General features: G+C 42.9%; 1 protein-coding gene and 1 pseudogene across 1 annotated transcript; both read right to left on the bottom strand.

The window, feature by feature from the left end:
* Positions 1–29,260: 29,260 nt before the first annotated feature.
* On the bottom strand, positions 29,261–93,223 carry LOC115105480 (protein phosphatase 1E-like). Its single transcript, XM_029627578.2, has 7 exons — positions 92,962–93,223; positions 40,181–40,302; positions 37,461–37,660; positions 35,046–35,234; positions 34,696–34,839; positions 34,448–34,541; positions 29,261–31,863 (listed from the first exon to the last, which is right to left on the bottom strand). Exons 1-7 carry the CDS (start codon positions 93,141–93,143, stop codon positions 30,938–30,940), a joined length of 1,857 nt encoding a protein of 618 aa, XP_029483438.1. The 5' UTR covers positions 93,144–93,223; the 3' UTR covers positions 29,261–30,937.
* A 7,698-nt stretch (positions 93,224–100,921) lies between these two features.
* On the bottom strand, positions 100,922–106,309 carry LOC115104771 (DNA repair protein RAD51 homolog 3-like; annotated as a pseudogene).
* Positions 106,310–115,820: the final 9,511 nt, after the last annotated feature.

The raw sequence follows: 115,820 nt of genomic DNA, 5'->3' as shown, positions 1-115,820 counted from the left end.
CTGCCGACTAGCGAGGTGACCTTATGGGGGTGGCAACCTTGAGCTACGGATGGTAAGGAGTGGGCATTTTCCTCTGTGCAGGAAAACCTTTCACTGGTAGAGTACATTTTCAGGTGAGTGCATTTTTCCTTATGTTTAGTCCAATGTTGGTTTTGACATACTTTGGAACAGTACAGTGTCTCTACATGATGAACATTGTTTCAGGTTCTCAAATGAATCTTCTCTGGCACAATTTGCACATTTCTGGGACTTTTTGGTAGCTACGGTTAACACTCGTCCCTCAGCGGTAACCCGTTTCCGTTTAAAGGGGCCTCCCTTGATGGTCTGGCTCCCCGGATTTTACATCCAGCTTGAAAATGTTCTCCTCTCCCACATCGGAAGCAGTGTGTGCAGCGTGCATCTGTTCTGGCCTGCTGGCAGACAAAACACCCCCTTGGAGCTTGAGCAGAGCGGTTGGTATACCAGTTAAGTGCATATTGATGCTGCGCAGGGTCAGGTGCTTGGGACCGACTGTAGCTGCTGTAATACTGCTGCTGGGAAACAGGTGGCTGGGGGTCCCTATCTGGCCTCCTAACTGGGGGTGGGGCATAGGCACAAGGCTGTGACTGAAACATAGGCTGCTGTAATGTCTCCTTAATCTGAGCAATCTCTGCACTGAGACCTTTTAGAGAAGCTACACCTGTCTTAAGTTCAGCTAACTCTGTTAACAGTCCTGCGGGTATCTTAGCTTTGGCTTCCTTCACAGGACACTTTGCAGATGGCGTATCTTCTAACTGGACTACACTTACAGTTGTAGCAGGCTGTGGGGCATTAAACCGCTTTTTGTTTCGTCTTTCTATCTCATTAGCACAAGCAATGTTAAGCTTCTCTAGCAAAACCTCATCTGATGTTTCGCTCTCTAGCAGGAGAGGCTGCATGTCTGTCCTGATACTGTCACTCTGGAGACCCGTAAGGACTGTGTGAAAACACATGCTCTGGACTAGAGCAGGGTCATACTTAAGCCCTGATTCTGACTACTGGGATGCAAACAGTACTTTTTGCCTCAAATATAAAACGCGCATCAGGAAGCTTTGAGGGGTCTCCTTGCTATGCTGTGCTTCTGAAGCTAGCTGTTTGTAAAGCTTCCAAGTAGCTGCGTAGCTGTGAGCCTGGAGAAATAGCCCTGACTACTGCGTCTACTATTTCTACCTCAGGATAGCCTCTGTTAAGTCCATTTTCAATCTGATGGGCAAGGCTGGAAAAAATCTGTTTTTCTTTCTGGCCCGGTTCACCTATCTGACCAGAAATGTTAAACTCTTTGCGCCAGTATGAGCTGGGCTGTGCATTGGGTGAGAGCGGCACGCTCCCCTGAAGATTGGCATGGTGTTGGGGCTGACGCAGAGAATCACTGGCTTTGGCTGCAGTAATCTGCTCAGTTCCCACCCCTTGTTGTGGGATTACAGTTCTCAGTTCCTCTATTCTGTGATGTGTTCCGGCTGGTTCAATATCATGGTCAATTTGCCCTGTTTTGTTATCTATGCCACTGATAATCTCTGTCATTTCGTCTCTAAGTAGCAACAATTCCGACATGCCGCCATCTTCTAACTCTGCGACTTCCTCTCTTTCAAGGAACATCATAATGCGAGTCATTAATGATATGCGGGATTTGTCTTTAACATCTCTTCTCTGTTCGCCTGATATTTCAAGGAAATCACATATCTCTAGTAATTTGTCTTGAGTCAGGGTGTGCAATTCTCCTACTACCTCTTCCTGTAGTTCTTCCAAGGCGCTTGTCATGTTGACAGAACAGGAGGAACTTTTACTGTGCAGGAGTTGACTCTGAATTCGATGGTCCTTACTGTCTCTGATGGTCGATCAATGGCCTCAGTTGACACGTACTTAACCACTAACTTCCAACTTCCCTCGAACATCAACACTTTCCTCACTGCAGCCTGCCTGAGTTGTTATGTGGGGATTTAGCTGGCTCGGAATTCAGTGACCAGGGTGTGGAAACTGGACATCTGAGCAGCTATCTCAGCGGAGCCTCCAAAAATGTTACGCCCCTGAAAACAGGGGAGAAATAATCATGAGAGTGATACGGTGTTGTATTCTCAATTCAACTTTTAGTTCAATGAGAAAAGACCGCGATTTTCCCCAGGAATATGGGTGGAGACCAGAGCAATCGATCTCCGGCTCATAGATTAAGAGCATTTCGTAGATCACAGATTAACACTTTTAGGCACCACAAAATAAAGTAATCAATATAACGTTTACACATTACTCTCACAATTCGTACCCTTTGACAGATTTTAACTATAACACAATTATATGAATGTTATCAATCTCTATCAACTAATACTGAATGCATCTTTTTAACCTTAGATGTTTTAAGATCCTCACATACTATGAACTTACTAATACTTTTTAATGTATAACAGGCTATGAATATTTTCTTTAACCTGTCACATATACTAGTCTGTCTGCACATCCTAACCACACTATCTGCGAGCTGTTGTTGGCTTGAGCTCAGTTGCCAAAACCGGAGTAGGCGCATTTGCTGTTTAACAGTGTTACGAATCCCTTTTGGCCCGACAGTCTAGGGGGGATGGTAATGAGACCCGTAACATAACTCATGCAAATTATTATTGTGACAAAGTAAAAGTGTGAACGAAATAACCACGACAACAGAAATCTACCGTCAAACTCCAGGTTTATTTATAAACACACTGTAATGGGGGGAGCAGGAAAAGGGGCTGAGCTGGACCCAAGGAAAGAAACAATAAGTATTCAAAAACACCCCTAAGCTAAACTAGCCTACTTTAACAACAGCTAACTAACTAACCAAAAATACAGTGGGTGGTCCGCCCAGTTCTAACTAGTGTATTTAACAAAGTTCACCTACGGGTAGTGTATGCCCATGGGCGACTTGTCTTGGTTTCCCCCTTTTCCCACCAGCAACAAACAAACACCATAACCAAAAACAATACTCACAGGTGATGACAAAGTGCTATGAGGTGCTTAAACAAAAGAGAGGTTAAGACACAAAGCGAGAGTGAAACACAGAGACCTACAGACATGGCATTTACAGAGAGATTGAGCTAGAGATTGAGCTCTAGAACAAACAAATGAAGGGGTTTTTAAACCATGGGGAAGGAACTGTGATAGGATAGGAAGTAGGAGGAGGTGTGTCTTCTGATTGATGATTGATTGTTGACTGATTGGGGAGTGATGATTTTCACCTGTGAGGGGAGAAGGAGAGAAAAGAAACACACACACACACACAGGATAACTGTATCCGTAACACTCCCACCCTTAAAAGAGCAACCCTAGGGGTTGCGACTACAGTATTTCAATGAATACTCACAACAATGCAAAACATACAGAAATCATTTTCACACACGAGATTGGCGTTGTCTATCAGGAGTTTGAAGCACATAGTCAGTTTCACTTATTTTCTTTTCAATTAAATAAGGACCCGAGAAATGAGCTGACAGTGAAGATCCTGGAACAGGTAATAGCACCAGTACTTGGTCACCTGGCTGTAGTGGACGAGAAACAGCCTCTTTATCATAGTGTCTTTTCATGCTCCTCTGTGAGGAAGACAGAGCTTCCTTTGCGAGAGCACAAGCTTGGTGTAGGCGCTCACGAAAGCGACTAACGTAGTCCAACACATTCTCATCTCTGGTACACAACTCTTGGGACAAGAACGGTTCTTTAAGGACTTTCATTGGTCCTCTCACTGTGTGACCAAACACCAGTTCAGCCGGGCTGAAACCTAGGGACTCCTGCACAGTTTCACGAGCAGCAAACAAAACTAGAGGAACTCCCTCATCCCAATCTTTCTCAGATTCCAAACAATATTTACGTAGCATAGACTTCAGTGTCTGATGCCATCTTTCAAGTGCACCCTGAGACTCTGGGTGATAGGCGCTTGACACACGGTGCGTAATTGACAAGGATTTTAACACCTGCTTGAAGAGCTTGGATAGGAAATTGGTTCCTTGATCGCTTTGTACCACCCTAGGTAACCCGAATGTCGTGAAGAATTTTATTAAGGCTTTACTCACTACCGGGGCTGTAATCCTTCTCAGAGGAATGGCCTCGGTATCTTGTAGCCATACACATTATCGTTAACAAAAACTGGTTACCCGATTTTGTCTTCGGTAACGGTCCGACACAATCAACCACCACATGCTCGAATGGTTCACCTATGACAGGTATGGGACAAAGAGGAGCGGGAGGAATAACCTGATTTGGTTTTCCTGTTATCTGACGTGTGGCATGTCCGACAGAACTGAGCCACATCTTGTTTTAAACCCGGCCAAAAGAAATGTCGAAGGATCCGATCATAAGTTTTTGTGATTCCTAAATGACCAGACCACTGGTGATCATGAGCAAGGGATAACACATTTTGTCGAAAGGCTGTAGGAATCACTATTTGGTAAACAGCATTCCAATCTCCATCCGCGTCAACATGGGATTTCCATTTACGCATGAGGAGATTACCATCAATGAAGTAAGCCACGTTCTTCTTCTTCACATCTTCCAATGAGACAACACTAGAAAAACATTTAGCAAGCTTGTTGTCAACCTTTTGGTTAGCAATCAGCTGCTCACGAGTGACTGGTAACTGTATTGCATCAGCAATAAGTTCAACGTTCTTTGATTCTTTCCTGGGCTGTTTGTCAGAGGTGATCAGCTTCTCAGAGGTAGCACACAATCCATCTTCTTGATCAACCTCTTTGAACAGAACAGTGTTCGACAAATCTATCACGTCACCCTCTTGTCGTGCCTGGGCACGAGTGACAGCACAAGCGGGGAACACATGTGGATAACTCTGTGCCAGCTCATTCGAGAGAGAGTGGTCACTTTTATCCAATACTTCCAATACGGGTACTACCTTTCCTCCGGCAATATCGTTACCCATTATAAAGGTCACACCTTTCACTGGCAACATAGGGCGTACCCCCACTCTGAATATTCCACTGATTAACTCAGTGTACTTTCACAAAGTGCAATGGCACTGGGACAAAACCCATTTCAATACCCTGCACTAACACACTGGAACCACAGTATGTATCGTCAGTTAAGGGCAACACATCAGACAATATAAACGACTGCGCCGCACCAGTATCTCTAAGGATTTTAACCGGTCGTTGAGACGCTTCGTCATTCGTTAGGGACACAAACCCCTCAAATGAATGGTTCATAACTGCGGTTGGGGACTGAGACTTTCAAACTACAGTTACCCTGAGGCACCTGTTTTGTTGCAGACCTCACAACCGTACGAATTAGAGCAACACCTGTTGGTGGCTTGGCACGAAGAGGCATCCCTTGTTTGCGTTTAAGCAGGAAGCAATCATTAATCATATGTCCTACTTTATGACAATAGAAACAGGGACGCTCATTCTTCTGGCGTGCTTGATATACTACTGCTGGCCGACTAGGGCTAAAGGTAGGAAACTCAGTGGCTCTACTCTCAGTTTGAGCCGAAAACACACTCTTGTGCGTCAACACAAACTCGTCTGCCAACACAGACGCTTCTGCCAGGGAGGATACTTTCTGTTCGTTTAGGTAAACTACAATGCGTTCGGGTAAGCAATTTTTAAACTCTTCCAACAAGATTAACTCCCGGAGAGAGTTGAAATCAGTTACCTTACTAGCTGCATGCCATTTATCAAACAGATTTCCCTTGTCTCTAGCAAATTCCACATAAGTCTTACTAGAAGACTTTCTATGAGACCTAAATCTCTGTCGGTATGCCTCAGGCACAAGCTCATAGGCACGAAGAACAGTAGCTTTGACCACTTCGTAATTCAAACTGTCCTCCAGAGGTAGCGCTGACAAAACCTCTTGGGCTTTACCAGTTAATTTACACTGAAGTAATAGGCACCATACCTCTTCAGGCCATTTCAATGCTACGGCTATACGCTCAAATACACAAAAATAGGTGTCAACCTCTGCCTTAGTACCTTTGTTCAGAGAGTCAATCTGCCTACTAATGTCAAATGTGTTTGAGGACACAGCAGGTGAGGACGGCTCACAAACAGGCATAGTAGGACCGGAGGCTAGCCTCGCTGTCTCTGCCTCCAGTTCCATCTGGCGCATTTTGAACTCCAACTGCCTTTGTTCTCTGTCTGCCTCAATTTTACACATCTCCAAATGCCGTTGTTCTCGTTCTTTTTCTGCCTCTATTTTACACATCTCCAACTGGAGAGTCTCTCGCCTAATTTGGGCTCTCTCTTCCACCTCCAGTTGGAACTGTGCTAAACCGACATCCCTCCTGGCATCACCATTTGACAGTGGGGAGAGTGGATCAAAACGGGACAATGTGGCTGGTGTATTAGCCTCTCCCTCATTATCAGACACCAATGGGCTTACAGGAGCAGCAACATCCCCTACAGGGGTAGTAGACTCAGGCAGTGGTAACACAAGCACCTGCTCTTCCAACAATACATTTAATACTAGCCGTTTAACCTCCGCCTTAACTAAACTCTGCGGAATCGATACTGAATAATGGTCAGCCAAGGTCATTAAATCAACTCTACGACATTTGTCAAAAACCTCCCACGAAGGGTTATCCAAAAAGGATTTCAAATCAAAAGTAGTCATTTTACACTACTTCACAAGTGCCAAAGAAAATAGCAAACACTAATGCTACTTCAGCTATGACGCTCAACACTGAACTATACCACAACAATCTACATGAGCGGCATGGGTGTCAGTTATGACATATCCCGGACGAGCCCCCACTTATGTTACAAATCCCTTTTGGCCCGACAGTCTAGGGGGGATGGTAATGAGACCCGTAACATAACTCATGCAAATTATTATTGTGACAAAGTAAAAGTGTGAACGAAATAACCACGACAACAGAAATCTACCGTCAAACTCCAGGTTTATTTATAAACACACGGTAATGGGGGGAGCAGGAAAAGGGGCTGAGCTGGACCCAAGGAAAGAAACAATAAGTATTCAAAAACACCCCTAAGCTAAACTAGCCTACTTTAACAACAGCTAACTAACTAACCAAAAATACAGTGGGTGGTCCGCCCAGTTCTAACTAGTGTATTTAACAAAGTTCACCTACGGGTAGTGTATGCCCATGGGCGACTTGTCTTGGTTTCCCCCTTTTCCCACCAGCAACAAACAAACACCATAACCAAAAACAATACTCACAGGTGATGACAAAGTGCTATGAGGTGCTTAAACAAAAGAGAGGTTAAGACACAAAGCGAGAGTGAACCACAGAGACCTACAGACATGGCATTTACAGAGAGATTGAGCTAGAGATTGAGCTCTAGAACAAACAAATGATGGGGTTTTTAAACCATGGGGAAGGAACTGTGATAGGATAGGAAGTAGGAGGAGGTGTGTCTTCTGATTGATGATTGATTGTTGACTGATTGGGGAGTGATGATTTTCACCTGTGAGGGGAGAAGGAGAGAAAAGAAACACACACACAGGATACACACACACAGGATAACTGTATCCGTAACAAACAGTTTGACGACTATTGGTAGTTGAAAATGTGATGTAAATACGTTTTTAACTTTTACAGTTTTATTCGGTACAATTCAACTTGAGCGAAAAATTAATTTTTGTGTGCACTACCTCATCACGCACTGATTTTTATCTACAAGTCCATTTGGTGAAAACGCCACTGGTGGGAAAATGAACATATTCATATTTTACAATACGCTATTTGCATTTAAATCTGCTGTCAGCAGTTGGATGGAAACCTTGCTAGTAATGACTCTCTGTTGGCTGCCATTGAATGCTCTATCTAGTTCTTTTGGATCTCAATGCTGCATTTGACCCTTGATAAGAATATCCTTGTTGACCATCTGGAAATGTGGGTGGGAATCTGGCTTGGTCCTCAACTAGTTCAGGTCCTATCTTTGTGGCAGATGTTTCTCAGTGAGCATGGGTGGTTCAGTATCATTCCCAGCACAAATAGCACCTACAGTGGACGCATCATAATACGCATAAAACCCGGTAATGGTTCCAATTGTTTTTTTCACCATTCATTTTTGCTTCTGGAATTTTAGAACTACTTCATATACAGTGCATTCGGAAAGTATTCATACCCCTTTTCCCACATTTTGTTACGTTACAGCCTTATTCTAAAATTGATTTAAATAATTATCAATCTACACACAATACTCCATAATGACAAAGCGAAAACAAACAGGTTTTTGAAATTTTAGCAAATTTATTCAAAATGAAAAACATTCCTTCGTTACATAAGCATTCAAACCCTTTGCTATGAGACTCGAAATTGAACTCAGGTGCGTCCTGTTTCCATTAATCATCCGTGAGCTCTTTCTACAATTTGATTTGAGTCCACGTGTGGTAAATTAAATTGATTGGACATCATTTGGAAAGGCAAACCGCTGTCTATATACAAATACCACAGTTGACAGTGCATGTCAGAACAAAATCCAAGCTATGAGGTCAAAGGAAATGTCCGTAGAGCTCCGAGACAAGATTATAGCGAGGCACAGATCTGGGGAAGGTAACCAAAAAATGTCTGCAGCATTGAAGGTCCCCAAGAACACACTGGCCTCCATCATTCTTAAATGGAAGAAGTGTTGAACCACAGAGACTCTTCCTAGAGGTGGCAACCAGTCCAAACTGAGCAATCGGGGGAGAAGGGTCTTGGTCAGGGAGGTGACCAAGAACCCGATGGGCACTCTGACAGAGCTCCAGAGTTCCTCTGAGGAGATGGGAGAATCTTCCAGAAGGACAACCATCTCTGCAGAACTCCACCAATCAGACCTTTATGGTAGTGGCAAGACAGAAGCCGCTCCTCAGTAAAATACACCTAAAGGACTCTCAGACCATGAGAAACAAGATCATCTGGTCTGATGAAACCAAGATCAAACTCACCACCGTGCCAAGAGTCACATCTGAAGGAAACCTTGCACCATCCCTACGGTGAAGTGTGGCAACAGCATCATGCTGTGGGGATGTTTTTCAGCGGCAGGGACTGGGAGGCGAGTCAGGATCGAGGGAAAGATGAAAGGAGCAAAGTACAGAGAAATCCTTGATGAAAACCTGCTCCAGAGAGCACAGGACCTCAGACTGGGGTGAAGGTTCACCTTCCAACAGCCCAATGACCCTAAACACACAGCCAAGACAATGCAGGAGTGGCTTCGGGATAAGACTCTGAAGGTCATTGAGTGGCCCAGCCAGAGCCCAGACACAAACCCGATCAAACATCTCTGGAGCGACCCAAAAATAGCTGTGCAGCACCACTACCCATTCAACCTGGCAGAACTTGAGAGGATCTGCAGAGAATGGGAGAAACTCCCCAAATGCAGGTGTGCCAAGCTTGTAGTGTCATACCCAAGAAGACTCGAGGCTGTAATCACTGCCAAAGGGGCTTCAACAAAGTACTGAGTAGAGGGTCTCAATACTTATGTAAATGTGATATTTCAGGGTTTTTATACATTTGCTCAAATTTGTAAAAACCTGTTTTTGCTTTGTCATTATGGGATATTGTGAGTAGATTGAGGGGAATAAAACAATTTAATCAATTTTAGAATAAGGTTGAAATGTGAACGGGTCTGAATGCACTGTAGGTTAATGAGACAATACAAATGTGATGTGACATAACTTAAAAGGCATTTAGTTGACTAAAATGGCCTACTGTTTTTAGCATTTTGACAATAACTAAACTCAGAAAAAAAAGAAATGTCCCTTTTTCAGGACGCTGTCTTTCAAAGATAATTTGTAAAAATCCAAATAACTTCACAGATCTTCATTGTAAAGTGTTTAAACACTGTTTTCTATGCTTGTTCAATGAACCATAAACAATTAACGTCCGTTCCACAGGTGCATGTTCATTAAGACACTAACAGCTTACAGACCGTAGGCAATTAAGGTCACAGTTATGAAAACTTAGGATGCTATAAAGAGGCCTTTCTACTGACTCTGAAAAACACCAAAAGAAAGATACCCAGGGTCCCTGCTCATCTGCGTGAACGTGCATTAGGCATGCTGCATGAGGACTGCAGCTGTGGCCAGTGCAATATATTGCAATATCTGTACTGTGAGAAGCCTAAGACCGCGCTACAGGGAGACAGGATGGACAGCTGATCGCCCTCGCAGTGGCAGACCACGTAAGTCGCTCTGGATAAGAGCGTCTGCTAAATGACTTAAATGTAAATGTTAAATGTGTAACAACACCTGCACAGGATCGGTACATCCGAACATCACACCTGTGGGACAGGTACAGGATGGCAACAACAACTGCCCGAGTTACACCAGGAACGCACAATCCGTCCATCAGTGCTCAGACTGTTCGCAATAGGCTGAGAGAGGCTGGACTGGGGGCTTGTAGGCCTGTTGTAAAGGCAGGTCCTCACCAGACATTACTGGCAACAACGTCGCCTATGGGCACAAACCCACCGTCGCTGGACCAGACAGGACTGACTAAAAGTGCTCTTCACTGACGAGTCACAGTTTTTCTCAGCAGGGGTGATGGTCGGATTCACATTTATTTTCAAAGGAATGAGCATTACACAGAGGCCTGTACTCTGGAGCGGGATCGATTTGGAGGTGAAGGGTCCGTCATGGTCTGGGGCGTTGTCACAGCATCATCGGACTGAGCTTGTTGTCATTGCAGGCAATCTCAACGCTCCGCATTACAGGGAAGACATCCTCCTCCCTCATGTGGTACCCTTCCTGCAGGCTCATCCTGACATGACCCTCCAGCATGACAATGCCACCAGCCATACTGACAGAAATGTCAGTGTTCTGCCATGGCCAGCGAAGAGCCCGGATCTCAATCCCATTGAGCACGTCTGGGACCTATTGGATTGGAGGGTGAGGGCTAGAGCCATTTCCACCCAGAAATGTCCGGGAACTTGTAGGTGCCTTGATGGAATAGTGGGGTAACATCTCACAGCAAGAACTGGCAAATCTGGTGCAGTCCATGAGAAGGAGATGCACTGCAGTACTTAATGCAGCTGGTGGCCACACCAGATACTGACTGATACTTTTGATTTTGACCCCCCCCCTCCCTTTGTTCAGGGACACATTATTCCATTTCTGTTAGTCACATGTCTGTGGAACTTGTTCAGTTTTTGTCTGTTGAACTTGTTCAGTTTTTGTCTGTTGTTGAATCTTATGTTCCTACAAATATTTACACATGTTAAGTTTGCTGAATATAAACGCAGTTGACAGTGAGAGGACGTTTCTTTTTTTGCTGAGCTTAGACAAAATCATTATTCAACTGACAAAAATGCGACTAAGCCTTAATGATATTTTAGTCAAAACAACTAAGACTAGACAACAACAAAAAATTGGAAGTTCCAAAATTAATACTGCACTATCGACAGCCACTGTCAGTTTTTATACCCACATACGTTTATAACTGTCACTTTAGTGTTAGTTTCCTTACATTATGCATCATTCCATTCCATTGTTAGTTTACCTTTCTTTCCTCTGTCACGTACGTGGTTGTTCCTGAAGATCGCTTGCCGTAGTGGATTATATTAGGCTAATGTATTATATGTTGTGCAATAATATGGAACATGTAACCTATATGAATCATTATGATACGCAGGCCATACATAGCAGGTTAAGTCTGGAGCCTGGTGCACGGTTCACTGATGACTGGACAGTTGTCATCACAGTTCAAATCCAATTTTATTGGCCACATACACATGGTTAGCAGATGTGATTGCATGTGCAGCGAAATGCTTGTGCTTCTAGTTCCGACAGTGCAGCAGTATCTAACATGTAGTCTAACAATTCCACACAACTACCTAATACACAAATCTAAGTAAAGGAATGGAATAAGAATACATATATGGATGAGCAATGACAGAGCGGCATTGGCAAGATGCAATAGATGGTATAAAATACAGTATATACAGTGGGGCAATAAAGTATTTAGTCAGCCACCAATTGTGCAAGTTCTCCCACTTAAAAATATGAGAGGCCTGTAATTTTCATCATAGGTACACTTCAACTATGACAGACAAAATTAGAAAAAAAATCCGGAAAATCACATTTTAGGATTTTTAATGAATTTATTTGCTAATTATGGTGGAAAATAAGTATTTGGTCAATAACAAAAGTTTATCTCAATACTTTGTTATATACCCTTTGTTGGCAATTACAGAGGTCAAACGTTTTCTGTAAGTCTTCACAAGGTTTTCACACACTGTTGCTGGTAATTGGGCCCATTCCTCCATGCAGATCTTCTCTAGAGCAGTGATGTTTTTGGGGCTGTTGCTGGGCAACACTGACTTTCAACTCCCTCCAAAGATTTTCTTTGGGGTTGAGATCTGGAGACTGGCTAGTCCACTCCAGGACCTTGAAATGCTTCTTACGAAGCCACTCCTTTGTTGCCCAGGCGGTGATAGTCGTTTAGTTCAGTTACCTTTGCCTTCTTGGGTACAGGAACAATGGTCACCTTGAAGCATGTGGGGATAGCTGACTTCGTTCGTTATTAGTGTAGGTTCATAGGACTAGTGTTCAACCCATATTGTACGCTTTTCTCACCTTCCAATATTTCATGGATTGAACCAATGGATATAGTAACTTTCTGGATGAATCAAACCACTGTATTTTTGATTCACCGATCTTTATCCAAACCTGTTTTTTAAAATTATTATTCATAAATACTTTCCTAACCCTAAATAAGGTAAAGATCAGAGTACCAGTCAATCTACCAATTGGTGCTGAAAAGGAGACTAATATGGGTGTATTTACAATACATGGCTTTCTTTCATTGACCCCTTATTCTGAACAGTTCTCTCCAAATGTGTCTTGCTGACATCAAATGTTGGATGTTTGACAATTTTCTCTACCTTAATGATAAAAAAATCTGAGGTTGTTGTATTTGACCACCACCTTGAACTCAGATGATAGATAAACTTGGTCATTTGTCCACAAATGTAAAGCCTACAGGCAGAAACCTTGCTGTCGGCTTTACATTTTACATTACATTTAAGTCATTTAGCAGACGCTCTTATCCAGAGCGACTTACAAATTGGTGCGTTCACCTTAAGACATCCAGTGGAACAGCCCCTTTACAATAGTGCATCTAAATCTAGTAAGGGGGGGGGGGGTGAGAAGGATTACTTTATCCTATCCTAGGTATTCCTGAAAGAGGTGGGGTTTCAGGTGTCTCCGGAAGGTGGTGATTGACTCCGCTGTCCTGGCGTCGTGAGGGAGTTTGTTCCACCATTGGGGGGCCAGAGCAGCGAACAGTTTTGACTGGGCTGCGCGGGAACTGTACTTCCTCAGTGGTAGGGAGGCGAGCAGGCCAGAGGTGGATGAACGCAGTGCCCTTGTTTGGGTGTAGGGCCTGATCAGAGCCTGGAGGTACTGAGGTGCCGTTCCCCTCACAGCTCCGTAGGCAAGCACCATGGTCTTGTAGCGGATGCGAGCTTCAACTGGAAGCCAGTGGAGAGAGCGGAGGAGCGGGGTGACGTGAGAGAACTTGGGAAGGTTGAACACCAGACGGGCTGCGGCGTTCTGGATGAGTTGTAGGGGTTTAATGGCACAGGCAGGGAGCCCAGCCAACAGCGAGTTGCAGTAATCCAGACGGGAGATGACAAGTGCCTGGATTAGGACCTGCGCCGCTTCCTGTGTGAGGCAGGGTCGTACTCTGCGGATGTTGTAGAGCATGAACCTACAGGAACGGGCCACCGCCTTGATGTTAGTTGAGAACGACAGGGTGTTGTCCAGGATCACGCCAAGGTTCTTAGCGCTCTGGGAGGAGGACACAATGGAGTTGTCAACCGTGATGGCGAGATCATGGAACGGGCAGTCCTTCCCGGGAGGAAGAGCAGCTCCGTCTTGCCGAGGTTCAGCTTGAGGTGGTGATCCGTCATCCACACTGATATGTCTGCCAGACATGCAGAGATGCGATTCGCCACCTGGTCATCAGAAGGGGGAAAGGAGAAGATTAATTGTGTGTCGTCTGCATAGCAATGATAGGAGAGACCATGTGAGGTTATGACAGAGCCAAGTGACTTTGTGTATAGCGAGAATAGGAGAGGGCCTAGAACAGAGCCCTGGGGGACGCCAGTGGTGAGAGCGCGTGGTGAGGAGACAGATTCTCGCCACGCCACCTGGTAGGAGCGACCTGTCAGGTAGGACGCAATCCAAGCGTGGGCCGCGCCGGAGATGCCCAACTCGGAGAGGGTGGAGAGGAGGATCTGATGGTTCACAGTATCGAAGGCAGCCGATAGGTCTAGAAGGATGAGAGCAGAGGAGAGAGAGTTAGCTTTGGCAGTGCGGAGCGCCTCCGTGATACAGAGAAGAGCAGTCTCAGTTGAATGACTAGTCTTGAAACCTGACTGATTTGGATCAAGAAGGTCATTCTGAGAGAGATAGCGGGAGAGCTTGGCCAAGGACGGCACGTTCAAGAGTTTTGGAGAGAAAAGAGAAGGGATACTGGTCTGTAGTTGACATCGGAGGGATCGAGTGTAGGTTTTTTCAGAAGGGGTGCAACTCTCGCTCTCTTGAAGACGGAAGGGACGTAGCCAGCGGTCAGGGATGAGTTGATGAGCGAGGTGAGGTAAGGGAGAAGGTCTCCGGAGATGGTCTGGAGAAGAGAGGAGGGGATAGGGTCAAGCGGGCAGGTTGTTGGGCGGCCGGCCGTCACAAGACGCGAGATTTCATCTGGAGAGAGAGGGGAGAAAGAGGTCAGAGCACAGGGTAGGGCAGTGTGAGCAGAACCAGCGGTGTCGTTTGACTTAGCAAACGAGGATCGGATGTCGTCGACCTTCTTTTCAAAATGGTTGACGAAGTCATCTGCAGAGAGGGAGGAGGGGGGGGGGGAGGAGGATTCAGGAGGGAGGAGAAGGTGGCAAAGAGCTTCCTAGGGTTAGAGGCAGATGCTTGGAATTTAGAGTGGTAGAAAGTGGCTTTAGCAGCAGAGACAGAAGAGGAAAATGTAGAGAGGAGGGAGTGAAAGGATGCCAGGTCCGCAGGGAGGCGAGTTTTCCTCCATTTCCGCTCGGCTGCCCGGAGCCCTGTTCTGTGAGCTCGCAATGAGTCGTCGAGCCACGGAGCGGGAGGGAGGACCGAGCCGGCCTGGAGGATAGGGGACATAGAGAGTCAAAGGATGCAGAAAGGGAGGAGAGGAGGGTTGAGGAGGCAGAATCAGGAGATAGGTTTGAGCAGAGGGAAGAGATGATAGGATGGAAGAGGAGAGAGTAGCGGGGAGAGAGAGCGAAGGTTGGGACGGCGCGATACCATCCGAGTAGGGGCAGTGTGGGAAGTGTTGGATGAGAGCGAGAGGGAAAAGGATACAAGGTAGTGGTCGGAGACTTGGAGGGAGTTGCAGTGAGGTTAGTGGAAGAACAGCATCTAGTAAAGATGAGGTCGAGCGTATTGCCTGCCTTGTGAGTAGGGGGAAGGTGAGAGGGTGAGGTCAAAAGAGGAGAGGAGTGGAAAGAAGGAGGCAGAGAGGAATGAGTCAAAGGTAGACGTGGGGAGGTTAAAGTCGCCCAGAACTGTGAGAGGTGAGCCGTCCTCAGGAAAGGAGCTTATCAAGGCATCAAGCTCATTGATGAACTCTCCGAGGGAACCTGGAGGGCGATAAATGATAAGGATGTTAAGCTTGAAAGGGCTGGTAACTGTGACAGCATGGAATTCAAAGGAGGCGATAGACAGATGGGTAAGGGGAGAAAGAGAGAATGACCACTTGAGAGAGATGAGGATCCCGGTGCCACCACCCCGCTGACCAGAAGCTCTCTGGGTGTGCGAGAACACGTGGGCGGACGAAGAGAGAGCAGTAGGAGTAGCAGTGTTATCTGTGGTGATCCATGTTTCAGTCAGTGCCAAGAAGTCGAGGGACTGGAGGGAGGCATAGGCTGAGATGAACTCTGCCTTGTTGGCCGCAGATCGGCAGTTCCAGAGGCTACCGGAGACCTGGAACTCCACGTGGGTCGTGCGCGCGCTGGGACCACCAGATTAGGGTGGCCGCGGCCACGCGGTGTGGAGCGTTTGTATGGTTTGTGCTGAGAGGAGAGAACAGGGATAGACAGACACATAGTTGACAGGCTACAGAAGAGGCTACGCTAATGCAAAGGAGATTGGAATGACAAGTGGACTACACGTCTCGAATGTTCAGAAAGTTAAGCTTACGTAGCAAGAATCTTATTGACTAAAATGATTAAAATGATACAGTACTGCTGAAGTAGGCTAGCTGGCAGTGGCTGCGTTGTTGACTTTGTAGGCTAGCTGGCAGTGGCTGCGTTGTTGGCACTACACTAATCAAGTCGTTCCGTTGAGTGTGATAGTTTCTACAGTGGTGCTATTCGGGGGCTAGCTGGCTAGCTAGCAGTGTTGATTACGTTACGTTGCGTTAAAAGAACGACAATAGCTGGCTAGCTAACCTAGAAAATCGCTCTAGACTACACAATAATCTTTGATACAAAGACGGCTATGTAGCTAGCTACGATCAAACAAATCAAACCGTTGTACTGTAATGAAATGAAATGAAATGAAAATGTGATACTACCTGTGGAGCGAATGCGACCGGGTTGTTGAGTGAGGAAGCTTTGACTCTGACCTACATCTTGAGCTGCATGTAAAAAAAAAAAAGGTTGTTCAGCACTGCTTTTATAATCTAAGAAATAATGCTAAAGTCAAGTCTTATCTCAGTCACTGATCTGGAGAAACATATTCATGCTTTTACGTCGTCATGCCTGGATCACTGGAACTCTTTCTATACCTACCTGTCTCAGTCAGAAATCAGTCAATTCACAGTTAGTTCAAAACGCTACAGCTCTTACTAGCTCGCTACCTTTTTGAGTTTGGATCCCGCGTTGCAGTTGGCATCAGTTTCTGAGACCGCTGCTATCGGTCCAGGGATCCTGCTGACCAAGGGGTTTGATGAGCTGCTTGGCCACTGGATGCCACTGTTAGCTGCCTATCAAGCTAGTGGGGTTTCCTTGAGGGCTTGAACGCCGCCCGCGACGGGGTTAGTCATTGTGGCTGGGACAGTGGATTGTCCCGGGCTTGTGACTGCTAGATCTCTGCTGTTTGTTGCTGTTTCCATCTTCCCTGTGACCTGAACTGCCAGGAGTAACAGTGTAACCCACGTTGCTACCATGACAAAGACCAAAGCTGGTGGGAGTACCATTGAGGACAGTGGTGTCTCTCTATCACAGGTGAAGGGTCTTTTAAACTAAAACAAAAATAGTTCAACAAGCAGTTGTTACAACAACATGAAAATAGCTTCAAGTGTTGTGTCCAAATACTTGTGAAGTCAACTAATAAAAGAATGGACGACTTGACCAGAAAGGTCCAGTACCGCACTGACACAAATGACTGATTAGTTGAATGATAATAAGAAGATTGTGGGAGCTGTACTGTTAGATTTCAGTGCAGCCTTTGATATTATTGATATAACCTGAAAAGTGAGGTTTTATTGCTTTTCAACCTCTGCCATATTGTTGATTCTGAGCTATCTATCTAATAGAACTCAGAGTGTTTTCTTTATTGGAAGCCTCTCTGTCAAACATGCAGGGTGTGGTGTACCACAGAGCAGCTTTTTAGGCCCTCTACTCTTTTCTATTATTACCAATGACCTGCCATATACGTGTCAGCAACCTTCACATTTTCAAACAGTACATTTATATTTTCCACCGAGGCTATATATTTGGGTGAGGTTTTTTTTATCACCTGAGTAGCCTCGTTTCACTGCCAAAAATAAAATTAAACCATCTAGTGTTTTAGCGAAATAACAACACAATATCAAATACAGGTAGCCTAGTCAAATAATTAAAATTGAATCACATTAACCGTTACTCTCTCATGGGAAACCTTCAAGCTTGCACAGACATTTAGAAAGTAAACATGACAATTTAAAAAAATAAGCCACAGGAGTTTTTTGAGTGGGAATAAAAACAACTTTCAAGTAGTAAGATGTATAAAATCAACAGATACCATTAATAAGAAGGGGCTAGAGACGTATCATATGGTGAGCTACCGAGTGGCAAGGACAGGCAAGCCCCATACTATTGTGGAGGACTTAATTCTTCCTGCTGCCGTGGATATGGCTGGGACAATGCTCGGGAAAAAGTTTTTAAAAACTATACAGACGAGATGTTTTGAAACAATTAATGCTTTGCATACACGCCAGTGAATTATATGCGTTACAGCTGTGTCATGTCTTTGGCATCATTAAATTGAAGACTGTTATTTTATCAAATCAATTCTCTGTAATTATTATTACATGATTAAACTAATCATGTAAATGTAATTAACTAGGAAGTTGGGGCACCAAGGAAAATCTTCAGATTACAAAGTTATAATTTTCCTAATATAACTCTTCAGATATGTTAATATCTGATCAATTAGTCTTCTAATTAATTCATCTGTACCTCACTTTTTTTTAACCTTTATTTAACTTGGCAAGTCCGTTAAGAACAAATTCTTATTTTCAATGATGGCCTAGGAACAGTGGGTTAACTGCCTTCTTCAGGGGCAGAAAGACAGGTTTGTACCTTGTCAGCTCAGGGATTTGATCTTACAACCTTTCGGTTACTAGTCTAACGCTCTAACCACTAGGCTACGTTGCCACCCCACATTAGTCTCATTCTCAAACAAACAAATAGTAGATATGGTTACAAGGAAATGATAGGGGAGGTTCCCTAGTGGGCTAAACTGATATGGCAGCTTGGTGAACAAAGGGAAGTGGGTGTGGACTGAGAAGGGCGAGAATTACAAGAGTCACTACACAGTTGATAGTTATTAATTAAATGCTAATCCTTTGCACATGAATGCTCACTCATTCGGGAATCATTGCAATCAATATATATTTACGCTCAGTGTGTCGTCAGAGATCTCTGTTGGAATCATCCGTCTTTCTGTTGGAAAGTTCATCCGCTCGTCTCTCCATCTGCTTCCAAAACGTCTTTCGTGGTTAGAATGGTTACTTCAGAGTCCCATTCAGAGATGTTCTTACAGAATAGAATTTTGGCGGTTGTCGGTCCTCACATTCAATGTACATCATTTCTAGCTGCAGACTAGTAATTAGTATCGAAGATTTGCTCTTATTCTGTCGGGATCGATGGTCTCAGAGTTAAACCATTTCCACCAATGTTCCACGTGGTTTGGTTAGGAATTCAACAACCATTACAACCTTTAGCTTATACGGAAGTTTTTGTGGTCTCTACTCAAACCTTTGCCCTCTCGGTGACCGAGGTACGCATGGTCTGAAGTGGGTTTCTTCAGGTGGGGCTTTTATTTGTAACAGTAGAAAAGGGCTGTCCCATGAGCCAGATCATGTCTGTGCTCATGGGGGCGGGCCAATGACTTAGTTAAACTTTGAAGGGAATAAAATTCTCTCACATTAACGGTTCAACATCACCTTACATCATTTCACAAATAGTTTCATCTTTACTCATTCATTTTATACAATAATTAGACGCAAACCTCATAACGGAGGCTCCTGTATAAACAGCGTCATGGTAATGTAGCTGTATTGTCTTTCATGAGGTCACAACATGAAACAAAACGGACCAGGTCATAGCTGGCTACTCCACCGACCGTTTACACATTCTCCAAAACATGGATATTGTTCGGTTCTCAAGTTCTGTGATGTAGAAGAAGTTCCTTTTGTTCTACTATGAATCTCTCTCTCTCTCTCTCTCTCTCTCTCATATTCATATATATATTCATATATATATATATATATATATATATACACTGCATGGCCATGAGGAGAGATGAAGTGGGTGAAGGAGGGAGAGAGAGGTGGTGAGAGAGAGGGTGATGGTACTCGCTATACCCAAAGAGGGCCACGTCATGACAGCTAGATGAGTCAACAGACGTGGCGGGCCTGGCACAGCTCCTGGTATATATCCGTTACGTTTATGGGGGGGAGGTCAATTAATGAAGACATCCTCTTCTGCAAACCACTGGAAACGAGGACAACATTCAAGGATATTTTTAAGGTACTGGACAGCTTTGTGACATCAAATGGTCTTTGGTGGTCAAGATGGTCAGCGTTGCTATCTCTACTGATGGCGCAAAAGTCATGACAAGGAGATATAGTGGAGTGGTAACACGCGTGGAAGCAGTTGCTCCCGACGCCACATGGATACACTGCAGCATCCACCGAGAGGCTCTTGCTGCCAAGAGAATGCCTGACAGCTTCAAAGACATTTTGGACACTATAGTGAATATGGTTCACTTCGTTAAAGCAAGACCCCTGAACTCTAGTGTATTTTCTGCATTATGCAATGATATGGGCAGCGACCATGTAACGCTTTTACAACATACAGAAGTGCACTGGTTATCAAGGGGCAAAGTATTGACGCATGTTTTAATTGAGAAACAGGCTTAAAGTTTTCTTCGCTGACCATAATTTTCACTTGTCTGACCGCTTGCATGATGACGAGTTTCTCACACAACTGGCCTATCTGGGTGATGCTTTTTCTCGCCTGAATGATCTGAATCTAGGATTACAGGGACTCTCCGCAACTATATTCAATGTGCGGGACAAAATTAAGGCTATGATTAAGAATTTGGAGCTCTTTTCTCTTTTCTGTCTGCATTAACAAGGACAACACACAAGTCTTTCCATCATTGTATGATTTTTTGTGTGCAAATTAACTCAAGCTTACGGACAATGTCAAATGTGATATAGCGAAGCACCTGAGTTAGCTGGGTGCGCAATTACGCAGGTACTTTACTGAAACGGACAACACAAACAACTGGATTCGTTATCCCTTTCATGCCCTGCCTCCAGTCCACTTACCGATATCTAAACAAGAGAGCCTCATCGAAATTGCAACAAGCGGTTCTATGAAAATTGAATTTAATCAGAAGCCACTGTCAGATTTCTGGATAGGGCTGCGCTCAGAGTTTCTTGCCTTGGCAAATCGTGCAGTTAGGACACTGATGTCCTTTGCAATCACGTACCTATGTGAGAGTGGATTCCCGGCCCTCACTAACATGAAAACTAAATACAGGCACAGACTGTGTGTGGAAAATTATTTAAGACTGAGACTCTCACAAATACAACCCAACATTGCAGTGTTATTAGTATCCTTTCAAGCACACACTTCTCATTAACCTGTGGTGAGTTATTCACAGTTGTTTATTCACAAATAAGATCGCTAAATAAAGAGAAAAATGATTGATTATATTATTAGTTGTGCCTGGTCCTATGAGAGCTCTTTGTCACTTCCCACGAGCCAGGTTGTGACAAAAACTCACACTCATTCTTATGTTTAATAAATGTATCATATAGTGTTTGTGTGTGTGGCAGGCTTACAAATGAAATTTAAGAGTGCGCTGACCCTGGTGCTAGAGAGTGTACAAGGCTGGAGGTTGAATGTTTGAAAGGGTACGGGACTATAAAACGTTTGGGAACCGCTGCCTTATATGAACTGTAACTCAGTAAAATCTTTGAAATTGAAATTGTTGCATGTTGTGTTTATATTTCTGTTCAGTATAAGAGCATTGTATTCGGTACAAATCATTCCCTTAGCTCTAGACCTCAGCTGAATCTGGTCATGAATGGTATGGCTGTTGAACAAGTTGAGGAGACTAAATACTTGTTACCTTCGATTGTAAACTGCCATGGCCAAAACATATAGATTCAATGGTTGTAAAGATGGGGAGAGGTCTGTCCGTAATAAAGAGATTCTCTGCTTTTTTGACACCACACTACAAAAAGCAAGTCCTGGAGGCTCTAGTTTTCTCATATCCTGATTATTGTCCAGTCGTGGTCAAGTGCTGCAAAGAAAGATCTAGTTAAGCTGCAGCTGTCCCAGAACAGAGCGGCATGTCTTGCTCTTCATTGTAATCAGAGGGCTAATATAAATACCATGCATGTCTTTCACTGCATCACTTCTTCTTTTTATAAGAAACATTGTGTTGAAAATGACATTGTTTGCAGTCATCTTACACACAACTCTGGCACACACACTTACCCAAGCAGACATGCCACCAGGGGTCTTTTCACAGTCTCCAAATCCAGAACAAATTCAAGAAAGCGTACAGTATTACAGTTGAAGTCGGAAGTTTAAATACACCTTAGCCAAATACATTTAAACTCAGTTTTTCACAATTCCTGACATTTAATCCTAGAAACATTCCCTGTCTTAGGTCAGTTAGGATCACCACTTTATTTTAAGAATGTGAAATGTCAGAATAATAGTAGAGAGAATGATTTATTTCAGCTTTTTATTTATTTCATCACATTCCCAGTGGGTTAGAAGTTTACATACCCTCAATTAGTATTTGGTAGCATTGCCTTTAAATTGTTTAACTTGTGTCAAATGTTTTGGGTACCCTTCCACAAGCTTCCCACAATAAGTTGGGTGAATTTTGGCCCATTCCTCCTGACATAACTGGTGTAACTGAGTCAGGTTTGTAGGCCTCCTTGCTCTCGCACGCTTTTTCAGTTCTGCCCACAAATTTTCTATAGGGTTGAGGTCAGGGCTTTGTGATGGCCATTCCAATACCTTGACTTTGTTGTCCTTAAGTCATTTTGCCACAACTTTGGAAGTATGCTTGTCCATTTGGAAGACCCATTTGCGACCAAGCTTTAACTTCCTGACTGATGTCTTGAGATGTTGCTTCAATATATCAAAATAATTTTCCTTCCTCATGATGGCATCTATTTTGCACCAGTCCCTCTTGCAGCAAAGCACCCCCACAACATGATGCTGCCACCCCCGTGCTTCACGGTTGGGATGGTGTTCTTCAGCTTGTAAGCCTCCCCCTTTCTCCTCCAAACATAACGATGGTCATTATGGCCAAACAGTTCTATTTTTGTTTCATCAGACCAGAGAACATTTCTCCGAAAAGTACGATCTTTGTCCCCATGTGCAGTTGCAAACCAGAGTCTGGCTTTTTTATGGAGGTTTTGGAGCAGTGGCTTCTTTCTTGCTCAGCGGCCTTTCACGGTATGTCGATATAGGATTAGTTTTTACTGTGGATATAGATACTTTTGTACCTGTTTCCTCCAGCATCTTCACAAGGTCCTTTGCTGTTGTTCTGGGATTGATTTGCACTTTTTGCACAAGTACATTAATCTCTAGGAGACAGAACGTGTCTCATTCCTGAGCGGTATGACAGATGCGTGGTCCCATGGTGTTTATACTTGCATACTATTGTTTGTACAGATGAACATGGTACCTTCAGGCATTTGAAAATTGCTCCCAAGGATGAACTAGACTTGTGGAGGTCTACAAAAAACAATTGAGGTCTTGGGTGATTTCTTTTGATTTTCCCATGATGTCAAGCAAAGAGGCACTGAGTTTGAAGGTAGTCCTTGAAATACATCCACAGGTACACCTTCAATTGACTCAAATGATGTCAATTAACCAATCAGAAGCTTCTAAAGACATTTATTTTTTATAAGAATTTCCCAAGCTGTTTAAAGGCACAGTCAACTTAGTGTATGTAAACTTCTGACCCACTGGAATTGTGATACAGTGAATTATAAGTGAAATAATCTGTAAACAATTGTTAGAAAAATGCACAAAATAGATTTTATAATAGACTTGCCAAAACGATAGTTTTTTAACAAGAAATTTGTGGAGTAGTTGAAAAATGAGTTGTAATGACTCCAACCTAAGTGTATGTAAACTTCCTACTTCAACTGTATATAGAGCCAGTATTGCATGGCACTCCCTTCCATCTCATATTGCTAAAATGAACAGAAACCCTGGTTTAAAAAAACAGATAAAGCAACACCACATAGTACAATGCCTCTCCCTTATTGACCTATATATGTTGTGTGTATGTATTGATATGTAGGCTATGTGTGCTTATGTAGTTCTGTCCTTGAGCTGTTCTTGTATATTAATGTTCTGTATTATATCATGTTTTGTGTATACCCTAGGAAGAGTAGCTGCTGCTTTTGCAACAGCTAATGGGGATCCTAATAAATTACCAATACTAAATACCATACCTTTTAATGTATATTTCAATGTATGATTTTAAATAACTATCTTGTTTTTGTTTCTTTGTTAATTACTTTTATTTTATTATTCTATGATGTGAAACACTTTGTTACTTGTACTGAAAAGCACTATACAAATAAACGCGTCTGGAGGGCGGTGGGGAGTGGGGGCTCAGTCTGCCAGGTTGGCGCGGGAAGAGCTCAGCAGAGATTACTTGGGTGAGTGAACGTTGGCACTGGCCATGTCCTGCTTGCATCCGGTCCCCACCAACTCTCCCCTCTTTCAGAGGGCCACCATGCCAGGAAGCAGGGCTTCATTTAGGAGGGTTGGAGAGGAGGACATGTTGCACATTAGTCTGCAGCCCAGAAAGCCCCATAGGAATTGGCATGACTCAAGTATATTTATTCACATTACCAACTGAGATGTAACGTGTGAAGACACTACTTTAAGCTTTATGATTAATTTAATATGTCATGGCATTAAGTTCCATCACTAATGCTCCACCTCCACACTTTTTCTTGGTTAAAAGCTCACATTAGTTTTAATTGATTCTCGATTCCTCATGAATAAGTTGTTTCGAACTGCTGATAGATTTTAACAGCTTTCTAGGCCGATTAAACCAGTGTATAGTTTGGTTAGTGTGAAGTCTTTTCTTCAATCTTTGTCACAGTTAAGGCCACATAATGGACCGGTCATATTGTACACTGTGAGGTCTCTTACCATCATGTTATGACAGTTTTAACCTGTAACCTGTTAAGGTTATGTTCAGGAAGCTGCTCCACTCAAAATGTCTTTCTTGTAATCCCCCCCGAATTTCATCACCCATTGCTTTCACCCAACTACAACGACGGATTGAATAAATCCAGATTAAGTGTTGAAGCTGATTATTCTTTTTATAGCGACAGGAGTCTGTTGACGACTGCCAAACCGAGCAGCTCTGACTGTCACGCCAGATTCCATTGAAGTGGTCCCTATTACAGCCTTCGGTTAATGACCCTCTCGCAACACTGTACATCTCCCACCCTTATTCGTAAGCACTCGCCTAAATGAGAAAATGGGGCTATTTGGTCTCTGATGCCCGAAATGTCCTTTAATTGATCACTAATGTGACTCCTCGATTAAAGCCATGGCTTTTCCTGTGGGGTTGCCTCTTGATTACATTTGGAACACACCATTCTCTGTGAACCCTGGTGGATATTAATGCACACTCATCTGTTATGTCAGCTAGTAAACCGCATAGTAATTAAGTAGTGTGTGAGTGTCCTCAAGCTGATGAACAACATTACTCATTACTTGAGTGTGTCTTAAACCTTCACATACATACAAGAACCTGCACATTGGTCTAGATTTGAATCCTTCAGAATCCAGTTTTTGCCTGACATGACGTGGCCTGCAGCAACAACAAAAAGTGCCTTCAGTCAATCATGTACAAAAACTCAACTGTGGTGCTGCTACATGATGTAAAAATATAGACCACAGACGTTGCGTGCGCGAGCATTGCCAAATAAATGTGCACATGTTATTCAATCATTTCATCCAAACTGCTTGCGCGTGTCATCGGTTTTTACATGCATACTAACCCACATGGGTGATTGAAAGATGAAGGAGAGATTATTCAAAGAAAACAAACTGAAAACGAACTAGGTTTCGCCTTTTATCTGGGTATTAATTGTCAGAGTAGAGAACACACGATTTTGTACGACTCAAAATGGGTTAAAATTCTACAAAGATCCAGCAAAAAAAGGACCATATGAATTTCAGGTAAAATAACAACCCCAATGTTCATCCCCTGGACACATGAGCTAGCAACTGCAAGCTAGTTAAATGTCCATGAGTGTTTCATTGTGTTTCGACCTGTCGTCAAATTCATATAGTTGGTTCACAGTTGGTTTTGGTATTTTAACCTGCATGAACGCATCTGGTGGAGACAAAATGAACATGTGCACTCGGAGATACGTGTGGGACCGGTTTGGTCAAGGTATAAGCAGCTTCTGCACATGCTATGTGGAGCACAAACTTTTAACGTATAAAGTCTGAAAAGCTGTTTCCGAAATTCAGGTGGGATTTGTGAAGTGTTCTTGACCTATAATGCTTTTTAAAAAGGTATACATTAATAAGTAATGATGATTCATGTTTTATGATGCCAGAGAACAGATAAATGGACATTGACTGCACACCATTCATTCCACCTGGACGGTGAAATAGAAACATAGTAATGTTTCCGTTTCTCTGCTTGAATGTTAACAAGGGAATGCCCTCTTCCTTTTCTAGTATATTTGATTAAAACACTGTAGCTTGCCATCTGTATTCTCTATCTGAAGAATGCTTGATGCACTTTACAGGGTGTTGGCATTCCTTTAATGGAAAACTACACCCACAAACTATCTTTTAGTATTTGTTGCATGTCAGCAATTGAGAAATGCATTATATGGGCCAAATTTCTCTATTTTGAAAGTTAAATATCTTGAAAACTTGATTACTGACATGCAAAATATTGTGGGAATATATCAATAATGGAGTAATGAAACAAATACCAAAAGATAGATTTTGGGTGGAGTTTTCCCTGTAAATACTGGCCATCATGTACATACATGGGCATATGTGCACACCACCACAGGACAGTTGGAGGGCTTGATTAAAAAGCATCTTGGGTAGTTAATTAAATATGGCTGTTCTATTGCCACAGCTTGACAGGTGGAGGCTGAAGACACTCTAATTAAGTCCCCTGGATCTGTAGGTGGAGCAACTGGAGCCACAGTACACACACCTGAGTGCCTACACACACACACCAATGGTGAGAGTAACACCCCCAAAAATGTTTGGGAAAATTCAGAAGGTCTAATTAAAATCCATCCGGTTGCAGAAGAGGTCAAATAAAACCCTTTAGACAAAAGACTTGGTCTAATCTTTATACATGATAATAGTCACCGTTAAGATACACATTTGTATACTACGAGAACAACACAGAAGATAGAGATACTGAAACCTTTTACTGGTTTACCTAACCTGCAGGTTGGGGAAGAGCTGGTCATGGGTTTGTCTTCAGGGAAGCCTGGCATACAGAGTTTGAACCACCCTGTCACAGGGGGCTGGCCAAGCTTAGAAACTCTTTCTAGTGTTTCTCTTTGAGACTAATTCAATATGGCCGCCAAACGTGGTAGTATTTTATATACACCGACAACTTTCTAAGGGGTACATCATAGGTTGTGTCCCATTCTACCATCGAGCAGAAGTAAAGTGGTGTGTGCCCATCAATGTGAATGTGAGCACTGGTAAGAGTTTAGGAGGGTGTCTGTGGTTAGTTTGATCTGGCTCTAGCTCCCTCCGCCTTGCTCAGTGAAGACAAACCCTCTGAACAAAAGCCTTTCCATGCGCGACTCGTAAAGATTCATTATTGCTTACAGGAACAAAGCATTTTGTGTACATGGACACACAGTGCAGAGTCATGGAGAGCAATGGAGTGGCATAGGAAAAGGAAGGGGAGAGGGGGGAACAGACCTGAACAGCGTGGTCTGTTTCTATCAGCATGGGAAGGGTCATACTGGCATGGGGATTTAAGGGAAGGGTCATACTGGCATGGGGGTAAAAGGGAAGGGTCATACTGGCATGGGGGGTAAAAGGGAAGGGTCATACTGGCATGGGGGGTTAAAAGGGAAGGGTCATACTGGCATGGGGGGGTAAAGGGTAAGGGTCATAGGCATGGTGGGGGGTAAAAGGGAAGGGTCATATAGGCATGGGGGGGGTAGAAGGGAAGGGTCATATAGACATGGGGGGTAAAAGGAAGGGTCATATAGGCATGGGGGTAAAAGGGAAGGGTCATATAGACATGGGGGTAAAAGGGAAGGGTCATATAGGCATGGGGAGTAAAAGGGAAGGGTCATATAGGCCTGGGGGTAGAAGGGAAGGGTCATATAGACATGGGTGGTAAAAGGGAAGGGTCATATAGACATGGGTGGTAAAAGGGAAGGGTCATATAGGCATGGGGGGGTTAAAGGGAAGGGTCATATAGGCATGGGGGGTAAAAGGGAAGGGTCATATAGACATGGGGGGGTAGAAGGGAAGAGTCATACCGCAGAAGTGGATGAGAGAGAGAGGAACTATGGGATATGTGATCAAGCAGGTTTAGCTGGGGAATTATAGCATACACTTTTCTGTTTATGGCTTGAAGATTCAGCGTCTTATGAAAGACTGCAGAGTTAGAGGACTGCGAGGTGGGGGACCATTTTGACATTTCAGTGGAAATGTGGCCCAGCATTTGAATTCCCATGTTCCCTTGTCACTCAAGCACTGCTAAAGTACACAACTCTACTTCCAAAGGTGTTACATGAAAAGTACAGTAGAGTGCTGGGGGCTGTGAAGCTTGATATCAACACAGAATATTGTTCCACCATCCTGCTGACTTTACAGTGTTGATTTTAAATAGTAGACTTATAAGACAGACCACATGAATACCCTCAACACGTATACACACACCCACACGTACGCCTTCACACATTCATACCTACATGTACATAATATGTGAAATTACGATAAATTCCAATAAGCAATTGGTGCCCCGTCCGAGGAACATTTAAAGATGGGAAAGATGTGCGGTTTTTTTGCTCTCAAAAAGAAGCAGAAAGCTTTGAAAAAGCAGTTGATGTGGGTGGTGGTGGGACTGGGGAGGAAGTTGGGGGGACTCGGGGCATTTGATAACTACCCTTATATATTCGACTTTCTGGTTGTCTTTCATAATTGGTCAGAAAATGTCAATTTGTGTGGTCCACTGTTCCAAGAGTCAAAATGCAGGTGTTGCTTACGCAAAGGGAAAGATACAGAAGCATGGGCATCTTTCTGCCTGAGAGTCAGTGTGCTTATCCACATCCTGCTCTCTCAGAGTGGAACACCAGGATAGAATACTCAGATTTGCGAGGATACGGTGGATAGCTGATAAAGTATCTCATGATGAACAAACGCCTCCAGAATAGTGTGTCCTCCAGGTGTACCACATCCAGACACGGTTGTCTTACATCCACAGTCCAAAAACCCCATTACTGTCTCAGTCCTACTGGCCCATCTATGAAGGTCCCGGGAGAGCTCCATGTACATTCGACAACTGGAATACATTCTACTTTCTGGGGATCTTTCACGATGACACTGTCCAAATGGCCTTCTGTAAATGACCACCATGTTCTTCAGTGGGGAGGCCACCAGGCGACCAACGGCTAGGTGTTTCAGGGTAGCAGTAAGCAATGACAGTGACTGGGAACTGACTGACTGGCTGGGGGTATTTCTCTGTGTGACTGTGGGTCAGTGAGGGGATTTGGCCTCTCATACCCTGTGTCCTTGTCTCCTGCTCCTGGGAACTCAGTGGGATTGGGGAGGGAATGTTAGGGGGGGTATGGAAATGGCACAATGTGTTAGTAAGAGTTAAAAATGTCAGGAATGGCACAAACAATTCCTGTTTTCTTAAAGGTGAAACGATTGGGAGTTTTTCCAACAGCAAGACTGAACTGTCTTTGATATATATTAAACAACGGTTGCCTGGGCCAGGAGAATGGAGGCACATTTTACAGAACCTAGTCATTGCTACAGTATATAGCATCTTCTATGGAGTTTCAATATAAAATAAACATTCACATTTGAAAGGATGGTGAGATTAAGATTAATTTACTATATTTGTCAAACCAGAGATGAAGTCTTTGACATTCATCATTCTTATGCTCTAATGTTGTTAGTGAACTTAAAAAGCAGGATAGTTGTTGGTTAAGTAGCCCCTGTAAGCGATATGAAACACATGGGTCCATATTGTAATGAGAAGCTTAGAAAGGGTTTTGTTGACTGAGGCTCAAAATTCCCATAAACTTTTTCTTGTTTAGGGAAGGCACATGTTCTGCTGAGTCGTCTGAACTATCTTGGCCAAGTAAGTCTGGCAACTTATTCACACCCAGTCTGTTGGGAATGATTTCTTGTCAATGAGAACACATCTCGTGTTTAGTTTTATGTAAACGTTACCTCAATTTGACAGGCATGGCAATGACTGACTGTCTGCTCTTGGATGACGTCATCCCCAAAATTATAAATAGAATGTAATTTCTTAATAATATCCCTTCTACATGCCATTATCCTCTATTGTACTCCCATCTGGAATACATATCAGTCTATATATGTTGGATTTATTCAGGTAAGTGACCACTACTTATAATCCTGTATTAAGTACTCCCATCTATGAAGATAGAGTGGGTGGATAATGTGTTTTGACATTATGAATCGGAAAGTACATTACAGTGTGTGTTTGTTTGCAATACGGGCCAGGAGCAGGAATTGTTATTGCCTCCTGAATGGGGCTGTGTGAGTATGGGGAGGGGTAGGTAGATTGTCTCCTGAATGGGGCTGTGTGGGTATGGGGAGGGGTAGGTAGATTGTCTCCTGAATGGGGCTGTGTGGGTATGGGGAGGGATAGGTAGATTGCCTCCTGAATGGGGCTGTGTGGGTATGGGGAGGGGTAGGTAGATTGTCTCCTGAATGGGGCTGTGTGGGTATGGGGAGGGGTAGGTAGATTGTCTCCTGAATGGGGCTGTGTGGGTATGGGGAGCGGTAGGTAGATTGCCTCCTGAATGGGGCTGTGTGGGTATGGGGAGGGGTAGGTAAATTGCCTCCTGAATGGGGCTGTGTGGGTATGGGGAGGGGTAGGTAGATTGCCTCCTGAATGGGGCTGTGTGGGTATGGGGAGGGGTAGGTAGATTGCCTCCTGAATGGGGCTGTGGGTATGGGGAGGGGTAGGTAAATTGCCTCCTGAATGGGGCTGTGTGGGTATGGGGAGGGGTAGGTAGATTGCCTCCTGAATGGGGCTGTGTGGGTATGGGGAGGGGTAGGTAAATTGCCTCCTGAATGGGGCTGTGTGGGTATGGGGAGGGGTAGGTAGATTGCCTCCTGAATGGGGCTGTGAGGGTATGGGTGTGGAGCCAGTGTCCTGGATGGGGAACTCATGATGGATGGATGAATGAAATAATGACTGTAGTCAGATAGAGGAAGGGGCAGGAGATCGAGGAGCTAGTGAAGATTAGGTCACATCATCAGATTCTGCTGCCGTGGGGCAGGTGGGGAAGGGCCACCCCGGGCCTCCTCTCGGGGCAGCGCTGGGGGTAGGGCACACTACAGGTGGAGTGCAGCAGGCCAGGGAGCTCCCTGGGGGCACGGCCCCAACGCCGGGACACCCACCCCCACCTGGGGCTCACGCACTCCATCCTCCGGGTGCGCCTCCCCGCGTGGCCAAACAGGGAGGCCGCCAGGGGCCATTGTCCGTCTGAGCTGGGTTCCTGGCAGGCGGGGACACAGGGTTTAGGCTGGGATTTGTGCCTGGAGCCCTGGAGCCCCTCCTCTAGGCAGGGCAACCAGGCCGCCCCATGGCCCTCGGTAGGCATGAGATTCTGGGTGAGGGCTAAGGAGGGGGTAGGGTGTGAGCAGGCAGGGGGGAGCCTGATTCGACCATCCTCTCCCAGCATGGGCCCCAGCAGGCCTAGGCTGGTTCTGTCTGTCAACGAGTCTGTGCGGTCTTCATAGCCCAGGTCGGCTGGAGCCGAGCACTGCTGCAGGAAACAATGACCCTTCCCCCCAACGTCCGTGGTGCTCCCGTCCTGGCAGCCCATCTCCCCTTGACCTTCTTCCTCCACCTCCGCCACTTCCTCATCCTTTCCCTCCTCCCCCTCTTCGTCCTCCTCTCCCGGCGGGGGCGCGCGGAGGTCTCTGAGGAAGACCACAATGACTGAGATGTTGTCGCTAGAGCCGGCGTCACGGGCCGAGGCCACCAGCTTGTGGGCCACCATGGTGCTGTCGCCGCTGTTCTCCGTCAGGTGGTCGCTGACCACACGCACCGCCTCTTCGGGGCTGACTGTGTCGTAGAAGCCGTCGCAGGCCAGGATCAGGTAGTCCTCCGTGCCATCCAATGGGACGATGTGTTGGTCAGCAACGCCAGAGATGTAGGGCTTGTGCTCATTGTCACCTGTCAATCACCAAGACAAAGAGAGATAAGAAACAAATAAAACAAATCATGTATTCTATATATTGTCAAATGTTTCTCATTGAAGCACTTTTTATAAAAACAGGAACCTGTTAAACCCTCAAAGAGCTGACAACAACTTCATGTGATATTCAGTGCTGCTTTATCTGTCAAATCCACAAGGCTATGCATCTGTTTTGAAATCATGGTTGAGAAAAACAAAGAATAAATGTTCATTTAAAATGTAATAATAAATGATACATCTTCTGCTTGCCACCTTATCACCTAAGTGTTGTTCAGTACTCCAAACCGAGTTAAGAGCGCCTAAACGTGTTGTTCAGTACTCCAAACCAAGTTAAGAGCGCCTAAACTCGTTGTTCAGTACTCCAAACCGAGTTAAGAGCGCCTAAACGCGTTGTTCAGTACTCCAAACCGAGTTAAGAGCGCCTAAACGTGTTGTTCAGTACTCCAAACCGAGTTAAGAGCGCCTAAACGCGTTGTTCAGTACTCCAAACCGAGTTAAGAGCGCCTAAACGCGTTGTTCAGTACTCCAAACCGAGTTAAGAGCGCCTAAACGCGTTGTTCAGTACTCCAAACCGAGTTAAGAGCGCCTAAACCGAATGTTATAACCTTTTATGCACTTTTCTCTCTTTGCGTATTCATGCTATTCACCTGCTATTCGTTCGGGATGGAAATCTACGAAATTAACGTGTGGCAGAGGTGTGTCTACAGATACGCCTTATTCTGACCTTGACTTAAATCCTTCATAATTCCACCACCTTTATGCGAGAGGAAACCATGAATAAAGTTGAGTGAATCTGTAGTTTCCAAGTGGAAAAAGCATCCACTTAATTCTTTATGATAGAAATAACATAATTCTCCATGCACTGTAATTTACAACTTGATACGCGCTATTGATAAGAGCTAGGTAAATGAGTAATCCGTTTGGAGAAGGGAATTGTAAATATAAATTATACTTGTTTTATTTCACCTGGAGACAAATGTGAAACCAGTCATATGGCAGCAAACTGAAGCATATCAACATTCCCACAGTAAAGTTTATGAAATACTGTGCCATTATGTCGAATTTTAATTGTACAGCCTTTTAACTTGCAGGGATAGGAACTCTTGAATGGCTTAATTATAGGCTACCCCGACTTTCTCTGTTTCCTATTTCTATCATGTTAAATATTAGTCACTATCAGTATCTACCGTCAGTAGGTCTAAAAACAACACATTCAACTTGTCATTTACTGTTAGTTCCCTTCAGTTGGTATAGCCTACATTATAATTCCATTTAATTACATTGTTTAATTTACCTTCATTTGCTTCCTTTGTAAACGCCGTCATGGCCATGTGGTTGTTGCTGAGGATAATTAGTAACAGTTGATTGAGTCTTTTTAAACACCAGTTGGTGCTAAAACGGAGACGAATCTGCATATATTTAGATGTATTTATTTTATTTATCCTTACTTCCTTAACCCGTTCTCTTGATGTATTCTAGTCTGTCGACAAAATAAAAGGTACACCGTATTTAAAGGGATGGCTTCAGATAAATGTACCGAAAACCCTATTGAATGAAAACTCCACGAGAAAAGTTCCGCGGTTGAATTACATTTATTCAGCGCGCGCAAGGGAACAACACCTGCAAAGCCCGTTACTCACCTTCATAAAGTACGTTTGAAACTGCTGAGAAGTGCATATGAAAGGCGTCCGTAAGAAAAGCGTAATTTTCGGTCCTTTGTGACTAATGTATTTATATATACGTATGAATATCAGTGTTGCAATATCTATCTTCTCTCCTCTCCTTCATGCAGCAGGTATTAAACAGTTGTTATGTAGCAGCCATTTGCTGTCGAGGAAGCGGTTGTTTTGATATCAGATTAGTGGAGCTTTAGGATTAGGGAACAGCAGGTCACAGTAGGGCTTTCTCACTAGCCACCACTAAAATAACTATCAGGAAATAAGACTAGAAGCTAGCCTCAAATTACCTTGTGCATCAAGGCTGGGGGTCAATTAGAATTGAGGTCAGTTATTTCCATTTTTGGGGGGAAATAAAATCGAATCACTTCCTGAATAGACTTCAATTCAAATTGACCCCAACCCTATTCTGTATGTAAATGAGTACAGTTGGATTCTAGGGAAGTTTTTACAGTGGATTCCAATGTAAAGGCCATTTGTTTTCAAGAGAACAACAGTATTGTTGTGATTGTGATGATGTATTATTGGAGCTGTGAGATTATTCCATCTAATCCCATTAGGATTTTAAATACCTGCTGGGAAATCCGACTGGTCACCTAACCTAAAGTTACATACACTTGTGTATGCATAAAGTTACAGGAAACCCTCAACCCCCACCTCTGGGTTGCTATTTGTCTCCCACTCAGCACAGTGGCAGCTGATCCTTGGCTGTGGCACTCAATCACCAAGATAGTTTAGACTGATTATGGGCCTCCTGCTGAGTGGTGAGTTGCACACACACGCACTCTCTGCACGACACACACACACTCTCTGCTCGACACACTCCGACCTCTTGTACTTCATACGGTAATTGTATAAATACAAGGCATAGAGTGATTGTTTGCACCTATGGCTCTGGATACGGACAGGCTGCCATTAACCCTCCACGTGCCGAACCAGATGACACAGCCTCCCAGAGCCTCAATACGCTGCTTCTCATCCTGCAGAGGGAGAAAGAAAGATAGTATTATGTACAATGATATGTGGTTGTATATGAGACCGACATCTATGCTCAAGTGATGTTAACCACTGTGTGTGTGAAGTGAACAGTGATTAAGTGAGTGTGTTTTGTGTGTGTGTGTGCGTGCATGTGACCTCTCTGTCAGGCTTGTGAGGTTTCATCAGTTCCACGGCCTGGCCTTTCTTGACCAGCATGACCTGAGAGTCCCCTAGCCAGGCCACATACAGGGTCCGTCCCCTTAGAAAGGTCACCACCCCAGTGGTGCCGCAGCGCAGGTTCTGTAACACACAGACACACACAGACAGACACACACACATATACATACATACGGATGGAAGCACACACACACACATTTAGACATAAACATATATGAATGTCCGGTAACGTGTCTACTGGGTCTTTCCATTTGATTTCAATCAGTTTTTGACCACACCCCATTTGATTTGAATGAAAATGTCCATACTATACCAATTTGAGCCCTTACCTCCATCTTAGCTTTACGGATGAAGCGTTCATCGGTGACTCTGAAGGCGCGACACAGGGCCTCCCCCGGATCTTGGCTGAAGCACTCCTGGTGCACCATATTAACGTGAAGGTGGTTGGCGGCGTAGATGGCGGCGTCCACGCCCCCATGGCCATCGAACACGGCGAAGAAGGCCTGCTCCTCCTGGTCCTGAAAACACACACACAGGTCAAAGGTCAAAACAGTATGACAAGAGGATGAGCATGCAATGTCTTAGAGCTTCAATACTTTCAGGAAGCACTCTTATTTCTGCACTTCATTGGAGTCATCACCTGTTCTAACATGATATTAATTCATGTATAGACTCTCATCAAGAGTATGAAGCAATGCAAAGCATTCATCTGTCTCAATCATTTTTACAACAAGCTTCCATAAAGAAATTGAACTCATCATAGTAATGTTTTCTAAATTACAATTGCTTCTACAGCATAGTTCGTTGCGTGTCACTCTCGTGACGCTGTGTGTTTTCCATGAATGGCAAGCACACAACGTCACGAGAGTGACACGCAACGAACTATGCTGTAGAAGCAATTGTAATTTAGAAAACATTACTATGATGAGTTCAATTTCTTTATGGAAGCTTGTTGTAAAAATGATTGAGACAGATGAATGCTTTGCATTGCTTCATACTCTTGATGTGTAGTAGTGCCTCATCACGAATATGCAAATCGAAACATAACCTGCTTGCGTCTCCATCTATTTGTTTTAATTAACTGGGGAGGCTTACCTGCCACTAGCATGCTTAGCTAATAGAATGAGATAAACATTTGATCCAACTGAATAATTATCTCAGGATCCTTGCTGTTGTCCATCTGCATGTCTGTCCCGGGGATGTCTCACTGGCCAGTTGGCTTCAGAGTGGACGTAAGGGGAGGGGCCATAATCGTTGGGGATGACTGGAAAACTAATAAGGATAGGACTTCAATGACTGATTGACTCAGTGTGGCTCAGATAACATGCTATTATCTGGCTGGTGTGTCTCTGTCAAATCAAATCACATTTGATTGGTCGCGTATACATATTTTGCAGTTATCACAGGTGCAGCGAAATGTTTCTAGCTCCAGTTCTATCTGTCTGTTTGCCTCTCTCTCTCTGTGTGTGTTTATGTGTGTGTGTGTGTTTATGTGTGTGTGTGAGGGTGTGTTGTTCAGCTTCATTGAAATCATTTCCTTCATGCCCGAGGGAGCACGTTAGAGTGCTGTAGCCAATAATGCTATTAGAAGCATTTCATTCACCAGCGGCTACCTACTGTGCTATCATTTACTGTTCTTATTGGGGTTGTAATGGGAATAACTCGTATAGGGGAGTTTTATTGATCTCCCCCCATAGTGAAGTGAGTCGATAGCTTCCCAGCTGGGTTAGCCTACTCAGTGGGGGGGTCTCTTCATTAGCTGATATACACAGAATAATAAAATGCTCTTTTTAGCCAGTCGACAGCGATTTTGAAGAGTGCCTCTACAGGGTTGGGGTCAATTCCATTTCAATTCAGGCAATTCAGGATGTAAACTGAAACTCCTCAATTTAGAATTGGAATTTCAGTTTACTTCCTGAATTGATGGTGATACTGTGTTTTACTGTTCTTGCATCAAGTGTTAAGCCAAATGTTGCTAAGAAACATTCAAACAATGACAGACATCCTGGAGTCTTTGATAGGAGGATATATTTTGAGTGTGGCCAAGAACAAGGTATTGATTTTGTGGTCATCAGGATGCCATCCGCCATGTGTCTTGGGGTTTCTAGAGAGCCCTTTTAGAGTAAGCACTTTAAAGGCCACTATAGGGTTGAGCAGTATCCATATTTCATACCGTTTCTGTACCACACTGGGATATATGGTATTACCGAATGTAAAACACCAGGGGGGCGCCGAATGTAAAACACCAGGGGCGCTATTTCTTTAAAAAAGTGAACTTATAAGCAGTGGCGTAGCACGCACCCCCCGCAGCCCACAAGAGACGGGGGGCGCCCAGCCCACAAGAGACGGGGGGCGCCCAGCCCACATTTCTTCTATCTATATATATTTTTTGTAATGATATTGAAAATCATAGCGTCGTAATGTCTAAATACCCCGGTATAAGGTATATCACCCAAGCCTAGCCCACTAGGGAGAATCCATAGGGTAGGGCTACAGTAGTGTTCGAGCCCTCTTTTCCCACCCTTTCCTCTTATGCTTTACCAGAAACGGCAATCAATTGTAATTGAATGTAAAGAGTCCATATCCCTTTAATGGTTACGGTAAGAACTGGAGGGTAATCTGATCCTAGATCTGTGGTTGAAGGCTGCTCTCTTCATCAACCTAGCGACATACTGGAGTCACCCGTACCTGTATGTTGAACTGATCCTAGACCTGTGGTTAAGGATTACTCTGTTCATGCTTACCTGTATGTTGAAGAGGGTGTTGAAGTCGGGAATGACGATGTGTTTGTCCTCCATCTTGCGGCGCATGTTTTTGATGGCGTGGATGGAGGTCTCGTAGTAGGGCTGAGGGCGGCGGCGGTAAGGGAAGTCTTTCAGCCACAGGCAGCATGTTTCACACAACTTATTGAAGATGAGCCGGGCAAAGGCCACCGACTCAATCTCTAAAAGAGAACACACACAAACCGCACATGCACGCACATAAATGGCATGTGATTAGACCTCAGGCTAGCACACATATACATTATACACGCATGTATCCATGCATAAGTGCACATGTGAAAATAATGCACATCATTTACAGCCTCCAGATGTATATTCACGTTTGTTCACATTAAAATACACAGATGTAGACTCACATGAAACCATACACACGTAATCACACATACGCAGGCACACACACACATTCACACATTTGTTTGCAATCAGTCCCAATTAACCTGGTAGTCTGGGACACCTGTATTCCATACTAGAGCTCTGTCACACTTGAACCCAAAGCCACTCAACTCAACAACAGGGTTTATTGGATTACTGTCAACGTTTCTGATGATACATATTTGGTTGCAATAAATATGCTTGCATTGATATTGACATTTTGCATTGATATTGCATTGCATATTGCATATTTATTGACATTGAATTGTTTAAATGCAACTGTATAATCTCTCCTGTCATAAGTGACATAAACATGTTTTGGTTGGTTATCATAGTCTGTGTACCTACAGTACTCCCATTAGAACAGAACGCATCAATCATTTGAGCTTCAATTTGGATGTTTGTTATTTCTGTATGTTTCAAAAATGTGTTCATAGGTGAATAGAAATGGCTTTGGGGTTTTAAACAGCATCGGTGTGAGCTCACTGACGGAATTTTGAGGAAGTTAACTAATTTAGGGCTCGATTCAATCCGTATCGAAATTTAAAGGTCATTTCCAAATGAGCCGACATAGGCAGCGTCTACCGTTAATGTGGGAACATTGCCTTTAAACTTATATCGTGCTGTAGCACAGCTCTTCAGGACTACGGATTGAATCAAGCCCTTAGCCTTTTTCTTCTCTGTCACAGCGGGTCGAGCAACAGAGAGGGACTCAGGAGACAATGTTAAAGTGTTTGTTTTTATTTTGATGAACCTGAAATATAGATAAATCTCTCTAAGTACTCTGTTTCCTAGTTACCTTGGTTGTTGTTAGAGGGGATTAACTGGGTGACTGACATTCGTAAGAAAACTTGTGGGCTTACTGTTTGTTGCAAAGGGCTCACCAATTGTTCATTCGTAATATACAGAATAGTAGCGGTTGTAACTCGTCTTAAGATGCTCTGATGCTTACTATAGAGTCCTATGTTTTACTATAGATACCTATAATCCTATAAATACTGTGAGATTCCAAGAGTTAGGTCGTTTTTCTACTTACCTAGAGAACTCATGGATACCATTTTATGTCTCTGCATTCTCCTCTCAAAAACAGGGAAATAGACCTAACTATTACAAAGCTTGGTGGTTAGCACTTGGTCCTCTATGCATTTTTTACAAGTTCGTTTGAAACGATAACATTTAGATTATAGTTGTTTTAAATGCATTTTTACTTTACTATTTTCTCTGATGTACGCATTTCATTCATCTGCCGTGGGCACACGGATGATAGGCTGCGCGCAACCTCTCAAGTCAACACAGTGGCCAGATGCGACAGCGGGACAGAATGAGGAAGTTGATAGTTTCTATGAGTTCATTTGACTCAGCGCAAGTAGAAAAACAACCAAAATCTCGCAGTATCTTTTAAAGACTCCATAGCTTCTGTAATGAATACCTGGACGAGGTCATTTTGAATGAATTCTCTGCTCCACCTAGTGGAACTAAGGACTTGGTCTTTCCACTCTCCAATCCTCCTCACTCTCCTTTCTTCCCCTTCTCTCTATTCCTCGCCATTCCTCTCCTCCTCCTCCTCTCCCTAACTCCCCAGGCTCTGTAGTTAAATTTAACCTCCCATTCCATCTCAGAGCCCTGTCAGTGAGCAGTGGGAGCTCTGTGTGTGTGGGTGTGTGGGTGTGTTCGTGTGTCTCCTCTGCTCTGGGCCTAGATGGCCAGGCTGTCTGCTATCCTCTGTTCTTACCCACTCTTACCGCCCACCTGACATTCACCAACCCACCCTCCGTCCCAAGACAGCAACCCCGTCACGCAAATCACCAGAGCCAAAATTATCTTTCCCCTGCGTTCTCTTTTTGCCTCACTCTCTCCTCCTCCCTCTCTCTCTCTCTCTGATAAGAACACAGAGATCTTAGAGGACTGTCGCAGGGTTATTCATTGCTGTTCCCTTCTATTCTAAGAGACCTCTGCTCTCGCTCGCTCCACAGAGTGCTTTGTTTTGTAACTAACAAAGTAAAGGGAATTCTAAGTGACAGCGGTTGACATCAAGCTGTGGTATAAAACAAGTGAGCCAGGAAGCGCAACTGTTTTAATGCTAATTATTCGCTAAGAGATTGTAGCAGCTGTGCCACAAATACAATGTGTTTGTGTTAAAGTTGGTGATTTTCTCATTTGTCCACGGTGTTGAATAAAACAACACCTGAAATTATTAAGGCTTTAAGTCAATATATTGAATAAGAAATACCTCTGTCCTTTCAGTAGCCTAGCTAGGTCAGTACATGACCTGATTTTGCATGTCATGCGCAGGCTGACAGGGGACTCACGGGGGAAAGGGTCTACTCCATCCTCAACGGTCTTCTGGATGTGGTAGATGGAGAGGTCACTCTGCAGAACACTGTCTGCCGTAGCCCGCGCCAGGGCAGCCGCCAGGGAGAAGGGGCAGTTACTGTAGTAGAGAGAGAGAAAAAATAAAATGAGAGGGGTTAAAACATCCATTCAACACCAGGGAGGAAGTAAGATAAAAGCCTAGGAGGAATAGATGGAAGGAGGTATATGACGATTATACAGTAGCAACCAGATCTAACAATCATATAGCGTAGAGATTGAGAGAGAATGATGGAGAGAGAGTGTGTGCTAGGTTGTAGCTGTAACATCCCCATCAACCTTAATTGAGTTATCATACTCCAAAGAGACCAGCCTATAGATTTACAGTCCTCAATGACCAGCTCTCACTTCAACCATTAGGCCTACCATCAATTCATTCCACTGAAGTAATTCCCTCAATCGAGCAGCTTTAACCAATCCCAGAGTAGAAGTCTGTCTGTCTGTCCTTTGGCATGAGACAGGCCTGTTAATTTTCTACGTTCCAATCGCTTCTGGGTTGTAATTTTTTACCCCCTGTTTCTCCCCAATTTCGTGATTACGATCTTGTCTCATTGCTGCAACTCCCCAACGGGATGAGTGATACGACCAACCTTTGGGATCCAATGGAGGAGTTTCCTTACACTGGCGGGGGATCCTGAGCATTGTTCTGCCACCACTCTATTTAGGATCTTGTAGTTGCGTATTCACCTATGATGCCCTGCCCACTTGACCTACTTCCTGATCGAACACAGTTGTTTCCCTCCTTACATTTTAGGTTCTCGGCACCGGATAGCTAGCTATCTAGCATCTAGTTAGAGATGGCGCCGCAAGATCAATTGGCATGCAAGTTCTGAGGAACGCTGCCGGAAGTAGGAATACATTCACAGTAAATGGACACGCCCTTGTTCCCTGGCACCGTAATGTGAATAATAATGGCAATAGTATTGGAGTCTTTTTGCAGGCACTAACTCTGCCATGGTACTATGGTGTTGAACGCTGAGCTATAGTCAAAGACCAGCATTCTAACGTAGGTGTTCCTCTTGTCCAGGTGGGAGAGGGCAGTGTGGAGTGCAATAGAGATTGCGTCATCTGTGGATCTGTTGGAGACGGTATGCGAATTAGAGTGGGTCCAGAGTGTGTGGGATGATGGTGTTGATGTGAGCCATGACCAGCCTTTTAAATCATTTCATGGCTACAGATGTGAGTGCTACGAGGCGATAGTCATTTAGACAGGTTACCTTGGCGTTCTTGAGCACACCTGGGCACACGGACTATGGTGGTCTGCTTGAAACATGTAGGTCAGGGAGAAGTTGAAAATGTCAATGAAGACACTTGCCAGCTGGTCAGCACATGCTTTGAGTATGCGTCCTGGTAATTTGTCTCCTTGTGAATGTTAACCTGTTTAAAGGTCTTACTCACATTGGCTACGGAGAGCAAGATCACATAGTCATCCGGAACTCCTGGTGCTCTCATACATGGTTCAGTGTTGCTTGCCTCGAAGCGAGCATATAAGGAATTTAGCCCAACTGGAAATCTCATGTCACTGGGCAGCTCGTGGCTGGGTTTCTCTTAGTTTGCGAGCCCTGCCACATCCGACAAGCTTCAGAGCCGGCGTAGTAGGATTCGATTTTAGTTCTGTATTGATGTTTTGACTGTTTGATGGCTCGTCAGAGGTCGTAGCAGGATTTCTTCTAAGCGTCCGGATTAGTGTCCCGCTCCCACAGCCTCTATCTTTTAGCTCAGTGTGAATTATTTTGCATGTAATCCATCGCTTCTTGTTGGGTTATGTACGTGCCGTCACTGCAGGGACATCGTTGTTGATGCATTTATTAATGAAGTGGTTGACTGATGCGGTAAACTCCTCAATGTTATCGGATTAATACCGGAACATATTCCAGTCTGTGCTAGCGGAACAGTCCAGAACAGTCCGCTGGTACTTCCTGTTTGAGTTTTTGCTTGTAAGTAGGAATCAGGAGAATAGAGTTATGGCCAGATTTGCCAAATGGAGGGCGAGGGAGAGCTTTGAATGCATTTTTGTGTGTGTAAAAGTTCCGCCTCTGTATGTGCATTTTCTTGTTTGCTTATGGCCCTATGCAGCTCGTTGAGTGCGGTTTTAGTGCCAGCATTGGTTTGTAGTGATATATAGCTACGAGAAATATAGATGAAAACTCTCTTGGTAAATAGTATGGTCTGTAGTTTATCATGAGGTATTCTAACTCAGGTGAGCAAAACCTTGAGACTTCCTTAACATTAGAGATGTCATTAACAAAGAGACACACACCTACCCCCTTAACCTTACCCGAGGCTGCTGTTTGGTCCTGACAATGCATAGAAAAACCAGTGATGTATAGTATCCATTTCATTGTTCAACCACGACTCAGAGAAACATAGGATATTACAGTTCTTCAGGTCCTGTTGATAGTCTCAAACAGAGCTCATCCAGTTTGTTCTTGAGTGATTGTACATTCAGGTAACCGGCTTGTTTGTCTCACTTGCACCGTCTTTTCCTCTTTATAGTCCTGGGGATTAGGGCCTGGTTCGAAATGAGCAGTACATCCACAGCTGCTGACTCGTTGATGTAGAAATCTTCATCCAAATCGAGGTTAGTGATCGCTGTTCTGATGTCCAGAGGCTGTTTTCGGTCATAGAAATTGATAGTGAAAATATTATGTACAAAAATGTTAAGATCAGCGTAAAAAAAACACAAAATAGCAGAATTGGTCAAGAGCCCGTAAGACAGCAGCCATCATATTAACTGTCTGACATTATTTTACAGAACAAGATGTATTAGATCTCCTTAGCCTGTGTTAACCTCAGAATGTATTTTCGGCATTTACCCCAAAACCTTATTCTTTCCCAATAGGAATGGCTGAACAAACTAGAGGTAACTCATTTCCATTTTTTAGGATTACAAGCTGGCGAGCTCTACAGGCACTCTACCGAGCGCTGGGCGCTGTCATATTACGAAATCTAGTGCTCGCACATGAGCCTGGCCGAGCTTTTGTGTTGTTGTTCAAATTCTATCAACTGTAGCTGCCATGGGAGATACAGATCCGTACCCTTTCTTGGCGGCTAACAAGGGTGAAGCACCTGGGTTGATTCAAAGGCAATGCCAAACTACTTCAGTGAAATCTTGTATTGCAATCAAAATATTAATGAGGCCCTTGAACTAGCCCCATTGTGATTTCTATACTGCAGAAGTCACATTGGGGCTAGTCCCCAGAGCAACTTGGCTCAGAGACCCAGTGGAAAAATCCTGTTTTTAAGTGTCGTTATACTATCACTGCTAAAAGTACAATGACTTTTAAGGACAGTATATAACCATGCAATCATGAAATCCTTACTGGACTGATGAGAAAACAGCAAAAGACAAAGAACACATCCATTTAGAAGCTCCTTAAGCAAACTAGACTGAGAAATATGTCCTCTTTATGTTGTTCCAATAGAAAAGAAAAACGACAAGTCAGATGAGAAGAGACAAATACTCTCCCTCTCCAGAGATGTGCCAGTATAGATCTGTTTGTCTAAACTCAATCCATGTCCCTGTTGGAGGGGAAATTCATTGAGTGATTCTGCATCTGTCAGTAGCTACTATTGAGCTATCAGACCTCCCCGCGGAACTGTGGTTATGGTGACCAGTTCATTTTTAAATTGTCCTTCAAAACCATGCAAAACCATGCAATTAGAGGAAAGTCATGAGTGAACCATTCAAATGTCTACATCTGGGTACTCTCTAGGTTATGTACTGTACATCAATGTGCTCCCTTCAAATAGGCCTAGGCCTAGATTCAGTATTTAGCAAGATTTACGTTTAAAGGTCATTTTCAGATTGTGACAACATATGCATCATTTACCGTGAATGTGGCCTCCGCAAACATTGCCTTTAAAACGTGCATAGCATTTAACATTGCCTTTAAAACGCGATAGGAATGAATTTGGCCCCTAGCCCTGATTCCTACTTACCCTAAGCTGAAACATTCCAGTGCACTGATGCCAATACATTGCCTTTAAAACGTGCATAGAGGTTAACATTTCCTTTAAAACGGGATCGGATTGAATCTGACCCCTAGCCCTGATTCCTACTCATCCTAAGCTTAAACATTCCAGTGCACTGATGCCAATACTTGCCCCGCCTGCAAATAGAACTACTCAGCGCTGACGAGGTGTAGCGGAACTATGTGTTCAGGTGCACCCTGGGAGCCTCAGGCAGCTTGGAGGGGGAAGAGAGGGTTTGGGTCACATGATCTTGGTCCAGGTGCTGCCTTCATCTGGGCAGGTTATACGCCATTGTGGCACTGAGCTCCTGTACCCATGGTAACCTGAGACACCCAGTGTGTTGACAGCTGATGATGGGGTCCCCATTACATCTGCACTGCCTGGCAGTGACAGCAGGTGCAGGGGTTCATTGGGCAGGCGGCATGCCCACAGTCTACCTCAGAAGCCTACAGGTATTGTGTGTGTGTGTGTGTTTGTGCGTGTGTGCGTATGCAGCAGGGGGTGACCTTACACAGCCACTATAGCCCCAGAGACAACACAGGGGGTGAGGATGAAGGGATAGAGGAGGAGAGAAAGGAGGGAGGGATAAGCCCTTCCCTTGTCTAAGGAAGTGGAGAAGCAAGCAGCTCAACAGGCAGCGAGCGAGGGGAAAGTGGAACATTCTCAAACAAGGACAGTCCACAATGACAGGCTGCTGCTCTACATTAAGATAATCCGGGTCACCTCTATAGTGGGTATCATAAGTATTCACCCCTCTTGGATTTTTCACATTTTGTTGTGTTGCAAAGTGGGATGGAAATTTATTTAATTGTGAATTTTTTCTGTCACTGATCTACAAAAAATACTCCATAATGTCAAAGTGAATGTACGAATTAATAAAAGATAAATAACTAAAATGTCTTGGTTATTAAAGTATTCACCTCCTTTGTTATGGCAACCTCAATAAGTTAAGGTGTAAAAATGTGCTTAACAAATCACATAATAAGTTGCATGAACTTATTACTCTGTGTGCAATGATAGCGGTAAACATGATTTTTGAATGACTACCCCATCTCTGCACACCATACAGTATATACAGTTACCTGTAAGATCCCTCAGTCGAGTAGTGAATTTCAAGCACAGATTTTACAACAAAGAGCAGGGAGCTTTACAACGCCTTGCAAAGAAGGGCACCGATTGGTGCTTAATTTCAATTGTTCCATTTTTTAAAGCAGACACTGAATATACCTTTAAGCACGGTGACACTATTAATTAAGCTTTGGATGGTGAGTCACTACAGAGATACAGGCATCCTTCCTAACTGAGTTGCCCGAGAAGAAGGAAACCGCTCAAGGGTTTCACCATGAGGCCAATGGTGATTTTAAAACAGTTAATGAGTTTAATGGCTGTGATAGGAGAAAACTGAGGTTGGCTCAACAACATTGTAGTTACTACACAAAACTATCCTAAATGATAGCGTGAAAAGAAGGAAGCCTGTACAGAATAAACATATTCCAAAATATCCACCCTGCACCTACAAGTAATACTGAAAATTCCTGAATACAAAGCATTATGTTTGGGGCAAATCCAATCAACACGTCCCCAAGTACCACTTTCCATATTTTCAAGCATGGTGATGGCTGCCTCATGTTATAGGTATGCTTGCCATCAGCAAGGAGTCGGACTGCAGAGTTTTTTGGGATAAAAATAAACAGAATAAAGTTAAACACATGCAAATAGTGGAAACCCTGATTTAGTCTGCTTTCCACCAGACACTGAGAGACAAATTCACCTTTCAACAGGACAATAACCTAAAAACCCAAGGGCAAATCTACACTGCTTTACCAAGAAAACAGTGAATGTTCTTGACTGGCCTAGTTACAGTTTTGATTAAATCCACTTGAAAATTTATGGCAAGACTTGAAAATGGCTGTCTAGCAATGATCAACAACCAACTTGATAGCGTTTGAACATTTTTGAAAGAATAATGGGTAAATATTGCACAATCCAGGTGTGCAAATCTCTTAGAGAGACTTACCCAAAAAGATTCACAGCTCCAATCGCTGCCAAAGGTGTTTATAACATGTATTGACTCAGGGGAGTGAATTCTTATTTAATTAAGGTATATTAGTGTTTTTCATAAATTTTTCATTAATTAAAATAAAATGCTAGAATTGTTCATACACTTTGAAATTACAGTGTATTTTGTGTAGATTGTTGACGAAAGAAAATTAAATACAATTCAATCCATTTTAATCCCACTTTGTAACACAATACAATTTGAAGATATCTACGTGGGTGAATACTCATGATAGGCACCTAGGTATATTGAGGTAACCAAGGTAACACGGCCTAGTTACTCTATAAGAAGAACACTCAAATTAACATGAGAAGATCTCAGATAACAGGCTAAATTGCCAACCACGGTCACCATTCCATCTTATTGCGGGTAACCAGCGATAACCAGTCTAGTTACAATACCTGTTTAATGTATTTGGTAAATTGTAACAATCATCATCAGGGAAGTTGATGATACAAGTAATCTTATCTTTCAGCAGAGAATAGAAAGTTAAACATTTTGCAGCATTCTTCTGAAATGTAGGTCATTTTGAAAGTGCAGCTACATTAAATACATTTGATAGCAAGGTCACAGGTTATTTTGAAAGTGCAGCTACAGTAAATACATTTGATAGCAAGGTCACAGGTTATTTTGAAAGTGCAGCTACAGTAAATACATTTGATAGCAAGGTCACAGGTTATTTTGAACTGCATACGAATCTAAGTTAGATAGAGACGTTCAAAATGAGTTAAAGTTGATCTCAAGCCTAAAATGTGATTATTTGGACTCCAGATACTACAGCCAATTAAATTAACTCAGGCACAGATTGTTTGACTGAATCCTGGTTGTATTGTAAATAAAGATTTGTCCTCGTTGCAGATGTCTTGTGTAATAGGCTCTCATGGTCTGAGCGAAGTAGCCTAGTTTGGTGGAAAGCAGATGGCACAGCCTATTAAGAAGAGTTTACTCAGTACAACGGTACTATCAGTGCTTACGTAACTCCTGTGTTACTAGAGAGCAGTAAGCAGGATATTCTCTGGGGTTTAAAGTTGGTGGTGTGTACGTGTAGAGAGCTGGACAAGAGAACTTCTCTGACAGACACACGCGCACTGCAATATACTCCTGTAAGTCGCTCTGGATAAAAGCATCTGCTAGATGACTCAAATGTAAATGTAGCATTTTATTCAGCAACTATCTAACTCCTAAACTACCCACTTTCCAGTTGGACCCACTTGCTTATAAAAAATACTATTCTATTTTAATGTTATGCCCCTATTAACCGACTCCATTTCAACAGTTCATAGGTTGTTAATGAGGGTATACTATACACAATAAGTAACAGTGCCCACTGCAGTTCTCTTCATGCTCAATTTCTAATCTAACTAAAATGCAATGTACCTGGACCATTGGGTCTCTACTAATTGATAACTTCTTTATTGAATCAGTAGAGAGGAGGGGATGTGGAGAGGACAGGGAGTGAGTGTGTAAATGCCCTGAGGGTGTGTGCGTGGGTGGGTATGAGGGTATTGTATGTGCATGTGTGTGTAGGAAGATAATATGGGCTTGGGGGTGGGTCTGTGGTTAGTGGTGTGCGTGGGCATGCATGTGTGTGTTTTTTTTTATTCATGTGAAAAAAATATGTGACAAAGGTAAGGCATGGTCTCCTTATATGGGATTGAGAGAGAGAGTGAGAGGGAGGGAGAGAGAGAGAGAGAGAGAGAGAGAGATGCTAACAGTCTCATCGGTCTCCAGCTGCCATGCCAATGGCTGGGCTGCACTCTGCGCTGTTCCTCCTCCACATTTCCATTCATAGAAATTCTCTCTCTTCCGCTCTTTTTCTCTCTGTCCTCTTTTCACGCTCACTAGCTCACATACTCCGTCACTGCTTGCCCAAGATGGGTGGGTGCCGAGGTGTGGGGCCCTCATTGGCTGAGGGACTCCAGCACATCCGTCGGTAGCCAATAAGGTCCCTCATCTACTTGTGCGACACAGTGAAGTCAGATCAGTGTGAGGAATTGGGATTAGGAGGAGAGAAAAGCTTTTTTCACACAGCTATCTTTGTGAATTCTATTTCACAAACCTAACAACGCACATTGCTTTTATAGTGACAACAACAGATACAACGCGTTCGAGCTTCACAGCTTGCAGTATTTTTCATCTATTGGCTGACTCCTTTACTGGGTTATTTCTATATATACAGTATATTCCATATACATTGAGTGTACAAAACATTTCCATTAAATAGACTGACAAGGTGAAAGCTATGATCCATTATTGATGTCACTTGTTAAATCTACTTCAATCAGTGTAGATGAAGGGGATGAGACAGGTTTTTTTTAAATTATTTTTAAGCCTTGAGACAATTTAACCTTTAGTTTATCAGGGAGTCAAACTTAGACCAAGGTCTCTTTTACAGATGAGCCCCAGATTACAGACATTACAGAAAATACACACACACATGTATTGTGTATTTTTTCTTCCCCTCCCCCTGCCAGTTAGCCTATAGCGAGCAGTTTTTCACCCTTTCGTTATCATCATGGGTGATGTTAGCGTTTGTATGGTGTATGCCTATATTGACATGCATAGTGTAGCAGTGAGGCTGGGAGAGACAGAGCATAGCGCTGAGGGCTTTACTGCAGCTTACTGCAGCTGCTGTCTGTGGAAGTGAGAGATCTGGGTCAGGAAGCCTCGCTTTGACGTCACACTGAGAGAGAGGAGGCTAAGCCCGGTTTCACTACTGCATAGAGGGAGGAAGAGACAGAACAAGAGAGACAGGAAGCGGGAGAGACAGTGGGAGAGAGATAAAGAGAGAGAGCATACCCTCGGATTGATAAACGAGTAGTTCTCTCTGCAGCGTATTTCTCAAACTAATGGAGAAGACTGCTGGCAGCTCCATTGTTTAAGGTTTTAGCCTCCCAGAGACATCTCTCATTGGAAAATGAACATCACATAACTAGGATCCCAGTGAACCCTGTAGCAGGTTACGTTGTCAAGGTTAATGCTATGAGGATCTCTTGAAGTCATAGGCATAGCTGCATGTCAGAGAGTTGAGTGTGTATTGAAGAGAGGGCAGCTGTGCGATTGGGTATGTGTCAGTTGCATTGGTGCTGATTTTGAGGCATCGTGTATCAGTGCAGAGTGATCCCAACAACAGCGTCACAGGCAACTGTGTGTGAGAAGGCAGTGCCTGAGCTCAGACCCATCCCTGCAACAGTGTGTGAGAAGGCAGTGCCTGAGCTCAGACCCATCCCTGCAACAGTGTGTGAGAAGGCAGTGCCTGAGCTCAGACCCATCCCTGCAACAGTGTGTGAGAAGGCAGTGCCTGAGCTCAGACCCATCCCTGCAACAGTGTGTGAGAAGGCAGTGCCTGAGCTCAGACCCATCCCTGCAACAGTGCGTGAGAAGGCAGTGCCTGAGCTGAGACCCATCCCTGCAACAGTGCGTCACAACCGTCTCTCAGGGGGCTCCTGTTCCTATATTAACTTTCAACTGTCCTTGACAGAGACTTGGCAAGATCTCTACACACCCACACACTGCAGCCTGAAAGTTTGTCCTTACATAGAGTGTTCCTTCTATGACATACCTGTATAGAGAGCTTCATCCAAACCTTGACTCATCTTATGACAATACAAATTCCCATACATACAGAACTTGTAGGGATAAATGTACTGGGCTGTCTTGACTTAGGGCTGTCCTCCTCCCCTCTTGCTTGCCAGAACTGTGAATGACACAGTCGTGTCCACTGGACGTCACTGGTGCGTGGCTGTGATGCTGTTCACAGTGCAGACCACAGCTAACGTCACAACGCCCACCTCTCCTTCACATACACACTCTCTCCATCACTCACTCTCTCTTTATCCCTCTCTGGCGTCAGTGCGTTCTCTCTCTCTTTATCCCTCTCTGGCGTCAGCGCGTTCTCTCTCCTTATCCCTCTCTTGCGTCAGTGCGTTCTCTCCCTTTATTCCTCTCTCGCATCAGTGCGTTCTCTCTCTCTTTCTTGCTAACCTGAGTTTTTCTCTTTGCTCTCTTTTATATATGAATTCACCTCCCGAGTCACAGGGGGTTTGGGGGGCTCTGTGTTCCCTTAGCTGAGCAGGTTAATCTACAGCAGGGTGTGTGTGTGTGTGTGTGTGTGTGTGTGTGTGTGTGTGTGTGTGTGTGCGTGATTTTCTTTGAGAAACAGCTATGACTCGGCTGGGGACAAGGTGGGTGGGAGTAGATCGATCAGACTTCTTGTATTTCTTGACGTATTGTATTGGGACAACATAGGAGAAGTGGACAACAAGTAGTCAACTTTGGGCCGTAACATTTTCTGTCAACATCACGGGGAACCACTAAATGTAGACATGGTTAGATTTGGTTCGTTTTATGGACTGTATGTGTGTTGTGGTTTTATCAGACTAAAAATGCCATTGAGCTCTGAGCTCAGTGCCAAGTAATTAAGTAAGTCATGAATCCATCCATGTGGAAGGAGCTGGCAAGCACATTGAGTAGACATTGTTATGGATGCCTCGTATCAAGGAGGAGCCCCTAGGGTTTTTTGTTAAAGTTGGCGGAACGAAAGCACCTCCATCGTCGCATGACTGTGGCCTCAGCCTCAAAGAGGACATTCCTGTGGAGAATCAAACTGCTATGATCCACATTAACCGGACTGTGCTACAATTCCTCCTGGGCACTATTGGTATTCGATATCTATAGCTACGCAGTACGTCAGACTATTAATCAGTGACAGTAGCTTTGTTTGAACAGATCCGGTTGTGAAGTGAGCTTCTTATTGGCTACTTTACAGTGTAGCACCAACCTGTGACATGGCTGGGGGACTCTAGCAAGGCTCTGGCAACTGACTATGTGTTGAAAGTAAATGAAAACTAGACTGAGCTGTGCTTTGACTCAGGCACAACCGAAATGGAAGTCATTGTGTTCCCGGCACTTGGAATAGACAGCTCTAATAGTCTGGCTGAGGATGGACTCAGTCAGTGATGTTGGTCCTCTAAAACATTTGGGGTGAATGATTTCAGCATCACTCCCTGCCACTCCCTAAATGTCTTTACTGTTGATGGTTTCATAGATTTACGTGAGCTCTTATTCAAAGCGATAGACATTGTAATAATTCACTGAATGTAAGGATTTCATTCCCATTAGTGGAGAATATTTCAAATGTAGCATTCATCAATAGGGGAGAGTGGAGCAAGTTGTTTCTAGGAAACCAGACACAAAATGTATAATTTGACCAAATATTTAGGAATATGTCATAATGTTATGGAGTCTGTGAAGGAAGAAACCACATGGAAAACGTAGTTAGCAAGTTCGGTCCAAAAAACGGATTTTCATCATTGAAAGGAATGTATTGTGTTTCGTGATGTATCTAAACCAAATTATATAATTTTAAGATTGTATCAGTTGTATCAGTTCATGACAAGTTGAGCAAATTGAAGTGTTTTCTTCCCAGGTGTAATGCAAGGCAACAACAGGGCCTGGCCTATATGAAAATTGTAAACAAGGTACAAAGTGTTTGTTAGGTGTTAAGCTTGTGTTAAAATATGCTTAAAATGTGATTATGTTGAATTGTGTTTGGGAAATAAAGATAGACATTGTTTTTAAAGGAAGTGGTAATATTTCATTCAGAACAGAAATGTGTAGGCAGCTTAATTTACCCTGTCCTGCAGCCCATAAGCTATGTTGTCAAATGATTAGATGAATTCTGATTATTTCCATGGATACACAACATCCTGAAACATATGTAGATATCTTTGTTAGAAAGAATACTCCTCTTTTCTTGACGGAGTGATGGAGAATGTAAAACATGGCTCAACTGAACCCACTCTCCCCTACAACATAGTCAAACCAAAGCCAGACCAAAGAGAAAGTGCTGATCACTTTGCAGGGGTTTGTTTGTGCATCTTGTCTAACACAGTCTTTGGTAATAAAACAAGGACAAGTAAGCTCATTGCCTGGCATTGTGGCTTGGGAAAGAAATGTGAGCTGAATGTTGGTGATATGGGCTGGCTTAACTCAATTTGTTATCTTATATACCGTATTTGGTCCTGTGACCACCCATGTGGATACACATATTAAGGGGTTTCAGCTGTGGCGGTAGTGACGGCATTATCTGCAAACGCTTCCGAATACAGGAGGTTCACTCTTATATCATATAGAAATGTACAGATGCCACAACTAGCAACTCTTGAGGGCAAATGGCTATTTTTACTCGTAATGGGAAGCCATTCTCTCGTTCTCTACAGCTGTCCTTTTATTCCCTTCTTTCTTTCTTATCAAAAGGTCAGAACACTGGAAACACGCCACTAGCCATAAGATCAGCATTGATATTCTAATCTAGGGAGTTGATGTTTGTTCCTGGAATGCAGGGAAACAGCATACAGTGTGAATTAGATTGATCGTGGAAAAGGAAATTGTCTCTGAGATAAAAAAATATATATACAGTGCCTTGCGAAAGTATTCTGCCCCCTTGAACTTTGCGACCTTTTGCCACATTTCAGGCTTCAAATATAAAGATATAAAACTGTATTTTTTTGTGAAGAATCAACAACAAGTGGGACACAATCATGAAGTGGAACGACATTTATTGGATATTTCAAACTTTTTTAACAAATCAAAAACTGAAAAATTGGGCGTGCAAAATTATTCAGCCCCCTTAAGTTAATACTTTGTAGCGCCACCTTTTGCTGCGATTACAGCTGTAAGTCGCTTGGGGTATGTCTCTATCAGTTTTGCACATCGAGAGACTGACATTTTTTCCCATTCCTCCTTGCAAAACAGCTCGAGCTCAGTGAGGTTGGATGGAGAGCATTTGTGAACAGCAGTTTTCAGTTCTTTCCACAGATTCTCGATTGGATTCAGGTCTGGACTTTGACTTGGCCATTCTAACACCTGGATATGTTTATTTTTGAACCATTCCATTGTAGATTTTGCTTTATGTTTTGGATCATTGTCTTGTTGGAAGACAAATCTCAGGTCTTTTGCAGACTCCATCAGGTTTTCTTCCAGAATGGTCCTGTATTTGGCTCCATCCATCTTCCCATCAATTTTAACCATCTTCCCTGTCCCTGCTGAAGAAAAGCAGGCCCAAACCATGATGCTGCCACCACCATGTTTGACAGTGGGGATGGTGTGTTCAGGGTGATGAGCTGTGTTGCTTTTACGCCAAACATAACGTTTTGCATTGTTGCCAAAAAGTTCAATTTTGGTTTCATCTGACCAGAGCACCTTCTTCCACATGTTTGGTGTGTCTCCCAGGTGGCTTGTGGCAAACTTTAAATTACACTTTTTATGGATATCTTTAAGAAATGGCTTTCTTCTTGCCACTCTTCCATAAAGGCCAGATTTGTGCAATATACGACTGATTGTTGTCCTATGGACAGAGTCTCCCACCTCAGCTGTAGATCTCTGCAGTTCATCCAGAGTGATCATGGGCCTCTTGGCTGCATCTCTGATCAGTCTTCTCCTTGTATGAGCTGAAAGTTTAGAGGGACGGCCAGGTCTTGGTAGATTTGCAGTGGTCTGATACTCCTTCCATTTCAATATTATCGCTTGCACAGTGCTCCTTGGGATGTTTAAAGCTTGGGAAATCTTTTTGTATCCAAATCCGGCTTTAAACTTCTTCACAACAGTATCTTGGACCTGCCTGGTGTGTTCCTTGTTCTTCATGATGCTCTTTGCGCTTTTAACGGACCTCTGAGACTATCACAGTGCAGGTGCATTTATACGGAGACTTGATTACACACAGGTGGATTGTATTTATCATCATTGGTCATTTAGGTCAACATTGGATCATTCAGAGATCCTCACTGAACCTCTGGAGAGAGTTTGCTGCACTGAAAGTAAAGGGGCTGAATAATTTTGCACGCCCAATTTTTCAGTTTTTGATTTGTTAAAAAAGTTTGAAATATCCAATAAATGTCGTTCCACTTCATGATTGTGTCCCACTTGTTGTTGATTCTTCACAAAAAAATACAGTTTTATATCTTTATGTTTGAAGCCTGAAATGTGGCAAAAGGTCGCAAAGTTCAAGGGGGCCGAATACTTTCGCAAGGCACTGTATATATATATTTTTAGGCCTATTTAATCCCCGTCTTCAACATCTTTATGAACATCTTGTCAATATATGACCTGGAAATTTCATCATTTTTAAGGGCCACTTGAATAGTAGCAAGCTTAAAGCCAAGGTCGTCTTGTTCATTAAGCAGTAGATTGTATGATAGAGCCATCACAGGCCCAGAGCTAGCTTTGCCGAAAGCTTGGGAGCAGATCACGAGGGGCCGTAATACTGAATGTAATACTCTGTGCAGATACCAGAGCAATTATCTTTGCTCAAGATACTCATGGATTAGAAATGGAAATGTTCCTTCATCAAGGGTTACAGATGTAGGATCTTAATTTGATCACCCTCTCAATTCAGGCGGAAATGTAAAACTTGTAGTGTATTTGAGATTTAAAAAGCCTTCTGAAGTTTGTAATTTCCACTTTGAAATGTCAGACTTTATTTTCCCTTATGAAAAATGTCCATTAATTATAATCCACATAATAATTCACATTTCCTGTTGCTGCAGGATTATTTTCCTGCTGTGGCAAACCGGCTCAAATTAAGATCCTACAACTATACAGGTCACATTGCTATTATCTTTGGAACAATACATTGATACCCTGTGGCAGTAAGACAATCAAGGGTAAACGTTGCCTACTACGGGTGAAAGGTTGAGTTGAGTATTAGCCAAGGTTATGGGTGCAAACCAGGACAGGGTGCTTATTTCTACACTGCACTTCAGAAGATCAGCCAACAAAGAACCATCAAATCAAATCAAATTTATTTATATAGCCCTTCGTACATCAGCTGATATCTCAAAGTGCTGTACAGAAACCCAGCCTAAAACCCCAAACAGCAAACAATGCAGGTGTAAAAGCACGGTGGCTAGGAAAAACTCCCTAGAAAGGCCAAAACCTAGGAAGAAACCTAGAGAGGAACCAGGCTATGTGGGGTGGCCAGTCCTCTTCTGGCTGTGCCGGGTAGAGATTATAACAGAACATGACCAAGATGTTCAAATGTTCATAAATGACCAGCATGAGCCGTACAAGAACACACCGATTTTGCATTGGTGTTCTGGTGGGGATGCATGTCTGGTTCAAGTGTGACAAAAACAATGGTAACTAATGGGACAAATCTCACTCGCTTCGAAAGTATTTGCTTGAGCCCAGAGCAAATTTGTTACCAAACTCTGGTTCCAATTAGTAAAAGGAGCATTTAGGCTGAAATTAAAGCGAGGAAGAGGACACACCGACATGTAATTATGGGCAAACAAAGATGTAAGGTTAGCTTTGGAGCCAAGTGTGAATACTGTAAAACTTCAATTAAATGCAGAGTCTCAAATAGCCGCCTGTACCTTTTAATAGCCGGGCAACGACACACATTTCAGCAAATAAACGTTTATTTCAAATAAGCTGTGGGTCTAAATGAATTGTTTATGAGGTTACCATGAATAGTGTTTAATGTTTGATTTGTTACATAAAAAAATTATGGCAATCATCCGTTTTTATTGGCAGTAAGAAACTGCTTGCCATTGGCTGCTAAGAGCTGAGAATGGCTAACTAAAGCAGTCAACAACTTCGGGAGTACAGACCCCTAGAAATTGTCTGATCGCCCTCTAGTGGCGAAAGTAGGAACTCCCAAAAATGCAGTCAACGAGGAGAATAATTATTCTGTCAAGGAATGGTTTTTGGAATTTCTTTATACAGGCACACTGTGAGAAAAGAAACGTGACACAGTGTGTAAACGATAACACATTAGTGAAGGAAATTAAGAAATTGATTAAAATGCTGGAAATGAATGCTGGAATGAAACAATTAACTATGAAAATGAGCAAAAGCTGTGTGCATTAAGGAAATAGATAACCATGAGATTCTCATCACAAAATTGTCCAAGTTCAACTTTTCCCCTGATGCCTTGAGATGGATGAAATCATACCTTGAAGGCAGAACTCAGTGTGTCAGAGTGAGCAATGAGCTGTCGCCCACTCGTAGCTATGATGTGGGCGTGCCCCAAGGGTCAATACTGGGGCCCCTCCTGTTCAGCCTGTACATTAATGATCTGCCTTCTGTCTGTACTGGGTCTGAAGTTCAAATGTATGCAGATGATACAGTGATATATGTGCATGCAAAGAGCAAACAACAAGCTGCACAAGAACTCACTACTGTAATGGTCCAGATTACAAAGTGGCTCAGTGACTCGTGTTTGCATCTCAATGTGAAAAAAACTGTTTGCATGTTCTTCACAAAGAGGGCAACAGATGCTACTGAGCCAGATGTCTATGTGTCAGGGGAGAAGCTCCAGGTGGTATCCGATTTTAAGTACCTTGGCATCATACTTGATTCCAACCTCTCTTTTAAAAAGCATGTGAAAAAGGTAATTCAAATAACTAAATTCAATCTAGCTAATTTCCGATTTATACGAAATTGTTTGACTACAGAGGTAGCAAAACTGTACTTCAAATCTATGATACTCCCCCACTTAACATACTGCTTGACTAGTTGGGCCCAAGCTTGCTGTACAACATTAAAACCTATTCAGTCTGTCTACAAACAGGCTCTCAAAGTGCTTGATAGGAAGCCCAATAGCCATCATCATTGTCACATCCTTAGAAAGCATGAGCTCTTGAGTTGGGAAAATCTTGTGCAATACACCGACGCATGTCTTGTATTCAAGATCCTTAACCAGTTGCTCCTACCCTCTACTTTTTTGAACATTTTGTTAAAAATCGCGCAACATTTCAGCGCCCTGCTACTCATGCCAGGAATATAGTACGTTCATATGGTTAGAATGTGTGGATAGGAAACCCTCGGACGTTTTTAAAACTGGTTAAATCACGACTGTGGCTATAACATAACGTGCGTTACATCGGAAAGCGCAGGAAAACCTGATCACAGAAAATGGAAATAAATATCCTTGCGCCACTTCCAGCAATTGTTCACAGTGAGCCAAATTAGATAAGACCGAGCATTCAACTCCCACAGCATCCCCATGTTGTCTAGAGTCTTGTGAATTGAATCATCTTTGATTCTTGGTTGAACCGAAACAGGGGCACCACTTACCTCCAGTCTCCGCCCAGATCATTCTGGAAGAGCTCTCGTGAAATTTTTTCCAAGACGACAGCTAATGATTTTTACATCGCCTACGGATGATTTTTATCGCTTATTAACGTTTACTAATACCTAAAGTAGCATTACAAACGTATTTCGAAGTGTTTTGTGAAAGTTTATCGTCTACTTTTTGAATTTAAAAAATGACGTTACGTTGTGAAATCGCTGTTTTTTTCGTTTATCACACAGTCTACATATAACGATATCTTGGCTTTATATGGCCCGATTTAATCGAAATAAAGACCTAATAGTGTTTATGGGACATCTAGGAGTGCCAACAAAGAAGATGGTGAAAGGTAATGACTGTTTTCTATTTTATTGTGCGGTTTGTGTAACGCCGAAATGCTAATTATTTTGTTTACGTCCCCTGCTGTGCTTTTGTGTTGTAGTGTATTGGTGCATGCTATCAGATAATAGCTTCTCATGCTGTCGCCGAAAAGCATTTTAAAAATCTGACTTGTTGCCTGGATTCACAACGAGTGTAGCTTTAATTCGATACCCTGCATGTGTATTTTAATGAACTTTTGAGTTTTAACTAATACTATTAGCATTTAGCGTAGCACATTTGCATTTCCAGAGCTCTAGTTGGGACGCAAGCGTCCCAAGTAGAAGCAAGAGGTTTGGCCTGGCTCCCCCTCCACTCAATATTTTTGTTAAACAGAAAACCCAGACATATGGCAGCAGATCCACAAGGTCTGCCATGAGAGGTGACTGTATAGTTCCCCTAAGGAAAAGCACCTTTAGTAAATCTGCATTCTCTGTGAGAGCTTCCCATGTCTGGAATACACTGCCATCAGACACACATAACTGCACCACATATCACACTTTCACAAAATGCTTGAAGACCTGGCTGAAGGTCAATCAGATTTGTGAACATGGTCCCTAGCTGTGTGTTGCCGCTTTCCATGTTGTCTGTTGTCTGTAGCTTGTGAGGTGTGGAAACACTTTGTTGCTTTTATGAATTTTGTCTTGCTGCTTTTTGTTCTATGTTGCTCTGTCTGTATGCTATGTCTTGCTTGTCCTATGTTGCTATGTCTTGCTTGTTCTATGGTGCTATTGTCTATATTGTAATTGTTTTTAATAACCTGCCCAGGGACTGCGGTTGAAAATTAGCCGGCTGGCTAAAACCGGCACTTTTACTGAAACGTTGATTAATGTGCACTGTCCCTGTAAAAATAAAATGAACTAAACTAAAACTAAAAGATATCTGGCTCAAATAGAAGCCTGCCTCTAATAAGCGCCTGTTGTGTTCAGTGATTAAAGCAAATAAACACCCCGATTAATTAAATACTTCACATTATATGTGTTGAGTAGTTTTTCTAGTGTAGTGAAGGTGTAAACAAGGTGAGACGTGTCAGATCTGAGATTAACCGAGCAGTGAGACTGGCTCTATTTACGAGAGGGTGACTTAGCTGGGCCAAAGAGGACAGTTATTTGGGCTGTTGTGACATTGAAGGATGAGGAGCTCTACATCCCGGTATTTCGGCACTTAATGAAAGAGGCTGGTCGAAAATCCCCATGCATCACAATCAGAACTGCATTTTATACAGCAGTGACATACCATATAGAGTGGGCCTGATTTTGACATACTCTGAACAGAGATTATAGTATGGATTGATTCTGTATTGACTACACCTCAAAGCAAGTTTACTCAACTTTACTTGTTCATCATGTCAGTCATGATTCATGAATGAACATGATATGAATCTAAATCATATTATTTATACACAATCATGTTGACACATGAAGAAAATCAGCCGTCCTAAAACCATTCCAGTACCATGTAGCCTGTTCTCGTTTATTCATCTCAAATCTCTCTTCACACACAGTTGGTCTAAGATAGTGCCCTAATTGGATATTTGCGTCTTCGTTCAAGTAGAATCTGCAATCAACTTTGGTTTGGGAGAAGCAGTTACATAATCTTGAGATCTTGAGAGACATTCCAAGCTCGCTAACTTTTTTTTGTTGATATTTCTCCTGCAGCTATAAAAGCCTAAAATACAGTAGCTGTCTCTATCAATTTCCTGTCAAACTCACACAAAGACTAAAACAAATGTTTACATACTGTCATATGAAAGAGAGAAAGCAATATTTGTAAGGTCACAAAAACTCTGGGCTAGTACTAGTGACGCTGGAACACAAGCATTTCGGTACACCTGCAATAGCATCTGCCAGATATGTGTATGTGACCAATAACATTTTAAGAATTTGATTTAATTTAGTGACGCTGTATGCCAGGGTCGGGGAAGCTGATAGTTTCAGTCCACCTTTCATTCTATAGTCAAATAGGATGCCTGACTTTCTAGAAGAAAAACTGCACTGGGAAGAAATGCCCTAATTATTTTGTTTAAAAATGCATAGTGACAGGGTCAGAGTTAATGTAATTGTTTTACAACTGCACCCACTGTTAATTGTTTCAGTCCTTCATCAATTACTTTCATTGACTGCTATATTTGGGCACAATATTGCAGGGAGCGTTGACAGGCTGTACTGATAAAATGGAGAAAAATTGCTTGAATGCTATGAGGTGTTTTGGAGAGGAATACATTTACCAAGTACTCTTGTGCAGTACTTGGTACGTGAGTCATGCATTGATCCAGGGTTTGCTTTATTGTTATGCCAAAGCACTTGTTCTTTCTGAAGAACTAGCCATCACAGGTCAAATATAAGGTTGTCATGGTAACTCAGATTTGTCATTTTGAACTGAAATTGACAAGAATTGACGCTCGGGGACCAAATTATTCTTTAATTTTAGGATATTTTCAGCGTAAACAAACCATTTCAACAGATCACATTAATTCAATCAGTCGATCTGCTCTTTTGTATGAAGTACACATTGGAAAACTCCATCACTGCTGATCTGACACACACAATTCCCCATTTCACCTGGATGGGCAGATAATCTTGTCAGTCGATGGCGTGCAGTGATGAAGAATGGAGGTTGATGATGAAAGACAGCTAGGGAATGTTCTCAGAATGAAAATGAGGATCCTTGAGGCCTTTGGCAAGATTGATGTTCTTTATCTTTGACTCCAGGCATGACATTTTACCTTCATATATAATAACAATGTATGAAGATCTGCAGGGTTATAAGCCTGATAAGAGTGTGCCCTGTGCTGTCGGATGTTAACAGGGGCTTGAATCGGAGAAACCAGCTGGAACCGCACAACACAAACACTCAACAATCAAATCTATTCAGAGCCATTTTGGGTCATTTTGATCCCTAATGGACATTGCCCAGCAACAACAGCATGTGAAAGCAGGGAGGTTTTTCCTCTCACCTGCATAAGCCATTGTTCAGTGGCTCTTCATGGGGTTGTTTGTGTTGTTAGTGTGGGTTAGACTCATTTCCCTCTGCTCTATTCGCCACTAAAAGCCTCTCCAGAGTGTGTTTGCACAGCGGGGAACACTGAGCCAAGTGGCTCTGGAAAATCCCATGTGAAGCAGCTCTGAGCATTGAGAGCAATGCCATAGATGGAGGACTATTACAATAGAATGGAATGATACCAAACTATCAGTCCATTTCTATCATTTTATTCTGTCTATCAAAGAACTCTCTGGAGAGGCAATATCTACACATAGTTAAGGAGTGAATCATATTTCTAGTGCTACAGATAATCCCATGCAAAGAATGATCCATTAACATTAATGGACAATTGACATGGTAGTCGTGTGCATGTGGAAATGTATTGGAAAATGTGATTATGGGACACTAAAACATAATGACAGAGGTGACTCTTTAGACAGTGCTCAGGTGCTGAGTAGCCTGCCGGGTTTCAGGGAAACAAATCAGCCACACAATGGGGCAATATCTTCCTCTGTGTCGCAGCCTGGGATTAAATGTTAAATCTCTGGGATTATGGTGCGCACTGTTTTCCACCACTGTATCGCCAATGAGAGCCCGCTTTCCAAACCGCTTTACATTCCAATGGCAAATTTGGACTTTTGCTGTCCTGGGAAGTAATCCATTTCTGAAACAGTGACATGGAGATTATGCCCCTGCCTGCCTCCTCAGAGACAGAAGTTACGTAACGGAAGTGCGCTGGGAAGTGAACATGATAGAGACACAGAGTCAATGTAGGTTGTATCTTGGTTGTAGATCTGGTATGCATTTATTTTTGTACTTCTGTGTAATCCAGAATTCTCTTTAGCACTCCCACTAGCACAACCCTAGACATTCACCTAATAAATTGACGTCCATTTCATTTTTTCAACAAAACATCCCTAAAAAATATAGGAATAATTCCTGCGTTATTATCGTATACCTGCCCAACCCTAGTATGTGTGCATTGAGTCATTTTGAGAAAAGGCATTTTGAAGGTTGACTCCGATAGCCTTTGTTTCATAATGACACAGATGACACATTTGTTGGATGAAAAGAGTAATAAATATACTTTTCATGAGCTATGTCACATTGATGTATATTGTAGAGCATAATAGTGTGTACTTTTCTCCCACTGACAGTCTGCCTTATCAGACGTTAGGCATTGTGGAATTTCTCAAAGGGTTAAATTGTCAACCAGCTGTCACGGGCCACAGGCATGATGCACACTCATAAACACTCCACCACACAAACAGGCACAAACAACTAGGGCTGGGAATTGCCACAGACCTCACAATATGATATTTTCACTATACTTAGGCGGCAATACGATATGTATTGCGATTCTCACAGTGATTTTAGTTTTTTTGTAAGACTGTATTTTATCTTTTATAAACAATACAAAACATACACATACAATCGACAACATCATACAAACATAAACTACATCACACCTGCCCAGACTCACTAGCACACACCCCCATCTCCAAAACCCGCATCACTCTCCACCACATGGCCTGGAACATCACAATCACAGTTTCTCTCCGTAGGCGACGCCCTGTCAATATTTCACTAATAAATCTTTGGATTTTTCCATTGTGTTAATGATGGCGAAGTGATTGATTTTCACGTTTTTGGTCTACATTTTTTCAAGATGAGTGATGAGTACCCATCAGATATCTCACTACACCCCCATATACCATGTCTTGAAATATGCAGACTGACTGATTAAAAGTATGTTTACATTGTAATACTTCTGTCAGCTTGGCCCACAACTTTTGGACTTTATAACATTCCCAGAAAGCATGGAATATTGAGTCATTGTTAGTTTTACACTTAAGACATGACTGCCGTTGTACTCTAGAATTTGTGAATTCTGTCTCTTGTATAATAAATAATTTACATGATCTTATAATGGATTAAGCATATATTTTCGTGAACTGTAATTTTGTTAGTTATACTTTCCCTCCATCTTGTGCCAACATCAGTTATTTTTAAGCCTTGGTTCCAATAGCTAATTGTCAGTTGGATATGCTCTCCTCAAGGTGTTTTCATGCAGTATCTTCCTTATCATATGAACATCCTTTCTGACTCAAATAATATTCCCTCAAGGTTGCTCTGATGTCCAAAAGATTTCAAATAGACATTTTGTGATATGTAACTTTGAAGTTGCATGTTTTTGAAACTATCTACATTGGTCAGTCCAAAATTACTTTTTAATTCTGTCATGGAAATAAATGTATTTCTTGTTACAAAGTTTCTATGGCTTCAGTTTTTCATTGTGGACCAATTTATCTGTGAATTTGGAAAAGCTATCCAATGATTGTTCCATAAGGTTGTGTTTTTAGGACGTGATATTGGTTCTTGTAGAATACGTTTAATTTTCTTCCGAATTGTTATAGTGTTCTTAACTATGAAGTTGTTAATGTAACAACAGACACGTAAAAAATATTCTGGGGATGCGCATAAACATCTTCAATATGTACCCATGGTTCTTCTTTAGTGCATTTAACTATATGTCGCAAGTAAAAGCCTTGGGTAGCGAGTTGATACAATTCCAAGTCTGGAAGGTTAAAACCACCCTCGGACTAAAGATGTGAAATGTTCCTTTTTATTCTATGAATTGTATTTGTCTGTTATAACCGAGTATACTTTTTTAAAGAACGTCTTCAGTGTGGTAATTGGTATTACCGAAAATAAATACAAAAACTTTGGTAGCCAAGCCATTCTAAAGAGGTTTATTCTACAGTACCTGTAAAATGTGTAGAAAGATTATTCCATTTAATTAGATCTGCTTTCATATTGTTGAGTAATGGAATAAAGTTAACTTTATATATTTGTTGCTTGTTGTCACGTATCAAGCATCCTAAGTTTTTAAAACATGTTGTGGTCCACTTAAAGGATTGCTGTAGATCGTGAGTTATTTTTTTATTTTTCCTATTGCCATTTTTTTTCTCACAGAAATGTTATATCCTGACATTTTTTTTGTATTCTGAAAATAGTTTTAGCAAAGGGATCATTGAGTTTTCAATATTCCTGTCATGTTGGTCATATGAAGGAGACCAAGGTGCAGCGTGGTATCCGTACATTCTCTATTTATTAAATGAACGCCGAACAAAAACAATAAAGAACAAGCGAAACGTGACGCTACTGGAGTGCACAAAGACAACTTACTGTAGACAAGATCCCACAAACACAAAAAGGAAATGGCTACCTAAATGTGATCCCCAATCAGAGACAACGATAAAAAGCTGCCTCTGATTGGGAACCATATCAGGCCACCATAGACATACAAATTCACCTAGACTTACAAAAACTCTAGAAAAACAAAAACCTTGACAATACAAAAACTAGCATACTACCCACCCTAGTCACACCCTGACCTAACCAAAATATAAAGAACACAGAGATATCTCAGGCCAGGGCGTGACAATTCCAAATTGAATCAAAATGTGTTTATCACATGCACCGAATACAATACAACAACCTTACCGTGAAATGCTTACTTACAAGCCCTTAACCAACAATGCAGTTCAAGAAATAGTTACGAAAATATTTACTAAATAAACTAAAGTAAAAAAATGTATAAGGTCAGTCGAGGTAATTTGTACATGTAGGTAGGGGTAAAGTGACTATGCATAGATAATAAATAGCGAGTAGCAGCAGTGTAAAAACAAAGGGGGGGTTCAATTTCATGGGGGTAGAAGCTGTTAAGGAGCCTTTTGGACCTAGACTTGGTGCTCCGGTACCGCTTGCCGCGCGGTAGCAGAGAGAACAGTCTATGACTTGGGTGACTGGAATCTTTGAAAAGTTTTTGGGCCTTCCTCTGACACCGCCCAGTATATAGGTCCTGGACAGCAGGAAGCTTGGCCCCAGTGATGTACTGGGCCGTACGCACTACTCTCTGTAGCCTTATGGTCAGATGCAGAGCAGTTGCCATACCAAGCTCTCAATGGTGCAGCTGTAGAACTTTATGAGGATCTGGGGACCCATGCCAAATCTTTTCAGTCTCCTGAGGGGGAAAATGTGTTGTCGTGCCCTCTTCACGACTGACTTGGTGTGTTAGGACCGTGATAGTTTGATGGTGATGTGAACACCAAGGAACTTGAAACTCTTGACTCGCTCCACTACAGCCCCGTCGATGTTAATGGGGGCCTGTTTGAACCTCCTTTTCCTGTAGTCCACGATCAGCTCCTTTGTCTCGCTCACATTGAGGGAGAGGTTGTTGTCCTGGCACCACACTGCAAGTCTCTGACCTCCTCCCTATAGGCTGTCTCATTGTTATCAGTGATCAGGCCTACCACTGTTGTGTCGTCAGCAAACTTAATGATGGTGTTGGAGTTGTACTTTGCCACTCAGTCGTGGGTGAACAGGGAGTACAGGAGGTGACTAAGCATGCACCCCTGAGGGGCCCCAGAGTTGAGGATCAGCATGGCAGATGTGTTGTTGCCTATCCTTACCACCTGGGTGCGGGCCATCAGGAAGTCCAGGATCCAGTTGCAGAAGGAGGTGTTTAGTCCCAGGGTCCTTAGCTTAGTGATGAGCTTTGTGGGCACCATGGTGCTGAATGCTGAGCTATAGTCAATGAACAGCATTCTCACAAAGGTGTTACCTTTTCTCGAGGTGGGAAAGGGCAGTGTGGAGTGCGACTGAGATTGCGTCATCTGTGGATCTGTTGGGGCGGTATGCGAATTGGAGTAGGTTTAGGATTTCCGGGATGATGGTGTTGATGTGAGTCATGACCAGCCTTTCAAAGCACTTCATGGCTACCGACGTGAGTGCTACGGGGCGGTAGTCATTTAGGCAGGTTACCTTTGCTTTCTTGGGCACAGGCACTATGGTGGTCTGCTTGAAACATGTACAGTGCCTTGCGAAAGTATTCGGCCCCCTTGAACTTTGCGACCTTTTGCCACATTTCAGGCTTCAAACATAAAGATATAAAACTGTATTTTTTTGTGAAGAATCAACAACAAGTGGGACACAATCATGAAGTGGAACGACATTTATTGGATATTTCAAACTTTTTTAACAAATCAAAAACTGAAAAATTGGGCGTGCAAAATTATTCAGCCCCTTTACTTTCAGTGCAGCAAACTCTCTCCAGAGGTTCAGTGAGGATCTCTGAATGATCCAATGTTGACCTAAATGACTAATGATGATAAATACAATCCACCTGTGTGTAATCAAGTCTCCGTATAAATGCACCTGTACTGTGATAGTCTCAGAGGTCCGTTAAATCGCAGAGAGCATCATGAAGAACAAGGAACACACCAGGCAGGTCCGAGATACTGTTGTGAAGAAGTTTAAAGCCGGATTTGGATACAAAAAGATTTCCCAAGCTTTAAACATCCCAAGGAGCACTGTGCAAGCGATAATATTGAAATGGAAGGAGTATCAGACCACTGCAAATCTACAAAGACCTGGCCGTCCTTCTAAACTTTCAGCTCATACAAGGAGAAGACTGATCAGAGATGCAGCCAAGAGGCCCATGATCACTCTGGATGAACTGCAGAGATCTACAGCTGAGGTGGGAGACTCTGTCCATAGGACAACAATCAGTCGTATATTGCACAAATCTGGCCTTTATGGAAGAGTGGCAAGAAGAAAGCCATTTCTTAAAGATATCCATAAAAAGTGTTGTTTAAAGTTTGCCACAAGCCACCAGGGAGACACACCAAACATGTGGAAGAAGGTGCTCTGGTCAGATGAAACCAAAATTGAACTTTTTGGCAACAATGCAAAACGTTATGTTTGGCGTAAAAGCAACACAGCTCATCACCCTGAACACACCATCCCCACTGTCAAACATGGTGGTGGCAGCATCATGGTTTGGGCCTGCTTTTCTTCAGCAGGGACAGGGAAGATGGTTAAAATTGATGGGAAGATGGATGGAGCCAAATACAGGAACATTCTGGAAGAAAACCTGATGGCGTCTGCAAAAGACCTGAGACTGGGACGGAGATTTGTCTTGCAACAAGACAATGATCCAAAACATAAAGCAAAATCTACAATGGAATGGTTCAAAAATAAACATATCCATGTGTTAGAATGGCCAAGTCAAAGTCCAGACCTGAATCCAATCGAGAATCTGTGGAAAGAACTGAAAACTGCTGTTCACAAATGCTCTCCATCCAACCTCACTGAGCTCGAGCTGTTTTGCAAGGAGGAATGGGAAAAAATGTCAGTCTCTCGATGTGCAAAACTGATAGAGACATACCCCAAGCGACTTACAGCTGTAATCGCAGCAAAAGGTGGCGCTACAAAGTATTAACTTAAGGGGGCTGAATAATTTTGCACGCCCAATTTTTCAGTTTTTGATTTGTTAAAAAAGTTTGAAATATCCAATAAATGTCGTTCCACTTCATGATTGTGTCCCACTTGTTGTTGATTCTTCACAAAAAAATACAGTTTTATATCTTTATGTTTGAAGCCTGAAATGTGGCAAAAGGTCGCAAAGTTCAAGGGGGCCGAATACTTTCGCAAGGCACTGTATGTATTACAGACTCGGTCAGGGAGAGGTTTAAAATGTCAGCGAAGACACTTGCCAGCTGGTCCGTGTACGGTCTGAGTACACGTCCTGGTAATCCGTCTGGCCACGCGGCTTTGTGAATGTTGACCTGTTGAAAGGTCTTGCTCACATCGGCTACAGAGACTATGATCACACAGTCGTCCGTAACAGCTGGTGCTCTCATGCATGCTTCAGTGTTTCTTGCCTCGAAGCGAGCATAAAAGGCATTTAGCTTGTCTAGTAGGCTCGCGTCGCTGGGCAGCTTGCGGCTGGATTTCCCTTTGTAGTCCATAATAGTTTGCAAGCCCTGCCACATCCGACAAGTGTCAGAGCCGATGTAGTAGGATTCAATCTTAGTCCTGTATTGACACTTTTCCTGTATGATGGTTCGTCTGAGGGCATAGCGGGATTTCTTATAAACGCCCGGATTAGAGCCCCACTCTTTGAAAGCGTCAAAATTCTCATAATTCTATATGTATTGCAATTCAATACTGTGATTTTATTGCGATTTGATGTTCCAAACATATTGCTCCTCATAAGTCTTCTGCAGGGGGACAAGAGAGAGAGCCATGAGATAAGAAGTTTTGAACAGACATGAAAATGAAGGAAAAATACTGGAGTTTCGGTGCAGTTAACCAACTAGAGCCAAAATAACATTGTGATATTGTCAAAACTATATCATATATCGTCAAAAATAATACTCGTGGCATAGATTCTACAAGGTGTCGAAAGTTGGCTGGATGTACTTTGGAAGGTGGACCCTTCTTGATACACACGGGAAACTGTTAAGCGTGAAAAACCCAGCAGTGTTGCAGTTCTTGACACAAACCAGTGCACCTGGCACCTACTACCTACCATACTCTGTTCAAAGGCACTTTAATCTTTGTCTTATCCATTCACCCTCTGAATGGCACACACACAATCTATGTCTCAATTGTCTCAAGGCTTAAAAATAATTATTTAACCTGTCTCCTCCCCTTCACCTACACTGATTGAAGTGGATTCAATAAGTGACATCAATAAGGGATCTTAGCTTTCACCTGGACAGTCTATGTCACGGAAAGAGCAGGTGTTCATAATGTTTTGTACACTCAGTGTATAGTAACTAAGGCTGAAATACAAATGAACCATCACCCGCCACGCAGACACACAAAAACACACCCATGGCTGTCCCTTTAACTGTCAGGGAGGACGTGCACGGACATGATTTCATTCCACTAGCTTCAGTCCCCTGACTGGTTCGGGTGCCTCTAATTCCTTCCTTCACCAGTTATTGTTTCCTCTGGAGCACCCACTTGTGTTTTCTTAATTACACTACAGAGACTGTCATTAGGCAGCAGGCTAGTTTAATTGTTGTTCACTGGAACATCGTCAGGAGGACCATTGACTCAGAGCTAGGAAGTCACTTGTCCTCCCAAGACCCTGCTGCTGGTTCACCTCTTTCCCTTCTGACCACTTCGTAATCAGCTGTATCAAAGATTGTCTATTATATTGACAAGATATTCAAGGGACTACTCTAACAATGAAAATACATGTCCTCAAAGATGGAAGGCAAGTGGAAGGAGGCGAGATCAGGTGGGACCATTCTAGCAAATGAGAGGGTAGATATACGCTCCTACCAGGTGACGTGGAGATGATCTGTGTCTGCACCACGCGCTCTCACTACTGGTGTCTCCTAGGGCTCAGTTATAGGCCCTCTCCTCTTCTCTCTATACACCAAGTCACTCGGCTCCGTCATATCGCCTATCATTGCTATAATTTTCAGCTTCCCCATTCTGACACCCAGGTGGCGACACGCATCTCTGCGTGTCTGGCAGATATCTCAGCTTGGATGTCGGCCCACCACCTCAAGTTCAACCTCGACAAGACAGAGCTGCTCTTCCTGCCGGGGAAGGCCTGCCCACTCCAAGACCTTTTCAACTCCACGGTGTCCCCATCCCAGAGTGCAAAGAACCTTGGCCTGACCCTGGACAACACCCTGTCATTCTCTGCAAACATCAAAGCAGTAACTCACTCCTGCAGGTTCATGCTCTACAACAGTGGTCACCAACCGGTCGATCGCAATTGACTTGTCGATAATCAAGGCATTCCTAGTCGAACACTCAAAGCATTCCTAGTCGATCGCCAAACATTTCTGTAGAACAGCCAATGATAAAGGCTTGTGCTCCTTTTCTTTTTTTCTTGTTGTGCTGTTGGCTGTAGCTGTTCGTGATTCATAAGCCCTGTGTACCGGATAGGCAAAATATTCCCATTTTGAATCATTTCCTTTGTCTGAAAATACAAACCCCGCCTACCCGGTGGACCAGGAGTTCTGTGGCTAAATTGAGTTGCGCTGGCCAATCGGTTAGCTCAAATCACCGTGCCTACAGCTTCCATGACCCGGCCACAGCAACGTTTGATAGTCTACGTGAGATTTCATAACTTTTAAACCATGACCAGCGAGAGAATGTCAAAGAATATAGCAAACAGCTGCTGTTTTTATGAGTGAGTTCATGTTTAAGTATTGAAGCACTGTCAACATTGTTTTTATTCAATACTATTACAAAACATTAAACATGCTTTTTCCTACATACACTTGCGCTGCAGCTGCAATGATATCTAGAAATATTTCACTTTCTCTGCTCACAGGAACAACATGAATTTGTGCATGATGCAGATGCGATGCGACTCCAGTTTCGTAATCAGTTGAAAAACAGTGCCCCCACTCTCTGGTCAGTCTCACCGAAGGAAAGGAAGGAAAGAGCAGCAACCATGAGAGATGGATCCTCTGCTGCTCTCTTCCTCCCTCCGCTGAGACTAATGACTTGTTCAAAACAACTGGGAACTCGGAAATCTCAGACTTCCGACTGAAAAAAAAAGATATCCAACTATTTTTGAACAGTCACCCAACTCGTAATTCCAAGACGGAAACTCTGCCATCTTTCTAGAGCTTCGACTTTCCGACCTGAAGATCACTGATGTCATGATTTGACATAGTTCTCAGTTGAATTGAAAGCATCATGACAGATGCAGGTACCAGTCTAGTAAAATAAAAAGCAAATTATTTAAATTTATGCTCAACTGTGCCTCGCAAGTGCTACACCAAATGATCTATTTTGTTTTCAAAGCTTTGAAATATAAAATGGTCTGAGAAGAACAATATTGTCAGGCCAAGCATGAATGCCAATATGCTGTGATAATGTTTTAGACCTACTGCACAAACTTAATTTATACAAAATTACTTATATTAGCTCAATGTTACATTTAGGTAATGTTTTAAAAAATCTGAGCGGTAGATCTCGGCTTGCTTTTTCACTGCAAAAGTAATCTTAACTCAGAAAAGGCTGCTGACCACAGCTCTGCAAATCCGTAGAGTATGACCCTACCTCACACAGGAAGCGGTGCAGGCACTAGTCCTCTCCTGTCTGGACTACTGCAACTTGCTGTTGGCTGGGCTCCCCGCTTGTGCCCCCACTAAACTTTTGTTAGTGACCAAATACTTATTTTCCACCATAATTTGCAAATAAATAAAAATCCTACAATGTGATTTTCTGGATTTTTCTTCTCATTTTGTCTGTCATAGTTGAAGTGTACCTATGATGAAAATTACAGGCCTCTCTCATCTTTTTAAGTAGGAGAACATGCACAATTGGTGGCTGACTAAATACGTTTTTGCCCCACTGTATATGCTTTCTTGAGCAGGGGAACCTTGCGGTCTCTGCAGGATTTCAGTCCTTCACGGGGTAGTGTGTTACCAATTGTTTTCTTGGTGACTATGGTCCCAGCTGCCTTGAGATCATTGACAAGATCCTCCCGTGTAGTTCTGGGCTGATTCCTCACTGTTCTCATGATCATTGCAACTCCACGAGGTGAGATCTTGCCTGGAGCCCCAGGCCGAGTGAGATTGACAGTTCTTTTGTGTTTCTTCCACTTGCGAATAATCACACCAACTGTTGTCACCTTCTCACCAAGCTGCTTGGCGATGGTCTTGTAGCCCATTCCAGCCTTGTGTAGGTCTACAATCTTGTCCCTGACATCCTCGGAGAGCTCTTTGGTTATGGCCATGGTGGAGAGTTTGGAATCTGATTGATTGATTGCTTCTGTGGACAGGTGTCTTTTATACAGGTAACAAACTGAGATTAGGAGCACTCCCTTTAAGAGTGTACTCCTAATCTCAGCTCGTTACCTGTATAAAAGACACCTGGGAGCCAGAAATCTTTCTGATTGAGAGGGGGTCAAATACTTATTTCACTCATTAAAATGCAAATCAATTTATAACGTTTTTGACATGTGTTTTTCTGGATTTTGTTGTTGTTATTCTGTCTCTCACTGTTCAAATAAACCTACCATTAAAATTATAGACTGATCATTTCTTTGTCAGTGGGCAAAAGTACAAAATCAGCAGGGGATCAAATACTTTTTTCCCTCACTGTATGTCTAAACAAAATACTCTACTATGCAAGTAACCATTTCACTACACCTTCTGTATCCTGTCATGTGACAAATCAACATTGATTTTATTTGATATATTATGTGTTTTACCAGAGACGGTAATGTGAAGAACATGACCTGCACCAAAGTCAAATTAGGATGAAACGTTTGGTCAACGAGACAGTGTCCAAGTTCTAAAATCCTTCAGTAGAATGCCCTGATTTTATTTTGTCACTCTCACAACCTATTTTCTGTCATTTGTTCGCCATTAACTTGTAAATAATGATCTTGTTGTGAGTTTATTTTCCTGTAACAATGAACCTGGTTGGTTAGCTAAAATGAAGACGTTGTCAGCTATATAATATGGTCACTATTTGAACTGGCTAGCCAGCTAATTTAACATTAGCTAGCGAGCTAACAAGCTAAAAACTAACCAAAACATTGTTTATAAAGTTGCATTTAGTTGCCTGGTTTGCTAGATTGACATATACTAAATTCATTTTTAAAATGGGTGGATTTATTGGTGTTAAAATACACTAGTTATGATATGTTGGACCACCGGGCTGCTGATGTCATGCAGCCTGTAGTTTTTGTGTTTATACTTTTCATAACGACAACGACAAGTTTGATGTCAGATGACAATAGATTGTTCATGATGTCATTGCGACAACTGTCGATAGACAGTATAAACCAGCCTTGTTTTGTACACGGCCTCACATGTGAATCCTTAAAGAGATGAGTGGGGCTAAGGCTTAAGAGGGTGGGAACGATGCTGAATGGGTGTAGACAAAGAAGAGCTCTCCAGTAGGTTTACCAAAACATTCAAGGGCCATTTCCTCAAAAATGAGGTTGCAAGTTTATCAACTTTCAAAGCAGAATTACTTTCCCATTGTTCCTCAACTGTAGCGTATAATATACAATTTTCTAGCTCTGAGTCTCTACTTTTATCCAAAGTAAAAAACACCATTTCAAATTTTGCTACATAGGACCGAATTGAGCCGGTCGGTCACACATACAACATTCCTGAATTGGATCCTTTGTTCGTACCCCCCAGGGCAACTGAACTTATTCCAGAGGCTTCTCCAAGACGCCCTCGATGGAGAAGTGTTATTCAGAGTGGAATTGTAGTCCAAGTCGGGAGGCATGCACACCATCCACAGCTTCCGAGAATATTACTCGCTAATGTTCAATCCTTGAACAATAAAGTAGACAAGCTCAGCGTGAGGATCTCCTTCCAGAGAGACATCAAGGACTGTAAAATACTCTTGTTTCACGGAATCATGGCTCTCTCCGGATATACAGCCTGCTGGGTTCTCAGTACATTGTGCAGACAGGAATAAAGAACTCTCCAGAAAGAAGAAAGGCGGTGGTGTATGATTCATGATTAACTACTCATGGTTTGATAGTGATAACGTACAGGAACTCAAGTCCTTTTGTTCAACCGACCTAGAATACCTCAATCAAATGCTGACCGTATTACCACCCAAGAGAATTCTCCTCGTTTATAGTAACAGCCGTGTATATTCCCCCTCAAGTTGATACCACGACGGCCCTCAAGGAACTACAGCACCCTTTGTGCAAACTGGAAACCACATATCCTGATTCTGCATTTACTGTAGCTGGGGATTTTAACAAAGCAAATTTGAGGAAAACACTACCAAAGTTCTAACAACACATTGCCTGTGGTACTTGTGCTTTAAAAACTCTCGAACATTGTTACTCTTCCTTCCAGGATGGCTACAATGTCCTCCCCCGCCCTCCCTTCGGCAAATCAGATCACATCTCCATTCTGCTCCTCCCTTTCTATAGGCAGAAACTCAAGCAGTGCTAAATCTATTTAACGCTAATCTGACCAATCAGAATCTATGCTTCAAGATTGTTTTGATCACGTGGACTGGGATATGTTCCAGGTTGCCTCTGAGAATAACATTGACGTATACACGGACACGGTGACTGAGTTCATCGGGGAGTGTATAGGGGATGTTGTTCCCACTGTGACTATTAAATCCTACTCAAACCAAAAACCGTGGATAGATGGCTACATTCACACAAAAATGAAAGCGCCAACCACCGCATTTAACCATGGCAAGGTGACTGGGAATATGGTTGAATAGTAAACAGTGTAGTTATTCCCTCCGTAAGGCAATCAAACAGGCAAAACGTTCAGAAACAAAATGGAGTCACAATTCAATGGCTAAGACACGATACATATGTGGCAGGGTCTACAGACAATCACGGATTACAAAGGGAAAACCAGTCACATTGTGGACACCGACGTCTTGCTTCCGGACAAGCTAAACTCACTTTTCACCTGCTTTGAGGATAACACAGTGCCACTGACGCGGCCCACTCCCAATAACTGTGGGCTCTCATTCTCCGTGGCTGCAGTAACACGCTTAAATGAGAAAGACATTTAAGCGTGTTAACCCTCGCAAGGCTGCCAGCCCAGATGGCTGCCCTAACCGCGTCCTCAGAGCATGCACAGACCAGCTGGCTGGAGTGTTTACGGACATATTCAATCTCTCCCTATCGTAGTCTGCTATCCCCACTTGCTTCAAGATGTCCACCATTGTTCCTGTCTCCAAGAAAGCAAAGGTAACTGACTAACTAAATGACTATCGCCCTGTAGCACTCATTCTGTCATCATGAAGTGCTTTGAGAGACTAGTTAAGGATCATATCACCCCCCACCTTACCTGACACCCTAGACCCACTTCAATTTGCAAACCGCCCAAATAGATCCACAGACGATGCAATCGCCATCGCGCTACACACTGCCCTATCCCATCTGGACAAGAGGAATACTTATGTAAGAATGCTGTTCATTGAATATATAGCTCAGCCTTCAACACCATAGTATCCTGCAAGCTCATTATAAAGCTCGGGGCCCTGGGTTTGAACCCAGCCCTGTGCAACTGGGTCCTGGACTTCCTGATGGGCTGCCCCCCAGGTGGTGAAGGTAGGCCACAACAGCACCACTACACTGATCCTTAAAACAGGGGCCCCACAAGGGTGTGTGCTCAGCCCCCTCCTGTACTTCCTGTTCACCCATGACTGTGTGGCCACGCATGCCTCCAACTCAAACACCAAGATTGCAGATGACACAACAGTAGTAGGCCTGATTACCAACAATGACGAGACAGCCTACAGGGAGGAGCTGAGGGCCCTGGCAGAGTGGTGCCAGGAAAATAACCTCTCCCTCAACATCAACAAAACAAAGGAGCTGATAGTGGACTTCAGAGGCTGAAGAAATTCAGCTCTAAGACCCTCACAAACTTTTACAGATGTGCAATTGAGAGCATCCTGTCGGGCTGTATCCCCGCCTGGTACGGCAACTGCACCGCCCACAACTGCAGGGCTATCCAGAAGGTGGTGTGGTCTGTCCAACACATCACCGGGTGCACACTGCCTGCCCTCCAGGACACATACAGCATCCGATGCCACAGGAAGGCCAAAAGGATCATCAAGGACATCAACCACCAGAGCCACGGCCTGTTCACCCCGCTACCATCCAGAAGGCGAGGTCAGTACAGGTGCATCAAAGCTGGGACCGAGAGACTGAAAAACAGCTTCTGTTCTCAAGGCCATCAGACTGTTAAATAGCCATCACTAGCCGGTTACCACCCGGTTACTCAATCCTGTACCTTAGAGGGTGCTGCCCTATGTACATAGATATGGAATCACTGGTCACTTTAATAATGGAACACTAGTCACTTTAATAATGTTTACATACTGTTTTACTAATTTCATATGTATATACTGTATTCTACTGTATCTTAGTCAATGCCGCTCCGACATTGCCCGTCCCAATATTTATATATTTCTTAATTCCATTCTTTTACTTTTAGATTTGTCTGTATTGTTGTGACTTGTTAGATACTACTGCACTGTTGGAGCCAATAACACAAGCACTTTGCTACACCCGCAATAACATCTTCTAAATATGTGTATGTGACCAATAAAATTTGATTTGATTTGAGGCCGGTTGGACGTACTGCCAAATTCTCTACAACAACGTTGGAGGCAACTTATGGTAGAGAAATGAACATTCAATTCTCTGGCAACAGCTCCAGTGGACATTCCTGCAGTCATCATGCCAAAATGCATACTCCCTCAAAACTTGAGACCTCTGTGGCATTGGGTTGTGTGACAAAACTGCTAATTTTAGAGTGGCCTTTTATTGTCCCCAGCACAAGGTGCACCTGTGTAATGACCCTGCTGTTTAATCATCGTCTTAATATGCCACACCTTATTTGGTCGATGAATTATCTTGGCAAAGGAGAAATGCACACTAACAGGGATGTAAACAACCAGGTGCACAAAATGTGAGCGAAATAAGCTTTCTGTGCATATGGAACATTTCTAGGATATTTTATTTCAGCTCATGAAACATGAGACCAACATTTTTGTTCAGTGAAAATTGTAGCTTTAGACCTGGTACGAGAGTGCATAGTTTCCACTATCAATGATCCAGCAGAACTCATTCCCATACTAGGCAAGATTGGGAATTTAAATGTACTTCGCTTGGAGGCATTTGAGCGAGCTCTGTGCAGCTCTACACAGAGCCTCAAGATAGTATTATGTAATCCACCAGCTGGCAGATCAGTTGTTTCATAATAGCCTAAGGGGTAGCTAAAACGTGTCCAAGGCCTGCCTAATCGCAGGGACTCTTGACTAGCCAAGGCTCCTGGGTCCTGACCCCACACTAGTGATGTGGGAAAAATTGATACAGTTACATATTATTTTTGATGATATATCGTATTGTTTTGACAATATTATTTTTGCGCTAGTTTGGCTGTACCTGCACCAAAACTCCTTCATAGCTTGTTTTCCATCATTTTTAAATAGGCAGTCATTTTTTTCAGCACTTTTATTTCCACGACTGATCAAAACTTGTATTCTCATGGCTCTCTTGTGCCTCTGCAGCAGACATATGGTGAGCAATATGTTTGGGACACTGAATCGCAAAAAAATCGCAATGTATATAGAATCGTGAGAATCGCAATACATACCGCATTGTCACCAAAGTATCGTGATAATATCTTATCAGCCCCACACTACCACTTGACCTAATATTATCAAAGCATAAGAAAAGGATCCAATGGTGCTCGTAGGCCTATAGTTACCATGGGGATACGGAAAGACAGGGTGGATGGTGGACAGAGACGAGGCTAGGGTGTTAGTTAGCCCCTAAAACTATAGGCACTGTTGGCCCTGCTGAGGAGAAAGCCAGCGAAGGTCACACTGAATCACTGCCAATACCTGGGGGGACATGCCTCCCGTTATTCAACGGTGACTCATGGCTTCTGTGGATGAGAAGCTCACTTGACTAAAGTGAAGCAGCTAATCGCTGGGCTTTGGAGCGCGTCAGCCTGTCAGCACACTGCCTATTGTGACTCAGCCCTCACACAGCAAGCTTGTTTACCTCTCTTTCGCTCTCTCTCTGGGTGCTAACAATGTGAAGGCCACCACAGAGGTGGGGTAATAATGTGAACTCATGTTCAGCGTATGCAGTCCAGCAAAAGACCGGAGGGGTCCTCACAGGTCTGTCTGTGTGCCACACTGCAACTTGCCACACACCTGTGTTACCCTAACCATGCAATTTTCAGAGGTTGTCCAAATCAACAGGGATTATTTCACATGTTAGCTTGGGCATACCTGTTTGTAGTTTCTTTTTGTATACATTTATTTTCGTCACCATCTGAACAACACAACGAACCGCTTGGACTGGCCGACCAAGAGCTTCTTCTCCCGATGCTGCACTTCCCCTTTAATTTCCCATTACAGTTTTTCTCAGTCGCTTCGGTGCATTTCTTAGATCAAAAGTGCAATTCTTGAAACTACTTGTACAAATTCCAAATCATCTCGTCACTTGTGCACATCATTAAAGCAATTTCTTATTCCTTTTGAGCAAATTGCAATTGATAATGTACACGTGTCAGCTTTTTTCCACATTATCAATTGCTCATGTCATGTTGATCAAAATGTAGTAGATGGTTCTCTGTTGAATAGTCTTACCCCTCAAAACATCTAGGCATTAGTTCCTTGCATAAGCCATTACATGCTAAATTGTTGAACTATTTGTCATAAACTGTCAAGCATAGTTTTACACATTTCTATTAGACCTTTTGTACAAAAACGTGAATTGATGAATCGTGCAGGTGAAATTGACCCTCACTCATGAAGGAATGTAAAGTGTTAGTTCAACCAACAATCAACCAGTTGTCTAAATTTCTCAAAGGTGCATCTCATGAAGAATCAATTGGCAATATATAGACAGACCAAAAACACAGAGTTGCAATTTTCCAATAATGGATGGACCAGGAAATGAACAGGGTCAACAGCCAAGAGGAGGAGGAAGAAGAGGAGCAAGGATGCATGGTGGCAAAACAGAGGAAGAGGCAGAAGAGGACATAGGCTCCACCCGGCACAGCCAGAAGAGGACTGGCCACCCCTCATAGCCTGGTTCCTCTCTAGGTTTCTTCCTAGGTTTTTGCCTTTCTAGGGAGTTTTTCCTAGCCACCGTGCTTCTACACCTGCATTGCTTGCTGTTTGGGGTTTTAGGCTGGGTTTCTGTACAGCACTTTGAGATATCACAGTTACATTGACAACATGCCTAAACATTTTGACGTCCTTGTTCGTGAACAATGACTCAATGACTTATCATTCTGATGACACTGACATGATCATTGGCATGAATATTTACTTTTGAGAGATGTACTAAGGATTTTTAGTGACTGACTAACTTTAGAAACATATCTATTGTATATTGCAATTTGTACAAATTGTTCTGAGAAATGCACTTATTATTTTGCACATGTTAGGGATGATGTGAAAAATGCACCAAAGCGACTGAGAAAAACTGTAAATAGCCAGCATCGGATGTGCAACGGGGGTGACGTGGCGTGAGAGACGAAGTTCCAACCTTCTGTTCCGAAGCTCCTTTACTCCGTTTTGTTTTTGTTCTACTTAAAAGTGTGCATTGTAGTTGTGTCGCAAGATCAACAAGGATCGGATCCACTCATTTTATTGTTGGACTACACATCTCCAGTGGTCTCCGCTGTTCTCTGTGGCCTTTCTCCACCAGAGATCTGTTGGCGGATTGACTGACTGACTGACTGACTGACTGACTGGCTGACTGACTGACTGAATGACTGACTGACTGACTGACTGACTGACTGAATGACTGACAGACTGACTGAATGACTGACTGACTTACTGAATGAATGACTGACTGACTGACTGACTGACTGACTGACTTACTGAATGAATGACTGAATGACTGACTGACTGACTGACTGACTGAATGACTGACTGAATGACTGAATGACTGACTGACTGAATGACTAACAACTTTTCCTAAGCGGTGTTTCATGTATTTTCTTGTGATCTACTCCTGTTTGGGTTGGTTAATATGTTCAATTGTTGGTAATGAGTAATGTGAGTCCTGCTGATCTTTATTTGTTGTGTGGAACGGGAGATTTGTGATCTGAATGTATAATGAGACCGGTTTTCTGCCTCACATTATGAACGAACATTGCGTGACTGAGGTCACTTGGGTTCACTTGGATCATTTACAGAGCCGGACCATTTTTTATGTCCTAGCTACGGGACTTTCCCTGAGTAACTTCTATTATTATTTTGTGACAATTGTTTGTATGATTATTATATTTTATATAATACAAAGAATTCAAAACAATAATTGTTTTGAAATGATTTCTCATGTTTTTAAGGGTTTATTACCTTTTCACGAGTCCTTTGTATTGGTCTCTAAACTATGACGGATAGATGAGACCGACTCACAAACTTAATGGAGAAATCAAAAATGTCTCTGGTAGGCACGACCTACCTGGCACCACTAAGAAACAATAACCTCAAGTCAAAACCATTACAATGTGCATCCAACATGGTCCTGAAACGATTTCTCACATAGATGCACATCTTAAATCAGGTTGCAGACCAGTTAACTAGGATTCATAACATTATCACTAAAACGCCTTTGTTCACAAATTAAATCAATCCTACAGATCCAATGAACTGGATCTATGAACAAACAAGGCAATTATAATGAGAGCCCAAAGGAAAAACACACTTTCTGATAACCATGCAGCATAGAGAACTAAATGAGATGGGGCTGAGCTTTTTGTCATGGGGGGGAGAGGGAGCACTGTAAGTTAATAGCACAGCATCTCTATTAAATATGTAGGCCTCGGTGGAAGCTGTCTCAATAATGCAGACTTACTTTCTCTATCCTGTTTTGTGGTGTCATAGCCAGGATACCAAACAAGGCCTCAGCCATGTCTATCTGCCCCACAACAAATGATAGAGGGTAGAGCTGTTTAGAGGCCGAGACTGGATAAGAGAGGCCGCTGCCATCTAACACAATAGGCCAGACTGGGCAATGTGCTCTGGTGGGGGTGTGGGTGGGGTTCATATTGAGAGCAATCTGAAATCTCCCCTGGTTTAATGTGTTCTTTACACATTCACTTTATTAGATGCAGCCGACTGTACTTTCAGTGAAGAGACTATCAATGAATCAACAGACGCACATTCCACACATCTTTCTGCGGATTGTCTTCTGCTGCATCGCTCATTTTGTTGTCATGTCATAAGGTCGGTTGAAATTTGTGTTTTGTTGAATGTTTTTCTACAGAAACTACACAATACATATTGTTGAAGCAGTCATGCACTGTAGTTAATTGGGCACATAAGCACATCTAAAATGGAAGCGCTAATAACCCGTATAGACAGATTTATTGACTTATTATGCATGACTGCTTATGTCGCGTTCAAAACAACTGGGAACTCGGGATTGGGAAGTCAGAAATATCCCACTTCTGACTTCAGTGCGTTCAAAATAACTGGGAAATCGTTAAAAAAAAGATAGCTTGACTGGGAAAAAACTATTTTAAACTGTCATCCAACTCGGAATTCCAACTTTCGGGCCTCTTTCTAGAGCTCTGACTTTCCGACCTGAAAATCACTGACGTCATGATTTGACCTCGTATTTTTCGAGTTTCCAGTTGTTTTGAACGCGGCATTAAGACACGGGTGATATTCAATGTTGGTATTTCTTAAAGAAACTTGCTTACCTGATCTCGCCTCAGGTATGGCTTGTTTTTATGCATTTCTGTTAAGAGCAATAAGTTGCCTTTTTCGCATGATTGGATTCGTACATGGACGGGCATAATACCTGCTGGAGGCAGACTCCCTCTTTTTGCATTCTATTCAATGGCAATCATTTGCATTCTGCCAGGATAGACAGAGCACTAGGTGGGCAAGTAGGGATTCCAGTCTGTCAGTCGGAGCAACTGCTTTGCATTTGCTTCTTCTGCTGCAAACATATGACTCAACATTTGACTATGGGCTGCTCATAAACAAAGCGGCTGGATATACTGGCCAAGAGCAGACAGGAAAAACATCTGCACATGTATCTATAATATTGTTTCAGGGAGAGAGACAAGAGGAGAAAGAGGACATACAGTAGAACAGTTCAGGACGTTTTGAAGGTCATTTTACTCCCACAATTGGGCCACGTGCAGAGCTGACATTTTACAAAATAAATAACCTGGACTCAATACTTAAATTATTATTTCAAAGATTGCTCGGATTTTAGCACAATAAATAAGGAAAATACCTACTGAGATAGAACTACTGTTTCAAAGGTGATGGCATCATTACATTCCCCCTCTACAGGAGCAGCTTTGGGCAACCAGCATGTGTCTGATTAATGGGACCATAGAAAATAATCCCATTCATAAATCTACCATCATTGCCCCCAGAATAACATTGATTATCCATGCCCCCTGAATCCACCATTCAGGTTATCTTTACTGTCACGCCAGTAGAGCTGAGGTAAGTGCCCATTAGTGACGCTGGGAACTTGTTAACCTTGGGTAAGAGATTAATAATAGTTAAGAAACCACATGCTGGCTGTCCAACCAGCCCTTTGCTTTTAGGTCTCTCCGGGGACACGAAACACTCAAGCATCTATGAGGAAACCACTAGTAAGTCTGATGGAGGTTGAAGAGGAGAACTAGAAGCTCCAAGCCAGACGCTGGCAGAGAGGCGCTAAAAAAAGAATGTTTTCAAAACCCCGGAGAGGCTAGAGAAAGTAGGCATGGCCGTGAAGGTACAGCTCCCAGGAAGCATTTGCTGCTTATGAATGTAGGGCAACCATCTCCCGCCTCCACGCAGTCCTCTTTCCACTGCCTGAGGAGCGGTGGTAGAGAACAGCCGGCGAGGAAGAGAACTCGCAGACGAGCAGGTCATGTGCATCACTCAAGTTTGGTCCACTTTGTATGCCCTTGACTGGACCATTTTACAGAGGGAGGCTTGTGCTTCACATACCCAGCCCTACATACTGAGACACAGCAACCTCTGATAGAAACACAATGTCAAGTGTTTGGAAACTGTTGCGTACAACTCATCGATGTATGGCTGTCATCCATGTAGATTTGGTGTTAAATGTGCCCACAATGACCAAATAAGCTTTAAGGCAGCGGCACAGTGTTGAATTCTTCAATCAAGTCAGTGCAAAAGCAAGGCTTGGCTGTGAATCACTGTGACTCAGCGGTTGTGATTTCCCACTGGGCAAAAACTGGTTCAATCAATGTTGTTTCCAAATCATTTCAACCCCAACAATCTATGTGATAACATTGAATCAACGTGGGAAACTGATTGGATTTGCAATAAGTCATCAATGGGCTCCCGAGTGGCGCAGCAGTCTAAGGCACTGCATATCAGTGCTAGAGGTGTCACTACAGACCCTGGTTTGATTCCAGGCTGTGTCACAACCGGCCGTGATTGGGAGTCCCATAGGGTGGCACACAATTGGCCCAGCGTCGTCCAGGTTAATGTTTGGCTGGGGTAGGCCGTCATTGTAAATAAGAATTTGTTCTTAACTGACCTGCCTAGTTAATAAAGGTGAAACTTTTTTTTATTTTTATGTAAGGGCATTTAGCCTTTTATGTCAAACTTTTAACGTAGTGCAACCTGTTTAGAAAGGAAGAAATACGAATGATTTTGTCAGGACAGATTGGTAACGTCAAATGTTGGGCTTAACGGAGATTAACTGTGCTTACTGCCTTTGGCATTCCTCTTCATAAGACTGACATTTGGAATAGCCAGGATAAACAGAGATTTGGTGTTCCCAAGCACTAGAAATATCTTACCAGACTGCTACTGAGACCAAACTGGACCTAAATGTAATCTTCAAGCAAATATAATAACCCAGACTGCCAAGGCGTTATTAACTCATAACTAACTCAACAACACTGTGCCCAAGTAAAGATATCCATCAGCACAGGCAGAGAAGAGTCAAATGTTTCAGTGACACATGGTCTTTAGACTCAGTATACCCATGTATGAACATGAATGCTATTCCCTGAAGGGCAGAAGCTCCTTGGGGTTTTCCAGAGCTCTGAGGTCATGGTAAACCAGAGCTGGAGGCCAATGGTGGAGGGCCCTGTGCTGTGCTTCTGCCCTGGATCCGCTGAGGGGTTAAGTGACCAGTGAGGACAGGGCACTGTCTGGGCTTGTTAATCGCAGGGAGAGACACTGATTAAGGGATTTGTTCCTGCAAGTAATTTCTGTACCTGGGGTAGCCCAACCACCAGGAGCCAGAGGAGGATGTGAAAGGGCAAGGGGTGAAGGGAGACCAGGAGAGGGGTAGCATGGACACCCCTGTACCTACATCTGGGGTAAAGATAAGCTGAAACCTGGTGGACAGCTTATCCAGGATCGCCAAGCAGCCTTTGCTGTCACTGTCTGGTTAGTGGCCCTTTAAATAATAGTAATTGTGTCAGACATAGCGGCCAGGCCTAAATAGCACTAAGATAGGAGAGCTCTAAGGAGAGGCAGGTGCCGATGGGACCTGTGCGGCTTCAATTTGCAGTGGCGTGTTCTAGAACTTCTCTGTGCCAACTTCTTCACAGCAGACCAAGTAATACCGGGTGTGCTGAAATACCCTGGCCACAGCTTCCAATGGGATGTTTGAATGTGATCGCTGTGTGCACAACGAGGCCTCAGATGTTTCATGTCATTCCTTTGGACATTCAACTGCAAGCAGCCATGGTGGAAGAGCCACAACTGCTACATTGCTCACCATGCGTGAATTTTTCATCATCCCATTGTTTAACCTTCAGGTCTTGTGTTTCCTGCAGAACTGATGTTAATGTCAACACATTGGGTGTGAATTTTCATCAAGAATGTACAATTGTGCTACTGTGGGAGACCAAAATGATCTTAGCTTTGACAGCAACATTATGATATAAATTGGTCTCTTAAAGGGGAACTCAGCAGTTGCTACATCCATTGTTTGGACTTATTAATTATATATACCTATTGATTCTTGAAGAATATAATTTATAAATGTGTCACTTTGGCATGAAGAGATTCGGGAGACAGGTGCAGGAATGTGTAATATGGGTTTTTATTCAGCCCAAATTACGGCGTGCCGTGTAAAGGCACGGGGACGAAGACCAAACAAACACGTAACAAAAACACAGGGTTGAAACTCAAAACAAAAGAGCGAGGAGTACCTAGAATAAATAACACACCCACACAATGACTAACACATGGGACGAGAACAGTAATCATCTACGCAATCCACAAGGGCACGAAAGCCCAAAACACACAACACAGGTACTCACACGCACCAATGGACATTGTAACAATAATCGACAAGACCAAGACTAATCAGTGGGAATAGGGGACAGGTGTGCGTGATGAAAGTTCCGGAAGGATATGTGACAAAATGCCTCAAGAGCTTAGTTCAACTGTCCTACCCCATCAGAACCAAAAATATAAGCTTGTTTAACTAATGTTTGTAAACAAAGTAAATATAAATAAACACTATATGGCCTCAAAACATGGTTACAACTATAATGTTTATACCATGGATGGTCAGTCCTTGCATACATAGCTCTGTCTATGAATTTTAGAGTGGTTCCATTTCTCCAGCCTCATCCCTCAGCTTTTTACCCAAACAGGACAGGGAGAACGTTTTGTTATTGTTTCTATTGCTGATTTCCCCTTTAAACTTTCACAAATGTGATGAGGGTACATCCATTGTTTTAGATTCTGAAACTAGTTCAATGCAAAAAGAGGTCAGATCATCCTGAAACAGTACATTTGGGACTCAAGTGAATGTTCTGATTAGTCTGCTATAAAATGACAAAATATTCTAACGATAATCAACTGCAGTAAATGAATTGTTCTTGATATGCACTACGTATTGAAAGGCATTTACTTTATGTTTATGAAGATCATGTTTAGTAAAAGTAAGGTATCTAGGCATCACAAAGGATAGACCACTGGTTCTGCCCTAATATCTGGTTTCTGCTTTTAAATCAAATTTGATATTTCAAATGTATGCTGCACTACGGGCCTGGGAGTGACCTTCCACATTCTAATTGAAATGCAAAATCTTGAGCGTCGGGACCATGTTTGACCTGCGGAAGATGTATAGATGGAAACTGGCGTCAAATACACTCAGAGTAATTGCTGTGTGGCGGGCAGGAGGAGACCAAATCAATCATATTTTCATCCAATTAGCAAGCCGGTCATCGCAGAGGAGGTGCCAGACTCCTTTTGCACAAATGAAAAGCTTGGGGGGGAGACAACCTGGGAGGACCCTGAGGGGTGTCCGTATGTCTGTAGAGTTGCCAGTTATTATAAAACAGAGTGCATTGCACAACACTTTGAAGCAGAGTGCTTTTTGTGGTCTGCGGCTCTTACGTAAGGCCCATCCAGGTGCTAGGTGTTTTTCGGTTGTTTAAATAGACAAACCTTGTTTATGCCAACCTTGATGCCGATTACATCATCTCTTTTTCTCATCTGCAAACACCAGTGCCTTTAATAGACCTACTGACAGATACAGTCATCACCCAAACTCACCTTTCTCTATGGAAAATAGTTGAAAATAGTTAAGCTGCTGTATGTCTATGACAGTACCCAGTTCTGCTCTGAATGATAGCAGGTTCCTGGGTATGTTCAACAACCATAACAGTCTGTAATGATATTTTCCTGTTAATTAAACGAATTTAAGTGCTGGATGACGATTACTATGGCAATTACTCTAAGTGAGGGCTAATTGCCAAACAATTGTCCATCTAGGGTCATGTTTGAGGCATGCAGCGAACCTGCCGCTCAATTTAACAGCATGTGCAACTGTCTTTAACGCTCCCCTGCTTCTTCAGGAAGCTCAAGAGGCCAAAATATACATACAAGTGAAAAAAGAGGCCAACAAAAGGTCTGACACAAAGTAAATTAAAGACAAGGCAACAAATATAGTGGTATATGCTTCACCAGAAATCAGTTGTGCCACTAGAGGTTCTGGGAAGAGGCCCTCGAGACTAAAGCAAAGTTCAGAGACATCACTAGTGTCGTGAGAGGCCCAGAGTCAGAGAGCCCCAGGGATCTGAAAAATCTTTAGGCAGATGGACACTGTTCTCTGGGAGCTACGACACAGCAGACATAAACCTCTGACCCCAGACTTGTTTCTCGGCGGAACAAGATCATTCATGGCAGTACATATAAGCAGAGGACGCTTTCATTGATTTGGAAGTAATGACTTGTGAATCCCTTTTCTCTGTCTCTCTGTTGCCCTTGTTTAGCCAAGCCGGGCATTCTAAACTGAGTAGCATCGATTGCAAGTGTGAAAGGCAGTTAATTGTGCCTTTGGCTAGAATAAAAACAGGCATTGAGGAGACGTGCTCACTCCTACCGCCTGTGTCCTGGGCAAGTCATGGCAAGGATTCAGCCTGAACTGCTGGACCTTTTTTTGAAGAAGGATCTAAAAAAAACTCATGCTGTGGGTCAAGGTACGACATAGCCTAGCATGGCCATTAGTGCTTTGTTGCTTTGATGTATCAATCCCATTAAGCAATGCATCCCGTTAAGCAATGCACCTTAATTGGAAAAGAGTGTAGTGGAGATCAACCCTGGTTGTAAATCTTTGGTACTGATGACCTCCCTCTGCTGAGGTAATCTCACCATTTTAATTTGTGATTTGTTGAGATCAAATGTTTTGGTCGCTCTTATCCATCAATTCTCACAGGGCTCAAGTGTCAACAACTCATCTGGACTTCTATAGCGACCCAGTCTGTAAGTTATAAGTAAAACTTGAGGGTCATTTAGGGGTCTAAATCAATTCAATGACTCGACTAGCAAAAATCGCAAATTACAGCCAAATAAGTCTATTGGGAGTTGCAGGTGGTGAAGTAAATATGCTACCGCATTGACAGTAAATCTAGCTAGCACAACCCTGGTACATTTATGTAACACCACCTTAACTTCTAGACACAAATAGCAATGTCAGACTCAAACAAGGAAAGGTTATCTTTGCCTTTTATCCTGTATCTCATCTCCAGATTTATGACAAACGAGGGAGGCTGAGAGATGCCCTCTTTCTCTCTGAATCAGAGGCCTGCTCTGTGTCTACTTTAAAACCTCTATCTGATTATGGTGTGTGTGTGTGTGTGTGTGTGTGTGTGTGTGTGTGTGTGTGTGTGTGTGTGTGTGTGTGTGTGTGTGTGTGTGTGTGTGTGTCTTAGAAGCAGCAGCTGTCAATGTTGCTGAAGAACAATCACGCTCTTAATTCAATGCCCAAAAGCTCTTAGCTGAATTTTGTCTTCACACAAAAGACAAACAGGAAAATGTCATAAAGGCTCTCTTGTGCATAAATCAATTTGTTTTCATGTAAACCAACACTCTTTGGTGTGAGAGCTGAAAAATGTATGGAATTGATCATTTGGAACAGCGCATATCTCATTTGTCTTTTGTGGGTCTGTGTCAAAATGAGATGGACAAATTGTAGGCCGGGTTACATTTTATATCATTAACCCTGAACAAGTGCAAGATTGCACTAACATTGTAATTACATTGTAGTTATTAAGATGTGAATGGACAGCAATGCTTGATCCGGTAAAACTCTGCGACACTGTCGTAGTCCATTAGGACTGAGGCACTTTCGGGTTAGGGCACAGATGACCCCCTCTCTTCCTGTTGTGTTATGAATGAGAAGTTGTGGGGAGATGAGTGTGTCCCCTGCTCCTCTGATGTCCAATCCGGTCGCACAGCAGTGCTCATTAACGCAGCCGTCAGCTGCAGCGCTTCCGACACCACACACTGTTCCTCCAGCAGTGTGCGGAAGCAGACTGTGTGTGTGTGTGTGTGTGTGTGTGTGTGTGTGTGTGTGTGTGTGTGTGTGTGTGTGTGTGTGTGTGTGTGTGTGAGTGTGAGAGAGTGTGTGCGCGCGTGCGCATTTGTGTGTCTTGGAGGAATCCGGATGTGCGCGTGGTTGTTTACAGCTGTGGGAGACGTGCCAGTTTAATGAGAGCTCCCCTCTCTCAATTATCGGCGCTCCCAGTAGAGGTACCGGGGGCAGTGGGAAACGAGGGGATGGAGGGAATGGGGGTAGGAAGGAGTGAAGGAGGAAGGAGGCTTAGCCATGGTTCTCCTCCATCCCTCCCTCTATTGTTACCCACCCTCAAGATGGCCTCTACAGCCGTTCCCAACAGAACTAGCTCTCAAAACACTCAAAGAGTGAAGTCAGGCAGTAAGCAATGTCTATCTTTAGCCATCACAGCATATGTGTTGAATTATGTATTGCATACTGTATATTGCATAGGCTCCTCCTATGGTTATTTTTCATCATAATGACGTGGTGGAATTGTGAGCGAGGACCAATGAGCCTGCTGACACGTATGCCTGCATCCATTATGCTCCTCTCTCTCTCACTCCCTAGTTAACAGCCATCATTAAGGAGTGTGAGGAAAGCTTGACACTTTGAAGCTGGACAAACAGAGCAGCTTTTCTACCTGCCTTGTCAGATGATGAAGCGATGAGGAGAAATGGAGGCCACGAACGCATGCCTCAGGTGCAGGCTTCACACACGAGCCGACTGGGATTGCAACGCCGAGCTGCTTTCGGTATTAGAATTGTTATTGGATTATTAATCAACTGCTCTGAACACACACACGTACGCACACACACACACAAAATACTATTTAAAATATCTCAATTACTTTCACGTACATTCAAAGTAATTATTCAGATATATTTGAATTGAAAAGACATGGTAGATGGATATTTTAATGTATTTGGAAATACACTTGGAAAGTATTTGACAATACTCAAATACACTGACTCAAATACACTTCCATGCATTTGACCAAGTATTTAAAAATTGTTTTTGAAATAAATATTTGAATAATTACTCTCAAATACAATTTGGTAGACTGTTTGGATTTTACAAACCAAATAAAAGTACTTGTTTTGGGGTGTATTTGAAAATACTCAAATACACAGAAAAAAGTATTTTAAAAACTAGATACTAAAATATTTGAACCATGTCCGACACACACACCACACACACTTTCAAGGAAATGTACTGCTGTATGGGGAGAGAGTTGGCCACTCGCTAGCGATAACTGAGTGAGGTCTGTGTTCTATTCACATTGCACATGACAGTACTGCTTCCAGCATATTCTGGCAATTACAGAGTATGGTACAAATGTGTTAGAACTACAGAATTCAAATGAAGACCAGGCCAATGGTCCTTCTGTGTTTTTAGATCGTTGGATAATGATCATTTTTCATATTTGATGGATGTACGAGTACATTATCTTTGTGTATAGTCCCTCAGACATCCAAACAGACAATAATCACAGGCTTCCTAGTTGCAAAATCAAAGCATTCCTGTCACTTAAATCGTGACTCTCTTTTTTCATACCCTACTATTTTGGGTTCAATTCAAAAGTAAGTTGTCATTAAATGTGACAGCCCCATCCCTGTGTCGTGCTTCCCTTATCCTCCAGAAGTATCATTACACGTCAGCCATGACAATTTGAGAGGAGGGCTGTGTCTCACCCACACACTGAGCCAGCTGACACTGGGTGGGGCGTACCATGTCACCCCCCCCCCCCACACACACACACACACACACAAATGTATGCCTCTGATACCTCAGGCAGGGATGGGAATGTGACAAAACATTATTCACACTGTCGTCATTGCACACATACACACAAGTCCAGATCTGCACAATCTGTGTTCATCTCCACCTTTTCAAATACATACATACCCACACTGTGAGCCTCTCCTACCCATCAATACAGCACCGCTGCAAAACACACACACACACACGCACACACACGCACACACACACACAGGGACCTCCACACAGGAAGAGCAGAAAAGGAGACCTCCACCTCTCTCCCAGGTATATTATTAGATCTTCAACCCAGAGACAAAATAATCACACGTTCAGCTGAAACACAACTGAAGGACCTGATCCTCGCAGCACAAAGTGTGAGAATGGGTCTCACTTCGTGCCGAATTACAACATTGCTCTCCTTCAAAAATACTATCATTAGCGCTGCAGGAATGATCCCATGGAAAACAAATAATCAATCAAACTGTGATCACTTTAGAGAGGGAACCAGGAACCACTGCAAATATCCATGAATGGAAATTGTTATTGTGTAATAAATACATAATATGTGGGTGTTTCCTTCTTCTTAGATAGACTTAGGACTATCCATGGGGTCAATTACATTTGATAACTGTCAATACATGAACACTACTGTAGGTATGGATCTGTTCTGGTAGTATGGGCCCTGGCAGCATCCAGAGCTGAGCGCAAAGTCACAGACAATAAGCTCTTTGTGCAGAGCAGATCTAGCAGACTGATACTGCTACAACCCTCTTCTCAAAGACGGGGAATTGGTGACATCGACACAACAAGTTTAGGTCTTTGAAATGGAGCAGGGGTGAACATCAAAATAGTGTTTGTTGTATGATAAGCCCTGTAGGCTATGTGGGACATGACGAAACCCAACATAACACATTGGGTTCAGTATTGATTAACTAGCTCTCAGTAGAGTAAACACATACAGTGCATTTGAAAAGTATTCAGACCCCTTGACTTTTTCCACATGTTGTTACGTTAGAGCCTTATTCTAAAATGGATTGAATTGTTTTCATCAATTTACACACAATACCTCATAATGACAAAGCCAAATCAGGTTTTTGAAATGTTTGCAAATTTATAAAAAATAAAAAACAGAAATATCACATTTACACAAGTATTCAGACCCTTTACTCAGTACTTTGTTGAAGCACCTTTGGCAGTGATTACAGCCTTGAGTCTTCTTAGGTGTGACGCTACAAGCTTGACACACATGTATTTGAGGAGTTTCTCCCATTCTTCTTTGCAGATCCTCTCAGGCTCTGTCAGGTTGGATTGGGAGCCTCGATGCACAGCTATTTTCAGATCTCTCCTGAGATGTTCGATCGGGATCAAGTCTGGGCTCTGGCTGAGCCACTAAAGGACATTCAGAGACTTTTCCCGAAGCCACTCCTGCATTGTCTTGGCTGTGTGCTTAAGGTCGTTGTCCTGTTGGAAGGTGAACCTTCGCCACAGTCTGAGGTCCTAAGCGCTCTGGAGCAGGTTTTCATCAAGGTTCTCTCTGTACTTTGCGCCATTCATCTTTCCCTCGATCCTGACTAGCCTCCCAGTCCCTGCCGCTGAAAAACATCCTTACAGTATGGCCACCACCATGCTTCCCCGTAGGGATGGTGCCAGGTTTCCTCCAGACGTGACGCTTGGCATTTAGGCCAAAGTGTTCAATCTTGGTTTCATCAGACCAGAGAATCTCCAAACGGTCTGTCATGTGCCTTTACTGAGGAGCGGCTTCCGTCTGGCCACTCTACCATAAAGGCCTGATTGTGGAGTGCTGAAGAAATGGTTGTCCTTCTGGAAGGTTCTCCCATCTCCACAGAGGAACTCTGGAGCTCTGTCAGAGTGACCATCGGGTTCTTGGTCACCTCCCTGACCAAGGCCCTTCCCCCCTGATTGCTCAGTTTGGCTGGGCGGCCAGCTCTAGGAAGAGTGCCTCAACATAATCCTGTCTCGGAGCTCTACAGACAATTCCTTCAAACTCATGGCTTGGTTTTTGCTCTGACATACACTGTCAACTGTGGGACCTTATATAGACAGATGTGTGCCTTTCCAAATCATGCTCAATCAAATGAATTTACCACAGATGGACTCCAATCAAGTTGTAGAAACATCTCAAGGATGAAAAACAGAATGGAAACAGGATGCACCGGAGCTCAATTTCGAGTCTCGTGGCAAAGGGTCTGAACACTTATGTAAATAAGGTATTTCTGTTTTTTAGGGCTGTAACATAACAAAATGTGGAAAAAGGGAAGGGGTCTGAATATTTTCCGAATGCACTGTAGCAAACATAGTAAATTGTAAGCTCAAATTTTCAAGGTCAAGAATGAATAATTTCCAAGCACTTGTGCGCCTGGGTGCCTTAAATGGCTCTATTTTAGACTGTGTTTGCTTCTTGTTGGGTCGTTTATTGGTGGTGGTGATCTCACAATTACACCTGACGTGTCAAATTGCAATCATCCTCGACAGGCTTCAGAAATTCACCATTGTCTTTTAGGTCTCTTCAGTGGTTACATGTGCTATTTATGGATGTGAGTGTGACGTAATATATCTGAAAATGCTCAACCCTTCCCAAACACATTTTGCTTTGAATTTACTAGGGAGCCTGCGCCGGCGAACTGCAAGTGCGCTTCATTTCAGTTGTTCTCCGGTTCCTCTCTGTTTCCATTCGTTCATGAACCTCCATCCTATTCATCCGATGTCCGTTAATGTGAATTTCCCTTCCTTTTTGCGTCGCACGACGTCATTTCATTCGTAGGAAGAAACGATTGCATTCCTCATAGTTACCATGGCAGGCTTTTCTCATAAGAGGTGCTTTCCAATTCATACAGCTAGGTCGATGTAGGCTATTTTACATGACAACACTACGGGCACACTTTGTTCAGTAATGTCCTGATTTTCCCCTCTGTTCCCCATTTCAGTGTATTTGCAACCATCCTGAAATGTATTTGAAGTTTGTCTTCCCTTTGTTACAGAATTTTTTGCAACATGCCCAATGACGTCGGCGGCAACATGATAGATGAGGATGTCAAGACATTGTGAGTGGCTTCATATGAAAACTGACCGGAGAGCAATTCTGTAGCAACTAATTCCGAATTGCTCACTGCACCTAGAAGGCTACTTAAAAAAAATATATAATTCTATAATTTATATTAACTGTGTTTGCGCAACAGTCCTGCCAATTCGTGTAAAATATATTTAGCCGGCAAAATTAGCTTTCACTTTTGATGACTCCAAATTCCTATTGTATTCTATTCCTATTCTCGTCTGAGATTGTCTTGCAAAGACAAACATAAACCATTAGTTTAAGCTGCATACAAAACCATTTGTAACATAACATCGGTAGTGTACTTACTATTTGCACAAGTGCTGAAGACACATATCGAGGCATTCCCCTTCAACTTCGTCCTCCGAGGTGAGGTCAGACAAAGGGCGCATTGGGACAGGGTCATTCTCCTGGAGTGGTGGTCTCATCTCTCGGAGGAAGAGCTCCAAGAACCTTCGGAAGGTTTTCTCCTCAGTTGCAGAGCCGGCCATCACTTCTCATTCCTGGACAGACAAGAGACCGCACTTGCCGGGCAAGAAGACTACTTCAAATCGCTTGCTGGACAGCTCCCTACTCGCGCCGGTTGGGAACGCGCGCGCGTGAACAAGGTTTTCGCTCAATCACAGGAGAGGGTGGGTGGATGATGACAAGAGAGGGGAGGGAATTTTGAGAAAGCGGGAGAAGCATCAGGTTTGTGTTATGTTCGGGAACGCGTACGCACAATGCACCCTCACATGCGTATACGTGCGTTTTGAACGCCGATGGAGGATTAAATGAACCCACTGCTTTGAAAGAAGCACTAAAATTAGGCAAATTGCCTTCACTGTGGAGGAACTGTAACAACTAACGGCAATAGCGTTTTTTTAAGTGCGTAGGACATGTAATGACTTATCCAAAAATATACAGTATTTAAACAATATAAAACACCTATGATAGGTGGCGCATGGTTCTAAGGCACTGCATCTCAGTGCTAGAGGCATCACTACCGACCCTGGTTCGAATCCAGGCTGTATCACAAGCGGCCGTGTTCGGGTGGCGCATAATTGGCCCAGTGTCGTCCGGGTTAGGGGAGGGTTTGGCCAGTGTAGGCCGGCATTGTAAATACGGATTTGTTCTTAACTGACTTGCCAAATAAAATAAAAATCAAGGTTGGGTAGGTTCATTTCTGAATGTAATCCGTTACATTTGATAGTTATCTGCCCAAAATAGTAATTACTAACATTACTTTACTGAGTTTGGTTAATCCGAAAGTTATCTGATTACTGACAAAAGGGATCCATCAAACACATTTGGTATGTCATCATAGTGTTCAGGTGGAACAACATTACATTTAGGCCTTTTTTAAATGTGGAATTGAATGTCATTGAGAAAACAGAAAGGTTTCATCGTGTAATCTTTCGCAAACATTCTTATCGAATTGTAATGTAATCCAAAAAAGTATAATGTAATCGGATTATAATATCTCTGCTGGTAATTTAACTGATTACGTTAGTTTTTTTATAATTAGATTGCATGTTTGTTTAAAAAAAAATCAGAATACATGTAATCTGAAACTCAACCCTGGTTACAAAAAATTATACTGAACAAAAATATAAACACAACATGCAACAATTTCAAAGACTGTCCTGACTTATAGTTCATATAAAGAAATCAGTCAATTCAAATAAATAAATTAGGCCATAATCTATGGATTTCACAAGACTGGGCAAGGGCGCAGCCAATCAGAATGAGTTTTTACCCACAAAAGGGCTTTATTACAGACAGACATACTCCTCCGTTTCATCAGCTGTCTGGGTGGCTGGTCTCAGACGATCCCTTAGGTGAAGACGCCGGATGTGGAGGTCCTGGGCTGGTGTGGTTACACGTGGTCTGTGGTTGTGAGGCCATTTGGACGTACTGCCAAATTCTCTAAAATGACAATGGATGCAGCTTATGGTAGAGAAATTAACATAGAATTATCTGGCAACAGCTCTGGTGGACATTCCTGCAGTCAGCATGCCAATTGCACGCTCCCTCAAAACTTGAGACATCTGTGGCATTGTGTTGTGTGACAAAACTGCACAATTTAGAGTGGCCTTTTATTATCCCTAGCACAAGGTACACCTGTGTATTGATCATGCTGTTTAATCAGCTTCTTGATATGCCACACCTGTCAGGTGGATGGATTATCTTGGCAAAAGAGAAATGCTCACTAACAGGGGCTTAAACAAATTTGGGCAAAACATTTGAGTGAAATAAGCTTTATGTACTCATAGAAAATGTCTGGAATCTTTTATTTCAGCTTATGAAACATGGGACCAAAACTTTACATGTTGCGTTCATATTTTTGTTCAGTATATATGGATAGGGCCTTTATCCATGATAAAACAGCACTCTTAGCATTCATCAACAGCTTGGCATCAATAGTGAGATTCTATGGCTTAAATGTGTATATAGGACACCAAGCACCCATGCTAAAAATATCCACTGTAGTGGATTTCACTCAGAATGAGAATTAACCATTTCAATACCTGCAGAGCTGTTCAGTTAAGCTACAAGTGCAATAATCAGTGGTTTTAACCCTTTAACAGGCAGCTCAACGAGGCGGTTAAGCTAACTTTGACAACCAATTTTAAAATAAATTACATTTTGTTTGGCATATTTATAATCTCAACCAATGTCATTTAGTAAAATTATCATGTGGTTTTCATTATCGAAACAACCCATATTTTTTTACATTGAAACATGCATTCAAAGATGAAAACCAGGAAGTGAACAAGAGCAGAACTGAACCTCATTTACCACATTTTCTTTTTTACTATACTGAACAAAAATATAAAACGCAACATGGAACAATTTCAAAGATTTTACTGAGTTACAGTTCATATAAGAAAATCTGTCAATATAAATACATAAATTAGGCCCTGATTTATGTATTTCACATGACTGGGAATACAGATATGTCTGTTGGTCATAGATACCTTTTTAAAAAAGTAGGAGCGTGGATCAGAAAACCACTCAGTATCTGGTGTGACCACCATTTGCCTCATTCAGAGTGACACATGTCCTTCGCATAGAGTTGATCAATGTTGATTTTGGCCTGTGGAATGTTGTCCCACTCCTCTTCAATGGCTGTGCGAAGTTGCTGGATATTGGCGGGAACTGGAACACACTGTCGTACACGTCGATCCAGAACATCCCAAACATGCCTGTCATACATGTCTGATGAGTCTGCAAGCCATGGAAGAACTGGGACATTTTCAGCTTTCAGAAATTGTATACAGATCCTTGCGACATGGGGCTGGCTGTGCATTATCCCTGCAACCTTCCCAAGTTCTCACGTCACCCCGCTCCTCCGGGCTGGGCTCGCATCCGCTACTGTGCCATTAAACATGCTGAAACATGAGGTGTTGGCAGTGGATGAACGGCACAACAATGGGCCTCAGGATCTGGTCACGGTGTCTCTGTGCATTCAAATTGCCATCAATAAAATGCAATTGTGTTCGTTGTCTGTAGTTTATGCCTGCACATACCATATCCCCACCGCCACCATGGGGCACTCTGTTCACAATGTTGACATCATCAAGCCGCTCGCCCACACAATACCATACACGCGGTCTGTGATTGTGAAGCCGGTTGGACGTACTGCCAAATTCTCTAAAACTATGTTGATTCCAGCTTATGGTAGAGAAATTAATATTCAATTATCTGGCAACAGCCCTGCTGGACATTCCTGCAGTCAGCATGCCAATTGCATGCTCCCTCAAAGGTTGAGACATCTGTGGCATTGTGTTGTGTGACAAAACTGCACATTTTGTGGCCTTTTGTCCCCAGCACAAGGTGCACCTGTGTAATGATTATGCTGTTTAAACAGCTTCTTGATATGCCACACCAGTCAGGTGGATGGATTATCTTGGCAAAAGAGAAATACTCACTAACAGGGTGTTTAAACAAATTTGGGCAAAACATTTGAGCGAAATAAGCTTTTTGTGCATTTGGAACATTTCGAGGATATTTTATTTCAGCTCATGAAACATGGGACCAACACTTTACATGTTGCATTTATATTTATGTTTAGTGTAATTGTGTATACAATGGGAAATTGCAATGTTGTAAAATGTTGTTGTAAAACATCATTTAAGAATGATTCAATTACTAATATGTTGTTTTACAAATGTAGGAATATGCTCTATCAGGCAGTTGAGTTGCCCATTAAAGGAATGCTATTAACTCAATTTGTGAACATGGACAACGGAGAAATATTGTCAAAGGATTATTTTTTTCAAATTCAAAAATCCTTTCAAATCCATATAATTATTTACTGTTTGTCTGTTATCTTCAATATGTTTCACAATATCATTCAGTACATGTCATTTTACTGCTATTCTAAGCATATAAATTATAAACACATTCATTTACATGCATTCTGATATTCATATTTTGACACAAATGTAAACTATTTTATTCATATTTGATATCAGTCCTAATTTAACTAGGCTTATCTTCCATTATAAGTAAATGGAGCAAACAATACTACTTCATGTATCAATTAAAAAGTCTTTGTAAATTCCAATACAAAATGACTTTACGCTAATTGTTTGCGATGCATTTTGCAATGCATTATCTATCAAATAAACATTATTTAATTATTGCCTATACTGAGGCTAAATACACATATTTTGCTATGAAATAGATATTTTCCTGGTGTGCCAGTTAAAGGGTTAAAGACATATCTGGGTACATTAAGCAGAGTTAGGTTCAAAGCATTTAGCATTATTTTGTAGGAAGTGCTTGTTCTGATTTTGTACCTACTACCTACTTTGGCTTGTTGCAAATGATCAAATGTAACATTGACCCAAGGAATCAATACCCCCATAGGTTAAGTTTACTTGGAGGTCATGAGAGGGTTTCATGAAGTAATGGTAAACTTCTTAGGCTACTTATTGGGTTCAGAAAATTATTAATTGATTTGCTCTCTAGTCATGTGTGTGGACAGTGTACGTTTGTGCACAATGTGTGCAGGGCCGGGTCCATGCATAAGCAATCTTGCAGAGGGGCCCCAAAAGGCTAGAGCTGGCTCTGAGTGTGTGTGTGTGTGGGTCTTGGAAGCAGCTGCTGTCAATATTTCTAAAGAACAATCACGCTCTAATTAATTGGCAAAAAGCTCTTGGACAAATTTTGGCTTGACACAAAACACGAACGAGACAATTTCGTGTGTGTGTGTGTGCGCGCGCCACAAGAACAGCATACCATCCAACAGAGTTCTATATTTCACCTTACTTCCAATGTCATCATGTATGCAGTATTTGACATATAACTGTGAGCTGAACATCGTTCATCCTGAGGATTTGTCCACGTGAAATGAGGTCCAAATCAAATCAAAGTTTATTGGTCGCGTACACAGATTTGAAGATGTTATCGCAGGTGCAGCAAAATGCTTAAGTATCTAGCTCCAACAATGCAGCAATATCTAGCAATACAATAACAATACACACATAATCCAAAAGTGAAAAAAATAAGAAATTAAGACATTTAAAAAATAATAATATTTAACCTTTATTTAACTAGGCAAGTCAGTTAAGAACAAATTCTTATTTACAATGACGGCCTACCCGGATGACATTGGGCCAATTGTGCGCCGCCCTGTGGGGCTCCCAATCACGGCTGGTTGTGATACAGCCTGGATATCAGAACAAGCAATGTCAATGTGAGCAAAGGTGTTCGTATTTCACCTGCCTTCCCACTGCTACAGAGGCCAGCTCTAAAGTGTATAATTTCATTACAGAGATGCATTACCAGGCCTCTCTCAAAACCACTTGACTGGTGCTGGATGTAATATCTGTGGCGGAGCAGGAGAGATGCACTCAGGCATCTCATTATAATTTGGTTGTTGAGGAACCGCCCAAAACCGACAGTCCAAATCACTTGATGGTGTGGGTGCACAGAGCAAGGATTATGTTTGGGTGTCCGAGTTGATCTAGTCTGCCAATCCATTGTGAAAAGGAGGTCTATCAGAAGACCATTAAAGGCCCAGTGCATTTCTATCAGACCTCAGGATAAGACCCAGATGCAGACAGGTCGAAGTAACAAAAGTTTATTACAAAAACGGGGCAGGTAAACAACAGGTCAAGGGCAGGCAGAGGTCAGTATTCCAGAGCAGAGTCCGAAATGTACAGAACGGCAGGCAGGCTCAGGGTCAGGGTCAGGGCAGGCAGAGGTCAGTATTCCAGAGCAGAGTCCGAAATGTACAGAACGGCAGGCAGGCTCAGGGTCAGGGCAGGCAGAGGTCAGTATTCCAGAGCAGAGTCCGAAATGTACAGAACGGCAGGCAGGCTCAGGCTCAGGGTCAGGGCAGGCAGATGTCAGTATTCCAGAGCAGAGTCCGAAATGTACAGAACGGCAGGCAGGCTCAGGGTCAGGGCAGGCAGAGGTCAGTATTCCAGAGCAGAGTCCGAAATGTACAGAACGGCAGGCAGGCTCAGGCTCAGGGTCAGGGCAGGCAGAGGTCAGTATTCCAGAGCAGAGTCCGAAAGGTACAGAACGGCAGGCAGGCTCAGGGTAGGCAGAGGTCAGTATTCCAGAGCAGAGTCCGAAATGTACAGAACGGCAGGCAGGCTCAGGCTCAGGGTCAGGGCAGGCAGAGGTCAGTATTCCAGAGCAGAGTCCGAAAGGTACAGAACGGCAGGCAGGCTCAGGGTCAGGGCAGGCAGAATGGTCAAAACCGGAAAAACTAGAAAAGAGGGACTAGAGAGCAAACAGAAGTACGGGGCATATACAGGACGAACTGGCAACAGACAAACAAAGAACACAGGTATAAATACACAGGGAATAATGGGGCAGATGGGCAACACCTGGTGGAGACAAGCACAAAGACACGTGAAATCAGGGCGTGACAATTGAGGTTGGAATAATACTACAAAATTGTGAACATGATAATAATGCCCTTTAAGTGTTTGAAAAGATCGCCTGAAATGTCAGCTTGTTTTGGTGGTATGACATCACCAGGCAGTAAATTAGTTAATAGTTAGGTCGTTTTCAATAAAACATCACAATAAGGTGCAGAGCATTCAATTTGCCTGCTGGGGGGGCGTCGCTGGGCAAATTGTGTGTAGTAGAGGTCGACCGATTAATCGGAATGGTCGATTAATTAGGGGCGATTTCAAGTTTTCATAACAATCAGAAATCAGTATTTTTGGGTGCCGATTTGTATATATATATATTTTAATTTTACCCCTTTTTCTCCCCAATTTCGTGGTATCCAATTGTTTTAGTAAGCTACTATCTTGTCTCATCACTACAACTCCCGTACGGGTTCGGGAGAGACGAAGGTTGAAAGTCATGCGTTCTTCGATACACAACCCAACCAAGCCGCACTGCTTCTTAATTAACACAGCGCGGCAACCTTGGTTGATGATATTACTATATATTATCTAGCATGTCCTGCGTTGCATATAATCTGACTGAGCATACAAGTATACAAATATCTAAGTATCTGACTGAACGGTGGTAGGCAGAAACAGGAGTGTAAACATTCATTCAAACAGCACTTTTGTGCGTTTTGCCAGCAGCTCTTCGTTGTGCGTCAAGCATTGCGCTGTTTATGACTTCAAGCCTATCAACTCCCGAGATGAGGCTGGTGTAACCGAAGTGAAATGGCTAGCTAGTTAGCGCAATAGCGTTACAAACATCACTCGCTCTGAGCCTTCCAGTAGTTGTTCCCCCATGCTCTGCATGGGTAACGCTGCTTCCATGGTGGCTGTTGTTGTGTTGCTGGGTCGAGCCCAGGGAGGGGCGAGGAGAGTGCCGGAAGCTATACTGTTACACTGGCAATACTAAAGTGCCTATAAGAACATCCAATAGTCAAAGGTTAATGAAATACAAATGGTATAGAGGGAAATAGTCCTATAATTCCTATAATAAGTACAACCTAAAACTTCTTACCTGGGAATATTGAAGACTCATGTTAAAAGGAACCCCCAGCTTTCATATGTTCTCATGTTCTGAGCAAGGAACTGAAACGTTAGCTTTCTTACATAGCACATATTGCACTTTTTCTTTCTTCTCCGACACTTTGTTTTTGCATTATTTAAACCAAATTGAACATGCTTCATTATTTACTTGAGGCTAAATTGATTTTATTGATGTATTATATTAAGTTAAAATTCATTCAGTATTGTTTTAATTGTCATTATTAATATTTTTTAATCGGCCGATTAATCGGTATCGGGTTTTTTGGGCCTCCAATAATCGGTATCGGTATCAGTGTTGAAAAATCATAATTGGTCGACCTCTAGTCTGAAGTGACGCCTCTAGCACTGAGATGCAGTGCCTTTGACCGCTGCACCACTCGGGAGCCGTCCTTTTCATCTAAGGCAGAAATTAGCTTCGATTGGCTGATTCAAACCTTTGAAGTCTGATTGGCACGAATAACCTAAACACGAAGGAAATTAAAGTTCATCAAAAGGAAACTGGCTTCCGCAGAAACATGACAGAGGCAAAAACAAGACAACAGGCAAAATGTATTGTGTTAATAATTTCACCCTGATAGAAAAAGTAAAGGTAAAAAGTCCTCTTCAGTCTCATTGATGCAGTGGTATGTTCTGAGAAAAGAAGAGTTTGTCAATGAATAAAACACATCCCTCCTTAACAACACATTATTAGTGGCACCTTCTTTTTTCCACTTCAATTGCTGTCCTTTACAGCTGTGAGGCTGGGGGACCCAAAATTATTGTGTAGTGTTTATAATTTCCTGCCTATGTGTTGATGCTCCATCCATCAGCAATACAGCAATACATTTACATTTAAGTCATTTAGCAGACGCTCTTATCCAGAGCGACTTGTGGTATTGTCATTTCAGACTGAGAGACGACATTGGAGATGGCATTTAGACTAGGTTATTATGTGGACTTGGGCACCGAGTAACACAATAATAGGTTTTGTGGACGTAGGTATTGGTAGACATACAGTAGGAATGTACTCAGCAAACATAGAGACAGGTCCTGTGGGCTTGCATCAGGATGAGTCATACTCTCCCTCTCTACAGCAGAGCAGCAGAAAAGAACTCCAGCTCTCCACAATCAGAGGATCATTACTGGTATGACTGTACGGCAGGGGCCTTCAACCTTTTCTTGTCCAGGGACCCCCTCACAGGGAAACCGGTGACCCAGGGACCCCCATCCTACCTTAGCCCACCAAAAAACTCACATTCCTTGTCTTATCATCAGGTGAGTGATAAATGGCAAGAAGAAGTAATTTCCTTTTTTTTTAATGAAAAGATTTGGTAGACAGTATTTCATTTTTTTGACCACCCCACATTATAATTGGAAAAGGAAAACTAAGCTAACATCGCTGACCGCTAGCAGTACCTCCATGGACCCCTAGGGTCCCCCCGCTCACATTGGAACAGGTTGTCCTGTCCACTGCCTTTGTTGTTTTTCCTGTGTGTCCTCCAAGGGGTCCCTGAGTGCCGCCAACCAACAAATTACTATAACAAAGTGAATTTGCTCCAGGGCTCATAAGATAACTCTTTTGCTGATTAAAAACTGTGCAGCGCCATCCTGGCATGGAGCGGCCATTCCATTTAGATCCCGATCTACCTGGCTGCTTAAATCAGCATTGCACTAATAAGAGCCTTTTTATCTCTTGGAATGAGAGTGCTTAGTCTAGATGCGTGGTTGGATTGGGACCGGAGATGGGAGGTAGTAAATACTGAGTAGGGACAGAGAGACATAAAGCAAGTCTGGTGAGCATAGTTTTGGTTGGGCTTGGAAGGATGGCTCAGTTATGGCTATTTACTATACATTATAGTAGTTTGCAATAGGGAGTAGGTAGATAGGCTCTATAAATTATGGGAGGATGTGGTTGTAACTGGACTCTTCTTGGTTGTTATTGCTCCTTTAAATGTGTTTTTACCAGCTAAAAGGAAGACAGGTTAAGAATACAGACGATGGAGAAGAAATTAGTGAAAGTCTGGTGAGGCAGCAAGGTGGACAATGTCAGGTCATACTGCGACATTGCGATTGGTGGCCATCTGGATGAGTTGCTGGGCGAGGCTGTTTTCGGAGGCGGGTCCTCTGGGAGAGGTCATCAAAGCAATGGTGAAACAGGAAGGCAATGCTGTCAATCACCACCAGCTGGACCTGGATTTGACCAATTCAGGGGCCCAAGTTAATATACAAAAGCCACAAGCAAAGTATTTTATTGATACTGTCTTTGCTGTTCCAGTTTTTCTACTATTCTATTTTGCTCCAGTCAATCCAGAAATTTAGCCATAATGTTCTATGAGCATTTCAGTTAAGGAATTCCATTTCGACTCGTTCCTTGAAATTGACTGGAATTGAAATGGAACGGAGCCCAACCCAAAATGGAGGTTGTAGAAATAACCCCTTTGGATTGGTTGGATATTTTGGGATCAGTGACAGTATTGGTAGGGATTAGTACCTCAGGGTGCTGAGCCAGGAAGTCAGCCAGGAGATACATCTCCGCCAACAGCTCCACGTAGTCATGGTAACGGACGAGGACGAGGGTGGAAAAGATTGTTTCCACAGTCAGCTCCTTCAAGGCCTCCTGCTGCTCTGGAGAAGGAAAAAATTAAGACAAATAAATCAGAGAATCTTGAATCTAAGACGGAACCCTTCTCTAAACCGTCTCTATTGTTGTACATTTTGTCATGGCTCACACATAGTGTATCGATTAAAAGGTGTGACGAAACGAGCAAGCAGTGATTGAATGCATGCAACAGTACTGTTGATCCCCTTATGTCAGCATTTACCAAATAACAGAACAATACTACAGTTTTTCATCAGTAAACCATTCTCTTCATAGCCTAGTATGTATGACAATGTAGTGACAACTACCGATGTGACGAATATGTGTAACATTTGAAAGTCTTTCTTAAAACTGCATTGTTGGTTAAGGGCTTGTAAGTAAGCATTTCACTGTAAGGTGAATTCGGCGCATGTGACAAATCAAATTAGATTTGATTTGACTCATAAGCACTAAATAGATGCATAAGAAATCAGTTATAAGTCATCCTACATGATGGATGATATATACGTTCAGTCTCATTGTTTTTGTTCTGTCCTGTACTACTTAGTTACGTGCATCCTCTGCTAGCAGCCCATAGTGGTCCACAGCTGCCTGGGCTAGGTCCACAGCTGCCTGGGCTAGGTCCACAGCTGCCTGGGCTAGGTCCACAGCTGCCTGGGCTAGGTCCACAGCCCTCTGGACCAAGAAGCTGCCCTCTGTGTCTATGTACAGAGCCTTGTCTCCCAGCCCCCCAAAACATATAGGGATCTGCACATCTACTGCCAACTGGATACTTAGGGACACAGAAGGAGGGGTTTAGGTGTGAATGTATGGTGCAGTTATTTTACTATGTTATTATTACATTATACAGAACAGGTGAGTAACTCTTCCACACAGAGGTACCAGAGCTTACCAGAGCTGGGTATTTCCCACTCCAGGCGCCTCGCAGGCCTCAGTGCTCTTCGCCACCGGCAGTCCCCCTCCCAGTGCTGTGTCCAGCGCTGAGCAGAAGGTAAAGATGGTGCCCAGCTCCTGCTCTTTCTCCAGAAGCTCCTGTGCCGTTAGCCTGCCTGCTGCTGCTCTCTCCTGGCCAGACTCACACCTCACAGGCTGCAGCACCTCTACCGCCTCCTTCTGGGAGCCTCTACAAATACAAACACAGGGATGGAGCTGAAGAGGACAAGATAGACAATCTTGAAGGGGAGAGATACAAATGTTAATGCATTGTAAGACACATTGGGGGAAAAAGTTGGCACCACACATTGACAAAAACAACATATTTGGGATATTTAGGTGTAATTCGTTTCACCCAGTTCATGTCCTGTAACTGTATTATAATCTACTACTGTAATAATGATTCATCAACAACTACTTTCTTACCCATTTCAGCGACCTGAATGAGATGGATACGGGCAGACAAATTAAAAAGCTAGCATGCCACTTGCCAGTAATGATCATTTGCTTGATACATTGAACCAGTTTCTAACACTGTTAGAGGAATTTAACTCCTATATGTTCATTAACCAATTCAATTAAAACACTCTGTCCGTTTCTAAGAATTTGTAAGATACTTATTTGCATAAAATGGACAGAGACCAGTCTCAAAATGAATCAGTAGCGTTTATTTCCCGAGGCTCTGGTCATAATATCATGTACAGTGATTTATATACCTCACATTTCGTCATAAATATCTCTCCAATATAGTTCCCACATTGTCTGCCACCTGTTAAACAATCTACTACAAGCCCAAGGTCTCTCCCCTCCCTGGGTAGGGACAGAATGTCCTGTAAGGAATACAGTATTCCAGCCGGTCTGACTATGTCTCCATTCGTTTCTAACAAGGAACAGAAAGTCCTTGTTATAATTCTAAAACTACACACATTATATGTAAACTTCTGACCCACTTGAATTGTGATGCAGTGAATTATAAGTGAAATAATCTGTCTGTAAACAATTGTTGGAAAAATTAGTAGATGTAGATGTCCTAACCAACATGCCAAAACTATAGGTTGTTAACAAGAAATTTGTGGAGTTGTTGAAAAACAAGTTTTAATGACTCCAACCTAAGTGTATGTAAACTTCCGACTTCAACTGTATGTCACAAAGTGCTTATACAGAAATCCAGCCTAAAACCGCAAAGAGCAAGCAAGCAATTTGCAGATGTAGAAGCCCAGTGGCTAGGAAAAACTCCCTAGAAAGGCAGGAATTTAGGAAGAAACCTAAAGAAGAACCAGGCTTTGAGGGCTCGCCAGTCCTTTTCTGGCTGTGCCCGGTGGAGATTATAAGAGTACATGGCCTTTAACGCCAGATCGTTCTTCAAGATGTTCAAAAGGTTCATAGATGACCTGCAGGGTCAAATAATAATCACAGAGGTTAAATAGGATGCAACAGGTCAGCACCTCAGGAGTAAATGTCAGTTGGGTTTTCATAGCTGAGCATCAGAGGTCGAGACAACTATCTAGACAGTTGTTTTATGAGTCGAAAATCTCTGTTTATTATTTTTGAGAATTAAATTGAACAATATATGAACACAATTTCTTCTTCTGATGTAATAATGTGTTTGTAGGTGGCAGGGAAGTCAGGCGCAGGAGAATCCAACTTGGTATAAATGGAGTCGTTTAATAGACTTAACAAAACTCCAAAACCAAAATGACAAAATAAATCAAAGTGGGTACAAGAACCCATCGCGCACCAATACATAACACACGAACATACAAACAAACAATCTCCGACAAGGACATGATGGGAAACAGAGGGTTAAATACACAACATGTAATTGATGGGATTGGAACCAGGTGTGAAGGAAGACAAAACCAATGGAAATTTAAAAATGGATCCGTGATGGCTAGAAGATCGGTGACGTCGACCGCCGAACACCGCCCGAACAAGAAGAGGGACCGACTTCGGCGGAAGTCGTGACATCTGAAAACAAAAAAGGCTATCAAAACTCTGAATGTATGTACTTTTTACAAGGTCTTTATATAATGTATTGTCTGGATAGAAGAAAAAATAGCTGTTTTTAGCTAACCAGCTAACTGACATTCAGCACATCTTAGTTAACCTCAGCGACCCACCTGGTGGTATCTTTAGTTGGACCTGAATGGAGCAGGATAACTGCTTTGACGGTGCCCTGCCCAGTGCGATTAGGCATTGTGAAGAATGGAGGTTTACCTGCTCAGCTGCACTAGTACACTATAGAGAAGAATATGCACAAGATGGAGAAGCTGCTCAAGAAAGGTAAAACAAAACAATAACACAAGTAATGCATGATGATGATGAGTAAGCATTTGTCATCCCTACCTACTAGTACCTACCCAGTGAGCTTTGCAGTTATGAATAAATGGTTTCCTAATGAAGTTTATCATTCATCAATTGTTCTGATGCCGTGCTATAGGTGTGGATGTGGACTGTGTCAGTCACTTGGGAAAGACACCTCTGTTCTTGTGCCTCTCTCCTGGGCCGGGCAGATGTTACGGAGCTGCTACTGCAATATGGAGCTGACCCGAACCAGTAAGACTGACAAGTCATTCACACACTTCACATAAATACTCTCTCAAGTCTACTCTCTTTTAGACGTAAAGTAAATACTTCAAAGTTGTGTAATAGAAATTATGATATGCTAATAAGCGTTTTAGTACAGCACATTTTATGTGTTTTGCATGGCAGCATACTCTGAGTGATCTATTTTTCTGTGTAGTCGCTGTGAAAACAGGAGCACACTACCATGTTCTCCTGTAAGACCTGGCCTGCTGGACGCTGGGGGGTCCTACATTGATACTCCCCATTTTTTAGGGTTCGTTTTCTGAGGTCTGTCAGTTAACTTTTCCCCATTTCTCCCATGTTGCAGTGGTTCTGAACTGCACCTCAACCGAAAGATGACCAAACCTGTGATACAGTTCGGAAAGGAACATAATAGTTCAAACATGTATTCACTCTGGCTCAAGATCAAACTTTTGCCTAAATCAGTGATGTTGATTTAAGACAAAAAAAGTTGCATCATGTGCCCACATGTCATATTAGGATTTGTCTCTATATCATCATCATGAGACTGTCATATATTGGATAGTGTTGGAGTTTATTTGGATAAACGCGTCTGCTAAATGACATATAGTGTGGTAATATTTTGGAATGGCAGTATTGTGTATCTGGATGAGACTCAGTGACCCTGTGTTTTCTTGCTGGACCCAGTTGTCTATAGATAAGCCGGGGCATGCATTGGGTCTTCTGGCCTCCTTGCCTGTGATTGCTGACAGTGAGTTAGGGCAGGGGGACATTAACCCCTCCTCTCCTTCACCTGTGGCTCCTTCATTATCATGACCAAGTAACACCACTTATATAACACCTATGGGATTGCATCAATTAAGAAGCTACAGTCTTTGATTTTGTCCACTAAGCTGGATGTTACAGCTGGAAGGGCTGCATGGTCACTTTAAAGGAGCTGCAGTCCCTCTCCGCAGTCACTAAATTGATCACTAACAATTTGGAGCTGAGCCATTTGTTCGTGTTCTGCTTCTCAGTATAGTCATATCTGACTAAGATCATAACATGGTGTCAGAAGTGCTTCAACCTTGTTAAATATAAGACAGGAGCGATTATTTCATGGAAAATAATGTTCCTTGAGTTTTGTCGGAGTTTAGAGTGCCAAAAAGTAGCAAACAGCTAAGTACAAGTGGAGCCGTTGCTATGGAGACTCACAGACTCAGAGCCGCTAAGAGCAAAGCGCACGCAGAGCGAGTGACAGACATCAAGGAGCAGCTAATGGATTTACTAACGGAGGAAGTTATTTCTGATTTCGGGTTTTGGGCAGGGCCGGGCCTTAAATTTGGCAAAAGCAAATGGGCCTGGGTAGGGTAGTGTCTGAACGTCATGGGCCTGGGTAGGGTAGTGTCTGAACATCATTGGCATGGGTAGGGTAGTGTCTGAACGTCATGGGCATGGGTAGGGTAGTGTCTGAACATCATGGGCATGGGTAGGGTAGTATCTGAACGTCATGGGCATGGGTAGGGTAGTATCTGAACGTCATGGGCATGGGTAGGGTAGTGTCTGAACATCATTGGCATGGGTAGGGTAGTGTCTGAACGTCATGGGCATGGGTAGGGCTCAGGCTTAAAATGCATGCCTGCGCAGGGCTTTACTACCTGGATCTGCTGCTCATTGAGCTAGAGTTCTCCAGGTGAGAAGACATCAACAAAATCTGTTTGAACTTTTTTAAACCCCTTAAAGAAAATATGAAAGAACTGCTGAGTTGAGTTTCCACTAGTGTTCCTCCAAATTATAGTCTTTTACCTAAATCACACCTGTCATTTCAGTGGTATTGACGCTGTCGTCTAGGGATATAGGGCCTAACCCTGTAACTACAGTGTGACTGTATGTTACATCCCCACCTGCTTCAGCTGATGACAGTGGGCATGTCCAGTGACCTGCTAAGGGTCCGCCTGTTGTTTGAGAGGATCTACGTTAGCTCCCTGCACAACTTGCTGCACCAGAGGGTAATCCCCACCAGTCACACAGGCGCGCGCGCACACGCACACGCACACACTTTCAACATTTATCTGTGTTTTATTCTTAAATATTTGGATAAATGAAATGCATGCTTAATTGTGCTCCTCCATACCAGCGTGCTGAGTTCCCAGTGGTGAGTGCTGAGACCATGCTATTGGTGGTGCTGCAAGTGTGTGAGGCTCTGCTCTACCTGCATGGCCGGGCCCTGGTGCTGCGAACTCTCTCCCGATACAACGTCCTCCTCACACACCCCGGCATGGCCAAACCTTCCGGCCTCCACTTCATGGTGCCAAGGTAGGGAGAAGGAACAAACAAAACACATGCTGCCCAAAACTTGCTCTAGTAGGTATTTCCTCCTCTTTTTCCCCTCTACTTTGTTTTTCAGTTGTAGTCCTTGTTTTTCAGTTGTAGTCCTTGCACCTGCAATGAAATACTAAAACATAACATAAACATGTACAGTTGTGGTGAAATATATTGGCACCCTTGCACAATTCACTATTTCGTCTAAAATAAGTTGAAATTGAAAAAAAACTGTTGGACTTGAGGATTATAACAAATACCATTTTGATGTCATATAAGCAAACCACATACCCGTGAGTCCAAATATGGTTTTAGACCCCATCATAGCACTGATATTGCACTTGTGAAGGTGGTAAATGACCTTTTAATGGCGTCAGACCGAGGCTCTGCATCTGTCCTCGTGCTCCTAGACCTTAGTGCTGCTTTTGATACCATCGATCACCACATTCTTTTGGAGAGATTGGAAACCCAAATGGGTCTACACGGACAAGTTCTGGCCTGGTTTAGATCTTATCTGTCGGAAAGATATCAGTTTGTCTCTGTGGATGGTTTGTCCTCTGACAAATCAACTGTAAATTTCGGTGTTCCTCAAGGTTCCGTTTTAGGACCACTATTGTTTTCACTATATATTTTACCTCTTGGGGATGTCATTCGAAAACATAATGTTAACTTTCACTGCTATGCGGATGACACACAGCTGTACATTTCAATGAAACATGGTGAAGCTCCAAAATTGCCCTCACTAGAAGCCTGTGTTTCAGACATGAGGAAGTGGATGGCTGCAAACTTTCTACTTTTAAACTCGGACAAAACAGAGATGCTTGAGTTTGAGTTTGAGTTCATTTTTATTTTTACAGGGACAGTGCACATTAATCAACGTTTCAGTAAAAGTGCCGGTTTTAGCCAGCCGGCTAATTTTCAACCGCAGTCCCTGGGCAAGTTAATAAAAACAATTACAATATAGACAATAGCAACATAGAACAAGCAAGACATAGCAACATAGGACAAGCAAGACATAGCATACAGACAGAGCAACATAGGACAAGCAAGACGTAGCATACAGACAGAGCAACATAAAACAAAAAGCAGCAAGACAAAATTCATAAAAGCAACAAAGTGTTTCCACACCTCACAAGCTACAGACAACTGACAACATGGAAAGCGGCAACACACAGCTAGGGACCATGTTCACAAATCTGATTGACCTTTAGCCATGTCTTCAAGCATTTTGTGAAAGTGTGATATGTGGTGCAGTTATGTGTGTCTGATGGCAGTGTATTCCAGACATGGGAAGCTCTCACAGAGAATGCAGATTTACTAAAGGTGCTTTTCCTTAGGGGAACTATACAGTCACCTCTCATGGCAGACCTTGTGGATCTGCTGCCATATGTCTGGGTTTTCTGTTTAACAAAGATATTGAGTGGAGGGGGAGCCAGGCCATTAAGGATCTTGAATACAAGACATGCGTCGGTGTATTGCACAAGATTTTCCCAACTCAAGAGCTCATGCTTTCTAAGGATGTGACAATGATGATGGCTATTGGGCTTCCTATCAAGCACTTTGAGAGCCTGTTTGTAGACAGACTGAATAGGTTTTAATGTTGTACAGCATGCTTGGGCCCAACTAGTCAAGCAGTATGTTAAGTTTTGCTACCTCTGTAGTCAAACAATTTCGTATATATCGGAAATTAGCTAGGTTGAATTTGGTTATTTAAATTACCTTTTTCACATGCTTTTTAAAAGAGAGGTTGGAATCAAGTATGATGCCAAGGTACTTAAAATTGGATACCACCTGGAGCTTCTCCCCTGACACATAGACATCTGGCTCAGTAGCATCTGTTGCCCTCTTTGTGAAGAACATGCAAACAGTTTTTTTTCACATTGAGATGCAAACACGAGTCACTGAGCCACTTTGTAACCTGGACCATTACAGTAGTGAGTTCTTGTGCAGCTTGTTGTTTGCTCTTTGCATGCACATATATCACTGTATCATCTGCATACATTTGAACTTCAGACCCAGTACAGACAGAAGGCAGATCATTAATGTACAGGCTGAACAGGAGGGGCCCCAGTATTGACCCTTGGGGCACGCCCACATCATAGCTACGAGCTTGTTCTAGGTCCCAAGAAATAAAGAGATCTTCAGTTGAATCTGACAATTAATCTTGATGGTTGTACAGTCGTCTCAAATAAAACTGTGAAGGACCTCTGCGTTACTCTGGACCCTGATCTCTCTTTTGACGAACATATCAAGACTGTTTCAAGGACAGCTTTTTTCCATCTACGTAACACTGCAAAAATCAGAAACTTTCTGTCCAAAAATGATGCAGAAAAATTAAACCATGCTTTTGTTACTTCTAGGTTAGACTACTGCAATGCTCTACTTTCCAGCTACCTGGATAAAGCACTAAATAAACTTCAGTTAGTGCTAAATACGGCTGCTAGAATCCTGACTAGAACCAAAAAATTTGATCATATTACTCCAGTGCTAGCCTCTCTACACTGGCTTCCTGTCAAAGCAAGGGCTGATTTCAAGGTTTTACTGCTAACCTACAAAGCATTACATGGGCTTGCTCCTACCTATCTTCCCGATTTGGTCCTGCCGTACATACCTACGTGTATGCTACGTCACAAGCCGCAGGCCTCCTAATTGTCCCTAGAATTTCTAAGCAAACAGCTGGAGGCAGGGCTTTCTCCTGTAGAGCTCCATTTTTATGGAATGATCTGCCTACCCATGTGAGAGTCTTTACTGAAGACTCATCTCTTCAGTGGGTCATATGATTGAGTGTAGTCTGGCCCAGGAGTGTGAAGGTGAACGGAAAGGCTCTGGAGCAACGAACCGCCCTTGCTGTCTCTGCCTGGACGGTTCTCCTCTCTCCACTGGGATTCTCTGCCTCTAACCATATTACAGGGGCTGAGTCACTGGCTTACTGGTGCTTTTTCATGCCGTCCCTAGGAGGGGTGCGTCACCTGAGTGGGTTGAGTCACTGACGTGATCTTCCTGTCTGGGTTGCCCCCCCCCCCCCCCTTGGGTTGTGCCATGGAAGAGATCTTTGTGGGCTATACTCAGCCTTGTCTCAGGATGGTAAGTTGGTGGTTGAAGATATCCCTCTAGTGGTGTGGGGGCTGTGCTTTGGCAAAGTGGGTGGGGTTATATCCTTCCTGTTTGGCCCTGTCCGGGGGTATCATCGGATGGGGCCACATTGTCTCCTGACCCCTCCTGTCTCAGCCTCCAGTATTTATGCTGCCGTAGTTTACGTGTCAGGGGGCTAGGGTCAGTTTGTTATATCTGGAGTACTTCTCCTGTATTATCCGGTGTCCTGTGTGAATTTAAGTATGCTCTATCTAATTCTCTCTTTCTTTCTCTCTCTTGGAGGAACTGAGCCCTAGGACCATACCTCAGGACTACCTGGCATGATGACTCCTTGCTGTCCCCAGTCCAACTGGCCGTGCTGCTGCCACAGTTTCAACTGTTCTGCCTGCAGCTATGGAACCCTGACCTGTTCACCGGACGTGCTATCTGTCCCAGACCTCTCTAGAGACAGCAGGAGCGGTAGAGATACTCTTAATGATCGGCTATGAAAAGCCAACTGACATTTACTCCTGAGGTGCTGACTTGCTGCACCCTCAACAACTACGGTGATTATTATTATTTGATCATGCTGGTCATTTATGAACATTTGAACATCTTGGCCATGTTCTGTTATAATCTCCACCCGGCACAGCCAGAAGAGGACTGGCCACCCCTCATAGCCTGGTTCCTCTAGGTTTCTTCCTAGGTTCCAGACTTTCTATGGAGTTTTTCCTAGCCACCGTACTTCTACACCTGCATTGCTTGCGGTTTGGGGTTTTAGGCTGGTTTCTGTACAGCACTTTGAGATATTAGCTGATGTAAGAAGGGCTATATAAATAAATTTGATTTGAGGTAGCAAAACTGTACTTCAAATCTATGATACTCCCCCACTTAACATACTGCTTGACTAGTTGGGCTTGCTGTACAACATTAAAACCCATTCAGTCGGTTTAAAAACAGGCTCTCAAAGTGCTTGATAGGAAGCTGTCGTGGTAATTTCCTGTATTACTAAATGAGGAGAGTTTACAAACCACACACAATTCAGAGTTATATTTTCAACTTTTTCTTCTCCAGTTTTTTAATTGGAATTTCACCATTTTCACCCATATTAAGAGATACAACAACAGAGACAAAGCAGAAAAATACAGCACTCACTTACACATACCTGGGTATATAATATATATATATATATATATATATATATATATACACACACACATATACATACATACACACACACACACACACGTACACCATTTTCCTCTCCCCGCTCGGCGCTTCTCTCACCCCATCCCCATCATTGCGTCTCTCAATACATACATTTTAAACAAACTTACAAACAGAAATTAAACAAAAAAGCTCAGTTTTAACAAAGAAGTTAAGTTCCACACATGGAACGTACAGTGTAATTCTGAAATACATAGATCACCACCATTCTAAGAGAATCTTTACAGCACAATAGCTGATACCTCAGGTTCTAGGTCATTTAGATAAGGTTCCCATACTTTGTAGAACTGATCTGTTTTAGAATGCAACGTACATGTCAGATATTCCAGAGACACCCATTCAAATAGTATCATATGCCAATCTTTAATAGGAGGAACCTTATCACTAATCCACTGTAAAATGATGTTTTTCCTCACTGCGAAGGAAAGGATGTTGTAAAGCCTCCTCTTACCCACAGAAGTAACATGCCTACTAGGGAGACCCAACGGTAAAGAAACTGGGTCCAATTCTAGATAAACCCCTAGGATCTTTTCAATTTCTTGCAGAACACCAGACCAGTATCTTTGTATTTTGGTACATGACCATAAACAATGTGTTAGGGTGCCTGTATCAGCTTTGCATTTAAGACACTGAGGAGAAGAGGAATATGGGCTAAAAGCATGTCTGCGATTTGGGGATATATGCAATCTGTGTATTATTCTTAATTGGATTGTTCTAGTACGATTACATATATTGTTTTTGCATATTCCAAATGTCCTCCCACATCTCTTCGTCAATAGTAACATACCATTCTTTCTCCCACACTTGTTTCACCAGCTGTGTGTTGACAGCGGAAAAGGACCTTAAAAGCATCATAAAACAGACTTAGACATTTTCCTTTGTGGTAAAAAAAAAAGCAATTCAGGGTTACCAATTAAGGTGGTGCTCTTCAGAATATAATGTCCTTCTTGTAGGAAGCGGAAAAAGTCCTGCTTTGGGAGTCGATATTTCTCGACCATCTGCTCAAATGACAATCAAATCTTCTCAGCAAATAAGTCATTTAGTCTGCGTATGACCTTATTAAGCCAAAATTTAAAGCCAGCATCCAGCAATCCTGGACCAAAATCTTGGTTGTTAAGAATTGGGGTAAGAGCAGAGGTTAGTTTGGACCTTCCCGGGAAGCGTTGAACTGACCTCCATACTTTGAGTGTGTTAAGTGTAATGGGATTATTGCAGTGATCTTTTACAGACTTGAAACTTCTGAAAAATAAAAGATCATGTAAGGGGTATTTTGAAAGAGAAGTCTCAATGTCTAACCAAATAGAGGAGTCATTATTTGTGATCCAGTCATAAATATAACATAGGTGGGCACACCACTGATAGAACCTGATATTGGGCAGATCCAAGCCGCCCATAGAACTTGGCAGCTGCAATATTGCCATCTTAAGTCTTGGCTTGCGTTTACTCCATATAAAGAAACTTAGCCATCTATTTTCATCCTGTATTACCTTGTTGGAGAGTAATACTGTAAAAATGTTAATTTTCAAGAGGGATATTCTACCCAACCAAGAAATCGGGAGAGAGTTCCAGCGCTCCAGATCCTGTCTTATTGTATCAAACAAGGGAACAAAATTGGCTTTGTACATTTGTTGGAATTTAGGAGTTACAAATATACCCAGATACGTAAAACCTGAGGGAGACCATTTAAAAGGGAAGGGGGGAGAAGTATTAGGTACAGAGTGAAGGTTACCAAGTGGCATAGCCTCTGATTTAGTTAAGTGAATCTTATAGCCTGAGAATTTGCTGAATAATTCACAAATATTAATAAGAGATGTACTTGAAGTCTCGGGACTAGAGATGAATATCAGGACATCATCAGCATACAAGCTTATATTATTGTGATCATCACCAATGAGCAGCCCCTGTATAGCAGGCGTTACCCTGATGGCCTCGGCCAGTGGTTCCATAACGAGTGCAAATAGGAGAGGGGACAAAGGACAGCCCTGTCTGGTACCTCTGTATATAGAGAAGCTTTTTGACCTTAGTCCATTAGTAAGGACAGCAGCCTGAGGATCATCATATAAAACTTTCACCCATTTTATAAAGTTGTCCCCTAGACCAAATTTATTTAGAGCAAAGAATAAGTAAGACCACTCCACACGATCAAATGCTTTCTCAGCATCTAGGGAGAGCACAAGACCATCCATAGCACTTTGCTGGTAGGCTTGAATTACATTAAGAAGCCGCCTGACATTGTTGCATGACTTACGGCCCTAAATGAAGCCAGTTTGGTCTCCTTTCACAATTAGTGGCAGTAAGTCCTCTAATCTTGTGGCTAGAATTTTGGAAAGCAATTTTCTATCCACATTCTGAAGGGAAATTGGTCTGTACGAGGAACCAGACGCTGGACATTTTCCCTTTTTGAGAATAATTGATATGGGACCTGGTCATTTGAAAATAAGGGGTTAAACATATCACGCAATGGCTCAAGGATCAGGCCATGGAACTCTTTATAGAACTCACTACAAAACCCGTCTGGTCCTGGGGCCTTACCATTTTGCAGATTCTTAAATCGTGAACAT

The sequence above is a fragment of the Oncorhynchus nerka genome, linkage group LG22, assembly GCF_034236695.1.
Source record: "Oncorhynchus nerka isolate Pitt River linkage group LG22, Oner_Uvic_2.0, whole genome shotgun sequence".
Lineage (NCBI taxonomy): Eukaryota > Metazoa > Chordata > Actinopteri > Salmoniformes > Salmonidae > Oncorhynchus > Oncorhynchus nerka.
The sequence above is the reverse complement of the archived record's forward strand: the minus strand, read 5'-3'. Positions and strand labels throughout refer to the sequence as shown.

Bases quoted from the DNA above. Each gene is read 5' to 3' on its own strand.
- LOC115105480 (XM_029627578.2), bottom strand. From the start codon at position 93,143: ATGGCCGGCTCTGCAACTGAGGAGAAAACCTTCCGAAGGTTCTTGGAG. The intron at 40,303-92,961 runs GTAAGTACACTA...TCTCTACTACAG, and splicing joins CTTCAGCACTTGTGCAAATA to TAACTGCCCCTTCTCCCTGG. The intron at 34,840-35,045 runs GTAAGGGCTCAA...TGTGTGTTACAG, and splicing joins TCCGTAAAGCTAAGATGGAG to AACCTGCGCTGCGGCACCAC.